The following is a 123,094-nucleotide window of genomic DNA, read 5'->3' on the forward strand; positions in this document are numbered from 1 at the left end:
TTAAAAAGGTGCCTTTTTTACCTTCATAGGTTATCAGCATTTTCAGTGCCAGAAATGTATAGTTGGTTTGTGGCATCAAACACACTTTGCATACAGTTTATTTTCGTTAGTTTACTAAATAATTTACAAAAAATATTAAACTTGTGCAGAGTTTGCAGTACAACAGAAGATGGTTACTTTCTTTCACTATTGCTTATCACAAAAAAAGCCAACTTACTTATTAATCCTCTCGTCTGGATTTTTCCAGTGTGTTCTAATTGATATTTACTGTAAATCCTTTTACAAATAATACAAAGAAGAAAAATAAGCCAAATCCTACAAACACATGTTTTATTATACTTGAATACAGAACAGTTACCAAGCAAAACAATAGTTTGAATAGGGATTAGTTGCTACTTATTATAAGCATACCTATTATTGTTTTCATTTGTTGAAGCATTTCAGTTTATCTGACAGCATGGAACTAATTTCTGCTTGCAATTAGCGTTATTCAATCCAGGATTTTTTTTTCTTCAGTTGTTTCATAGTTTTAAGTACTTCAAAGGCTATACAAGTCTACAGATTGTATGCATATAAACAATACATATTTGTAATTAATTTAACTCAAGTTTTTTTTTTTTTTTGCTCTGTTCGGCATTAATTTAGGTTTAGTAGGGTTAAAGGACTGTACACAAGTTTTTAACTGAAAAGAACAGGGCCCGAATGGTTATAGAGCAAGTAACTTAAAATGTAATTGTAATTGTTCATTTGCATTTCCCGTACTGTTCTATGATGTTTGATATCTGTTTGGATGGCTCCGGGTTTCGTTGCTCCAAAATTGAATTATTGTCAGTTTTCTTCTAAATCTGCCTTTACCTGGCTTTGAGCTTCTGGAGAATTCTGCTGAAACTCAGCAGACTTGATTCTATTCAAATCATGTGACCATATGACCATCTCTGCCAGCCCACATTTACTGTATATAGACAAAGGGTAGGCTGGGCAAAGCAGAGTTTAAAAGTCATATTGTCATGGTTTGAATGGAAGGCTGTTCAGTCTACACACAAAGGATTTTCCAGAGAAGCGCAAAGCTTGGTAAAGGCAAATTTTATAGAAAAAAAAAAAATGATGACTTAATGTTGGACCAATAAAACCTTGTGCCACTCAGAGTAATAGCCAACATCATGCAATATTAACAGAAATATATATATATATACTGTATATATATATATATATATATATATATTATTTATTTCTTAGTTGACGCCCTTATCCAGGGCGACTTACAATTGTTACAAGATACCACATTATTTTTACATACAATTACCCATTTATACAGTTGGGTTTTTACTGAAGCAATCTAGGTAAAGTACCTCACTCAAGGGTACAGCAGCAGTGTCCCCACCGGGGATTGAACCCACAACCCTCCAGTCAAGAGTCCAGAGCCCTAACCACTACTCCACACTGCTGCCATATATATGTGTGTGTGTGTGTGTGTGTGTGTGTGTGTGTGTGTGTGTGTGTGTGTGTGTGTGTGTGTGTGTGTGTGTGTGTGTGTGTGTGTGTGTGTGTGTGTGTGTGTGTGTGTGTGTGTGTGTGTGTGTGTGTGTGTGTGTGTGTGTGTGTGTGTGTGTGTGTGTGTGTGTGTGTGTGTGTGTGTGTGTGTGTGTGTGTGTGTGTGTGTGTGTGTGTGTGTGTGTGTGTGTGTGTGTGTGTGTGTGTGTGGATATCTAATCATGAATGCATTTGTGCACATCAAAGCTTTTTATAAAAAATGGTGCTGATCAATATAAGGCACTTTGTACACAAAGTCAATCCATGCATACCTCACTTAATTGCTGACATTTGTGGAGTCGAGACTGGTCGCACACTCTAAAAACTCTTTTATATTCTTTAAGACATGACCACTGATGATCATGTCTTAAAAAATATAGAAGCGTTTTTTTGAGTATGTGTGTATATATATTAGCTAATTCTTTTTTTAAAACAAGGCTACTGAGGTAAATTGAACTCAAGTAATTGAATGCATTAGTTCCCTTCTGGTAGACGATGTGTGTGTTTTTTTGATCTACTGCTTTGACATTTTAACTACAATGACCTATTGCTCATGTAATGTTTTGCTGTGTCTGTTATGATGTTCATTCTAATAAAACCCATTCAAGTTCCCATTTGTACCATAAACACTCCTGTTGCCCAATTATATTGACTTTAAATGTGAGTGGTCATGGAAACACAAAGACTCAAGATTCAACAGCATGCAACTCAATAATTCATCTGCAGAAACAGGGATTTTGTCTGCCACTACCACCACATTTTCTCATTATGCTGCACCATATGTCCAAAATAAAACATTACTTCTGAGTAACTCAATGCGAAGGGAGCTAAGATCTTTCTCGAAAAAAAGCAGATCTTGTCTGTCTGCAACATGTTCATGTAACACGTAATCACCATGTAGGAACATGCTTTCCCTGCTGCCACCTGTGTCACTGTCCATGATTCAGTGATTCATAGCTTGCTACTTTTCGATTGTAATCGGTAAAGCTTGTTAAACGTCGAATTCCCCAAAAATATGCGTTCGAATGAAATAAATTTATATACGATAAACGATGGTAAAACCACTCGCTATTTTTTTTCTTACCAAAAATAATAATTTAAGAAATCATGATTCTTAGCATAAACGGTTTAAAATAGAAGCAGCATTACTATTGCCCCTTGTCCTTCACTCTAGCCATGTAATTATGTCTTGCTTTACAGAATTTTTTTTTTTGTCACACGCAGTCTATTCATTGTTAAGATCTATCACAGGGGTCCTCAAAGTAATTTGGGCACAGGCATAAATTGATCTTACTTGGCTGTTTGCGGGCAGGCCGACTATTGCATAGGTTCTTATCATAAACACTGCCTTCCCGCGACGCACACACACACACACACACACACACACACACATATATAGTAGCGTTTCAGGAGAACAAACACGAGCCAGACGACCAGCAAGATCTCATTCCGATGTTTATTTATTCAACGTCAGGACACCACAACACAGCCCTGAGCTGCTCGCAGGCAGCTCCTAAATAGAGTGTATGTAAGGGCACATTTACATACACACTGACCAATCACTCAGACCCTCTGTCCCGCTTTTGCAGCTGACTGGCGGAACCGAACACAAATCACAGTGCAGCAAACACAGACTCTATCTACGTACAGCTGCACTGTGCACGTGACACCACAGGCAGCACGTGAGCACTGCCTAGACACAAAACGCTCTTTACTCACAGATTCATGCAGGGTGACACAGAAACCGGGGGAAAGACAAGACAGCACACGCACACACACTTAGCACATATCACTACTATATTTATAATGTTATATATATATACAGTAGGGAAAGGGTGGTCACACCAAATATGGATTTGATTTAGATTTTTCTTCTGTTCACTCACTTTGCATTTAGTTAATTGATAAATATAATCTATTAACATGTCTATTTTTGAAAGCATTCTTACTTTACAGCATTTTTCACACCTGCCTAAAACTTTTGCACAGTACTATATATATATATATATATATATATATATATATATATATATATATATATATATATATATATATGTATATTAAGAGTTTTAGTGGGAGTTCTTGGCTCACTATGATAAGGCCAAGTCTCAGGCAGTAATTGTGCGTGCTGCATACGCAATGCAAATATTTTTAAATAGAATGTTTACACAGATAACCATGAATAAACTAAAATAAAAGAGGATAGATAGCGTCTCGCTCAGGTGAAATTAAAAAATATATAGAGAGAAAATTCAATTCTAAATACTGAAATGTATTTTCTCAATAACAGTGGTCGAAATTCAGTGCTTACCCGGCATATTAACACCCTGCCTCTGCTCACGAATGATTGGACATCTGTCAGATTTTTCACTTTGCCATTGGCTACTCACTCACCTTCAATTTTCATGCAGAATACCGCGAATGGCCTCATCTTGCTTATGATTGGACAGCTTTCTCTCCAATTGGTTAAACTTACTGTTAGTACCTGCAGCTGAAACAGACACAGTTTATGTCCCACCAGGCTAACTTATGATTGGGCTACCGCAGAGAAAATGCAGATATTCAATTGGTTGATCGTATCTGCAGCAGAGGCCCTTCAGGAAAAAAAAAATATGTCGAGTACGTACAGGCACAGCATACGCGAGCGGCACTGTCAACAGACTGCCGTGACGCTTTTGTTGGAAAACTTGTTTAAGCTTTATTTATTTATTTTCCCACGCTACGACCCGCCAGAAATGTGTTCAGGACTGTGGCGGAGTGTCCCGCCCCTATTTATTATTATTTGTATTTTTGTTTGCGGCGCGGGTAAAAGCGCCGCGTCTTTTGTTATTATATTTAAAAACCCCGTGAGGATGCATGGCTGATCAGCTACTGATTATTTAACTAGCTGACAGTCATGCATCCTTACCAAACGCGTGCAGACTCTGGCCGGGGGATAATAAGATAATTACCAACTAGTTAAATCCCTCGGCCAGAGTATATAAACCAGCAGCACTCTGCACTCGGGGTTGAGAGTGTAGAGGAGAGTACGGGAGAGCGGAGAGAGAAAAAGCAACATTAACAAAACAATTGCTAAGACGTGCTGGATTTCCCAGCACATCACTTACTTGTTTGTTTGTTCATTCGTTTGGCCCTTGTGCCCTTTTGTTTTGTGTTGTGTTAATTTGTTTAATATTTTGTTTATTAAATACGCTGAGTGCACTAACACTCAGCTTCAACCGCCCATCCACTGTTTGGTTTGAGTTACTTCCTGGTCCGTGACGTCATCCACATCACCACTGCGAGCCAGACTGTCACAAGGACCCATAATTTAAGAACAGTTGCCGCGGGCACGAATTTGCCCCGCGAGCACCACTTTGAGGACCACTGCTTTAGAGCTTTGTGTCACACACTTCAATAGGTGCCATCAAGCCAGAATGCCTGCTGAGCAGCATCTTCCAGTCAATGGATCCACAGCATTAGAAATTACACCCTTGATTGCAAGTAGCAGAATCCAATGAAAATAAAGTGTTGGCATAAACAGATATGGCATTACACTTCCTTTCTTCCAACACACATAACATCCTGAAGCAGATCCAGCGTTTTTTGAAAATAAACAGTTATTTTAATGGGTTTCATTTATGCATCTCCATTTCATGCATTTGCTAATGTTTTTAGGGCTATTCCTGGGCCTTCGGTGCATTGAGAACTCAATTTGGACTTGGTATTAATAAAAATAAAATAAAAAAAAGTTAAATAATGTCCCAATCCTAAAATTCTAGGTGATCTTTCGGCCAAAGCTGTATTACTTTATACAAGTCAATACGGAGTGTGTCCCTTCCAACAGGTAAGCTGGATATAGAGAAGTGCATTCTTCATTCTCGCTGCATTTAATTAATATCAAAGTTTTGTAAACAGTTGTTTGTTTTAAATGATACACAGTATGCTAAGTAACAGAATATATTTGTGGTGCAATATGTCACATGAAAAAAAACATAAACATAACTCATGGAGATGTATACAGGTTTACAGTAAACTCAAAGCTTTTCAGCAGTGTCAACAGGCTGCAACAGAAAATGCAACATCAACATAATTTGGATTTCATAATGCTCAGAAGACACGTTTGAGAAACAGTGATTCACATCCTGGGGCTCGGCAAGGCGGGGTGAATATAATGACAATATGTGGATTAGTTACTTAGCCTCCGGGCTGATATACTGAAATTCCACTTTACTACTGTTCTTTCCAGCAGCTGAAGACATGTTAGCTTGTGTTGCAGGTCCCACAATGCGTAGCTTCTGCTGCAAATTAAACCCTGCTGATGGAATCCAACAGTCCGGTATAGTATTTTCTACATTTAAAAAAAGAATGATCTGAATCCTGTCAAATACATTTAAACAAACATTCCTGTTGTACCTTGTTTTCTTTATCTTAAAAGCATGTCACAAACTGGTCTCATGGGTTACAAGCTTGTGCTAGTTTTTATATTGACTTTTATAGCAGGATTTTTGATATATTTTTCTTGACAATCTTCAGAACAAATCTAGGTTGCTGGTCCCTTGAATTTGGGTGTCCCATGTACTGACAACCAATGGGTCCTTATTGTATGCACAGCGTGCTAAGCGATGCAAATCAGTGCTCAAATAGAGCAGCACTTACTGACAGATTAGCAGATCTAGGTTTGGGTTAACATTGAAGAAACTCCCAGCTGTCTGGCTCTACATTTTGACTTCTAAGTACTGCTGCACACATTCTGATTTCATTTAAACTTTATAGCCATTAATCAAGTTCCTAAGCAAATATTTACCATTTCTCTTGGCTGGTCTCCTTCTGACCTGGAGGAAAAGACACTTTTTTTCTATGCTGTCATTCAAGCATATTGATACAGTCTTTAAAATGTATGCTACATTGCATCACACAGGTAGCTTGTGTAGCCCATGTATGATTATACACAGTAGTTTGATAATTTGGTATTACCTGAAGTTTTTTTTCTTGTGTGTACCAAGTGTTGTAAATCTCCTGATGAGTTAATAACACTGACATCAGCATAAAACACATACTTGCCTCTCGACTCCACAGCTTGCCCTTTATTTGAATGGAAGAAGAAGGATAGTGGTTCACATCTAGCCCTTGCCTTTCCATTCAATTCAGTGTGCTGAGGTGGCATTCATTACAGTGGCACCACATGGGAAAGAATCCTGACCCTGTGATTGAACAAGTAATTGAATTACTTTGTTCTTTGTATTATAGTTATAGCAAGCCTGTCCTTGAAACTCCTTGAGTCTACATGGACAAGCTTTGATTAAGCACGGGGATAATGTAATGGATCTACTTCTAGTAGTTCATGTGTTGATAATACTGACATCAGTGTAAGACATGTACTTACCTCTCGACTGCAGAGCTTGCAACGTCTGTCTTTAAACAGTATGGTTTGTGGTTAGCATCCAGCCCTTGTCTTTCTGTTCAATTCTTTTTACAAGATAATGAAAATCACACATCTAACAATGCATGTGAGTTACTTCAGTTAATTTCAATCTGTAAAATTATATAAAATGTTATGGAGAGTCATATTTGGGGATTTAAAGGACAGCAGTATTTAACGTTTGTAAGCTAATAGTTAATAAACTAAATAAAACATACAATAAAAAAATGCCTGACAAAAATATACAGCATTGAGTACAGGAATTAAAATAAAACAAAACATCAAACTCGGTATGATGGCTTTGCTTATTCTGGGGGGGAAGTAAAGACTGCCTACTCTTCTAAACACTAACATGGAGCCTCTGCTTTTAAATATTTGATATTCTGCTGTCTAGTCCAGAGTTCAGTGATGTTTGTGAGCAGCTTTCCTGCTGTGCCTGTCTGCTGCTGTGTTGTGTTACTCCTCTAGAAAGGCTACACAGTGTAGGCCTGTCACTTTCTCTAGCACATTGTACTGATTGCCTGACTGTCAAGACTTCCTTACTGCTTACCATGCTGCCGTACCACCTCCCTTTTGATTAAACACTTAAGGGCACCAGATTTCTCTGTGTGCTTTTAGCTGAGCTACTGTAAGTGAAGTAGGTCCTCCCAGTGTGCCTATGTGAAGTCTGCCCCACCTAACCCTGTGCTTTCTGATATGTGTGGTCGACAGGCAATTTGTCAAAAAATCATTAGCTGCTGACCAGGCATTCTCATGAGATTAGCTGGATGAGGAACTTTTAACACCTTCCATGCTGTAAAACAACAATAACAAAATATTGTTTTAAAACAAACACAAAACAGTACATTTAACTAATAATATAAAAATTAACACAAGTAAACACAGTGGGCCACAGCTGTTTTGTAATTTCCTTTAATAATATTCTAATGCTTATCATGCTGTTGCCTTACATAATGAATACCTAATTAATTAGTCGAGGCAGGTAAAATTTGTCTTGGGCAAGATTCTTCCTCGTTTCAAACCTGCGTTGGAATCTTTCCAGAACACCACAACCAACACCAAGCGTCCTATAAACCTAGAAAAGAAGAGAAAACTTTTAATGCTCATTAAATGCCAAGGCACTTCACTGTTATTCCATTTGCTGCTTAAACAAGAACACAAAGATATAGATCCTGTCAGGCTCCCAATGTACAGTAATGTTTTGTTTTTTTCTTTATGGCTGACATTTCCCAGAACTGTTGCTTCAGTAGTTTTCCTTCACAGATTGCATAGTGAAGAAAAATCAATATCTAATTTCTCGCATCAAGTGATAGTTCTGGCATCGTTTTGGCAGGAAAACACATGTTTCCCATCTCAGGACCACCACTTTACAAGTACCTACGTACGCTTTTGCAGTACTTTCTCCTGGTTATATCCATCATTTTAAGGTTTTAGGCCTAGCTAAATCTGACATTACCCTATCTCTAAAAAACAATGCTTGCCAAGTGAAATAGTAAATCTTTCCAGTCACTGCTGCCGTGTGATCTGTGAGCAAACCAGGATCCAGCATACCACAGGAGGAAGAAATCTTGAGACTTCACCTCATGGCATGCTGACCTCCATTAGGAATCTTTAAATACAGCTATGCATGACAAATAGAGCCTTGTGGCAAAGTGCCCCGCCCCTGTGTGCATTTGTGTGATCTGTGTTGTATGTGTTGTATGTTGTGTGTGTAAATGTTGGTGTATAGATTGGTACACGGGATATAAACGGGTCTGTGTTTCACGTATATTTAAAAAGTGTATATTTGTATTTAGGCACGGGATTGCACATCACACACGTGCGTTTAAAATATAATATGTGAACACGGGGTTTCACGTAATGAATTCACGTGCTGGGATTCAAGTGAGTAATTAATTAGTAATTGAATCCCAGCACAACAGTATAAATAGATGCACGTTTAGTCACTCGTGGTTGGTGTTCGGTGAGTGGAGAACGGGAGAGAGAGGAGAAACTAAAAAGTGAAAGAAAGAAAGAACGTAAATATTGCTTTACTCACCGTGTTTGTTCGTCCCTGTTTGTTAGTGTGTGTTCGTTTTTGTTTGTCTCTTTATTTTGGCGCAAGTGCCGTGTCCAGTGTTTTTTGTGTTTCAAACCTTTTATTTTCTGTCTGTTATTAAATGCTGAGCGCAATCACGCGCTCAGCTTTACCAAAACCCCATCTCTCAGTTTATTTATTTCCTCCATCTGGTCTGACGCCACCCACTCCGGCCGTCTTTGTGACAAGCCTGTAAAACACCAGTGAGATATTGGGCCCTATTCAACAAAAAACAAGGAATATGTTTTCAGGACTGTTTCAGGAGTTTATAAACATTCTGTAAGGTTAACAAGTGCATTGAAAAATAAGATTAAACTTCTAAAAGGTCTCATGAACTGCAAACTTGATTTAAATAATAAAAACCGGGCTTTAAAAAAATGCAATTATATTTTGTACAGAATGATACAATGTGTGCCAGGTGATCTTCATAAATTAGCTGATTACAATAAAGTCTACAGTGAAATGCAATTTTACATTGAATTCACAAAACCTAGCTGTGTGCATGTTCGCAATAAGAAAGTCTAATCAAGTCTACTTAAGAAGTTAGCAAAACTTTTTTCCACCTATTACTGAAAGTATCAAACTGTTTGGAGAAATTAGATTAAATGAGGGTCTTGGGGCTGAAGAAACCATTTCAAACTCATAAGGACACATCGGAAAACTGACTTTCCTGGTAACCCAGACCCCAGCATTAAAACAACATATAACAACTGGAGTAAATGAATGAATGAAAATGTGTATATGAACACTTTATTTTGCTTTTCCTTTACTTCTAGCCATCGTTTGGTATAATGTGTTGTTTATGCTATGCAAAATGGGTAAGATGCCCAATATGCACAGCTGTCTCCTAGCAAGTGATGCCACCACTGTATTCTGGACGCTTCAGTTTATTCTAGGAACATGTCACATGAGATATCAGTGGAAAGCCCAACGCCTCCTCTTTCATTTGGTTTATTAACTGTTCCTAGCTCTTTCCGTTTTTGAGTTATAGGCACTTGAGCACACCTACTGATTTTCCAGTGCCTGAGATATTCACGGGAGAAGGTCGGGCCGCAGATACACTATGCCTAGGGTCCAAACAGACCCCAAACCTAAAACAATTTGGCTACCTGGACTAGAATCATCCTTTGCACAGTGTAACAGGATGGGTGCCTGACAACTACCTAAAAGGAAGCAAAAATCAAGTCACTAGATCCACATAATAACTGATACTGAAGCACTGTGGGGTCTGAATGGACCCCAGGTTACCTTATGAGGGTTGAACCAGCCCAGAAACTTAAACAATTGTATTGTTGTCAATGTGCTACAGGCCCCCAGAGCCCATTTTCCTGTCCCTTTTGTGCACATTTCCAGTGACGCCTCAACTATTACATTTAAATAAAACATCTTGTGCAAAAGAAAATGGGACCCCAGTGTTCACAAAGACAAAACAGTAATAGATGTTGCAATTAGCTGTCAGAATTGATTATGGGTTCTTATAAACAACTTTTCATATGTTGAGCATCTGAAGGTTAACAGTTGAGGGAACATTTCAGACTGTAATTTATGCCAAATCTTCACTGTACTTGGGATTTAAAATGCAGAAGCCTTGTACAGCCTTGTGTTAGCCTAAATCCATTGTGCAGAGTCATCATTTTGTGTTACACTTGGCACATTTTCTAAAAAAAATAAAATAAAATAAAATAAAAAATCATTTTTGAGAACCTTTCATGTTTTTTTGTTTTGTTTTGTTTTTCGGTACAGTAATAGGAACTGAAAATGATAGTATGCTTAGAGAATGACAAAATGTATATGTGTACAACAAATCTACATAGACTATAATATCCTACCAAAACATTTTACAAAAATGACTAAGTAATATTAAAAGGGTCAACCAGACAAAAATTATATTTACAAAAATAGATGATAAGTTAAAAAATGGATCAGGCAAATAAAGAATTTTCTCACTTTTTGACTTTGATATGTTTTTTATTTTTAGTTTAGGAGTAAATAGCCTCAAATCTTACTTATTTTTACACCTTCCCCTTACCTTTATGTTTGAGAATGGGCACAAACAAATAACTTCACCAAATGCAAGGAAGTTGAGGGCAGAGCTACATTACAGTGCTAGGGTATTTTGTAAACATCAATCTCTCTTTCCTACTTTCACCTGAAGAGACATTTGAGGTCTTGAAAGCTTGTGATTAATTATTGTTTAGTTAGTCCAATAAAAGGTATCACATCGCCTTCTCTTTGTCTAGCATGTGTTTCTGAAACAGTAGCTGAAATACCAGTATTTTACATTCCATCAGGGGTATTCAAATCACAGTGGCCTCTATTAGTACAGTATTAATCTTGAAGATTTTAGCTGCATTGACTGATACTAGTGATTTTATTTAGACTGAAGTAACTGGAATTTCACTGTGCTAAGTACAGGAGGTTTAAGTGTTTATTGAACGGTTATTGAACAAAGCTGTAGTTTTACTGAAATACTAACCTGATCCTAGTTTACAATCATTCTGAGTGGTTCTGAGTTCTGTTGTTCTAATACTGAATTTGAATAATTTTATTTGACAGAATTCACTCTATATTATCCGAGCACATGAAATCTGGGCTCAATTTGATAACTTTCTGATTCCAAAGAAATTAGTTTGATGCTGTGACCTTTTAACTATCCTCACAATAAAAGTATGAAGAAGGTGGGGGCAGCACAATTTAAAGGTCAACTACTGAAAAAATAAGGAAACTGGGATTCCACAGGAACGCAATGACATTTGAAGCTGCTTACCCTTTATACATAAAATAATGCTTCTGCATGGTACAGAATGGCCAGATATGTGCATTAGAACATTTGGAACAGCTGTGGCAATACCCTAGATATATATATATATATATATATATATATATATATATATATATATATATATATATATATATATATATATATATAATTTTTTTATCCACTTAGTATTATACCTCCAAAGCTTTAAATACAGTATCACTTACTCTAGATTAAATGAATGAGTAAGGTATTTTCATTATATATATTTTTTTCTTCTAAGTAGATCATGATAAATTCCATTAACAGCTTAGTTTTTAAATATGCAGCACAGGGGGATTTTTATGCCGTTCCATGTAATTGGCTTCGTGGCTGTTTTAGCAAATTTTTAGCTTGACAAACAGTGTGTCGTATCATTCACTTCGTCATATGGTAGGGATAACAAGAATACATGCATTTTCATACAACTGTGACAAAAACCCCAACAGTCTCATTCCTCAAAATCCCCAACTTGTCTTAAGGTGCAGGCACACATTTTTCAAAATGTTTTGTTGTGTCTGACAGGGTGATTTTTAGTTTTATGTATTTAAAATACATTTGTAGTTTTAATACACTCTGTCACAAGAATAGGCTTACATTAAAAATACAGTTTGTAATTACAGTTTAATTTTTGAAAATATAAAATCTATGCAGTTAATTATGTGCTGATCTACTGTTGTCTTTAAGCTATTATAAATTAAATGCAAAAATATACCACTATGGTGTTGCCAGAGATACAATGTTTGCTTTCTTTCGTGGAACTTGATATATTTCTTTCATGGAACTCTAATGATGACATCTTACCTTCAATCTTCCTCCAAAGCATTCCTGTATGATGTCAGTTTTTGTAATATGTATATTTTGTGTGTTCTTAAAAGACAACAGATGGTACAGTAGTATAAAAGCACATTTATAAAGTGACAGGATTCGAACCATGTAGAGGTAGGTTATAGCTTCGAAACACTGCAGCGTTACAGAATAGACTGAATGATGGGCTATATATAACAGTAAACATATTTTATATTTATTTTACTGTGCCGTCAGTCCTAAATGTATTTTCATTTTAACTGTAATTAAACCATTTTAGCAAAGCCCCACCTCATTTAAATGACAATGACAGTGGCACTCGCTCAGTCCACAGACAGGTTTGTTGTAAACCTTCCTACAAATGCAGGTATATTGAAAATATTATCGTATTACAAAGCCACGCCAACTGCATACCAGTCCATTTTTTTCTGTTGTAAACATAGCCAGTGACATCATATATCACTGACGATCACATGTTAACATTTTGAAACGATGGTATCTTAATACCTCCACTGATAAAACAAACTTGATCTAATGCAAACCTCTTTCCTCTATATGTTTTATTGTATTTATTAATATCAATAAAGGGGCTAACCAATCACTAAGGGGAAAACACCAGCAGGATTTCTATCGAGTTATAGGGTGGCGGTATTTAGATCATCAAAACAGACAGCTACATATTATTATTTTAGTTAAATAAAAATAAATGAATAACATATATTAACTGTGTCTGAGTTTATTGAAGTGATCTATATTATTTTATAGTTTAGGACACAGTAACTATGACATAGTAGCAATTAGACATTGCATGTGATCTGAGGTGCAATTTGAAAGTGGTATGCACAAGCAACTTTTTTCTTTCACCATGTAATCATTTATTAATTGTAGTCAGTCACTACCTTGTAAAATGGTAATATTTAAAATGCACATACACTGGAGCACTATAAGCACTGTACAGTACATCTGGTCCATGTAAAACGTTTTCACAAATGTAAGCAGTGTTGCATTGTATTTAGTCTGACATCATTCCACCCATGGTCCTGAATGACCTTGTCCAGATGACAATCACGTAAAACTAATGGCCCAGGCTTAGCAATAGTTAACCTTCATTTCACGAGGCGAAGGACTGGGGTTTTTGATATATATACTGTATATATAATTATAAGGAAAGCACATTTAGCCATTAGCTCTCATAATCACTATTGCATAAAGCCCCACTTTCACATGCAGTGTCCCGTGGAGAAGTTTACGCCAATGCCTTCTGCTTCACTATTTTCAATTCACTAGCAGTCTACAGCACTTAAAGATAATCACCACACTTGCATCCTAAAGCAGTCCAGCTGTCTATCCCAACTTCATTGCAGAAATGTTTTTTTCTGCATCATTGACAATATCTATGGAAAGACCATTGTTCTAGTGCAAAATAAAATGTTTTGTGCTCACCAGAAGATAATTCTTTCTAAGCTCGAGGGGATAACTGTAAAATAGTTTACAGGACTTAACCAAGCAAGGCACCTCTTTTATACCTGTATGTAGTATAATAATAATAACAAATACTATAATTACAATTGTTACGATAACTTTAGTGTTGACACAAACATATACTGTAATAAACATAGAAAATTCGGCCTGCTATACAGTATAGTATTAAGCACCAACAAGACTGTGAAGTCTGTGTACATAGTTATAACACAATTATCATTGAGAAGTGTTACAATTGTTCTGAAAAAAGTCAATTAAATCATGGGCTCAATTAAGTTACAAAAAAGGTAAAAAAAAAAAAAACGTAGATGAAAAAATGTGCTTCTATAGTAGGAATCTAGCAGCACTTACAGCACATTTGTTTCTCATGTTTGAACCTTGTTCAGTTCTGGTTCCTACCACTCAGACAAACATTTAAGATGCACAAATATTGAGCTGTCTTGTAATTATAAAGGCAAAATAAAATGACAAGAACTTGGGAACAGTGGAGGTTGTCAGAAAGGTATTCTTTAGTCAAACTGTGTCTGGATTAGGTTGAAGGGTTAGAGACATCATTGGAGACAACTGTCTCTGTTGGCGTTACACCTTCAGAGACAACAGTAGGCTGAGACTCCTGTGTTTCTGTTGATGAAGGGGAGATAGATCCAATAACGTGAGTCTCCACAGAAAGTAACATGGGCGTATTCCTTTTTAATCCATCATTCATTGTAACATGGGCCTCCTCTGGAGTCGCGCCCATGTCTTTGCTATACTCTGATGGAGACTTTCTTTTTATCCTTTCGTAGGTTTTATCCTTGTTCTCCATGCCCTGGTCACTCTTCTGAAATCGCCCCAAGAGCCAAATGAAGAATCCAAAGAGGACAAAAGCTGCCAGGCTAGGAATAAAAGCTAGACATTTGACATCAAGGCTGGCTCCTGTATACCTGCTGTGCAAAAACATATCGTTTTGACTGTAGATCTTGTTGTTTTTCAGATCAATGTTGGTGGATCTCCATGCCCAAGTCAGAGTGGTCTCATTAAACTTTTTCAAGGTATCAGGGTCTTCAACGGTAAAGATTTTCTCACCAGGGCCAACATACTGACCATATTCATAAGGTTTGTAAAATATCTGATTTTTCCACATATTTAAATCCAAAATCAAGACAAGGAAGATTATTCCATAATTAAACCATTTCCCTGTTAAGAAACAAACAAAACATGTTTTAAAGTCATCACCTTTTTGTAAAATAGTTAAAGAATTACTTTAAAGTACACATTTATGATCTAAAGAGAAGATGACTTCGATACACAGAGAGTGGTGAGGGTATGCAATGGGTTAATACACCTAGCCATGCCTTTAATACAGATACTCATTGGGGTCGCTTACCTTTTTAGTTCTTTAAAGATCCCAATGATTCAGTATTAAAAAAGCACATCTGTTTTGAGATCAACTGCTAACTTGGAACTAGACAAGCCCTGATCATTGGCCAAAATGGCCTCCTCTGATTTGTAAAATGTATTTTGTTCTCACCTGCCATTTCTTACCTGATTAATAATATTATCCCATTTATGGTTGTTCATAATGTTTTTTTAAACATATTATCCCAGCTGTGACAGTATTATGGAGATGGCTGAACAGATTGTTACACTTCAGAGTTTTATATAATATACTGTAGAGAACTGATTGCTAAGGACAATCTTCAGCACAAGATATTGAATACATCAGAATCTGGGAGAATTGCTCGATTTATTATTATTTTTCATATGTTTTACTACTGTAAAAGCTGCAATTTACTCCCGAAAGTAATTTTACTGTTATACAGTCAGGAAAGGAACAACTTGAATAGAACAACTTCAAATAGCTACAGATGTTTTTAACCTTTCAAAAAATGGGAGTAAATTACAGGCTGGACTGAATCATTTAGAAAAAAAAAAATCGTACATGCCAGAGTCAGTTAAACAAAAAAAAACAAAAAACTGTAGATTAACTACTGATGAAAGCACGATAGCTGTTGTCCTAATTTTTTGCAAAAAGGTCAATTAAAGGGTCTCTGGGATTTACTGTGAACAGGAAGCATTTAATCAATAAAACTTGCACTGACAAGCCAAATGTAAGTTATTCAATATACTTAAAAGAGGATTGTCACCAATAAGCTTCTTATATAATAATATTCTATTAGCAACCTAATGTGAACTTTTTCAAAATACAGTACTGTTTCCATTGTATCATTCCATCATAATCTTTATTATGTACTGTAATTATACTAAACTACAATTTTATTATAAAAAGCACAATGGAAGCATGTTAAAGTACACACAGGTATGGTAAATGGTCACACAAGTAAATCATTGTAAAATAATGCAAAAAGGGAAAGCCTAATTGGAGCTTTTTAAGATGAATTATTAATTCATTTTTAATCACAAACAAAATACCTGAAATGCTGTCCCATGCTATGACTGCTGTAATGCATTTAGTGTATGGGAGAACTCACACTACAACGTCATTTTCTAGTAGTAGTCTGGGGAGGAGAAACAACCTGTTCTTATTCATGTACACAAACTGAAAACGCAATAGGTGTATGAAAAGAAATGCATAGCTAACTTGAGATGCAGATTTCAGATAAATACTGTCTGCAAAAGACTTCCACATGCATAATATCTGACTTGGAAGGGCAAGGTACTATTTTGGTATTATCAATTTGGGAAGATTGTTATAAAGCAGTTTTGTTTTCTTTAAATATCGTATTTCATTCATACATACCTGTAATATGTATATGATATTCTTCTTTGAAAATACATTTACAGACAGGCAGCTTCAGCTTTACTTGGGTGGTAGACATTCCAGGCAGGTTCACATCCAAATCCCCCATGAAGTGAGGAAACTCCCAGTCCTAATTAAAAAAAGAGAACCGCTCTTCAGATCAATCTTTTATTTATGTATCAATTGATCATGTTTGACACTACGAGAAAATATGTTTATCCACTTAGAGTAATTGATAAGTGCTGTGTTTGCACCCTATTTTGTAAAATAGAAATGTTACACTTACAAGAAACAACTAAGGTGCACATAGGAGCTTTTTAACATAAATCTTTGTTTTCTTTTTAAAATGGTGATACATGCTTTGCAAATTTGGCCCCTGAGTTGCTATAGAAATGTTTCTTTTGCTAGGTCTTGATAAAAAGCTTCCCTTTTTCAGTGGTGTACTATGAAAGATAGATTTCAATTTATAGTTTTTTTTATTATTATTATTATTATTTTTTAGAAAGAATGACTGGTCAAAAAGTCTGGCCTATACAGCAAGTAATTTGTTTTTGTATTCAGTAAACAAAATAACAAGACTGTTTGGCCCATACAGGATTGCCCTTTGCTAACAAACCATTTTTCCCCCCTTAGCTTTATGCTCCTTGAGTTTTAGCATGTAGTTGTTACACCCTCACTACTGAACCACTGAATCACATTCATGTATGACAGTACATATAATACATTGTTTCATACTGTACCCCCTAATCTGAATTTTACTATAAGTCATTTTTAAAATGAAAGATTATACAAATCAATTAAAGGGATCTTTCTGAACTTGAGGTTTGGACTGAGTATTCTTAAGAAAGTTTTGGCCATGTTGCTCTCAAGAGAGCTATAATGTAGATTAACTTGTTTTTTGCTGGGAGATTTGTTTAAAAAAATATGTGTCATGAAATTTCAAACATCATCCAAGGTGGGTCACTGGGAGTTAGCGACTTATATTGCTCATATTGATCATCCATCCAGTCAAACAAACAAAATTACACATTAGCTGTAGTCACCCATAATTGTATTGCTGTCAACCTCTTTGGGTCATTACAAAATTAACTGTCCTTGACATTTTGATCTATAATTGGGCAACTTTGCTGGCAAAGCACTTGGGGTGTATAATAACTAGATTATCCTAGGCTTATATATTGATCTTTTTCAGAGTTATACTTACATTTTATATGGCAATAATACCAGTGGAACTGATATTTCCCTATACAATCCTGTATAGGGAAAGATGAAGGATCAGAACAGCCGATTTCATGTTGGAAATGTAAAATCATTTCCATTGTGTGATATGGCACTGGCACTTCTTCTCTATATAAATCTCCATATTTATGCTGGTTGAATACTATCATTGAATATGAATATATTATGATATATGATAGTACAATGACCGCCTGCCTATTGTGTGTATATATGGTGTATTTATTTTAGTAAATCACCCAATTACCAACTACAGTACTTATAAAGAAGACATCTTATTGGGCAATTGTTATCAGTTTGATTGAATTCACAAATATTCAAAATGTTGTCCATTTTCTTTCTGACATACTGTATGTGTCCATTTTATGTCCAGCACAGCAGCCAAGTTGGAGAATGGTGAGTGGCTGTGAGGCACAAGATCTGCAAAGCCCTGCTAATGATAGTTTACAGGCTTCTTAAACAGCCTTCATAATCTAAATCAGAAGGACCAAGCCATACACAAAGCAGACCGCGGTTATTGGACAAAATGACTAAAATCTGCTCTGCTGACAATGCCTCAGCTTTCACGAACATTACATTTAGAACCAACAAGATAAACAAGGAAAGAGGAGACATTGACTGAATCATGTTGCCTGGGATCTGTTCATCAGCTCCTGTGCTGTCATATTAATATCTTATTTAACAAACACCTACGTAAAGTGCACAGACTAACCGAGTGACTGCACTATACTTTAACCAAGAAAAAAAAATCAATTACAGCTTTTATTGCAAAGTAACGGCCAACCCATGTTTTCTCTTTAACTAAAAGCCTTTTAATGTTCTGAATACACAGGGGAGAAGTCCGGCAAATGTGTACCGTGGCGAATCCAAATATTGTAGAAATAAATAAAGCAAACCTTCACTAAACCCCTTTACCGCCTTACCAACAAACATTTACAAAGTCTAGATACAATCTGAGTGAGGTTTTTTCATTAAATGGTTTTAAAAAAAAAACACATCATAAATCAAGCATACTATGGAAAACCTGGGATGGGCAGTAATGAAGGTCACTGGCTCTTAGTTAGAACACATTATTGCAATTGCTGAAAGCACACAAAAGGACTGATTGTTGCACTGTGTATAAATTCTAAACAAACAACATTGGACTAAATTGTTAATGCATGAATAACAAAAATCAATTAAATACATGAAGTTTCTGATGCTGCAAAGAAATTGCCATTTGTTGTTTTTAAATGTTCTTCAGAGTTAAAGGAGATTTAATTGAAGACATGAACCTGCATTATCAGGCACTGCTGTTTTAAAAGTAAGCAAACAAAGCAGTAGCACTAAGCGCCTGCAGAACATATACGAGTGAAACTTGTCTTCGACAGCTGTGCCACCACACTAGCCTTGCTAAATGTGCCATCCTAAAACTGTAAAGGCCGATGGTAAATTAGGAGTCTGTGTGGAAAGATATCGTGGAAGACACGTAAGAAGACAAAGTGCTCTTACTTTCATGTCAATGATCACACATTGCTTATCGACTCATAAAGAGAAGAAGCACTTCTGGAGAAGGCAGTTATCTACAAGATGCCACACAAACAGTTCAGATAAGTTAAAATCTTTTAAAAGGTAACGTCATGGATTGTAATTTAAAGGGGACAGGCGCTTTGCAGGCTCACTGAGGCCATAAACAGATTTTTATTGTCACTTTACGGCCTTGGTATGTGATTCGCTTCCAGTCTTTTAAAACACTCAACGCATAAGTTAATTTCCATTGATTGGTACTCAATTGTAAAGGTGAGGGAAGGACAGATTTTCTTGTTCTGAAATCAACACATTAACAAATGGATTTATTAATATCTGACGATAAATACTTTCTAAAGGCAAGTACGAGTACAAGTATCAGCACAAACTCTCAGGGGCTTTAATGTATTCTGCTTTAGATTTGGTTTACCTTTTAAAAGATCATGGTTGCTTAGCCATGTGTAAGCAGCCTTGACATATTAGTAGTTCAGTATTCAGTACATTCAATTTGCCCAGAGCACTTGTTTTCCACTTTTATCCAATTAATCGTAGCAAGGCCTCATGTGTGGGAAGTAAAAAAGCTGGCTGCTCTCGTGAAATAATTAAAAAAGATAATTTAAAAATACCATGGGGAAAGAAAGGATTGAGCCTGCAGATGACCTATATTCTGAAAGACTACACTAGGTCATTAACCTAAACATGAAATTCACCTACGATATCTACAGTAGCTGTGGCTATCAAGATTTAATGCCTTTCAGTAATTCTTTTAGAACAGAATCAACAACATTAATAATAATAGTAACACACACAGCACTGTACATCCTGCTCATGGTGAATTGTTGTGTAACTTAGTTTGGAATTATATATACACTACCGGTCCAAAGTTTTAGAACACTTCCATTTTTCCAGTTTTTATTGAAATTTACGCAGTTTAATGTCTCAATGTACTCTGAAATTAAAGCATAGAACAAATAAACAATTGGAGATAAAAAAGAGATCATGGAATCGTTTTGTTTAACAAAATTTAATCTAAATTTTTGACTCATCAAAGTAGCCACCTTTTGCAGATATAACAGCCGAACACACTCGTGGCATTCTTTCTACAATGGAAATCAAATATTGTTCGGAAAGTTCTTCCCAACACTGTTGCAGAAGTTCCCACAAATGTGTTGCACTTGTAGGTTGCTTTGCTTTCACCCTTCTGTCCAGTTCATCCCAAACCAGCTCGATGGGGTTTAAGTCTGGAGACTGTGCTGGCCATTCATGATTTGAAGCCTACCATCTTGTTCTTTTCTTCTAAGGTAGTTCTGACATAGCCTGGAGGTATGTTTTGGGTCATTATCTTGCTGTAGGATGAACCCCTGACCAACTAGGCGTATACCAGAGGGTATTGCATGGCGCTGAAAAATGGTGTGGTAGCAGTTTTGGTTCAGGGTGCTACTCACTCTGTGCAAGTCGCCGACTCTGGATCCAGCAAAAGAGCCCCAGACCATCATGCTTCCTCCTCCATGTTTGACAGTTGGTGTCACACACCGAGGAACCATCCTTTCGCCTGCTCAACGGTGTACAAAAACCCTGCGTGATGAACCGAAGATTTCAAATTTTGATTCATCGGTCCATAAGACCTTCTTCCAGTCTTCAGTAGTCCACTGGCAGTGCTTCATGGCCCAGGCAAGCCTCTTTTTCTTATTTTGCCATCTTAGCAATGGCTTTCTTACTGCCACTCAACCTGTCAAACCTGCAGCTCGAAGTCTTCTCTTCACAGTTGAAACTGAGACTTGCTTACTTCGACCAGTGTTAAGCTGTGCTTGAAGCTGTTGTCCTGTGAGCCGCCTATCACGCAAGCTGTTGACTCTCAGAAACTTGTCTTCTGATTCTGTTGTGGCTTTGGGTCTGCCAGACCTCTTCCTGTCAGAGTTTCCTCCAGTTTCCAAGTGCCTTTTGATGGTGTAGGAAACTGTACTCACTGACACCTTGGCTTTCTTTGCAATTTCTCTAAAGGAAAGACCTACACTTTTAAGGGTTATAATGGTCTGTCTGTCTTCCTTTGTTAATTGCCTTTTTCTCGCCATTATGAGAGCAATATACTACTTCCTGCAGTACAATACTGTCCAAATAATGCTTAAGAGGGTGTAGTAACACAGTCTGTTCCAACACTGCTTTTATACAGACAGAGGGTTTGTAAGTAATCAACAAAAGTTGGGACACCTGTAGGAATACTTTCAAGGCTTAATTTACTTCCATTGCTGCAGAACAGCTGTAAGTTGTTAACCCATTACTTGTTCCCTGAAAAAGGCCTTTTTGTATAACTCTGAAATGTACATTATTTTTCAGTTTTTGGTAACCTAAACTTTTTTTTTTAACCTCTGGCAGTTTATCGCTTACCTTTGTACCATTTCAGGTTATTCACTGGACTTGAACTGCTTAAATTTCAATAAAAACTGGAAAAATGGGGGTGTTCTAAAACTTTTGACTGGTAGTGTATATATATTCCAATTTAATTATTTGAAGACTTTAGACAATTATTATGTCACAGTAGTTCAATTACATGTGGTGGCAATTTGCCATGGATACATTTAAATCTTCTCCCTAGGTCCTGGCAATCTCATTTAAAACACAACACAAAACTATTGGTGATTATCGTACATAAATCTAGTAGCACTAGTTATTAGGCTACTAATTATTAAGAGCGCATATGCCTGTAATAAATACAGTTTATGGCAGCATTATCTTCCTGATAAGTACTATTCAACTACTAAAAAAATGAACATACTAAAATTAACCAAGTATTTTCTAATTATGACGTACAGTAATTATATAATTGAGTACTAAATCTAACCTCAACATTTTACGAAACACAGGATTATCAGCCCAAATGCGTGTTGCCAAGTTCAGAATAAATTGTGTGTGTGTGTGTGTGTGTGCGTGTGTGAGAGTGTGTGTCTTGCAGACACTTATGCATTATGTGTATCTCAACACTATACGTGATTTTTTTTTCAATCTGCAGGATATAGGGTTTATGACACTCTGAGAGGGCTGGTGCAAGTATTTTTAATTAACCTGCATGACGATAAGGAGGTCAAACACCAGGATGAAAGAAGCGAGGAATGCCCTGGAGACCTCATCACTTGGCAGAAATCCTCTGTTTAAATTATCCCAGCTGATCCAGTCAGTGCTGATGACAAGAACCACTACGGATGTCAGAGAAAACAGTACCGTCCTGAAAAACAGAACATACAGGAGTGCACGTCAGTATTATTATTATTTGTTTATTTTGACCAATTGTAATATTAAAAGCGTATTGCTGTATGTTGCAGACGTAATCTGTTTTAGTCACGATTATTGTATGTACTAATCTTTCTCTGTTGAATTTTTAAATTCCCATTATTGTTTAACATTGATTTACAATTGCATTTATGGTCTGAGTCATTTTCGCCTGTTTTTTTTACTGTTACTGATAGATTAGACTATGAAGGTTACAGGTACATGTCATACATGAAATGAATGTGCACACACTAAGCACACTCTAGAAATAGTCTGAAACTCAACCTGTTAAATACAGATACCAAAAACCACAGAAAAAGAGACGCTTTTTAGCTATTTTGTAAAAAAATATTTTAGCATGGCCAGCTGAAATCTGACACTTCAACATGTAGGGAACATGGAAGAAAAAATTTGAACAAATTGGATAATAAATAAGGGAATTATGGCCATATATACAAAAGGGACCAAAACCAACCAAAAAAAAAATCATTGAAAATGTACAAAAGAAAACAAGAAAAAAAGTAACAAAAACTCATTCAAATTATTCGTCCAAGGCACCCTGATCATGTGGCACAAGATGGGGCTGTTCACTGTGGCTTGAATGGCCAGCAAGGAGGTGACCAGGGAAACATAACCCTAAACAGCTCTGGTCTCGTGCATCTGATCCACAAACATGAAAAACAAATATATATTTATTGGAAAATAGATCCTTGTGCCTTCGATGTCACCATTTCTCTTATTTTTTGTAAAGATTTTGCATGAAAATGTTTGTTTACTGCACCAAGGTAGGTCTGTTATACAGTGCAGCAGCAACATTCCAAAACACTCAACACATTCAAGGCTAGTAATAATACCAGAAATACACAAATAGGTCTCTCACAGTGCCTGAGTAAAAAGAGCCAGGTCAACAGCAGGATATTTAAAGTACATTATCTAAAGAGTTAATAAGAGAGATACTGAATTGAACTTAAAGATCTTGGGCCAGATATTGAAATATTTTACAATTGTTATGCAAATCTGCTTGCATTGCTAATATATTGCATATATTAAGTTAATTTATTCTAATGCTGTACCGGTAAGTGAAACATGAATAATACTCTTAGTCAGCACTTCAGGTAAAGGCTTCAGCATTGTTGACATAATACAAACTAAAGTTTCATTAAAAAAAAAATCACTTTCCATGTGAAAGATCTGAGGGTAAGGGGCTTACATGCTGAGCTTTGTCTTACAGCAGCAGCAGCAGCAGCACAATGATATGTGTCCTATAGCCCCTTTCCCTCTGTAAAAAAAACTAGAGTTTAGATGCATGTTGTGGAATACCAGCTACAATTTATCATGGGGGATTTCTTAACAAGTCTGACTCTATTAGGTCTAACCCTAATTTTGTGCTGTCTGCTGTAGCTCATGCCTTATCTCCCAAAGATGATGAATAAAAATAGTAACGGTCATTGTACAACTGTCAATGAATGTTCAACACAAGAGCCCTGGTGCACTCTGAAATGTTTTAGGCCGTCAGGCATCAACACACCAAATGGCAAATAATAAATTAAAGAGAAAATATAAGCCGCAGGTTGATGTGTTTGAACTTGAACCAAAAAAAAAATCTTCATACATATTTAATTGCTCTATAGAGATTGTGAACCATTTTGGAGATGTTCCAGGAGTTACTTCCATTCCATTACTAGGCTTACAGTATGCGTCTCCCTAACCTAAAATGATTGAATCCATACAGTAAATGTCTTTCTACTTGTTGACCTGAGCACTAATTGAGGTTGCGTGAAGATTAAAACAAATTGTGTATTCTCTCTTCCCCAAAAAAACAAAAGAACATGCTTAATGCAAATGGTTAAGACATGCCAAGAAATGCAGGAGGTCATTGTAAATGCATTTTTCAACACACGCAAAAGTATATACAATATATTATTGAGTAATTGAAAACTAGTATGTTGCAGCTATAGGATGTCCTGAAATATCTAATAGATCCTGTTATAAACTTGTGAGCGGACCACTTGACTCTTCTTTGTTATTGCAATTTCATTTGTTTTGGGAGATTGTATACATTTTTAAAACTGTGTTAAGATAATGCTCTAATAGCTTACACAGAGATGAACAAAAATCAAACATCCACCGTTGTGACATGGAAAGCTGACTTGTTTGTGTACTACTTTAATCTTCATAGTACCTTGAATGCATTTTGCTTTCAAGAGATGCAAGAGCAATACAAAGTGGCACGATGTCTCATTTCTCATATAAAACCAAGATGTGCACGACACTGTCAGCAGAAACTAAAAGGGATGTGGTTCAAATGAGCAATGACCCATTTTTGTTTATCATACCTTATTTATATTGTCATGACATCACAGTCTGTATATATGTTACACTTATTGTACATTTTACCTCATAACTTGTGAAGCACATTATTTTGGACAAAGCTATTTAGTGTATCATATCTGCAGGCGTGCCTACTGTACTGGGAAACGGCAGCTATGTCATAGATTACTTCTTGATTAATGTTGTCTGTGTGGGGATCTCTACCACATTTTAAAGCTACAGTCTTCAGGTGAGAGCTGTCTAATTTGCTGCTCCTTTGTGAATTAATGAATCCTATCTCTGTGGTACTATGTGTGTGGGGAGTCAAGTCTGCATAATGTGATGTTCTGCCTGCAACAAGGTTTTTAACTAGATTCTCAGTCATATATGGGAGCTATGCAGAAAGCCAACCAGTTATACCACTTTTATTGACATTACCTAGTATGGGGTATTGGTATTTATGTCCAGAATTGCTATTAATATCTACATAGCCCAGCCATGATAGGGGTGGTTCTGTATTGCTGTTTTTCTAAATATAAGATGACAGAGGAGAGACCTCAAGTGAAATCAATTGAATGTAAGACAATTTTGAAATAGAGTTGTGCTGATTTCCCAAAACGGGCCTTCAGTTTGTGGTTATGATTGCTGCCTTTGCATTTTTTTGCTTTTATCAATTCAATTCTACTTCTATAGCGTGCAACACATCATTTGAGCAAGCATGTAATTAAGCTAGTTCCTTGGTATACTGTAATTTAAAGACAATTAATACTGTAGTTATATGCTGGTCTTTACAAAACACTTATTATTTTTAATTATTCATGTTTTTGTTTTTTTTAACCACAGGTGTACATTGATTTTCTGTGTAGTGTTTGTTGACTGAATGCTCAACATATCTGACACCTGTGTTGATTTTGCCATAACTGGCTCTTACAGGAAACTTTTTGAACTCATGCATGTGGTATGTGGAACATGATTATCCAACATGTTAAGTAATGGCAACATGGTAATAATTGGGTATCTACTAATGGTTCCCACTCTAACATGGTAACTACTGGTGGAATTAGTGTGTAAATACATGGAAATGGCCACTGCCATTGTGTTAACATATCAGACAATGTTGTTCACAACCATGTCCATGCAATTATACAGTAGTTACCATGTGAGAGCAGCATTTATTACCAAATTATTAAGTAATTATTAAGTAATTATATGGCTATGCACGCCCTGTAATCTCTGTGGCTCTAAACATCCTACTTACAATGTATCCATCTAAAAATCATGTCTTTTTTTAATACCTGTGCAAACAATATGTTAAGCACTGGTATTTGTAAAGTTTACTGTATAAATACGTATGCTCTCTGGTAGTGGTCTCTGGGGAAAATCCATTCCATTTTAGAAAAGATTGGGAACCACAACGACTACTACAGTCTCTTCTGTGCAGCTGTATTACATAATACTGCATACTGTAATTCAAAATGCAAACAGTACTTCAATAAAAGTGTAGCTCCACTATATTCCTGTGAGAGATTAATATTCATAGGTCAAGAAAACCTGTTTGCACCAGTGCTCATAACTCCCATTGCCATTGCCTTGTGACATGTCTGGATTCAAATGGAGGCACGAATCATCCAAGGAGATGCATTCCATCTGCTTTGACTTGGCAGTTTAGGCATGAAATATGTATGAAATCAAAACATGTCTTATCTTGCCTCTAACATTCCATCAGACCTTCAGGGCAGGCCCTCGAACAAACTGCAGGCAACCATGGCAAGTCACAGGGTCATTTCAGCCACATGTCTTCCCTGTAACCATGGAAGGCTCTATATATTGATTCAGTGAGGCCTAATAATAAATTACATACCACCAGAGCTTTAAGAAGCAACAACAGAGGACACAGTCTTCATGCTCTTCAAAGCTGTCAAGCACCATGTCTTAGACCTTGGAGAGCTGTCAACACTATCAGCTTCCTGGACAAGAATGGTCAGACTGACAGAACCAACTTTCAAACACAAAATGTCTTGTTTTCAATCACTCGACAACACCTACAGTTCGTAGTTTTTAGGCACTTAACAAATCTGTCTGAAGATTTACAATCATCCTCCACCAACGGGAACACCAGTCAAGGGTGCAAGACAAATAATCTTCGACTCTGACAGCGACAAAGAAAAAAAAAGCATACCCCATTGAAACACCTTTTTCTTAAAAATACTTTAATTTTAACGGTTTAATTCACTGTTCCTGAATTATCAAAAAGAAAATTATATTAAAGATTTTTTAATATTGAGTTAATTTACATTATTATTATTCATTAAATTAATTTGCAATTTGAACCTCAACACCCGTTTATTGTCTCTTTTTTATTACAGCTACTAATATCCATGTATCATAAAAAATAATAGATGGGCTTCAGTGAGTTATAGGAAAATAATTCCATCTCGGGTTTATGTGAATCTCGGGTTTATGTTTATCTATTATTCTCTCTCTCTCTCTCTCTCTCTCTCTCTCTCTCTCTCTCTCTCTCTCTCTCTCTCTCTCTCTCTCTCTCTCTCTCTCTATATATATATATATATATATATATATATATATATGTATATATATATATATATGTATATATATATATATATTGTTTACAATCATTGTGAGTGCTTATTATTGGAATTACTCAAATAATGGTGTTTTCTTTTGTTTGTTTTTACAAGCTAAACAAATTATGCTGAAGTGAACTGTTCTGCTGACCTGTCAAAAAAAAACAAAAAAACATTAAATGCGACTTCTCAGTTATGTGAAAATGACCAAATTAGAATCTTACCAGAAGAGCACAATTCTGTTGTTCCCTCTTTTCCAAAAGGTTCTGGCAGCTTTTCCCCAGTCTGGATAATGTTTATCCTGGAGCATCATATCCGTAACCTACATTAAGGGATACAAATGTTTTAAATAACTATTCAAGCAAAAATTGCATTTGTGTACATAGTAAAATAAATACATCATTAAAGTCAGGTATTTGGACAGGTATCTTGCCTGCCATAGCAACAGCAATACAATTTTGTATAAGAATTTCAGTGTCGAGAGGGAAGAACAGTCTAGAAAATATGACATCCTCTGCTACAGTTGTTTACAACTGTAATATAACAAAGACAGCATGTTGATTATACCAATCACTCACTGAATGTGTTCATAAACACTAATCAATGTCTTCAGCAGAAATACTCATTTTGATAATCCCAATCTATTCTATCCTTCCAGAGTTACCTCAGACATATAGCACTATCTATATACCCCGTTTGTTCAATCCTACCAAGACTGTTAGGGGATCAGAATCTACCCTGGTGTGTATGCTTTGTTTTGGGTAACGTGATAATGGGGTGCAAGGTTGTCTTCTCCAGCCAATTATTACACTTCTCCCTCAACTAATGTTCAAGGCTACACATTTGAATTAAATTACATTATACAACTATAAAGTATTTTAGTTGATATCATTCTCTCCTTTGGAGCATGTTACCATGGTAATGGAAAAGTACAATCTATTTTTGCTGTCAGTGGTGATTCCTTGCTATTGTAATCTGGATTTTCTTTTCTTTTTTTTTTTTTTTTACAAATACCAGCCAACAGGAGGTAACCTTTCCCACCCACCAGAGTCAGTGAATGTAGGTTGCTATATCAGTATGTGAATGTTGCCATTTTTACCAGTCATTTATATTTCATACAGATATATTTAAAATGTAATAATTATATATAATAGTATATGTTCTTAAACAAAGACAATTCCAGAATATGGAAAGGACTTGAATAAATGTACACAGACATTTGTACCATTCAGTGGTTTTATTTTAAGACTCATTTCAAATCGATGCTAGGTCACTTGCAGCTCGATGAGAGACAGTCATTATAAAGATGGATTCAATAATGGAAAAAAACAATTACCTTTTGCTTCAGATTCACATCTCCAGGTCAATAATTGTAAGTGGAACAGGTTACTAAAATCCTTCCGACGATGAAACTGATTCCACTTGCATTTCGAGGGATGCATAGAATACAAACATATATTCAGACCCCCAACAAACTACATGTGGTTTAACTGACCTGTCTTAAAGCATCACCTCATTTACACCTGGTGATCAGGAGATACAATGTTGAAGCTGCACCTGTGTCTTTAGGGCACACAGCTGATTATTAGCTGCATTACAGATCTAAAATATTAAAGGTTTCTAAAAAATGTAAATAAATGTTTTCTAAAATAACATAAAGCCTATATTCCACCCCTGTGTTCAGTAATTTATTCCAGATCTTTTTGCAGTTCATCTTTTCTTTGTGTGTCAGGTTTGAAACATACACAGGTATTCAAAAGACCGACAGCAAAATAAGAAGTGCATATTCAAATTTAAAACACGTTGGACTAAATGACCTCCAGAAATTATGTATGAGTGTGGGCCTAATGTATTTAAAAAAAAGTTTCATACAGATCTTTATTTTTCACAGCAGCATTAACGTTAATGAAACCACGTTCTAAATCATGGTTCCTGTATACACCTTAAATAAGCTCAATATTGCAAAAGCAGGAAGTATAAAAATAAATGATAAAAGAATATTTATGAAACACAAAATTGATAAATGAATTTACATTTTTCTAAATACTGCATTAACAAATGGTGCTATGCTAATGAAGAGCTTTTTGCACATCAAGATTACAGCAAAGGCAATCGCTAGGGCTATTGTTTTCTTATAAGGAATGTCAGTTGCTTCTGATTTACTAGCAGCTTCTGACTTCTTGTTCATTGGTCAGTGCTAATGGTATTCCGCCAGTGCCCAGCTCAAACTCCCTTCAAAATCACAACATGAAGGAGACAGCGCAATCCAGTACAAATGTAAAGCACTTTACTCTTACGCTTGCGTTTTACCCCCATGTCTTTTCTCACACAATAACACCATTTAGATACAAAATGTTATTCAGTGATTCAACATGTTTTACGAGTGTAATGAATTACTTTTGCAGTTTGTAAATAGAAACCACCCTTTGTTTGCTTTTTTTAAAAAAAAGCTATACAGTGTCAACATACTCAGCCTCTCAAGCAAACATATTAATAATTAACTCAACAGTCAGACTGATCTAAAGGCACTTTTAAATTAAAATTGGTTAGAGCACACTATCTCCTAAGGGAAATACTAAAGTAATGGAGAAAAAAACATGTTCTACCAAGATCTTTCTTACACAAAACATCTGTCTAGTACTAACTCAATTTCAGCAGATCAATACAAGAATAAAGTGAACCACAATATCACCTAATTCAGAGATAAATGTGTGCCCAGCTGAAAGTCAGAGAGCAAGTAGTAATAAATAAAGGGCTACCATAAAGTGATGTAAGATTGCGTCTCTTAAATTTCTCCCTGTGAAGAAAGAGGATGGAAATACCTAAATCTGTAGGAGTCAGCTTCTTTTAGGCATTATGGTAATCTGAAACACAGTATAACAATCATAATATCCAATGCATTAAGGTTCTGATACAGCAATCACCTCATGAATGCCCTGCCTATAGTAATGGCTGGTCACTGTCCAGGGTCCTGAATTTTCCCCTCAAATTCTGGTTCCCTTAGCTACAAGAATGGCTTAATGTACAACAAGGCAATTTGATCAGAATCAAGGAGGTACTCCAAAGCCAAGGTCAAGGTATTAACTAATTCCACTTCTCTTAACAGCTACAGGAAAACCAGCTAAATAATTAAACTAAATTAACTTGTAAAAAAAAATATTATTAGGGGTTATCATTTTATAATCTATTTTTTTCCTAGTTTTATTAAATGACTGTGCCATTTATTTTCACCTAACCCCAAGGGAGCAAAAGGACTTCTTATTAAAATGTGGAAATGTGTCTGAATTAAATATAAATTCAGATTCAGCTCTGTGTGGTCCAGTGGTTAAAGAAAAGGGCTTGTAACCAGGAAGTCCCCGGTTCAAATCCCACCTCAGCCACTGACTCATTGTGTGACCCTGAGCAAGTCACTTAACCTCCTTGTGCTCCGTCTTTCGGGTGAGACGTAATTGTAAGTGACTCTGCAGCTGATGCATAGTTCACACACCTTAGTCTCTGTAAGTCACCTTGGATAAAGGCGTCTGCTAAATAAACTAATAATAATAATAATACTGTCTCTAGACTGTACAGAATACTAATACAGGCTTGGCAAGTATCCTACCAAGAGGTGTCAAACTACATTTTAGCAACAGAGTCTGTTAAATCCCTCAAGGGTCAATCTTGTCTGTAGGTTGGCAAATGAACATGAGTATGATATCAGGGATCTGAGCCTCTGCCAGACTTTACACTGCATCACAACATGCTTTTCATACACAGCTGTTTTATTTGAACCTTGTACTTTAATTCTTCCCAAAGGGGCCTTTTTTATTCTTTCAGATTCATGGTATTGCTGGAGCCTATTACTGATAAACTACATTTTGATCTAGGGACAGAGTCGATAACCTGCATTCTTAACAGAACTAGTGTGAAGATTAGTATATCAGAATACAAAAATAAAACAGTATTGTATATGTATACTGTACATGTATCAAATATTGTGGTACAATTGATACTGTATGTCAACATTTTCAGTGTTTTCAGTACTACAGTGCTTAATCATTGCGATAATATCTGCCACTGCCATTATGTCATTATATAAATCGTAGATTTGTTTTAAAGTGTATACTCCCTCCACATATTGTACTGTACATGGATCAAACACCTTAGAACTGTCTATCAATTGAGACACCATTTTCTACAAAATGGAAACTGTTACAATTAGTAGTGATAACAGTAACTGTGCTAGTGTCTTGCTACGTGCTGCACTATCAAAACACATCACCATCTCACCGTGCAATCCATCTAAACCATCTGACCTGTTCTCTGTACTCACAAAAACATTTTTATTATTGTACCATTGTACCATGTGGACCTGAACTTGTAAAATCACTTTGACACCTCATCTGAGGTTTGAAACTCAATAAGGACAGAGTTGAATACAGTTTGGTGTTTCTCTGCAGCCCAGCTGCTTTCTTCATCTATTCTGTTCAGCAGTAGTTCTCAGAGGAGCTTGACTCCACAAAATCATGTGAATCAGAGAGGACATATCAACATCAGCCCCAGATTACAAGGCATTTAAGGTTTCAGCAGAAACAGTGTTGCATCCACAGGAAATGGAAATATACAAGCAGATTGAATTTCATTTTTCAAGTTCTCACCATCCACGCAGTGACAAAATCCCCCATCCAGGTTCCTACGGCTGCAACCTTCATGAAGCTTTCATTCCTCATTCCCATGTACTCTGTCACGATGAACGGGCTGTTGGGGTGGAAATAGATAGTTTAACACTGTTTGTATTATGTTACCAGCTGTTGGAAAGAAAGTCTCTCTCTGCTGCTGCTGCATACAGCGACTGACAACTCAAACACAATAAATATTTTCCACACTAGTAATAACCTACAGTATGAGCCCTATTTATTCACATTAACACCAGGATAAGGTTCTATCCTTGCCATAAGACCCATCCATGTATTACTGTAAATAGCTCCTCCTCAACACTACACTCTTCTTTATACAAGTAACAGTGCAAAGAGGACCCAGTTGTTTTAATTACTGTACTGCTGTTTACGTGACTGCTGGCAGTACTAGGATATTGTAGTCTAAGCCAGGGGTAACCAAACTTGGGTCTGGGAAACCATGGGGGGCTGAGAGATGTTTCTGGGTGCTATTTCAAATGTGTACTTTGACGTCAGCTCTACCATTCATTGATAATCTTCATTTACAATGCCTGTGCTATACAGTACAAGGGTGATTGTAAGGAAACAGTATTTCACATTTCTGTGGGTTCACTGGATGGAGGTTTTCAGTGAGGATACCTAACGTCATGGGGGCCCGCGAGCCAAGCCACTTTATTTTAGCCATGCCACTTTATTTTAGTCAAGCCACTTTTGCATTGTCTGTACGCAGACTGGCAGGATGTAACATGATATTGCAAGAGGAAGGAATTAAATTTCCTTGATGAAACTGGATTTAGCCAGAATGAAAAAAACAGCAATCTGCTTCAAATGTAACAGACATCACCAGGTTATTGCAGAAATTAAAATATGAATCCTGCTGTAAAGCTTTATTTGCTACAAGTGCAGCTGCGGACAGCAGCATTGTTAATATGCAGGGGGAGGATGCTGCTGGAAGGATTACACAGTGTACAGTACAATAGTTCTAGAGGGGCTGAGTTTGTAATAACAGTGCAATAAGTTGCAATGGCATTTCACTTTGGGGGGATTATTTCTGATTGGATTTATGAACCTTCTTTCATGTGTATAAATACAAAACATTCAAAGCGGGGGACTATGAAATAGATTTTGTAAAAGTGATTTTGTAATAAGTGATCTTTTTGCTACTGCATCCAGATGTCAACTTCTTTGGCAGCTGGTGACTGTAAAATACAGATACTGTAGGTATTAAAAGCAACTAAGGCTGGGAACAAGCACTCTCAAGTTTAGTTTGTGTTATACTTAGTCCTGCTACAGTCAAGATGTGGAAAAATAGCTTATGTTTTCTGCTAAAGGAGTTTTCAATGCATTGTATCAATTCTCTGACAGGTACATACATTTAAAATGCATTGTCTAATTGAATTATTACTCATAACTTGATTGATCAAAAGCAGGTTGTAGATTTGTCCATTACTAAATGCTCCAGGAGTATCCACATTTTTAGTAGCATCTGTTGCACAATGAATACTACTTCAGTCGTCCCGCAGGGGGACTGAATACCAATCTTACAATCTGCTACCGACTTTAAGTTTAAGTTAAAGGGTTGGGTTAAACATCTTACGATTTAAGTTTATGTTTAAAAGCATGGATGTTCTTGAGAACGTGGCTCAAGAATCCTATTACACACACACACACACACACACACACACACACACAGAGGTACTGAAAATGCTTTTGTGCAAAAAACATAAAATATTATTTAATAATATATATTATAAATCATACACCACCCATATTAAATGAATTTGATTATTCATCAGGGTTTATTTAATGGCATAGTGAGATGTCGAGTGACTGATCACTCCACCTCCCATAAAAAACCTTGATTAGAATAAGGATTTATATCAGCACTAATTCAGTTAGAAGCCTTGTGACTTGGACTCTGTCCAGCTTTCAAAGCGGTTGCACTGGGAGTAATTTGCTTTCAGTGTAATTATAAATTATAATCAATAATTCTGGGAGCTCAATCAAACTGCTGAACAGTAAATCCACAAGAATAATTCAAATCTCAAGAAAAAAATCCTTGTGTAAAATGTGCTGGGTAATTAATTAGACACATTTGTGTTACAAAGGGACTTCATTTCTGTACTCTGCGAAAACAAGACAGTTCCAATGTCAGTAGTGAGTTGCAGCACTCAATAAGGGCAGCTGTTTTAACTTTTGAAAGCCTACTGGAACTTAAATTCACTTTGTGGAGAGACCTAATACAGATTTGAATGATTGACATGGAAGAGGATCATGTTTGATCAAAAGATATTGCATTGGGTGGGCAATCAGGAGAAATTGGGTCATATTTTTTAAAGCATTTACTCCAGTCTTTAATTAACTCCTATTTTTTGGAAGCAGAAAATTTCATGTAAATGATATAAAAATGAAAAGAAGCAGCTTTACTGTGTATATAAGGCCACGAATCGCAAGACAAGTGATTTGGTCCTAGTTTTATAAAATCAGCAGCTTTTTTTGCTTTTTTTTTTTTTTTTTAAAGGACACAATACATAGTTAATGCCATTATCCATGTCTTGGGAATTTGTGTTAGTTGTTGGTCTTCCATACCAAATAAATAAATAATAACAATAATATATATTGTAACAATAGCGGCAACATTAAAGTTATTACATTCTACAGAAGCTGTTATCCACATTTGTTCTATCATTGTCTTGAAGCTGTTTAAAAATTGAACATTTTTTTCAGTCCAATAGGCTGTATTCAATAAATTAACTTTTGTTTCTTTAAACCAAATGGCTTTGGTTGATTTCAAAATACCAGACATGGTACATGGGGTCAGTGTAAATAGCATCAGTGACAAGCACTCTTCACTCTGATAGTCAGTAACAGCCCCCGCATCCCCATGACAGTATTTAATATTAAGATACCTTCCTATTATTTTGGTAATCCCCAGATATCTCCACACACACTTCTCAGATTCTCTGAGATTAAGAGATGCTGTGCATCAGTAATTTGCATAAGCACCATGCATTCACTGATGACATTTAATATTAGAACATAATACAGATGTGATTCATTTGAGTTGCTGTTTTAATGAACTTTTTGGAATGCCTTCAGCAGTTTTGGAATATTAACTCGTGCTTCCTGCTGAGAGGCTGACGATATTCTGCATGCATCATATCCCTGGGAGCCTGTGGGAATAGAACCTAAAGGACATTGTATGATGCTCTATCCAACAGATAGCAGCTGCTTCTGTACAAACACCTGGGTAAGATCCCCAACAGATTACATGTATCTACGTCTTCTGTATGACAGCTACAATTGGAATACGTTGACTGCTTTAATAAACAGCCACAAACACAATAAAGTAAAGTGATTTAGCTAAAAGAGTCCAGGGGTCTCTCACAAGAGCTGGTGACTGACTTATCTTTGGAGTCATACCATTTTCTACTCACATTTTCTGCAGCGCACACTGCACCATTAATCAAGTTTTTTTTATTAAGGTATTCGTTGCAGCCTAAATACTTGTGTTGATGGAGATTTGCATTAATGTACTGCTTAAAAAATGAGAAGATATCCTCAATATTTAACAATATATTGGTTTCAAAAGGAGCAGGCATTCCCCATATTTCATTTTTAATGCCATGAAATGCAGGTTCACATTTTAAATGCGAGGTCTTTCTTTTCCTTTGGTATTTTGTCCACTTGCATTTGTGTTCCATGAGGATAAACATTAATGATATTAATTCACGACCACACTTAGTGATAAATCTCTTCAATGCCCTCAAAATCTTTACTCGCAGTCATTTCTATTGTGTACAAGACTATGTTCTGCACTGCAGAGAAAACAAAGGTCTCAAATGCTTATTGGATTGGATTTAGAACTTATCAATAAAGCAACAGAATGGATAAATCATATCACAAATCTAACAGGAACGCTCAGCAGGAGTCACCCAAACAGTAATCTCCAAATCCTACATAGTAATGATAAAAAGACTGAGCTACTCAGTATTCAATCTCTTTCAGTTTCAAATGCATTCAATTTATAATATATCAAATCATGCTGAGCTTTACTGTCACAGAGCTGTACAACAGCCTACAGCCATACCATCTTCAGATCTCAGCAGCTAATTGGAGTTAAACATAGTCAGCCCTTGGATTGACAAACTCCAAAGAGTTCAGTTGGGACTCAACTAATGCAATGTCTTGTACTGTGAGGTGCCACCTTACAGATAAGATCTTATACAAAAAAAAAAATAATAATGAAGTCCAATAAGGCTGTGCTGATACACAGATTTTCAGAGAAACTTAAAATGTTGTTAGGTATTCAAAATGGAATAAAACACAAAAGCAAGCTTTCCCTCATGTGCCCTGTCTACTCAGTGTGATTTAAAATAGAAACCAAGATTTGGTGGTCCAGTAGTTAAAGAAAGGGACTTGTTACCAGGGGGTCACTTAAGCTCCTTGTGCTCCGTCCTTCAGATGAGATGTAAAACCGAGGTCCTATTGTAATTGACTCTACAGCAGCAGTTGTGATGCATAGTTCACCCCCTACTCTCTGTAAGTCACTTTGGATAAAAATGTCTGCTATCTGACTAAATAATAATAATAACTAAACCACTTGAATTTAAGCATCTATGCAAACGACATATCAGCAACCTTACTGTGCATTGTAGGCCCCTGAAATAGTGCCCACCTTGTAGTAAGAGACACGAATGAATCATGTACAAGTAGCTTGATGAACAATAGATAGCAGATCCATGCACCAATACACACAAATTGCTGCTGGACCATCCAAATACCTACAAGAGTTGACTGCACCAAGTTTTGCTTCCATATCCCGTATCAAGGCAAAAAAAATTGTGAGTTAAACATCCTGTCACATCCTGTGTTTCCATGAGTCCTCACATGCTTTTCTATACAGTTTCTTTTTGTAACTACTGTATTTACAATTGAACACTTTATCTTCAACAGTAGTCTTGGATCTAATTCTGTAATATAGCTTGGGGCCTTTTTAGTTCTCGATTCTACATGTTCAGCCATTACCACGCTACCAACATTTTTTTCCTTCTCATTTTGCCTCCTTTGGCATACAGAGCAGAAAGGCGCTTATTGAAAGCCATAAAGCTGTCAGCGTGGTCCTGCTGCCCCATTTGGAATGAATCTGCTTAGGCAAATGAAGGGGAAACACCTATACATCATGTGTTAATACATGGAGGACATTTATATGAACACTGCTTTCCTTAATGTACAGGACTGTAAATACCACAGGTTTTCATGTTAAACGGTATCAAACTGTGTTCAAAGTCATGCAGAGTTCTTTGTCAGAAACAATGCAAAGTGGAACTTTTCAAAACATGTACAAATGAAATGTTCTATTTAAGATGAGATTTAAAATACAAGTCAGACTGTCAGATGATATACTATAACCCCTCTATCTATGTATCACAGTACTACCAAATCTTAGTAATATTTGTTTTTTGACCATCCTTATGAAAACAAAAAATATTATTACCAAAAATCCTATTGGGTATAAAAAGCAGGAAAGAGGATATACGTTTTCAGCAGTTTTTACATTTAAATTGCATTGTATCTACATAAACTATAAATGGAATAGTGTAGGTATTGTTTTCTTTGAAAGTATCTCCAGTACCAACCTTCTCTTTAATTAGTTTGTACTAACCGTCAGATATGACATACTGTGGCCCAGCTTGATGTATCTGTTATTTATCCAGGACAGCAGCAGAGAACTGAAATGATAATGGAACTAGAAACAGAGCTTGACATTTACAGTATTGTGCCTATTAAATTCACTTCCTGAAACCCCACTACTATTTGAAGTTCCCTTTCAATTCGAAGACAACCACCAACAATTATTTATTTCTTAGCCAACGCCCTTATCCAGGGCCTCTTACAATTGTTACAAGATATCACATTATACATTATACAGATATCACATTATTTTTTTACATACAATTACCCATTTATACAGTTGGGTTTTCACTGGAGCAATCTAGGTAAAGTACCTTGCTCAAGGGTACAGCAGCAGTGTCCCCCACCAGGGATTGAACACATGACCCTCCGGTCAAGAGTCCAGAGCCCTAACCACTGCTCCACACTGCTGCCCATACTGATACAGTATGAATTCAGATTTTGTGTGATATATTTAGATATGTAATTGGGGAGGTTTTTTTTCGATTTGATTTAGTCTACCATTAAATGTGCTTTACTATTTGTAGGCATTCTGATTCTGTTCCTCTATGATCTATGCAGAGAGAATCTGTGCTACACCTGGGTATGAGCCTCAAACTCATCTAATTCAGATGCAGGTTTTTTTCTAATAACTTGACATTCTACAGATAGTTCTCACCTCTGACTTTTTCTAATTGAGATAAAAGAAGAGTCTGATTGACTATAAATCTTTGCAAATCATGTTCATATGGAAACCACCGCAGAACAAGCTAACCAGCAGTTGCCATCACGCTGGTGTAATCAATCGTATCTATTTTTTAACATGTCACTGTGATTGATATTGTCAATTTTCCATGTAGTTTAGGAAGGGTATAACCCTGCATTACGGGTCCCTTTTTTATTCATAGCTTTTTATTTATTAAAATGATAAACTTCAATTAGGTAATTCTAATGGTATAATAATGGTAATGGTATAATAGCTGCCAGTGCTGGTAGATCGGTTTTAAATGATCTTGGTTGATTTGAAAAGAGGAATATGGCTGTGAATTGTCATGATGTTTTCTTTCAGATTTGTAGTTATTGAGCATCCCAAGCTAACTTAAGGACCATAAGTGAAGCCCTCACACATCCATCAAGCTGTCTTAGAATATGGTTCATGCAGGTGTTAAAAGTCGTGGTCTATTTCGAAAATAAAAACACAGTAAATCTTTTCTAATAACAATGTCCACACTTTAATTTTTTTTTTTATTTATCTCAGTTTTCTTTTAAATTAAAACATTTTACAAGGAATTATCACTTGAGAGCATAATTAGGAGATGTGTAACAATTAAATGATTCATTCAGTTCTCTATCTTATAAACATGCCTAGGAGATGTGAACAATTGTATACATTTCAGTAAGACAGTTATCTTTTAAACCCTTGAAATACTATTGTATTTATTTATTTATTTATTTATTCTAATTAAAATGGACTTCTTATGATACAAATTCACTTAACACAAATTCACTGATAGTGCAAATTATTTTGGAGCCCCCCAAAAAATGTGAACAAAGCTAACAATTAGTTTGAAGTGTAAAGGATATTGGGAAATGCTTTACCTTGCATCAAGACTAGCGCCTCTGCTCCTCTATTTTAGTGCTGTTTTGGGACTACTGATCCTATGATGAATTTTGAGTTGACATAGTGCTCATGCATCAGTGCCATTCCCATGAAGTATTGAAATAAAAGAAATGTGTTATCCTTGCAGACAGAAGTGGAGGTGTTGAAAGCGGTGGATAATGCACCACAGTACAAGAAAAAGAAAGATGTTGCTTCAGATTTGAACATTCCTGCAAACCCTTAGTCAACCATTCCTAAAAACCAGAATACAATAATACAGGCCCAAGAACAGCAAACTGTGGGTGCAAGTCGTCAGCATTTCTGATTTGCTCAATACCCTGATGTTGAGGACGCCTTGCTTTTGTGGTTTAAAAATGCCTGTGATCAGAATGTGCCTGTAGTCCTATCTGGGACCATTATGAAACACAAAGATGAGAAATGAGCTCAGCAGCTGGGACATGTAGAGTTAATTTACAATGTATAGTTTTTTAAAAGTTCACTTGCAACCATATTTTCAATAAAATCCACAGTGCTTTTAAATGCACAATACTTTTCATTGTACTGTATTTGAAATGTGATTCCAGTGTTTCTGTAACTAAAAACTAACAGTATGCATTTGGCTTAGACTCGTATTAATGAGAGTTGACTGTATTATGTTTACTGGCCAGAAAATGAGACTAGTACAAAGGTCACAGGACCCACCAGTGCAAAGAGATTTGTTTATTGGCAATGCCCTACGGGGGTTTCCTGTCCAAGTCTTTCATTATAAAGAACTCCAAAGAAAGCATTGAGATGGCAGATTCCTTCTCTATGGAGGTGTGTATGTATGATCAGTATTATCAGTACAAGCACTGCAGTTTAAATTGTCCAGAAGGTATCCGTGTTCTTTTTTTTAATTAAATACATTAAACAGATTTGACTGGAGAAGGGTGGTTATAATACTGGTAACCTGACATTCACAATAAAATGTCAGTGAGCGAAGATAGAATAATCAATATAATCAATATGAGTGCACTGGGGATTCTTGAATGGTACGATGCGTAGCTGTGACCAAAGCCTTAACAAGATACCATATATAACTATTATTACATCCACATGTCTGCACACTACTGTATATAGGAAACTATCTGGAAATAGAATGTATGTTATGGTTGTTAACCAAAGGAACAATACTTTTAAGTTACACAGGGAATGTATTTCAAGAGGCACAAAAAAAAATATGACATTTCTAATATAAAGCATGTGGTAATCCATTCTGTTTGGCATGCAGGGATTCAAATCCTAGCCTTGGTGAGTGTTGCTTTTACATTTAGATTCACTGACATAATCACATTAATGTTTCAATACTGCATTTTATATTAGATAGATTGTTACTGCCCTCTGTGGTTTACTTGGTGAACATCCACCTTGAAACTGAGAATGCACCTACTATACTGTAAACCTATACATGTTGTACATAGTAGCTTATATTGAATTGCAATAGTATTGCTATCATTGATTTATAATGATTATTTTCATTTGTCTGTTCAATGACAATATAGTGGCACTACAAACATAATGCAATTTGTTTGCAATGAGGAACGTTGATAGCAGACTACAGTGGTAACATTTTATATTTTCAAAGAAGAATGTATGAATTAAAATGATTAGAAATCCCAACAGGGCTTTATCGAGCCTGATAAGAGTTCTAATATAACCCGGTTTGACTGTGGTTAGCCGCTGATGGAAACAAACTGATTCGCTTTCAACTCAGTGGCAGATGAAAACCTTAAGGGTTGAGCTGCAAGATTGTAAGATGAACCCTTCAAGTTTTTATCCTGAAGTTTGATGCCTGTGACAAATATGTACACACAGGTGAGTGCGGTTTGTACATGGAGGTTTGCAATTAAAATGGTAGCATTTACCAAGTTTAGCCACTGAACCAGAAAGCACAAACAGGCACTCCTCCCAGTCATATATTTATGAATACAAAAATAATATTGATACCGACCATTCTTTATGTAAACAGACACACTAGGCTCTTTTCAGTTTAGTGCAAAATATCCAAAGGAGTTTACATAAATGATAGTGAATAAAATGTCCCATGTATAATCAGGACTAAAGTATTATTTAATCCAGCTCAAATAGTAATATTGATGGTCCTAGTCATCTGTTAACTAAATCGTTATCCTCCTGGATGGAACAGTGACAAAGAAATGCATAAAGCTATGAAGCAGCTGCAACGCTCAGCATGAAACTAATCCCAGCAGAGCAAGACAATCTCATAGAACAGGAGGCCTCCTCTAAATTGGGCATGATTAATGAGTGGGCCATAAAATGGATGGTCTTAATTAAATAACAGTGGTTCATTAGTATGTGATGTATTCTGATAATGGCACTGAATAGATGTCAGAAAAACACCCCATAGTCAAACATGAATACACAGGGTGGTCACGTTTTCCTGGTTTTAAACAAGCAGGTTTCATCTGGTGGTTATATTACAATGTGAATATTCACAATATGAAAACTAACTTAGCTTGAAAAAAATATGTAGATTATATAGTTTAATTTCTGTTTATAGTTTATAGTTAATTTCCAAGTTACAAATTTCTGTTCTTCTCAACACTTCTTCAACTGTTAAAAATAAACACTGCTTGTTCTACAATTTCTATCTGTTATCTCGGGTTTCTGGTGACATTGATAGATCACTCGAACTAGCGCTTTTGTGATTTATAAGTCACCAGAAACCCTCCATAAAATTACAGCCTTGTTATGCACAGTTGGGTGTACATTGCACCTTATAGTATTGGTAGTGGTAGTATATATAAAAATATATATCTAAAAAGCAATGACAACAACAAGAGAAACTACGCAACTTTATGTTAAAAGCACTTACAATCAGTGATCATATTGAAGTCTGACAAATACTGTACAACCACTCCTTCATTTTATCATGTGCGTCAAAATATAAATCCTCTATGAAATCCACTTTTTCTCATTTTTCGTATAAAAAGCAGCACACCATTTTAATTCATACTGCGGAGGGTAATTGCTTCTCATCAACTTAAGTCTCCAATGAATTTCATGAATCTTCCTCTCCTTTCTCAAATGCCCAAACCGCTGCATTGAAATAATCCATTCCCAACATAGGAGGCTTGTTGCTAGGGAGCTGACATCACTGTCCTGTGACTTTTGTTAGTGCACTGCTTAAAAAAAAATGCTTCAGCAAGTAGATATTTAATTGCTTTGTGTCATTGTGCAATGTGTGTGTATATGACAACAGTACGATATTAATGCTTTGTTTTTTAATTGTTTTGTATATTTGTGTTTGATGTGCAGTACAAAATAAAACAAACAGTAATTCTAAGTGAAATTGTCTATGTATATTGCAGCTAAGGCATGCGCAGTTAAACTGTAGAAATGGGGAGCCAACTCCAGGACCGCGATATATCCGAACCCGCAGTATAGCGAGGGGCGATATAACGATATATATATATATATATATATATATATATATATATATATATATATATATATATAGATAGATAGATAGATAGATAGATAGATAGATAGATAGATAGATATCATGGATAGATATCATGGATCGCAAGTGGATCTTGAGTTGCTGCAGAAAATGATAACTAAAAAGTTTAAGTCCTGGGCTTGGCCTCTGAAGCATCTATACAAAATGTTTTCCCACAGTGCCCTCTACAGTAGCTTTGCACATCTTAGTACTGTACAATATGTGCACTTTTTACTGTATGTGGTTCCAATATTGTAGTTATGAGTTATGCACCCAGTGCTGCCCACAGCCCCACCCAACACTTGCTGTGTGAATGGGTGTGGGTACACACAGGCCATAGCAAATCTTATTAGTTGAAGACCTCTTGTTAAAGTAATTAGGATTTAGTATGTTCAATAGTGTTAATTAAGACCCTGATGCTGTATGTTGCTGTTTATTGATTCTGCCATTTCACTGGATATATTGCTCTGTTAAAAAAAAACAGTTCATATATAGCCTGTATCTGGGATTAGAGCCTTTGGTTTGTTAAGATAAAAAAATAGAAACTTCATTACCTACCCTGTGTTTCCTGCCATCAGGAGGAAGAGGTTGTAAATGTGAGAGAAAATGAACAGGAAGAGAATGGTGCTGAAAAACATGGTCATCCAGGAGCCATGATCCTCTCGGAACACCTTCAGCCTCAGAAACTGACCTGAGGCACAAGAAAGAAACATGAACTGGTGATATTAGATATTTGAATTTCAAAAATTTAACTTTTAAAATAATGTTTTGTTGAAACAGGGTCATATATGTGTTTTGAAGAGTGTTTATCAACATACGCTTCGGTTGAACGAGGCTCTGAACATAAACTAATAAACCCTCTAAAACAGATAAAGGTTTTGTGAACTGCAAGCGTGACTGAATGAATCAAAATGGGCTTTAAAAAAACAGCTCTTAACAAAATATCCCTTAAAACAGTCCTTAAAATGAATAGGGCCCAAAACACTAAACTTTTCTGCACAGCTTTTTAGTGTGATATGTTTAGCATGGGTAGCTGAATCCCACATTTCAGTCTACTGTGCATCAGGCCAATTTTCTGTGTTGATAGTGCTAGGAGAGATTAGTGGCGTCAATTCCCTATGGCAATGAAATAAGCAATGTCTCTCCTTGGGGAAGAGAAATAAATATCAGGAAATAGCAGATGTGTTTCTACTTTAAGAGCCAAGGCACTTTCTCAGAGCTGGGAGTCAACAGAGTCCTGCTAACTCTCCCTGCAGGTGTCACTGCTGACAAAGTCACATTCTGGATGATGTCATTGTATTTTTTTCCCTGCATTGTTTTAGGCTCCAAAATTCAATTCAGTTCATTTTAATGCTAATTCTTTGCACAATAATGTGTATGTTATGCAAATAGTTTGCCTTGTAACAATGATCTAAGCAGAAACAGTAATAAAGACAAATACATAACACACACACATAAAAGGGTATTTAAGTGTTAAAAAATGAGATATTCCAAAAATCTAAATGATATAAAGTATGCATTTAAAGTAATAGGGCAGCAGTGTGGAGTAGTGGTTAGGGCTCTGGACTCTTGACCGGAGGGTTGTGGGTTCAATCCCCAGTGGGGGACACTGCTGTTGTACCCTTGAGCAAGGTACTTTACCTAGATTGCTCCAGTAAAAACCCAACTGTATAAATGGGTAATTGTATGTAAAAATAATGTGATATCTGTATAACGTGAAATAATGTATAATGTGATATGTTGTAACAATTGTAAGTCGCCCTGGATAAGGGCGTCTGCTAAGAAATTAATAATAATAATAATAATACATTATATTCAAGAGTCTGTGCATACATGTGCTTGTGCTTTGTCCTTAAACCAATGGCAAAGTCTCAATACAGTTTAGAGCTGAGAAAATACTGTTTTCCCATGTAAAACAACACTCATAACAGGAATCTGAAGTAAACATTGCAGATCTCATTCTTTTTATCCATCTTTAAAAGTGCTCTTACCCTATAAACGTGTGTATCTGAGCAGTGCCGGTCAAATTCCCTGGCTTGTCAATATCTGTGAGCTTAGTTTTCCACACAGAAACCTGAACATAATATTGCCAGTAAAACTGTATTAAGCATTTAATGATTTCTTCCACAAAGTCGTGGGTAGGTAAATAATATTGTGCTAAAGAGATCTACAATAGATTCTCAAGGCAATAACATCATAATTACGTCGCCATTTTCCTTGGTGTGAACAACACAGATTCATTACCACCCCTCCCAGGATAATACAGCAGACATTATGCCAAGTTTTAAATTGATGGGGTTTTTTTTCAAAATCTCATTCTGTACTGATAACGTTATGCAAAAAACTACAAGCATTCATGCAAAAAAAAATTGTTAATTTCTATCTATCTAGACACTGATGCACAAATGCACCACATTGCTACAGATATTATACAGTAATAACACAAAGAGACAGCCATCTGAAAACATCATTCACTTTCCAAATGGAACGATGCAGGGTTTAAACCAATTTAACAATGGCCCTTTGCCCCACCACCCAACCCCCATTTATAATTTGCAATTGCTTTCCTTCAACTTTCACAGGAAATTAATCTCAGTGACACTGCAGTTTAGAGACACAGATACTCCATATATTGCTAGCTGACTTTTCATTGTTTGATTTAAACACTATTGTTTAATTAAATGTTCTTAATTATATTGTAAAGAAGAGTGATGCTGCAAATCAAGGGAAAAAATTACAAAAATAACAAAATAAAAAAGTTGAAATAAGCTCACGTAAAAAAGGTTGCAAGCAGTATTTAACCTGGTAGGTTTTATTTGTAATGAAGCCATATTCTAGCTAATTCTACTCCTATAATATATTAAACCACAATATTTGATGTAAGAGTAAAAGGCAGCAATCTATTAATATTACAAAAAATATATATGATTTTCAACATTAACAGTGGCATTATTTCAGAGTTGATGTTTTTATGTAGAAAATGTCTTGGAATTCAAAATCTTGCCTTTTATGACTGCTGCCAAATGTTAAACAGCTTGAACATGGCTGATAGCTATTCTGCCATTTATTGAAGTTGTATTGTTAGTTATGCATCAGGTCAATAATAAGTTAATTTGTGATAAATCACCATGAAAATAATACAATTTGAGATAAGCTTCTAACTAAATCACCTTTAAAAATTGGCAGGCATATCTGAGACCACGAATGAAACACTCTATAATATATTGCACATATAATTTACAAATGCTTCATGAAATTACAAAATGTAATAATGTGTGCTTGCTTAGTAGTTTTAGCGGTATTGCGGAGTAGCTCATCTGTCATTTTAGAAATGAGCTAAATAGCCACCGTTGCTGCTGTTTCTAATAATCTCTCCAATAATGCAGAAAACAGAAGAGATTACCAAATTGATAGCTTCATTTAGATGATGGAAAGCAACTGCACAGATACCCTTTTCCCAGTTAGCATCATTGCTGGAATTATAGGCCTTTAATTCTATATAAAGCTTAATACAACTGGATGAAGCAAATTCTGTGCACAGTATTTGCCTTTGGCTGTGTATCACAGTAAACAAATAAAAGTGTGTGATTATTATCTTGCAAATGGAAAGTAGTTTATTCTAAATGTACAGAATATAATTTCAATTCCACCTTGTACCTTTGTGATATGTAATAATTAGCCACAGGGCATTAAGGTAGTAGTGTTGTATTTAAAATACAGAAATAACACAGAAAATAAGGCAACACCGCCACCTTCGGGACTTGAGGGAATATATAGTTTAAAAAAGGACCTTGCACTGCACATTTTGAGTTTTGAACTGATAGCCAATAAAGAAGATAGTTCACCCTCTGTCAGAACTTTGATAAATGCCCAGACACATTCCGAGTGTGAATGAGGGCTGGAAATACACATGTATAAGACAGTTCTGGTGTACTGGTTTACTTACCTATATAGTCTTCAACACCACTGCTATACATTACTGTCATAATCATGAAGTCATTGGGATATTTTTCAACTTGTACAAAGCAACTTACAGCATCATGACTTCATATAAGTATGTGATGGCATATTTATGATTTCATTTTGGAAACATATGAAAGGGGTTGGAGTTATATCAGAGGAAATGTATGCCTGCCCTCAGGTGTAGTTCAGACTATCCAATACAGGGCTTATTGAGATGAGGACCCATCTCATGGGGATGAGACCATCAGAACTCACACAGGCCCTAATTGAGACAGATTTAAATAGGTGCCCACAACGGCCACCACATCTGAAAGGTATTCAATCATTAATGACATGTCTGGAATTGAACCAGCAATCACAAGGGAGAATGTTTCAAATTTAATTGGCAATCCACCGATCCACATAGCACTCACAGACACATCTAAGGAGTTAGAAACATCTGATCTGCAGAGCTTTGAATAGATTCCCAGCAGCTATTTGACTGATAGATGTTGCCTTTCAAGTCACACAGTGGTTAATGGTACAGTACTTTAATGCAATTGGAGTCATCTCCATCTAGTGCAGGGGTGTCAAACTCAGTTCCTGGAGGGCCATAGTGTCTTCTGGCTTTCGTTCCACCCAAGCTCTCAATTACTTAATTGGTCTCATTATTTGATTAACTGGACACATTTAACACTTCTCTGCAGGCCTCAAAATGTTTCATAGGTTGTGTACCATGAATCAAGTGCATTTTTAAAACCATAAACTATAAAAATACCTTGAAAATGTGTCAAAATATGTCAAATTGAACAAATAATTAGATCAATTATGTTAATTGAGAGCTTAAGTTGGAATGAAAACCAGAAGACCCTGCGGCCCTCGAGGACTGGAGTTTGACACCCCTGATCTAGTGGATCATGAATACAGCTTTGACTGGTAATGACCTGATATCAATTGGGGATGAACATCACATGTGTACCTGTCTACTACTGTATTCAATCAAATATCACACATACAGAAGCAGTTATGATCTGTCATATAATTTAAAACATACACATTGGAATACATTAAATAATTCTCCAAATAAAATACAATTATTTTGATAGTGAAGATGTACAACTAGCCCAATGGGAAACCAGCAAGCACATCTGAAAAATATAGCAGTACCAATAATTGTCATATATGCTCTGCATTTTATTTTATTTTTTGCCCTGGGACATCATCCGGGAAATACAATGCAATTACTGCACTTAATGAACCTTCATTAATCACCATTCAATGTAAGTCATTATTTTGGTTTGCTATGGTTTGGCATTAGTTTTGGTGGGTGACATCTTTTGGAAAATTCTCTGAACCAAAACTAATTTGTGCACCACTCAACTCTGTGACAGGCTGGATCTGATAAATGACTGTAAAACAATTTCTGTAATTGCTGGAGTACCGCGCTGCATATGATCATCAGAGAAAATTTAGAGCACCATGCACAGGCAGCATACAAAACAGTACAAATGAAAATAGCACTTAAATTCTACAAAAGATTATTTGATATTCTTTTTTTTGTAATATGTCCAGAAGGCATTCATTTTTAATAGCCACTGTACATTTTGAGGTTCAAATAATATTAGAAGTCAGAAAAATATATAATTTCAATTCAGAACAGGCTTTATTTCCCTGTGGATGCAGAAAGATTAAATGAACAGAGACTTTGGTAACATAACCAACAGTCCAGCACAGAACAGTATGTCCAGGCTTAGCCTGGAATGGGTTTAGGTTGAAAGCTAGCCTGTCTGGGCAGCAAGTGTGACACAGTTGCTTGGTACTGTGCTAGGCAGATCATTTAAACAGGAAGTATTCAGAGGAGCCTAATTCTTATATAAGTCAACAAATTAATTGAAAGGTTTATTTGTTTTATTGGAGGAACAATAAGGTCCTGCAATGTGTTTCTGTGGGCAGTTGTGTGAGGTGTTAAAACTGTGGAGGAGGGGCTCCCAAGTGGCGCATCCAGTAAAGACACTCCGCATGGAGTGCAGGATGTGCCCTATGGCCTGGAGGTCGCCGGTTCCAGGCTATTCCACTGCCGGCCATGGATGGGAATTCCCAGGAGGCGGCGCATAATTGGCTGAGCGCCGCCCGGAGTGGGGGTGTCCTCAGCTCACCACACACCAGTGACCCCTGTAGACTGGCCGGGTACCTGCAGGCCTGCCTATAAGCAGCCCAGAGCCCAGTTCGTCTTCGTTTCTCCCAAGTCAGCCCGGGGGTTGCACCGCTTTACAAATTGGGCATTTCAAATTGGGGAGAAATTTGCAATTGGCATTTCCAAATTAAATAAAAATAAAACTGTGGAACATTTCAGCACAGGCAGTAGGATTATCATTGTGACTTAAAAGTATGAGCAAAAAAAAATAAAAAAAAATGTGTGGATTAACTGACAAATGCATCACAAAATAAGTTTTTAAATATTAGTGATTTTCAATAGCAAACCAACTATGAATGAGATCCTGGATAACTGTTGAAAGACACTTTCTTTTTGAAGGTTTGACCTTTGAGGACAACAATCACACAGGAAAACTGATTGCTTAACCTTTTTCACTTGGTATGGCACTGTGGCAAGATGTCAAGAAACTGCAGAAAAAGTTCCATTCTTGCAACTGGAGATGTGAAAGCAGTAACAGCTTGAAATCAATACCAATCAAACTGCAGTGAGGAGCCTGACAGGCGTGATCTTCTATTTGTTTCTACTCTCTAAATAAATGCATTGTGGGTTGTGCATTGTTGTTTCAAAAGAGTAGTGCTATTATAGTAATGCTATTATATAACTTAAATGATAGATCAGACAGCTTTAGGATTATTCAGTGAAGAGTAATGCATGCCCCCCTCTCTTTGCAGAGGTAAATACTTTTCTTGCTATATTAGAAACTTTGATATATATTTATATATAGTATATATATATATATATATATATATATATATATATATATATATATATATATATATATATATATATATATATATATATTGCAACCAAGATTCGTACCAATCGTACGTATGACTCACCCTGCCCTCCAGAGTGATAGTGCTTTTACTGGATGAAGCATTGTGGAGCCCAGTGTCTTTGTGTTTTGACAGAAATATCAACACATTTTTTTACTTGCACAAATTCTGGGGTATAAAGAGTTAAATAGGTCCAACTTTTGGCTCACATTAATATGACCATCAATGATACCACTGCATCCCCCAATATATAAATTGCAGCAGGAAAACATTATGACTCATATTTAAACACTTTTTATGTTCAAGGTTTAATCTTAACTAATTTGAATATTCACATTGGCATTTAATAGCTAGAGAAAGAGATATCTGAGACTGAGAGATTGGAGATATCAAGATCCCTGGTGATGAGTAGATCCATGGTGTTTCCACGGGTGTGAGTGGGAAAGTTGAGATTGAGAGAGTCCAAGACAGTCCAGGAGTGTGACAAAATCGGTCACTAGAGGGGAATAAGGCAAATCGACATGGATGTTGAAATCACCTAGGAGTAGAATTTTGTCAGTTGAAGAGCAGATTATGGAGAGGAATTGTGAGAACTCAGCAATAAAAGCAGAGTTATTCTTTGGTGGACGACAGATAACAGCAAGGGTGAGGGACATGGGAGAGGGGAGCTTGATAGCAAGATGCTCAAACGAAGAGAAGGCTGGGACAGAGGGAGTTGAGGCGGTAAGCACAGAGCTAGGAATAACATAAGAAAGTTTACAAACGAGAGGAGGCCATTCGGCCCATCTTGCTTGTTTGGTTGTTAATAGCTTATTGATCCCAGGGTGTCAGCTTCAACAACATTACTGGGGAGTTGGTTCCAGACCCTCACAATTCTTTGTGTAAAAAGTGCCTCCTATGTTCTGTTCTGAATGCCCCTGAAAGCCACAGCAGTGCCCCCACCTCTACCAATTAGGTGTGGCTTGTCAAAGAGTGAGTAGCCATTTGGGGTGGATAGATGTAGTAAGTGCTTATCATTTACAGAGTGCCAGGTTTCTGCTAGACAGAGAAGATAAAGATTAGTATCAGTTCTAAGTTTGTTGAGAAGCAGAGATTTGTTAGCCAGATAACGGCAATTCAGGAAGGAGAGTTTACAGTTTATAGCAGGCAGTACAGGGGGAGAGGGAGTAGTAACAGTATATGAAGCAGGTACTTACCAGTGTTCATTCTAGGAAAGGAGAAAGAGTGAGCACGCTTTGTCCAGAGGACCCAGACATTAGGTGTCAGAGTGGGAATGAGGCCTCTAGTAGCCATTTGGAGAGATTTGGAAAAGGTCCTCACTGTACCTGTCCTCGCTCTGACTGCCACAGCTCAGACTGCCCTTGGACATGTGGCCCTTAGACTGCCACAGCTCAGACTGGCCTTAGACGTGTGGCCCTTAGAATGCCACAGCTCAGACTGCCCTTGGACGTGTGGCCCTTAGACTGCCACAGCTCAGACTGCCCTTGGACGTGTGGCCCTTTGACTGGCTGGCGCTTAGAACGGCTGGTGTTCTAAGACACTGTTTGCCCATTTATACTGCCCTGCAGGTCTAGAGCTGGTCCAGTTTACACGCTATCTAAATTCACTTCAATCTACCACAGCTCTGAACACTATAGAAAATGAATTACTTCAACCAGCTGATGTAGTTACATCAAGCATTCAATTTGTCTAAACCTTTTACAGCATGTCATTTTATGACTACTGCACAACAAGATTATTCCAACCTGCATGTGAATCACACCATATCAATTTAATATGTGAAAATGGCATATGTTTTATTATACCCGTTTTATTATACTTATTTAGCTTTATACCTTTAGATTCACTGCTGTTTATCTACACACCATACAATGGTATACTGTAGTAAACTATTAAGATAAAGGTGCTTAACACCCTAGCCACCCATGGTGTATTATGGAACAAACTTCCATAATCTATTTCTGCATGATCATTAGGAGGAGCTTGTAGCTATTAGTGAATGAAATGATAAGTGAGCAGATGTTAATTTCGAGTTTAAGCTTTCTGTAAATCACAGTGAACATCAAACACAGGACAGGTTGACAAGCTGCAACATCATAAACGGAGCTGCTCACAGACCGATGAGAAAAGCCAGCTGTCTTCATGCAAAGGGAACTGTCCTCTTTTTACAGTGTTTACTACCATTATGGTCCACCAATTTTACAATGGTTCTGTTGTACTCACACAAGGTAAGAGTATTCTGTTTCCATTACATCATACTCAAAATCTTTAAACTGAAATAATGCACCCATGCAACATTGTTTAGGGGTTGTTTAGAGTGTACGGTGAGGTTTTAAATGAAAATGGAAACAGATGAACAAATTGAAGATTTATTTTTTATTAGCTTGTGACTGAATCCTATATTTAATCAATCTTTTCTTATATTTATTATGTTGTTTATCAATTTTACCGCATTATTGCAGGCATCCAAAACAGACCACTAAAGTATCAAGACCAAATGCAGCAATGTTTTCATTACAAACCAAGAACTTCAACACTGATTCATTGAAAAATGTTTTATTAAAGTGTATCACTTATCTGTATTTACATTTGCACAGTAAATTCTGTTTTATTGGTCATCTGAAACATAGAGGGGAAGACAACTGTCCTAATTCAATCCTGTAACAATGAAAGTAACCTCATCACACCTTCCTGGAAGCGTTGTTTAAAGGGGCTGATAATGCTGGCATCAAAGAATATTACCATAATGATAGGACTGCCAGTATTATTAAAATACAGATCTTTTAGCTTAATTGAACCTCTATTGCTGAGTAAATAAAAGCCCAAAACATTATCATTGCTGCCACTGCTATCCCTGTTTAAATATTTGTTCGCAAAATAATACAGAACAGGAACAAATGTAAAAAATGGATCTATCTGCATTTTAAGTAAAAATTCAACTGGGAGTGTCTTTTGAAGTTGCAAGTTTTTTCAACCTCAAAAAGACTCTGCAAGCCTGTATATGTCATCCTGTGGGACGCACTGGATTTCAATGGGTATTTCAGAGTTTCAAATGTTGTTTTATATATGTCTCTTGTTTACTATATCCTCACAGCTGTATGAACTCAAGTATTAAAAGTTCACGTATGGATTCTGAAGGAAGCAAAAAAAAACAAACAAACTAAAAAAGAAACTCGTTATTCCAAAAATATATATGACCGTTTTTCAGTTTAATGAATAAAAGGTTATAATAAATTGTTTTGCTTTTTGTCTGGAAATCCAGGATGTCTTTGGCCTGGATTATAAAATGAAAGCTGATTCCAGGCTATGCATGTACAAAATACATCTATATAGTAGTTAATGACAACGCAAAGCATGCGTAGGGGTATGCCTGTGTACAGTACTTCACACTATTTGAATTAACCTCTCCAACTGTAAACAGTAAATACATTCATTGGAAATTCAGTTAGCCATCTATTTACTAGTGGTACTACTGTAAGTCAAGTAAAAGCAGTTCAAAGGGGTGTAGGTGATTGTACCAAGTTTCTTTTTGGTTAAAATTATTTTTATTCTATCATTTTTTGTAGGTCATCTACCAGAAAACATTGAAAATCTGACCCCTGTTCTGCAGTAGATTTGGAAGCCAGAGCTGGTACTGCTATGTTTTTTTTGAGTCTGTACACTTTTGCCTTGCCAAGAAGTCATGGACAAGCAACAACATCTTTCTTTTCAGTTTAGCCCTGTGTGACTTTGCCTGGCTCTTAACAATTTCGTTCTCAATTTATTTCAACCTCCTGCAGCCCTCTGTGTACAACAACTGGACGATTTGCCAGTTTCTGAAAATATTCTTCAATATTAACATTTACGGCAGCATAAGTTTCCTGACGCTTATCAGCTTTGACCACTAAGCAGGAACAGTCCATCCCTTCAGCTCATTAAAATGGTGGAACACAAGAAAAGCTAAGATATGTTCATTAACAGTATGGATGATTTTGTTCCTCAAATCCATCCCTGATTTCTTCTTTACATTTGCAGTTAAAATACATTTTAAAGCCATCTGTTGCATAAGCAGCTGCTTGGACCCAATATTTTACATCCTTGCAAGTGATAGCTTTCAAAAGAACTGTAAAAAACTAAAAAGCCATCTTGAAAGAATATGTTGCCATCGCAGAACTCAAAGAGTTGGAGATCTTACTGTAGCCTGCAATTAGGCATGAATGCGTTCAACGAAAGTATGTTTGACACTTTTCAATTATTGCAATTTTTTGGATTACATTTTTGAAAAAGCAAATCATTGTTTGTTTTTTAGTGAATAAGTAGAACCAGTGTAATTCTTCTTGTGCAAATGTTTTAAGAACAGAAAGCTGCACTCGTCACACTTGTACATATTTTTTTAATTTTCCATGTTTTTCAGAAAATGTATATGTTCAATATTCATTGATGATTGTAAAAACTAATAAACTTTAATATGGGCTTAGTATTGCTTTTTTGTCCACGGCCGGCAGTGGAATAGCCTGGACCCGAAGCGGTGATCTCCAGGCTATAGGGCACATCCTGCACTCCACGTGGAGTGCCTTTTCTGGATGCGCCACTCGGGAGCCCCTGCATTACTATTTAAAGATTAATTTGCGAGCTCCAGGTGTGACATACAATCATGTACAAGTTTTGACCTTGCTGAGACAGAGCAGCACAAAGCAAACAGTACAACATATGGTGGTTTTACTTATAGAGGTATAATGTTCTCTGTCATTAGAGGAATGCATCGTTGCTTTCTGTGCAACTGTCAGGGAATTATCTCTTTTGTAATTGGCACAATTAACAAAGTCTGCCTTTTTTTAAAAAAATTCAATTCAGACACTAAGACCTTATCTTGTTGTCATGGAGACAGTGTAAGCAGTTTCATCTGTAAAACTCTTTAGGAGACTGAGTGACTATAATTCTGAAGGTTTCCTAAAAGGCTTTAATGGAAAAAGGTGCTTTTTTGTTACTCACAGACACAATGTCACATAAAACCAATAAGTGACAATGCAGTCATACAGGCCTTTGTGCTCTGTAGCCTTGACCTGTGTGAACCACACTACATGAGATCCAGAAGAGCTCAATAGGACCTGGTCATACAGTACATGACCTACAAAACTCACAACATCTCAATTGATTTAGCAGCTATCAGTCTTCACCTTTACACAATGAATATTTTGACACTATGACCTTTTCCAAACAGTATCAGTTTATGTGGGACTTACAGTTTTTTTTATGAAATATCTGAGATGAGGTTGTATAAGGTTGAAAATGTTTACAATTCTACTGAAGTATATAAATCAACTGTAATTAATCAGTGCAATCAGGAACAATTAATAGTTAGAATTTACGTCCCAATTTACTTGAATCATCTATGGTGGTGTTTGTGAATAAACATACATATCAGAAAACATATTTCAAAAGACTTCATTGATTCTCTTGACCTGAAATGATAAGCCTTTTTTAAATAATAGTTTGACGTGTTCATTTAAGAATAAAACATATGAATATTTTGAACTACTTCAAAAGACTTTAACTTGAACTTGCTACTACCTATTCAATGCCATTAATAATATTACGTGATATGAGAGTATTCAGAAATCTCACAGTCTCCGATAATAAGGTTCCTAGTAGAACAACCTTCATTCCATCTAATACTAACTGGCCCTAACATAAGAAAGATCCAATTACTGCTATTTCTATTTTTTTTTTACAATCTGTGAAGATCTATAGTACTGCTGAAAGAAATAAATCATCTCACAGCTCCCTCTTGTGGCTTTTGAATAGCAGAGACTTAAGGGATGCTTCTAGAAATAGAGAAAACACTTAAAAATGCAGGCACATTAACTACACTGAACTTGCACTTACATGTTACATTATTTAATACATATATATTATTTAATTTAAGAATGGTGTTCTAAGTATATGTCGTAAATATTATTAAATGGTAATTACAGCAATGCATGTAGTTAATGTAACAGTACCTGCATTTTGAAGGGTATCCAAAATAGTTCGCAAAGAACAGGGGCTATTGTAATGAGATTATAAATCACTATAATGCGCTTAATGGCAGAAGCTTAATACATTTTTTCAACCAATATCCTTTCTGCTGTACATAAACAGCCCAGTAAACAATAAACTGCATAGACAAGTCAGTGGTGGCTAGAGTATTAATTAGTTTGTCTCGATCATCTTCATCATTGACCCAGCTATTGGTGTTTATTGCTTTGTACATGTGTAAATGGCCTCTGGGAGGAAAGCATTTTGGTCGTATACTCTTCACTACCTATCGTTACTACACCCAGATTACCACTCTGTGCTAAGCAATGACACTAGATGAAGCCGTAATCTTCAATGCAGACGGTAGTTGTATAAGGAATCAGAAACAATCTTGCCGCTGAGTTAGAAGATGGAGATTATTCACTGATTCACAATGTTGTTACACTTGAATTGAACAAGTTATTAGCCTGACAGTGTAGTTATTGGGGATATATTTTTTCATTATACCGTATGAAATACTATTGTCCCACAGGCATTTCTCTCAAAGCAGACATTAAACGATGTGGGCTGTCTGCACTGATGCAATTATTAAGAAGACCTCTAGACTTGCAAAAACTGACAATACTAGGTGAAGGGTAGTGATGGAGGTCCATTACATTAAGCTTGGGGTCAATATACTGAAGACCACATTAACGCAAACAGGACAATAGAGAAAAGGTTATAGTGTTAATATACACAGGTTTCCTGTGTTTCTGTCAAAGAAACGGCACAAACAAAGGACAGTAAAAACACTGGTTCCCAAAATAAACAAAAACAATATATTCTGACAGTACTAATGCAAATGTATCTAAGGCAAATGCAGGCAATAAAAGACTCTTGTTGCAATTGAAGTACAACAAACACTCTTTGATGGATGGAGGCTTTACTCTGGATGTGTACTGTACAGTACCAAAAATGTACTTGCGTTTGAAACGCATGAGTGCAGTTTGCATGATTGTTGCAACTGGACAGGGAAAGAAGGGATCTAATAACCACATAGAGGCTTATTCCTGGAGTAATTAAACAATCAGATAAATAAATAAATAAACCGATTCACCATCTGTTCAACAAATTGGCATGAGTGAATACCAGTTTGATTTGCAGTGTAAATAAAAAGTTAATCCAGATTTCAAAGAGAATGATAATGTTTTTAAAACCAGGTTGCATTCACTAATTACCGATGTGGCACAATTAAACAGGTACCGTACTTGTGACGGGATGCCCTCCCCTTGTCCATATTTATTATTATTATTATTATTATTATTATTATTATTATTATTATTATTATTATTATTATTATTATTATTATTGTATTTGTATGCGGGCGGACAAAACTGTCCACCATTGTTGTTTGAGTCCGGCAAAAAGCTGGTATCATAAAGCTGACGTGGATGGGGTAAAAACCTGGGGTAAAAACTGTGCCTGGAGCCTTAATAAGATAATTTATTAATAGGTAATTCAGGCTCCAGCCACAAATATAAAAAGACCCACTCTGGGCTCATCAGGTAAGAGGAGTTTAGGAGAAAGCTATGTAGAACGAGAGCCAATGCTATCCAAAAACCTGTGACAGTCAAAGGTACTTGTTTGTAAAACACAATTATAGTGTTTGTGTTATTTTACCTTGGCCCGTGTGCCCTTTTGTTTATTATTGTGTTTTTTGTTTAAACTGTTTATTTAATAAAAAGCTGAGCGCTACTGCGTTCAGTTTAGCCCAGTATGTTCTATTGTTTTTGGTTTCGTTGCCTGGTCTGACGGCACCACTCAAACCATCCTGTCACAGTGCTGTATAACTTTGTATATATTAATAACATTAGATACAGATAAGAGACTGTACATTAAACAGTTTATTCATTTAACTATTTATGTATTGATTTATGTATTTTTTTTTCAATAGTTTCAATTTTTACCAAATCCAGAACCGTTGTGAAATTTCAAGGTGCTTTCTGGTTTTGTTTTTCTTTTGGAAATGTTGGATTCGTTATGTGCCTGAGGATATCACTGCCAACCTTACTAAATCATTGATAAGACTAATTAAATATGTTAAACCTAGGCCATTTTAATGGCTATTTAAATAGCCATCCTCCCACTCAAGTGTTATATATTGTAGCGATCTCGGTTCCCGCAGGCAGGCGCATCACACAGGGCGAGGCAATCGACACACAGGCGGAGGGCGGGCGCGAACCCGGGACCTCTCGCACTAAAGCATTAAAGGAGTCGGCTCTTTTGTACAGTGGTATCGGCGCTGGGCTTCAGTGCGAGAGGTCCTGGGTTCGCACCCGCCCTCTGCCTGTGTGTGTGGATTGCCTCCCCCTGTATGATGCACCTGCCTGCGGGAACCGAGATCGCTACATTGGGGTCGGAAGTGGACGCAGGTACCCTGGTACGCACTCGTCGGACTGTAGCCTGGTTAGCAAGTCCGGAGCGGATTTGAGGCTGGCAGGGAAGAGTGTAGCGTGCACGGGGGAAGGCAGCAGTAGGGCTGGTAGGTGACGTAATCACACACAATGACATAAGCCTGATATACGCTACTTACAAAGGAGCCGGCTCTTGTACAGTGGTATCGGCGCCGTGCTTTAGTGCGAGAGGTCCCGGGTTCGCGCCTGCCCTCTGCCTGTGTGTGGATTGCCTCCCCCTGTGTGATGCGCCTGCCTGCGGGAACCAAGATCGCTACAATATATATATATATATATATATATTTTTTTTTTTTTTTTTAAGCAGCTCGCTAATTTAAGTACACTCCTGGGTGTATTGTGGCTAATTAGTTTAAGTAGCCATATTGTGTTATATGTATTGCATACTTTAATATTGAGTTCAATAATAATAATAATAATAAATCATAAAAATACATTAACGTTTTTGGCATTTCTTTGCTTTACTCACTGCATCAGGCTCTATTAATTGATGTTGTTGATGTTTAACCTGGTGGATTCGGATGCTTGTAACATCTCGCTCCTCTGTCTGGGCTAAATAATCCCGGCAGAACTCAACAGCTACAAAATTACCGTATTACACACAATTGTAGATTCGTATTGAATATAAACTAAATGAAAACACATGGAGCACTAAGGAATAAGTATGTACGCATGTGTTAATCACTTTATAAAAAATAATCATCTTGATTACACTAGTACCTTGTTTATTATTTTACTTTGTTTTTACTGCAGCTGCCATAAACTAAAAGCGGTTGTTTACTTTATTTTGACTTTATATATATATATATATATATATATAAATGCAATTTTTTGCAATACAGGAATGATGAACAAGACCAGTCCTAAAAACCTTTGGCTTTATGTTAACATTGGCCATGTTCAAGGGTTGAAACCCAAATTAATAATGCTTCAATAAATGTAACTGTGGACAAACCAAGGGCTCCTAATGCTAAAAACAGAACTGATATATCTAATGTCTAGCACTGTTCTATATAAAATTGTTTAGATTCCATTTCCGTTAGTGCTCTTAACAGCATAAGAATGATAACATCCATCACACAGCTGCCCCTTCCAGCAGACCTTTCAGAGCCAGGAACGTGTACCGAATGCTTTATGAGATGGTTTCAAATAGAAAACAGGCACTTTTAAACCCCTGTGATGTTGATGTACTCACAAAAGTGACTATACCCTATTATCTCAAAATGGCAAATTCCATAATCTTAAAGGGAAAGTGTCATCATGGGCTTGTACTTGTTAGAGCATGTTCTGACTGCAAAACAATGTCTGCAAAATGACATTGCAGAACAACAGAAATAAGGACATCAAAGAAATTATATAGTTGCTCCTAAAAGCTATGCGGACTCTTGAACAAGAAACACATTTAGTTGGTGCTACCCAGTGTCACTGTATTATACCTGCGTGGCAGATACCATTCAAACCTAACAGATACTTGAATGGTGTAACCATATGTACATTGTCTGATAAAATTATCTGACAAACAGCAAAGGTTTGCATTGGATTTAAACATTTAACAAAATGACATCTGACACCAACTGTGTCTACCCATGAGTAAATATCCTTGTTCAGTTTACCAAAGCAAAGTAAACTGAGAAGCGCAAAAGCCAAACAGATCAATAAGGCACAGAGCTGCAACGGTTTAATAGACTCATTGGGATGTAAGCTTTTTTTTTTCCCCCAACTTATCTCAAACGTAATTAAAAGACAGAAAATGGCTGGTAACTCACATGGTCCAGTTAAGCAAGCCTCCATTCCACTTGCACAGCACCAACTTTTAATGGAAGATTTATAGTTTTAGCAAGTGGACTGACACTGGCATCTATTTTTTATAGTCTTTCCTCAGTCATATCAAGGTCAGCTGAAGTAGAACACAGCTAACTACAATGCCAACCATTTTAGGGTTAATGGGGCATGGAATAGATGTTTTAGATCTTGTTAGTGGGATGGAAATTGTGCACTGTGCAGGGTAAAATGTCAACACAAAGCAATTTACTGGTTTCATTAAAATAATTATAAAACTACTTTGCATTAAATAAATGTGCCATGAATTTACTATGAACCATGATGTCTTAGTGATAGATGAGATGAGGTTGGCTTTCATTTCCCATGATGTTGTTCTGTTAATGTCTTACATATTCCCTAGAAAAAGTCTAAGTCAATTGCTTACCAGGTTTATTTTGTTCAATTTCTACTAGTATTTAAATAATAATTATTTTAAAAGCTTGAGACATGAACACCCCTCAAATCCTTGCCTGCTGCAATTGTTGTGAATTAATGTATTCACTGATGTGGCATTTTCCATTGAAATCAACAGAACAAGTATGCCATGTTTAATTACCATTAAGCAACAACTCTCTTTTTAACACAAGAAACATGAGCACAGCGGAAAATGTTTAGTTGCGGTCATACCCTGCGTATACTCCCTCCCGGTATACTCATATACTCATACCCTGCATGTACTCCCTCCTGGTATACTCATATACTCATACCCTGCGTATACTCCCTCCCGGTATACTCATATACTCATACCCTGCATGTACTCCCTCCCGGTATACTCATATACTCACACCCTGCGTATACTCCCTCCCGGTATACTCATATACTCACACCCTGCGTATACTCCCTCCCGGTATACTCATATACTCATACCCTGCGTATACTCCCTCCCGGTATACTCATATACTCATACCCTGCATGTACTCCCTCCCGGTATACTCATATACTCACACCCTGCGTATACTCCCTCCCGGTATACTCATATACTCACACCCTGCGTATACTCCCTCCCGGTATACTCATATACTCATACCCTGCGTATACTCCCTCCTGGTATACTCATATACTCACACCCTGCGTATACTCCCTCCCGGTATACTCATATACTCATACCCTGCGTGTACTCCCTCCCGGTATACTCATATACTCACACCCTGCGTATACTCCCTCCCGGTATACTCATATACTCACACCCTGCGTATACTCCCTCCCGGTATACTCATATACTCATACCCTGCGTATACTCCCTCCCGGTATACTCATATACTCCCTCCCGGTATACTCCTATACTCACACCCTGCGTATACTCCCTCCCGGTATACTCATATACTCATACCCTGCGTATACTCCCTCCTGGTATACTCATATACTCATACCCTGAGTATACTCCCTCCCGGTATACTCATATACTCATACCCTGCATATACTCCCTCCCGGTATACTCATATACTCACACCCTGCGTATACTCCCTCCCGGTATACTCCTATACTCATACCCTGCGTATACTCCCCCCCCGCCACGATATTAAACAAGCTCAGGCACCATTGCATTTACTTCATGAAAACAGACATATTCATTTAAATAAGTGTTATATATATATATATATATATATATATATATATATATATATATATATATATATATATATATATATATATGTTCTCAGATTATTTCTGATTGGTTTTTATGACATACAGCATAGCTCACTTTGACCACATGAACTGGAAGTAGGATTAAGAGCTTGTTGGGTACAAATGTAGGCCTACTGCATTATTCAGAGCCACATTCCCTTCCCCCGCACCTCTTTGTCAATGCACATACAGGCTCACACTCACACGCTTACTTTATACTGCTTAAAAACTGCTTTAAATTCAACACAAGAGATTACCACGTTCCCAAAGCCATCAGGCCTAGACTTCTAAGAACTGCATCACAGTGCCACAACAGCTTGGCAACAGCTAGTTAATTTAAGCTACAGGTTTAATTATTTATTTGGCTGATCTGAACAGCGTAATGCGACTTGACAGCAGATGTAACATTTATATTAATCCTTTGTTTCTTACTACAAAGTGGGCAAACAATTAGAAGAATAAAATTATAAGAAAAAATACAACATAGTGAGTTATTGAGTAAAAATAATGCCTATATGTTCATACTATAAAATCATATTTAAATCAGCTTAAAATAAGAAGAAAAAACATAATATTATCAAAGAGCATGATGATACCAAGAGTAAGAAGATTACATTTAACCCAGGGATGAACAGGCGTACATGCGCTCTAGCTTGTGCTGTAATACAAATGATTAGTGCTCCGACTGCTTATAATGCTGTCCCGGTCAGTGCACTACAGAAAATGACAGAGCAGTTGGCGAGGTGATAAAGAAATACCAATATATTTTTATACTGGGTCCAACACAGAAACATGTAAAAATACCTATACTGGGCACAAATTCAAGTACTTTTTTAGTAGGGGAAAAAAGCACTTGGTGGTCAACATCATTTATTTGAAGTAGTGTTGTATGCGTAGTTTGCTGTTTGTCATGTGGTCCTCTTGGAATGAGGTGGGTACTGCATCCTGTTTACATTTCCCCTACTATTTACGGTGTCTGCAATCATTCTCAATGGTTCTGGGTTCTGTTTCTCCAATACTGAGTGATTCATTTTTATTTATTTTCTAAATCCACCTTAACCTGGCTTTCAGCTGCTTTGAGCTGGTCTGGAGAAGAGCTGGGACTAAACCTCCTTCCTCATTCTTTAAATCAGCCCCACCTACTCTCTCTGTGTATATAAATGTAGAATAGGTGGGACGGGCTACAAGTTCATTGACATTTGAAGCTACTTACTCTTTAAACAATTTGTACACTGTAGATTTCCTCTTACTTTTGTACTTGCTATGAGGCTATTGGGTGTACTGAGTTGACACCTGCCCAGTTATCCCTGGATTGTACGTGTCTCTGCCAGGGGTAAGAAAACATCTGACATCAGGCACTCAACACCATTTCCCTTTTTCATTTTGCATTGGCATAGAAAATCATAGCTGCGATATAGTTACTGTTGTTTTAATAAATCTTCATATCCATGCCATACAAGGCGAGGTTATACAAGGGAATGTAGAAGGATATGAAATACTGCTGGTCTAATAACATATGTTAAAATTACTGCAAGCTTTTATAATTTCCATAGCAATGGTTTCTTTTCATTTTCAGTTCCCCCATTTGCATTTTCATGTGTTGCTACAAGCATAAGTAGTGTCCTTACCAAATCATGATAAATATGGTTTTTTTTGTTTTTTTTTAAACTGCATTAATCTGCATTCTCAATGTTTCACATGGGTGACTGTACAAGAGATGGGTCATTTCACAGTGAAAGTACCAAAGATGCTCTTTGCAGCCACACAAACGTACTCTTTTTGCTTTATCAGTTTTTTCAGGAGAATACAAGGATCATTTCAAAAAGCAGGTTAAACTGATTTAACTAGACAGATATTTAACTGCACTGTAACTGTACAATTGCTATTGTTGTGCTTTTCTACTTTAGTAACAGTGAAAATACAGTGATCATGAAATGCATTAATGGTGCAGTTAAATTACTTGTCCAAATTCAGCGCTTCTCCACTGTAGTTTAACAGCATTTTTTTTCCATGTCAGCCCATTATACAAGTTTACAACAGTAAATTTGAACAGTAAATTTGCAGTTTTCCCATGCTGTACTAAGCATTAACCAAGTTTACTGTGGTATATTATGTAATATGCTTTACCAAACCTGTAGTATCTGGGCTTTACAATGCTTTCACTATGCTTTGTTATACTCATTTATGCCCTTACTAAGGTGGCAATATAAAGGACAATTATGGCTGAAAGTACAGGGAGTACTTCCTCTAGTTTAGTAAAAGAAAAACTGCCATGCCACACAATTACCTGTAGGCAGAAAAGTCATCAAAACAATAGCATAACAGCAAATACACCACATGAAGAAAACGGTTGCTGTCGATGTTTTAGAAATAACCTAAATGATGTTCTGTATCCCTCTAAAGCGGATAGCAACCACTTAAAGTGCATCAATATTAATATTAATATTCAAAGGAATTATACTATGCCATTAAATGGGGAACTAGGCGTTGTGTTTACTTTATAAATAAATCATACTTCAGGAAAATGACTATAATGTAATACAGAAGATCTGACCAGAAACAGATTAAGCTCAGCATGTGATTCCTTGCTGAGACATTAATTTAATTTTCCAAGCACAAATATAGCCTTAAGTGTGCACTCCAACCACTACTAAGATTGTTTTGACTTCAGTTCAGCGTGACTCAGCAGAAGCCTATACCACAGGAGGCATCCTGCTAGAATCAAGCAAGACATGCAAGACCCATGCAAGGATGTTACGAGGATAACAAGGGATTTCATGCATGCCTTATTGACAACAACTTGACGGCAAGGATTATGCAAGAGTTGTGGAAGGTGTGCATGAAATCCAAGTATCATACTTTCCTGCTTTAAATGCACATGCTATGGTCTTGTTCGATCTTAGCATAAAACTTTTTTCTTGGCATGGGAGGAAACAAGTTATCCAGACGCTTCACTTTAACCTATACAGAACTACTGTACATGATACTGGCTGTTTAAAACATACAGCAGTAAATGTACATTATAATGCAACCAACATTAACATATGTCAGTATGTAGAGGGATCCTTAAGAATTGGTACAAATGGGAAAATAAAATTCATTTTTTCAAACTTGGCAATTATTGTAGGTTTGCCGAACAACATTTCACACGCTACTGTTGTACAGTACACACACACAGTGAAATGTAAATGGGGGTTTGTTGAGACGTTAACATCTTTACAAGAATGCCCTGTTGGATAATGTCAGACATACAACTCGCCAGTCCTGCAATCCTTCAGATGCACAGGCTCTAATGGTACATGTTAAAGAAGCAGATCAAAATGTTATTGAAACTGTGTTTGCTTTTCTTCATAACAGGTAAACTAACTTGAATAGATAACAAAAGTGTTTAGGTTTTTTTTTTACATTGTGTGCATAGCAACTCTTACTGGTTCAGTTTTAAAAATAAAATACAATCATGAAAACGTTTTCTCAGTTGGAACTCAAATGCAGTTTAGACACCCTAACACAGTATACGGTATGTCCATGCTCTATTTCTTAGTACGGTACATCTAATAAAAGAACAACCCTGAGCTATAATCTAAGTATGTAACTATTATTTGCTGTGATTTTGATTTTAAGCTTACCAAACAGTTGTTGGTGGAAGATAAATTTCCCAGCGAACAGGCCTGTGATGATGGCAAGTAGCCATAGCAACACCTTCAAGAAATTCCATCCTCCTCCAGGGTACTTGTTTGCAATAAAGGAGAAGCAGTTTCCAACAACAATCATATGGGCCTCAGTCTGGCTGTGCGAAATAGGATCCTCAGCGAATAACAGGAAGTTAAAGAAAGTTACAAGATAGGCCACAACTAGACGAGACCATGGGTGCTGGAAATAGTAACGAAATGTTGTAGCAATCTCCATCCTGGTGGATCTCAACCAGCAGTCGATCTATAAAAAAAAAATTAAAACATTATTGATCCTCAGTGTAATGTTTTAAAAATATATGTTTTATGGTACCATAGGGTGTCCAAAGAAATGCTGTGATCCATGCTGATGTATGTTCATTTCTTTTGTTTATGTAGTTCCATACAAGTGACTTGTATTTGGTCCCGATTTGGTCAGTACATGTAAATGCTTAATTACAACTGAAATTATTTACACGAAAGCTTCCAAGCAATATGTTAGACCACAAGCCGTACAACTGTAAGCACACTATTATATGTAGAAAGAACTGTCCAGACAGGATTACTGACCTCCCATTGATTAACATTTTCCACATCTACTCAAAGACTACTGAAAAGGCCCTGTCTTGCAAGGCATAACTGACAAGGTTTTTTTTTATTTTTATTTTGTACATTTTCATACAACCCTTTAATACAACTAACCATGTTAGTTATTTTTTCAGAAGTATGTCATTTATTGCTATTTTTGTAATTATTTTTTTTTACCTTTAAAATTCAGTACCCCATAAATGTCCGGTTTTTATTCCTGCCTCTGTTATGTTTTGATCACCCTCTTTGTAATATGTTTTCTGTGCTCTGGAAAGCACAGAGTATCAAATTGCGACAACCACTATTTTGAAAGTGTGGTCGCTACCTGGCATGAGGCCACGTCTCCAAGTTTGCTCATACACATTCCAGTAGCTAGAGTGCACTACAGTATCCATATATAACCACCAAATCCAAGCCCCTGCTTGCAAGCCATGAATACACAGTTGAATGATCTTAAATATTTTTGCTCCATGATCTCAGAAGCTAAACATGGTAAAGCATAACAATGTTATATGGTGTTGTTGAAGGTGCTACGAACAGGGCTGTAAATTTCATTCTAGATTTATCTGTATAAATATTCCAAGATCAATGAACATTTGGGGCTCCCTAGTGGCGCATCCAGTGAAGGCGCTCCACATGGAGTGCAGGATGCGCCCTATAGCCTGGAGATCGCAGGTTCCAATCCAGGCTATGTCATTGCCGACCGTGACCAGGGGTTCCTAGGGGGCGGCGCACAATTGGCCGAGCGCCACCCGGGTAGGGAGGGCTTAGGTCGGCAGGGCAATCCACGGTTCACAGTGCACCAGCGACCCCTGTGGCTGATAGGGAGCCTGCGGGTCTGTAGTGGAGTCATTCAGATCTGTGTTGTCCTCCGACACTATAGGTCTGGTTGTTTCAGCGTGGATCCGCAGTGATGGATTGGCAGGAACACTTTTCGGAGGATGCGTGTTTCAGCCTCCGTTTCCCGAGTCGCCGGGGGGTTGCAGCGGTGAACCAGGATGAAAAATAACAATTGGGCATTCCAAATTGTGGCGAAAACCGGGGAGCCACCCTCAATTGAGATGTGATGTGGTGTCCGTCAAGAGGGTTAACCCCCGGTAAGGGGGATACAGTTACAAAGGAAGCAGTAGGGAGGCGGCGATAAAGACTTCCAGCACAGTTTGGAAACTGTAACCTTGGTCTTTATAGGACTGGTTTGCCGATAGGATTTAGCATAAGGGGCTCAGACACAATTCTGCAGTGGAAATGAGGCATTAGTGTAATACCAATCATGTTTTAAAATAATAATACAAAAATAACGTTTGTTATAACGTGTTTCTTTCAAAACTGCAAAAATAGTCCTTAACGTTTTGTGAATAAGGCCCATTATTACAGTAGCATTAGTTATAAATGATGCTTAGTGAATTTGGTCAAGTATGTACATTATATGCATCAAATAATTTTGATTGTATTTAGTTTCAAATTTGTGTATAGGTTATAAAGATAGGCCTATTGGTTATGGACTTTACATAACTTCATTTTATAACAAAAAAGGAGGCTAATCAAATAATAAAAATCTTATTTTTTAATATTTGTTTTGTTTTGTTTTTATGCATGTAAATCTGTGAAACAACTAGCTCTAGATTTAAATGGTACTTAAAGTAATTCAAAAGTATGGTTCAAGAAACAAAAGATCATTCATTTTTTATTCATGTCCCAAGATAGACAAAATAATAAAATAGCTAATGAGATTTTATAAATACATACACTGTTGAGTAAAGTACAGCAGTAATTTGAAATAAAAGGCATACATTATTTTTCTACACAAAGGTAATTCTGCCTGGACCACCTTAAGAAATACTGATGGGTTCAGAGGACCAATAAGAGCAGCATGGTACAAGAACAGCATCTCTTATTCCAGCCTAGCCAGGGACTGAATGGAATTCTAGCATTTTCTGGGACTTAAAGAAGATCATGGGTGTGTTTAATCACGTAAGTATTTACATACATATTGCTTACTAATAATACATTTATGCATTTTCTAAAGTTGCACAGTCATTGTCTGTCAGTAGGCTATATTACTAATGTCACCAATTTGTTTCTCCTGATTACACTTCATTTTACATTTACCAAGGTAACACATTCTGTAAGGATCTGATTACAAAGCTGACATCTGGTTGCATTTACTGCTTGGCAGCAGACCCACGCTTGTGCAATAAATAGGATATTTACATTCTAAATACACCAACCTGAAACTCACTGTTTCTTCTTTCTTCAGGCTTTGCTCCTGGGACAGAAAATCAGCTTCCAATCTGCTATTGGCAGCATCATTACACAAACTGGCGATATTTGAATAATTCTTTTAACAAAAGGAAATCATTTCTTGTACTGAGTCAATAGATTAGCCACGTGATCTGTTTTTTTTATAACAGTTGCACACCCAAATCCTTTTGGCATTGTAATTGTTTTACATGTGGCAATGAGAGGCAGACAGACACTGCCTTGTCAGCATGGTTAGGGTGGTATGCTGTTCTGTGAAAGAGAAAATAATGCGTCGCTGATGAATGCACTCCCAACGGCACATACCACCAATATAGTGAACTAACACATGAAGGTTGCAAGCCCAATGTTTCATTCTGAATAAACAATTTTAGGTAAGAATGCAATTCTAATGAGAAACGTATTCTCACATAACAGTTATTTATTTGTCAGTTTGTATTATCATGGCTATGAAGTCAATACAGCCTTGTCACTGAATAAATATAAGCAAGCTCATGAATCCCCATTAGTGTAGCATGTGCCTTTCTTTTTCTTTATAGAGGCTATTCTAATTTTAAAAGGTTTCTGTTACGATCTGACACAGAACCTTGTTAAACATAAGATACAGACAACAAGTGTAATGGATTTGTTTTATAAACAAATAAAACCTGGATTTGCCTGATGCATCATCTTAAAATGTGCCCAGACTAAATTTCAGATTAATCACTTAAGAATATCTCAACTAATGTTTCATAACACATTCCACCATACTGATAACAATTTCTTACCAAACACAATTTCACTTAATGCAGATTTTGTGTGTGTGTGTGTTGAATTTACATACCTCACATCAGTTAAATAAAATATACCATATATATTTTATATTTATTTAAATTTAAAAATCACTTATTGTCTCCAATCAGATTCTGAAAAGGGCAGTCAGTAAACAGTGTGTTTAACACCCTATGTATGTGTTAATATTATTTGTATCTGTTTACTATTCAATTAAATGTGTTCTTGTCATAATGTATCACTGTTTATGCACCTCTGGATATTTGGCATGTTTTATAAAGGAACCAGAAATTATCTTATCTATATGAGCAAGCTTGGCGGCAGCTATGACCACTAGGAACGCACCTGTGGTGTGTACTGTTGATTTCTTATCCCGAGACAATGAGTATTCCATTGTAAAACGATCATATATTATTAGAATGTGTTATAGACTTTCTTTAAATTATTACAGAGAAACTCATTGAAGATGAAGTACAAAATTATTATTATAGAGAAACTAACTGAAGATGAAATACGTCTGCTAAGAAATAAATAATAATAATAATAATAAACCTGCACTTCAAGTGCAATTAATTCAAACATTTGCAAAGCTTTCAGGTGAGGATACTGTATTCAATTGATCATTTATGCCTTCTGAATCTGCATGTTTATAATTGTATTACAAATGCTCTGAAACTGTGAGTTTGTCTTCCATTGCAAATCTTTAACAAAGTCACTGTTTTAATGGGGGGATAATAAATTACCATAAATCACCAATGCAACCCCAATGCATTTTTACAAAGGCTCCTTATAGAAATGACATTTCTCTTTTCTGGTGTCTTTATGAAAAAAAAGGTCAATTATCCACGAGTGCAGAAAATGTAATTAATGAAGATTGAGAACACATGGGTTAATAAACAGATAGAAAATGTAAAAAGTGAAATGCTTTTGTCCACTTTTCTGCATGTACCAACGATGAGTATATCAAGGGAGGGCGAACCCTTCCATGTTTTAATTATATTGAGCTTTTTTAACACATCTGAAGTTACACAAACTATAGAGAGGAACTAGTTAAGCTCAAAGGAAAACCTCGAATTGTCTCAATCTACTGTTCGAGTGTTTCTTTCTGTATATTATATTAATTGCACTTTATATACTTTTTAAATATTAATTTTGTGTAAATGCAGTGAAGACTATTTTGCTGAGTTTCATATGAAAGTTCTAATATATACATATCGCTGTATAAAATTTTAATATGGTTATTTCTATTTTGTGACTCATTTACGTATGTTCAATTAATTTTGCTATACACGTCGGTACTCGCATGTAGGCCTACCTTTTTCAGTTCGACTACATACGTTGCTTAAATCTTCTATCGCTACGTGTTAAGGCAAATGTGTGTTTTATTTGCTATATATATATATATTTCGAATAGAGTTTCAAGGCTATATTAAAACGTATGAAACGGACACGGCAGAACAGACTAATACTACTGTAAATATCTTGCATAGTATTAAATCTTCATCCATTCATGACAGCTGGGTGATAATATCTATTGTACTTTCGTTTGGTACAGTCTCCCTGCGAATTACAAGCACTGCCCTGTTCCACGTGACTCAGGAGTCACTGCAGAGTGATGACGCTGTTTGGTAGCCGGGTGCAGTTGCTGTAGTTTTCTTCCTTCTTCCGTGTTCTGCAACCACTATTGTGATTCTACAAAATCAATCATTATGTCTCATCAGACTGGCATCCAAGGTAAATTAGTTAGTATTTATAACGTTTTGCCTTTTGCGAAACAAAGTAAAAAAGATCGCAAAGGAATTGTTTGGGATAAGGATTAAACAATATACGTTTGATCTAGATTATTGTGGTCACGTCGAGGCAGTGTTAAATAACACGATTCAAACATTTCCCTGCAATGTGTTATAGTGTAAAAGTGAACGTTTTTATTTAGTTAAAACAACAGCCGTATATACATACTGTAGTTCAGACTGCGTGCGTGCTCTGCTATGCTAGTCCTGTCTGGAACAATTGTCTTGTTATGAGGTGCACTGTGCCGTGTTGTGCAGATTGTTGTGCAGTTCCGTATATCAGACAACGCCTTAATTGTATTGCACTTAAAAGGTTGTGGTTGTATTCATGAAGTCTTATAGTAAACTACAGTACTTAACACATTCCATTGGTGCATGTTGTGAATGCTGCTTAGTTTTATAGAAGACATTAAGTACTAGTAATTTAAAATTACGGTGCTGGCCAAAAGCTTATGAAGAAGACGGCTTGTTTGTTGAAGAATTACTTTCTATGGGAACAGAATATACAGTGTTATTCCATACTTTTTGGTAGTGATGATGATGCAAAGTAACAAAATAAATCATAATGGGATGCATAACGTATTTTATGAGTGAATACAATCGGGTCCTAAACCCACTTTAAATATTAACAAGTATGTATCACAAACAAGCCTACTGTACACTGTAAGGGTCCGTTTGTGATACAGGCAAAACAAACCCCCCAACTGCTTCCAGCTATGATGAATGTTTTGCAGTATTTCTAATGTTCAGTCTACTTGTTTCTATTGAATTATGTATACATGTATAGTTAAAAGTTAACAACAACAATATATTATTGTTTCATTCTACAGACCAGTAATGTTAATCTTGTTGTAGTACTGCACCTGCCATCAAAACCAATTCATAAAAAAAAAAAGTTTTAATGTAACCCTTACAGTATGTGTATGGATGCATGTGTGCATAATTAAGGGATTGTAAATGTTCTTTATATGCAATTTCAGCTTCTGAGGAAGTAATGGATATATTCTCAAGAGCCAGAAATGGTGAATATCGGCTTTTGAAGATAGTGATTGAAAATGGTCAGTATACTATATATAGTATATATGTATTTTCTGCCGTTAATCAGCTCCATTGTCAAAAGTGTTTCTTACTGATTTGATAGTTTGTTTGTTTTTTACTTTATTAATTAAAACATTGGTACATAAAAATATACATCAACTCCAGGTCCATTTGCATGTGGTGTAACAAACATGCATTTTCAAGTTGCATTTATTGGGGGTTTGCCCAACAACGATTGTCACCAAAGGTGTTTTTTATTTATTTATTTATTTATTTATTTATTTATTTATAAGAATTTCAGCAGGATACGTGGTATGTATCAAAGACAAACCTACTCCACATTGTAATGGTCCATTTGTAACACAGACAGTTTGCTTACTGACAGCGAAGTTTGAAGCTGCTGTTTCCTGGTATCACTTCCTGTGCTTACTTTTATGGTCTGAAGTCCCACCTTCACTAAACCTTGGAAGATAATCTCACTTTTATCAATAGAAGTGTTGCCTGCAGGAACATAATTCCAAACCACTAGGCTACACCCTGAACTAATTTTCCAGATTTAGCATTACGAGGCACACAGAACACCATTGCAATCTTTAACTCTCCACAAGCCATTTGCAGCAGATCTGCTCAAACCCAACAAAATACACAAAAATGTATTTTATTATTATGTGTTTTCAGAACAGCTTGCTGTGGGTTCATTCAAAAAGGCTGCAAAGTCTTGGGACCAGGAGTATGATTCTTATGTTCTTTCTATGTTGGAAGACAAGGAACCTGCATACATTTTATACAGACTAGACTCACAAAATGCTCAGGGTTATGAGTGGATCTTTGTGGCCTGGTCACCAGACTTCTCCCCGGTGAGTATCAATTTGAATGTAACAAGGAAACCTGTCAGAAGGCGTGTTGCTGTTTCTAGTATACTATATTATAAATGTTAATATACATTAAGGTTAGCATTTGAAAGTGTCCATATTTTTGTACAGAGACCAATTCAGAACTGAAAAATTCTAGGTTCCTAGAGCCTTCTTTTTGTTTTGAGGTGCAGTAACTTGTTTTTGTTAATTGGAACTGGGACTTGGAAAAGCCGACGTGTTAAAAGTGTTAATCTTGGCTGAAAGGGAGGGCTGTGATACACTCACTTAAGTTAAATGTTTTGCCATTTATTCAGAAAATGCTGCAACTTCACATTGGTGTCTGTCTGCTGTTATTGCACACGTGTACCATATGTACAGAAGTGGGGCGCTTCTGGCATGAAAATTATGCTTGGAGTTTTTTTTTCCCGCTGCTTTATAAGCTTTCATTTGTGATGTGCTCCATGACCAACAGAAGCTGAGTCACAGGGGGTCAAAGTACCTGAACCTCAGCATAGCTGATGGGCCACCAAATCTGAACCTAAGTTGATCGCCTTAGTGAATATTTAATCTAGATACGGTACAAAGATATTACATTGCCTTAAATTGACCAGACATCAGATAAGCTGTCTGAACCTCCTTGAACAGAACAGTATATCTTTCTTTTCGACAAATAGCCACGCTCTTGCTACTAACTGCAGCAGAAAGATGTTTAAAATGATGTATGCCGTCTCTGTTACTGTAACACACACGGTTTACGGTTTAAATTTTTGTAACAAGTTTCTACAATAAGTACCATTGGATGGTTGCCAGTACTTGCAATAATACACTCTAGACAGGTTTATCAGTGATTCTAGCAGACACTTAAAACTGCAATTAAGTGTGTCAATTAAAAGCCCTCTTTGAGTAAAGAAATACATATAAACTTTTTTTTCTTATTTGAAATGTATACATTTTTTTCCCCCAAAATTTCTAGTTTTGTTGCTACAAACAAAATAAATATTGGTAACTTAGAAGTGTTCAATTTACTGTTTTTGCATCTAGAGTAAATACTTTTTTTATAATACCGGTAAGTGTCCAATATTAGAACTGGAGTCATTTGTAACAATCAAAGGGTTTTAAGTTGCAAATAACAAATCTATGAAGAGAAACCCTGGGTATTGCAGAGTGGCTCACCTGGAACAGGAGTGACCACAGGGTAAGCGGTCAGGGCTGTGCAGAGCTGCCAGTCTTTACTGGGGATTCCATAGGAAGCATCGTATTGACTCCTGGAAGTTAGGGAGGCAAAATCATCAGGGTGTAAAAATAATTGGGGGGGAAAAAAACAGTGTGCTTGTAGTGGCAAAAACTTAAAATATTGCCTGCCAGTAACATTTCAAATAAATGACTTTGTGTTCCTGTGTTTTCAAATAATTGCGTCCAACATATAAATATTCAAACTACATACTTAACAGTTTGATTGATAGAAAAAAAAAGGTTGAGGTAAAATATATGACCTAAATTACATTTATATTATATGGCCTCATATTTTAGATCTAATATTACTTTTTAATATTTGTTAGGTTCGACAGAAAATGTTATATGCAGCAACGCGGGCAACTGTGAAGAAGGAGTTTGGGGGCGGACATATCAAAGATGAAATATTTGGCACTACAAAGGTATGTTATTATTTTATCCTTAGGCCTTATGGGCCTGTTCCTAAAAAGGATATGTATCTATGTGCACTTTTATAAAAAAATATATATACCAGTATATACATATTTAAATAAATAAATAAATAAAAATTCTCTATTTCTAAGATTTACCATCAATTTACCACTTTTTATCCCCTGCAGGGGATCCATGTCGCTGACCACTGGTAGTAACAGCGTTTGCCCGTATTCCACACTTCCACAGTGTTTCCCCAACACTACAGTTGGGAGCCATAGTTAAGAGACTGTACAATTTACTCCAAATAAACAGAGTGTTAGTGAAATGCCATTATGGTAGATCTAATTTTGTATTTACAGTAGTGGCTGCAGGTGTATGTGCCCAACATACATACTTTTTTGTATCAATCTTAGAGCTGTTAAAATAATGGATCAGTATAAAAGAAGAAAAAAACCCACCTGGCACCTGTTTGTTTTGCTCTTTCTTATCGCTTCAGGATGATGTGTCTCTTAGTGGATATAAAAAGTACCTGACATCAGTGGCAGCTCCATGTCCTCTGACTGCAGCTGAAGAGGAGTTAAGACAAATCAAACTGAATGAGGTATGGTTACAATGCTTATAGAAAAAATCTATATGATGAAATAAACTCACTTGAACTGCTGATTGCCCCATTTATTGATGTTATATGAGCAGGGATGCTAGGAATGCGTTCTGTGTAGTTCTGCAAGTACTACAGTAATGCTTGCTAATGCAGGTGTCTTTAAGCTGTTGATCAATAAAGTGAGACTGTTGCATGCTGGAGTGTATTTGTTTGGCAGGGTACAGTCCAAGGCAGACCATATAATGTCAAACAATGACAACTGAGTAGAAAACTAAGTACAAAAGCAGATTTGCATGATGGTTCATTGACCACTTTGGTCTCAAATGAAAGATGTAGCACCCATATATATATATATATATATATATATATATATATATATATATATAATAGAGAGAGATAAACACCCATATTTGCTTCATAGGATAGAAGCCATTTAGAATTTGTTTATGCAAACTCGATAATAATATGTTGCATTGAAAGAGCTGGTGTGGACTGACCCATATTTATTTTTTAAAAAGCGATAACTTGGCGGTGGAGGGGGGTTGAGTATACAAGGAGATACAGTACCTGTCTTCTGAGTGAATAAAAGCAGAGAATGTAGATCCGCGTGTTTATACCGTCAGTTATCTCCAGGTTTGCTAGTGTTAGCTACAATCAGTTATGATTAAGTAGAATAGAAGTCCTGCATATTGTGTTTACATGATGTGGAACACGAATACCCTGTTCCCTGTTTATTATATGCAGCTTTGTGGGAATGTTGCTAACCTCCTCTGACCAAAAGTAAACACGTCTTCCAGATGCCATTTATCCCAAACATCTAATACATTAAATGTGCATGTATGTTTTTTGGAAAATTCCACCAGTATGCCGCTTCGTGCAAAAGGGACTTTGCAGTATTCTGCATACTATAGCATATACCACCTTGCAAATGTGGTACAATGTACTTTTAAAAGTTGTATATGGCTCATCTCATCATAGACACGGAATGGCAAGTTTCTAATGGCCTCTGGGTGAAAAGTTTATGCGTCTTTGAAAAAGTAGATCATTTACATGAACCACAGCTTTGTATACATTTTATGTTTACGTGAACATCTTTGCCTGTGTAAACATGTGTTATGCTTTCAGTGCCACTGTAAAGTAACTAACAGTATGTGCATTTCTTATATAATGTTGCACACACCATTTTTTTAAACATAAAATACTAATAGGGAAAAATGTGGCCCTTGCTAAACTGAAGTTTGTTGTTCTGTAGATCTGTAAACAAAATTTTTTAGTTACTGTGAGTCATTAATTAGTGTAGATTACTGATACAAATAAAACTTGGTGTAGTAACCGAAGCTTTAATAATTTAATATGATCTCTGTGTAACATTATTACCATCCAAGATGACAAACTGTTGTGATAGTCATGTACCATACAGTAAACCTTTTTTATTTGCAGGTAAAGACAGATATTAGTGTGGACAGCAAACACCAGACTCTGCAAGGAGTTGCCTTTCCCATGAACAGGGAGTCTGTTCAAGCTCTGGAACAACTGAGGGATAACAAACTCAATTATGTCCAACTTGTAAGTAAAATGTGTAGTAAATTATATATATATATATATATATATATATATATATATATATGCATATATATATATATATGCATATATGCATTATGAGCACCAAGAATTTACTCAAAGCCTCCACTAGTGTTTTCTACTATTATAACAACCTTGACTTGCATAAAGAAGGAAAAACATTGAAATAGCTTGCATCACTCAATTTTCAAGGTGTGGTATCTGAAGCATAATCAACAAGTACAGAGAAACATCATCTGTAACTGACAAACCCAGGACTGGAAAACCCCAAAATGTGTCTAACAAGGATGATCAATACTTGAAGATAATATCTTTAAGGAACAGAAAGAAGACAAGCGTTGAATTGACAGCAGAACTGGCAGAAGGCACAGGTGTCGTCCATCAGATTAACAGTACAAAGGTCACTCTTGAAATCAGGACTTAAAGGATGTGTTGCAGAAAAAATACCTCTGTTAAGAAAGGGGAACATAAAATATGCACAAGCACACAGAAATTGGACTATGGAACAATGGTCAAAGGTGCTTTGGACTGTTGATGGAAGGACAACGACACCTGTGCCTTCTGCCAGTTTTACTGTCACTTCAACGGTTGTAAATTAGTAAATTGTTGATGCTCATAATGCATCAGAGTAGAAAAATGCAACATGTCTAAGACAGCAGTGTGTCTGTGTGTGTGTGTGTGTGTGTGTATATATATATATATATATATATATATATATATATATATATACATAACACTTATGTACTTTTATAGCTTGAGAATCTTCCAGCAATTTGTGCTTTTGTCTGCTGTACGCCACAACCCGTCACAAACCAACCCCATACATGACATGAATTGTACCATAGTGTGGACTGTTGTTTATTCTCAATACTGGTATGGTTGACGTATCCTGCTTGAACAACATCACAAAAGTTCTTTAGAGACGCTTAATAGGAATCCACTCTAAACATAAACACAAGAACATAGTAAAACTTGCAACATTTTGTAAAGATTAGTAGTTGGATTTTGCAACTTGTATATTGACAGTAAAGCAACCTACAAAAATGTTCAAAGTGGAAATTCGGACTCTTTCTTTGACTCTGCTTGGCATCTTTGTTATTTTTGATGTTTTTAATTATCAGGAGATTGATTTCCAAAATGAAACCATTGTTTTGGCAAGCACCGCCCCCACAGAGATTAAGGATTTGCCGAAAAGAATTCCAAAAGACTCTGCTCGGTATCACTTCTTCCTCTACAAGCACTCCCACGAAGGAGACTACTTAGAATCCATAGGTACAGTAAAACATGTATTTAGACCAGCAGGGCGCAATGTATGTTCATTTAATTAACAGTTGTTTCTTGTAAATTACATGAAATCTACAATAGAAATTTGATTTCCCATTAATTAATCAACAAACATTAAAGTACAGTAAATGCTTGAGCACCTGCTTCAAAAAGAATGTCATTTAGCAAACATTCTGTGCCATTCTGTGTTTGTTTTTCTGAATACCGGTTATTTATTCCTACACAGTAATTTAAACGTGATTTGATTTATTTCTGCAGTCTTCATTTATTCGATGCCTGGCTATACATGTAGTATCCGGGAACGAATGCTGTACTCCAGTTGCAAAAATCCTTTAATTGACATGGTGGAAAATCAATTGGAAATGGAAGTAGAGAAAAAGGTAAGGGGATTAAATAGAATTAGCAGCCCGTTGTGATGGTGGTTATTTCTGGAGTTTTGCTGAATCACACAATATTTATAATGGTTGTTTTACATTTTTTTTATTGCACTTAAATCTCACAACATGTAATCTATAGCATTGTCTAGAGAGATCTGCATAATTTTAATTGAAGTATAAAATACAAGGCCAAGAACCAAAAGAGATCCAAGAGAATTAATGGGGTACCAGTAATACTATTGCTTATGCTAATTTGAAAAACTTTGGTTGGCACTCCTTGTAGAAACTGCATCTTTATACCCATATGGTAAGTATGTATGGTGTAAAATGGTCAATAGACAAATGAGTACGCACACAGGGTACAATTCAACACTGTATAATGTAAAGTAATATGTTGCAGATGACAACAATGTTAATCATCTACAACATGTTGCTGGTCTGTTGTTTTGCTGACTGCTTGTATTCAATAACACCAGCAGTTGAAGGAAAATTAATTCTTCTTAATGACAACATAACATCTGCCAATGCTGTGAAATGCTTTTTATGAAATATGGCTGAGATTTCATGCTTTGTCATCTGAAAATCCAATAAATGTCATCTCGCTTACATGCATTTTTAAATGCCTAGTACTTTATGCAGAATACCAAAAGTCCCTTTTGCAGTAGCATACTGGTTGAATTCTTCATTTGTATTACGGGATATCTGCCACTGCATTCTTATTACTGTTTCTCAGTAGTCAACATACTAGCATATTCCATAGCATGTAAACACAATTTGCGGGAATACACATGCAGCGAACTGGAGTATGCAGAATACTAAGTGCATATAAACGTATTGAATGTGATTTTTGTGCTGTATCTGTTACAAAACCTAATTTACCAAGTATAAAATGGATTAAACCTCTGGGGAATGTTCTAAAGGAAAGAGTGAAGATGTTTCGTTTCTTTGTTTCCAGCTCGAGATTGATGATGGAGATGAGCTGACGGCAGACTTTCTTTACGAGGAGGTTCACCCCAAACAGCATGCACACAAACAAACTTTTGCTAAACCAAAGGGTCCCACAGGCAAGAGAGGGATACGGCGGCTCATTAGAGCACCTGCAGATGGTGAATCTCCAATGGATTAACTTCTCTTTCCTTCACTTTGAATGAACACATTCCAGAGGAGTTATGCAAATTCTGATATATTTTAGCCCTGTAAGAACAGCCTTTAAAAAAAAAAAGCAATGGTTTTCTGGCGTAGTAGTAGGCAAACACTATTTCTGTAACATTACTTTATAGAATAATTTTGTGTATTGGGAAATTTTCAAAGAAACACATTGCATTTAGTGTGGGACTGCACAATTATTTTTGTAATTGTATTAATTGAAATCTGCCAGTTGAGGTGGGCTGGTGTCTTACAGATACGAAAATTAGGTTTTTGAAACGTAACAATTACAAAAATATGATTTCCATGCGCACAATCGTGAAATGCTGCTAAATGGCACACAAAGATTCATTTTACTATAATGCTATTTTTATATGATGATCAAATACAAAAGTCAACCTTATTTTATTACACAAAGTGTGTGGTTTATAAAACACACTTGATGATTGATTTTTTTTAAAGCATGTATGCAAATTTACTACCAGTAGTCCATTTTAAGTTCTTGGTAGTCTGACCTGAAATGGCTAGCTATACAATAGTATAGACCTTCAGCTGTCTTTTTTTTTTTCAAAATATGTAAGCCATAATAAGTATATTCGAAAACATCAGCTTTTAATCATTAAACTGAACTAATTGGCCTGCATACATAATAAATTCAGTCATTCATTTTTCTTCACCTTTACGCGTTTCAGGTTTATAAACTGGTATAAATTATTGCTGTGAATGATCTACTGCACTTGACCCCAATTAATCAAATCTATTTCTATTCGGATGCCATTTGCCATCGTTCTTGTAAAAGGAAAACAACCCAGTTATAAATTTAAGAAGAGACAACAGGCAGACATTCCCAATTCTATTTTCCATTCTATCAAAGGAGCAGGTTGTAAACTGGAGTGAATAGGATTTATAAATAGGAGCCTATGGGTCATTGACAAAACTTTTTAAGTTATGATTTATATAAGGAATAATGCACAAAAAAAAAGTCTGTTTTTGTGGTTTACATCAGGGGTGGCCAATCACAGTCCTGGAGGGCCACTCCACTCCAGGTTTAACAGGCAAAATGATATAATGACTGGATGAGGGTTAAATTGGTTCAATTAAACAATTTAGAACGTGATTGGAACACAGACTGGAAGTGGAAGGAACAACTTTGACCACCCCTGGTTTAGATAAAGATTTGCATGTATGGAACCGTTCTAGGCTGCTGTTAAAGAAGAAAAAAAATGTGTCCAGGATAGCAAGCTTCTTAGACTACCTAAATAAATCTTTAAATAACCTGAGTTAAAGCTTATCTTTTACTGTTTCTTTGTAATTGCATTTTTGCACATTTTATGGACTTGAAAGAAAATAGCAAAGGATACAGTGTCTGTTTTATGGTAGAATGGAAACCTTTACCCTTTGACCAAATTAACCTATGTGTTATCCTTTCTATTTTAGAGTTATTTACTTATGTGCTGTTTGATACCTTGTCATAATGTTGCGCTACACAGAGATGCACATGATGGCACTTCAGAAAGCATTGAATGCAAAGCAATGCTACTTGGCAGGTAGCAATTGTCTACAACAAAGAAATAGATGCTATGGTTGAAACCTTGGGCCCTATCAACAGAAGTTTAAGGGCTGTTTTAAGGAGTGTTTTATTCAGGGACCCTAGTCATTTGAAGGGATATTATATTTATACTTTTGCATTTACAATAAAGAAATGTTTTATTATTACATACATTTAAAATAATAATTGCAGTTGTAACAGGTAAGTAGGCCCCACTGGTCAGCAGGCACATTCATACAGACTTACACTTCACATAATTTACAGTATAGAAAACATATATATGCACTGTATTATATACACTTCTCTGTATTTAAAGTATTATGGATTTTGGTGTTACTGCACCTTGTAAAGCGCTTTGTGATGGTGGTCCACTATGAGAGACACTATAAAATAAAGATGGATTGATAGGTCCCTGCAAAAAAACTCAATATGATGGAATAACACAAGATCTGATCAAATATGAGATTTAAAAAAAATTAAAATAAAGCATCAATTTGCTTTACTTAAAATGTTTAGTTGTCTCATTCAAAATGCACTCAAGAATTAGCAGCCCTAATTTCTTCAAGCAATCCATTTACCTGCAAAAAGATAGACAAATAGATTTTAGTAAAAATCGTACTTTTTAATCATCTGGATAATATCAGCTTGGTGCTCTGTTGCCTCTCGTACATGGACTGATTTACACAGTGTTCAGTGATGTTAATTAAGTCAATGAATGATCCGTGGGTGGGATTAAAAGGACAGAAGTCCAGGTGCCAGTGTTAAGATCATTGAAGAGCATGCAGCTTCAAATGGCATTTTATTTATATGGCAGTGGTTCTGGGTTCTGATGCTCCAATATTGAGTTGTCCTTATTATTTACCTGTCTTTGATACAGATTTTTAAAGTCTATTCGGTCTTAGGCAATTGGAATGTTCCAGACAAGCTGAAAACCAAGTAAAAACAGATGTAGAGAAAAAAATGATAACTCAATATTGGTCCAACATACACCATAGCCATACAAAGTAATTCAACAAAATGACATTTTAGGCTACATACTCATTAAAATATATACTCGGTACCACAACCAGTGGGTGAAAAATGAGAAGTAGTAGGGCTGAAAACAAGACCACAAACCTTCTTCATATCTGGCCTTCTGGTCTTTCTCTCATTAAGACACTGGGTAGTGACTGAATACATTTTCTCTACTGATGGCATGTCAAAATCTTCCATTTTCTTGTCCACATAGTCCTCTATTGTCATCTCCTCATCTTCAATTTCATCTTTAATATCCAACTGAAAAAACAAAGCACTAGTGAAATCGTTTCTGCATTCTGACTAAATTACCAATTTTAACGACTACACTCATGAAAAAATAAATGCAACACATACACAATACACAAAATGACTTATTTAGAACATGAAATAGGGAAGTGTACTGTATGTGTGTCAGAATTATAATGCCTGTCCTGGGGGTGAGGGTAATCTATTACACTGCCAAATCACATTGCATCTTAGTGTCAGTTTCATGAATGACTGTTACTACATAGTGTACCATTTGCATTTGTGTGAACCAGTCAGCACTTTCGATAACTGATTTCCATTTAGTTTATTTATCTTGGCATAAATTACCATAACACTGCCTCAGTACAGACACAAACCCCTTTACTTATGTTTCATAGTAAAATGGTGTCAATGATCAATATAAGTGGTATGTACCCTGAACTGCACGGTTTTGTTAATTGCAGTAATCTGTGATCTTCATTAATCTATCTGCATGACCTCAGAACCCAAGACCAAGGGATTACCAAAGGAATAGAGTTCAGAAAAAAGAAATGTAATCCATGCATTACCAGAAGCTGTGGTTCACGGTTCTCATCAAATGGAGGAAGACCTGATATTATTTCCAGCAAAACCTGTAATCATTAAGCACACTGCCTTAACATTATATCTTCACAGTGAATCAGTAATTATTTTCAGCATTTCGCGAAAGAGAATTGGGATCTGTTGGTTTTTAATTCATGTCTCTGGATACACCTAATGGTGTCATACAGGATCTTCACGGGCCATTTGGAATGTATTACATATGATTGATATCTTAACTAATGCAAGCTGGTCATTTTGATTCACCTTATTATTTCGGTTTTATCCATCACATCACAACTTTTTAAAATTCAAAAGTTTACTTACTACACCAAAACTAAAAACATCCGATAGGGGTGTGACCTCCCCTCGCAATGCCTCAGGTGCCATATAAGCAGTTGTACCCACAACCTTTTCTGTCATTATTGTCGAGGTCAGTTTTTCTGAAGCTCGAGTTAGCCCAAAGTCTGCAATCTTTGGCACAAGCATTTTATCCAGCAAGACGTTGGCGCTATGAACCAAAAAAATAAAAAAATAAAACAGTTTACCCAAACCACACAAAAACAAAACAGCTTTATAATGACAAAGAAATTAGAAACAACTTTCCATTCAACTGATTTGCTTTCTACACAGTGTGTTTAAGCATATTCATTGCATTTAACTTCTGAATAAGTACCTTTTAACGTCCCTGTGAATGTGATTCTTGCTGTGTAAATATTCAATACCTCTTGCTGTACCTACAGCAATGGAACACCTGGTACTCCAAGGCAGTGGGCTTGTACCACCCTAAATAAACAGGAAACCTACAATTAACATTTAGTATTGCAGAAACAATATATGGGGATATGTATACAGCACTGTTTCTCCAGCGGGGTGAATACTGACAATTATTACTTACAAACCCACAAAGTTTTAAACTTCAAAAAAAGAGATGTTGAGTCACAACATATACCCCTGAGGGATTTTAAATAATCCAAGTAAAATGTTTAAAAATAATGAGTTGCTATTCCACCAAGCCTTGTTTCTGTTATGTATTTAAGGACAGTTGCTGGCCCAGTTATAAAATCACCTTCCAGTCCTTGGTTACCATGCCAGTATCAATATAAATGCTTTCCCAGTTCAAAGGGAATAGCTCAGCTCCCTCTATACTGTATGTTTATAGGAACTGGAACTGCAGTATACTGCTGTTTAGTAGTTAAATACAATTGTGCTTAAAGGAAAATATTTGGCTACACTCACCTGGCAGGCCAGTCTGTCCAGCAAAGAGCCATTGGGCATGTAAGCATACACTAAGCAAGGATGATCCCCATCGGAAGAAAAACCAATCATTTCTACTAGGTTTTCATGTTGGCACCTATATAAAAGAAAAGTGGTTTTGTATTACTTTTCACATGTACAGTGTGCTGCCTTTTGAGGATTCAGACTCGATGCCTTAAATATTTACTGTATGCAACAAGTGTGGAAAGCTTTAGCACTGAAAAACTTTTCTACGTATTCAGTGCTACAGTGTATATATATATAAAGGGCAACATTTGATTTGCAATAGTGCAATTCACCCAGTAATTTTATCACTGGATTTGAATGAAAGCAAAGTAGATTTAGATGTGTATATTATACACACACACACACACACACATATATATATATATATATACATACTGTAAAACCATAAATATTTGCAACCAAAATATTTGGCGAATCACACCCATAAAACCTATTTTGCTCCAGAAATGTTGCTGACATGTTGCAATATACAAATGTATTGTTAGTGGAATTTGATATTCGTGCTAAAAATGTTTGTTTTTTTTCTCATACACAAAAAATGCATAATAAACGTCTCACAAATATTTATGGCTTAACAGTATATATACACACATCTAAATCTACCTTGCTTTCATTCAAATCCAATGACAAAACGACTGGGTGAATTGCACTATTGCAAATCAAATGTTGCCCTGTTGCTGAGCAAATGCAGACCTAATTTATGTTAAACCTCATGAGCGTTGATGAAGTGTCCTCTATATACTGCACATCAACAACTGACTGCTTTAGTTTAAAGGCTTCAAATGTGCAACTATATCTAAGCTGTTGCATTCTTGTTTACTTAAATGTACTTAAAGGCTTACTGCTGGTGCATAGCAAAATCTCTGTGCAGTTCGATGCCTGATGTTCTTTCAAACAAGCCCAAAATAACCCATCTGTAAATACCATTAATCATATTGAATAAACATATGCAATACCTTAAATGCCATCACTCATGGGATATTAAGAACATAAACCTTAATACTGCCCACTGAAAGCCTGTGTTCAGAATTGTACCTTATAGGCGCTGATGTTACAAATATGTCTATGAAATAGATATGGTATATATGGCTCTCTATTGAAGCAAGTGCAAAGTCACATTTTCAGAAGATGCAGAGATACAATATTACAATGGAAAATAACTAGCAAGAAACAACTTTGTTGCAGGAAGTTTTATACTGTTAAAAATGAGAAATGGTAATACCACAACATACATCATCATAGTTTTGATTTCTTGATTATACTGATGTCTCAGTTCTTGAAGAGAAAACTCAGGCACCTGAAAAAGAGAGACATTTATTTCCAGATGAAGCCTGACATATTCCTATTTCGCTTCATAATTGCAAATACAAATGTCTTACACAACAAATGTCTTACAAAACTACAATGTTGAGAGAATGGTTCATATATAGAGTACAGATAGCCACATTTGCTGAGTCGTAATATCAACTTGAATTGGAAATGTAGTGATCTGAAATTAAACCTGTTTTACCTATATGCCAGACACTTACTGCTGTAAGTTTTTTCACTGCCACTACTTTGTTGTCAAAGCAGCCTCTGTACACTACTCCAAAGCCTCCCTCTCCAAGCTTATTGCCACCGGAGGACATTGGACGTTCATCAAAGTTACTTGTGAGCTTCATCAGTTCAAGGAATGTAAAGTTGTGGAAGCCTGCAGAACAGACACACACACACACACACACAAACAAAACACCTTTAGCAAAAATGCTGTAAGACATGAACAAAATAGGCTGTAACACACCTGATCAAACTGTTCATCTGTAGAAACCTTATAAATCTGTCCAAATCATAAAGCTCCTGTCACTTCCTTACAAGCAGAGTATATTTTTTGTAGCCATTTCTTCAGATTCACACAGGTTATTGTTGCAAATGCTTAGTGTCATACTTTTCTAACCTTGTCATTCTAAGACCTTCTAAAACAATAATGCATTTGGAAGCTGTAATGCTGCAGTGTGTCCCTGGGTTGCCCTTCATTTGTGACCTAATAAACCTTTCAGATATGTTGAAAGTTATAACCATTTCCCAACTCTTCCAATTACTGTAAATGCAACCGCTGCACCCAAGTTAAGAAAATGTGACTGTTTTTAAGATCCAATAAATGTACTACCACATTGTTATGTGGTGACCTGTGATGATACCTTTTAAACTAACCTGTGTCACTGAGCTCCTCTGGAGTTGTGCTGTCCATAGTTGGAGACTGAGGCTCAATTAGATTTTGCATCATGGGTTCAACATAAGGAATGGTGTCCTGGGAACTCAGGGGGGCAATTGGTTGTGAAGCCGGTGTTTCTTTTACAACATCTGCCCAAATAAATGAAACATAAAAATGTAATCGCGTTAAAAATAAAAAATAAAAATCTAGCCACGTATTAATATATATATATATATATATATATATATATATATATATATATATATATATATATATATAATACTTTAGAGTTCCCTAATATTTTATCTCTGTTTTACTCCCTAGTTTTGGAATGTCCAATTATGTCCCCTCCTGAAGCATTCTTCCAAGGCAACTCAGGAGAGCTGCAGGTCAATGGGCATCCTCTATGGAATCCCATGTAAGGATCATCAACTTGGCACAGCCAGGATGTGAACTTACCCACCCCTGTCGGCATGACTCATCCTGCAAACCACACAGTCTTGGCATTACCAGGTGAGCCACTGGGAGACTGAATAATTAACATAAATCAGATTTTTAATATCACTTCAAGACGTAGATTAACGGGGTTTGTTTACCTGGAAGTAGTATATTAGCAGGTGCAAGAAGCTGGTTTTGTAATAAAATGTCCACAAGGTCCCCGACCGTGCAGTTTGTTGTCCCCCAGTCATACAGTAATTCAGTTGTAGGACTTTTCCCCATGGCTACTACTCCTTCAAATCTCCTTTTATAAAAATACAAAGAAGTGAAATGTGCTTATTACAATTACTCAAATAGGCCTACTGTTTTTTCAGTGTGTGTTAAGCCTGTGGCAGGCAACAGCCCCTGAACTCATAGTCAAATGACCACTATTTTATTAACTGCAAAAGAACCACTTATACTCATTGCAAATCTGGCCACTATCCAGGTTGGCCTTAAACCAGCCATGGGATATTTATTGCAATACTCACAGAAGGTACTAAGCTATAAAAAAAAAACGAACTCTTTTGTCAAAGACTTTAGCAAGGGACGTATATAATTGACATGTTTGTTAATGTGGTAGTATCCTCCAGACATAGGAATCCTACCTTAGGTGAAATTGGTTATATCTTGGTTCGCCTGTTGGTTTAATGATATCCGTTGCAATTTTCTTCCAGTCATTTTGAGGGTCCAGATAATCTGCGAGTTTTCTAAACATTCCATGATTTAGGCACCGAACATAAGTAGACGAAGTTATTGGTTTGCTCATTCTAGTAGAAAACAAGACACATATGTAAAAATACAAGGAATAACAAAACCCGGAAAAAAAACAAAAAACAGCATTTTAATTGAAAACACCTGCTACTAGCATTCTGAACAGGTAAAATGATTACCCTAAAAATGCATGAACGGACATGACAATACCGTGGTCTTTAAAAATAAATAAATAAATCAAATTTAAACACATTTAAAAATACTGAATAAAAAATATATATTTTAGACAGAGCATATTATTAAGCACATTTTAAATGTATTTATTTATTTATTTAACTTCTGATGGACGCCTATCATAGTAACGTTCTATAGTTTAGTTTTTTGTAAAACAAATAATATTAATCAAATAGTTTGCTATTGTTAAATAAATGTTCACATACAACCGCATATTTAATTTGAACGTACCTTTATAAAGCATTAGAACGTCGCACACATTTGAAACTGCATGAAAGGTTAAAGGAGGATGTAATTGTAATCATTTGAAGAATACAATGTTTCACAAGTTAAGAAACTTACATACTGTACTTCCGTGTCCCTGCACACTACCTTTAAACTGAAAATGTCGGCATAGAACATTGACCTGTTAACAGAGAAATCCCCTTTAATGGTAACGTCATGCGACAAGGAAACACTCTTTATCCACGTTGTGAAATCCTGGGAAATACAACTCGGAGGAAGAGTGACGCCAACGTACTGTAGTAAATGTAAGTTTTGTTTTGAATAGATTAACGCAGTGAACTGTACTTTAGACAGACGCTTTGATTTCCGGATCAGAATTGCGTGTTTAGGTTCTTGGTTTCACATTTTGCAGTTATTCTTATTTGCGCGAATTTAACTTCCTCGCTGTTGTTTACCTCACAGTACAACATGGTGTTTTTGGCTCTTGAGAAGTGGACACTTGCGCAGCGCTCTTTCTTTCAACCAACATTTTTACGATATTTAGTTACATGACTGGATGCTTGAAGTATACTGAGCAAGAATGCCACAAAGCAATATTGTTTTCATTTATTTAGCTGAAAAAAAACATTATTGTGACATGAATAACTATATTATTATTGTTTTTTGGAGTACCGTTATACATTGTATTTTATTCCACACTTTTATACATTATCAGCATGCATACTTTTACAAACAAAACGACAACAAATAATTCAACTAACTTTTTTTTTTTTTTTTTTTAATTAGCGGAGAGTACAGAATGCTTTATATTGTTAAATCAAATAACTTCCATTTATAATGTCATTTGACTCCCTAATCACATCCTTTTCAACTAGAGCCCCTTTCATACTGGCACGCCTACCCGGATCCGGGCTAACCGGGTCACAGTCCTGCGTAGTGTGAAACCACGTACCTGGGTCCCAATGACCCATCTCAGGATGTGGGTTGACACGCTTTGACCCGGGTTGAGTCAGGCAAAATGCTTGACTGCCTGAGCCAACCAATAACAAAGCCACGTTTGCATGAAGGTTTCACTTCCACAAAGAACATGTCTGTTTAGCCATATGTTTGTTGATTGAGACACAGCATGAGCCAGACTGCAGCAGGGATGTAGAAATATTTGTTCTAATCAACATTTGGGTAGATGGTTCAATCCAGAGAAACTTGGATGGAAGAATCAGTAACCAGCTGCTTCCGGGGCACTGATAGGCGTATTGTGCACTTGCGTCTGTCACCCAGGTCAAGCCTGCTTTATGAAACGTAGTGTGAAATCTCATGCCCTACCCGAATGACATCGGGTCCTGACCGTGGTAGGTTCTGACCAGGGTAGAGCATGCCAGTGTGAAAGTGGCTTAGGATATCAGTAAAATGTGAAAAATAAAAATACACTTCTAATTTTACAACAGTTCCTGTATTATAAGCTGTTATACTGTCTTTCTTGTTCAGTTTACAAACTTTTGTAATAAGACATTTCATACATACTGACATACTGATATACATTATTAAAGCCTGCTCTTAATTGTACTGACCAATAGTGAAACGGGACTGGGCTTGTTATTACTCAATTAAACAAAAAAAAAAAAAGAAAGAAACGTCATTTTATTAAAAAAAACTGAATTTAATTCCCCCAAAAATATCATAAACTTTAATGCTATATATATATATATATATATATATATATATATATATATATATATATATATATATTCAAAGCATATGTGTTCAATACTTTTTTATTTCCTTTATTTGCAGCTATCAGTATCTGAAATAGCAATGGGAGAAAACACAAATGGAACTGCCTGTATGTCTTCACTGTCTTCTATTAGTGATCATTGTGGCTTTCATGGAAGCATAAAACAGTCCACCAGTGACTTTGTGGTGATAGAAATGAATATGAATGGGCAATTGGTAAATGTGGACAATTTGAATGAAGTGCTTTGCCACCAAATATCTGAACACACCGAACCATACCACCAGAAGCCAAACAAAAAGCCAAAGATATCAGCGGTTGTAGTAAAAGACACAGATTATTCATGTGGTAAAGTGGTGTTAGACAACCACAATACTGACTTAGATACATTTCAGACTGCTGTTCTATGTGAAGAGGCCCAAGATCTCGACTTCATTTTAGAAAATTCAGTGAACGAAGCACTGGCACAGTTTGCCATGTCAATCAGGAAGTGCTCCCACTCTGAACTGAGGGAAAAGCCAAATCCCACACCGCTATCTCTCGGCATGTATCCGGACAAAGACCAAAGAGCCAGCGTGCATCGCGCTGTCAGGCAGAAGTACCCCTTTCTGATGACCATCACAAACCAATGTGAGATTCTTGTCAAAGAAGACTCCCACTATAAAGAGCTTTCCCAGTTGGTTTCGGACGAAGAATCTGAAGACTTTTTCAGATTTTTGGATGCGAAAGCACCAAACTCAACATTTACTTTTCAGCATGACGACAACAAGGAGCACAGAAAAGCTGTTCATCATTTTCTTAGTAAACACTTTGGCAAGTTGGTGGAAACCAAAAGCTTTGTGGTGGATAACAGCGGTGGTGGCCAACAGAATGCTGCCATTACTGTAAGGTTTAGAGAAAAAAAGCAGCGGTCCAAGAAGAGGGATGCTATTGATGCGCAGGATGAGGACGTTCTATATACAGGTAAGGAAATGATACAATATATTAAGAGATGTTAAAGAGATATGGGGGTCTAGTTTAACAATAATAACTGGTTATCATGTTCCGCATCCAAATGCCCATTTATTCATGGAGCACATGCTAGTGCAGTGCAGTGAACCTGGCAGCTAAATCACAAGTTTGTGGGCAAACGCAGTGAGGGGTGACTGTGGACAGTTTTGTGAATGCATTTGCAAGCATTTTTGTTAAATAGAGCCTGTTGTTTTCTTTTTTTTTGGCATGCTGTATTTTCTATGATGTTCCATTGACCTTTTCAGTACATTTTTGTAACTTACTGTACAGCCGTATCTAGGAAACTTATGTGAGAATCAAACTTCAAATTTACGACCTTAACCTTGGTATTACATTCATCTTTGCTGTTATATTACTTTTACATATCATCAAGAGGATAAATCAGTTCACATCTGTATTATATAATTATTATTGTGTATTTTTTATTTATTTTTTATTTTGTAATTCCTGCTATTAATATTCACATTTGTTATCAGTTATTCTGCATTTACAGTTACAGTATATGCAGAATAACATGGACTAATTCTTCCTTACAGCATTCACACTGCAAAAAGAAAATCTGGAAACCTTGGAAGCAATAAGCTACTTGGCCTCAGCTCTGGGTGTGCTTCCATCAGATTTCAGTTATGCTGGCATCAAAGACAAAAGGGCTGTCACATACCAAACTATGGTTGTGAAGAAAGTCTCACCAGAGAGGTACAGTACATTCTGCTGTTTCAATTTCCTGATACGATGATGAGCTTAAAGCAGCTTGGTTTGGGTGTGAAAAGTCTGAATTATTTTATGTATTTATTTATATTTATGAATTAATTAATTTGTTTATGCAGGTTAAAGGAAGTGGCCCCTGCGTTCCAAAAGAAAGCTATGAACTTGTACAACATGCGTCCTGCAGATCAACCAATTCGACTAGGACAGCTCAGAGGAAATCACTTTGATATACGTGTAAGAAATGTTAAGAAGCACAGTGCCGATTCCTCTGCAGACCTGAAAGATCTTGTGCATGAAGCACTTGAGAATGTCAAGGTAAAAATATGCAACACAGCTTTTCCCTGATATATATGAATCTGTCTTTAGAATTCTGGCATGTGATTGGTTAAAACCTCATCACATGACCAAAAGAAAATGAATTACAAAATATACTACAAAACAAAGATGCTGCAAACATTAAAATCGTCATAAAAACCTTGCTTGCAGTGTTTTCTGACTACCTAAAATTCAAACAAACCAACTCGATGGGAATTCTATGCCACAGTGACAAAGTTATTCATTTATTTGTTCTGTAACAGCTATATTTAAACAAAATATATAAAGTCATATTTAGTACACAACCTTACCTCACTTACTTTCTTAACTAATTCATAACCCAAATACGGACTGCAGATCTCGACGCATGCTAGCCTTTAGAAGTGTACCAAAATATACACTGTTACACATTAGTAGAAATGACTTTTGTTTTATTTTCATTGTCTTTGTAATTAGACCCTTTACATTTTCAGACTAAAGGATTTGTGAACTACTATGGGCCACAGAGATTTGGCGTGGGACAGAAAGTTCAGGCTGACCAAATAGGATTGTCTCTGCTGAAGGAAGAAATGGTATTTTTCTATTCTGATACTATTTAATATTAATTCAATATTTGTGTGTGTTAACTTTAGCAGGTTATAAAGATTCATGCTGTATAAGATCTCTTCATCGGTTATGGTGCGGACGAGGGGGAGAGGGCAGGGGCAGACTCATGAGTTTGGTTTAGAAAGTTATTTGTATTTGCATCTTTGATTGCAGCAAGCATTGATCATAGTTCAGTAAACCTCAAGGTTTTTACAAGTTCTGTTTTATTTTAATTTTTATTCTGTCACCTTGTATTAAAACAAAAACAAAAATACATAAAAACTTTAAGGCTGTAATTACATTGATATATAATCACAAACCCTAGATGGAGTTATTATTATTATTATTATTATTATTATTGTTGTTGTATTTTGCAGGTGACAGCTGTCAAGCTGTTCTTTACACCAGAAGTGGATGATCCTCTTGACAGGGCAAAGAGGCATTTTCTTCAAACTGGTAAGAACTAGTAGCTTTCATAGGTGTAGCCCAAGATACTCAAATCTTCCAATTTAACAGAATACGGGTCATGAAAGTTGAGCTACTGTAGTACTGAAAATTCCTTAAGTTTCAGCATCCATTGTCCTGTACATACTTGTCATGAGTAAATAGACCCCACACTCTCAATACATTACTTGGGCTCAGTTGTGTGCTGCACAAGTTATTGAAAGTTTCAGAATTTGGTGGCATGTGGAGGCATCTCTGCATGTTACATTTGCATACGGTGCCTATCATGATGATCGAGTATTTCATTCTATAGTCTGGACTTCTTGTCTCTCCTCGTTTTAAAACATACCTTTCTGCAAATTTACAGTAGCTCAACTTTGAAAACTTTTTTTCTTAGAGGATGCTAAAGAAACACTTGCAATGATGCCTGAGTATAAAGTGCGAGAGAGGATGGTGCTGCGTGCATTGAATCGGTTTGGCATGGGGCAGGAGGGCTGCACCCGAGGCTGGCTCAGTATCCCACACAGCATGCGCGTCTTTTACATCCACGCGTACTGCAGCAGGAAATGGAACGAAGCCGCTTCCTACAGACTTCAAACATATGGCCAGAGGGTGGTAAAGGGGGACCTAGTTTTCAGCAAGGATGCCAATGAAAAAAATTCTACGCTGAGTAGTCAGGTAAGGAACATTTGAATTGTAGTACACATTAACAATATATTCTGTGATATTGTCATGATTAACCTTAAATTAAGCACGTTTCAGTCTTAACTGTAATTTCTGACAACTATATAGAGAAAGCTGTACATAAAGGTTTTGGATTTTTTTTTTTCAGTAATTTTGAATTTTAAAAAGCTATTTTTTCAAAAAGTTTGGTTTCAAATGTTTTTATAGGGAAAGAGTGTTGTAACAAAGTAATGTGTTGCATCTTAACTTGGTACTGTACTGTTTTAAAATCTAACGGTGATTTAAAACCAAACTGTAGCAGACAATTATGGGGTTAAGTCCATTAAAGAGAGTTTGACGTTCATTATTGTACCTTCCTGGCAGGTTCACATGGTTACTGCCAATGAAGAGGAAGAAAGCATTTACACACTAAATCAAGTAAGTTGTTTTGCTATATTAACAAAAAGATACAGAACACCCTGCAAAGTTTATAAAATTAGCACTATAATGAATGTGTTTAAAAATGTATTGCAGCGATACAGGCAGTTCAGTCTAAAGCACTAAACACTGTAACACTGTTTTACATGCAAGTATGTACCTAACCTTACTCCTCCATTGGTCAAATGAACAACTCCAGGTCTATTAATGGATAACAATAGACCTGAACGTACATAGTACAGTAGCTATGTGAACTTCATAAGTCCACATTGCACATTGCTCTAATAGAGAAACATGAAACTCTAGTTAAAATGTTCAAAGGAACTTACTAACAGATGTTTTAGTTTTCCTATTCCATATCGATATCTAACTCAAATAAAACCCTCTGCCCACTGCGCATTCATGGCTGATGTTATTTACCCAGCAGGTCAGGATATGGGCTCTCTTCTTTCTTTTCATTTATTTAATACTTCTGTTTCGTATTTTTTTTTTTTTTTTTTTTTAAAGGTAGTTCTTCCAATGCCTGGCAACAGCATAACCTATCCAGACAACAAAGTTGGATACTGGTTCAAAGAAACCTTGGCCAAAGATGGTTTACAGGCCTGTAAATTCAGAGTTCATCCTCTGAAGCTAAATATACCTGGATGCTATCGACTGATGCTGGCTTACCCGAAAAACCTTACATACAAGCTACAGCATGACAGTGAAGTCGTTATGAGTGAAGAAACTCCAGAGAAAATCACAAATGAGCAGAGTGAGAACCCCACTGCTTCCGCATCTTGTCTGTCTTTATCGTTTAATCTTAACTCTTCTTGTTACGCCACAGTGTGCCTTCGGGAGATCATGAAATGTGACCCCTAAATGTACCGGATTTGATGCATATCCTCTGCGACTGGTGTATAGTAGAATCGTTCATATAAAGTATGTTTTACATATATCCAGAAAGCCGCTTTTACAAGTGTGATGAGACTTGCTAAGAACATTCTTTAGCACAAATTATTGAGAGTAATAGAATTTAGGGATATAGAGACTCTTCCCTTGTGTCGCTCTTAATTTTGTGCATACGTCTCAGAACCACTTACTCAAATGTTATATTTTAACATTTACATACTGTTTCATGATACTGATGACTCTTTATGTTTTGTTTTGTTTACGCAAGGGACTTTTTTTATTAACAACATTGCTCTATAAAAGGATCAGTGGCCCTTATATGGAAATGCAATTCTTTAATACAGATACTTGAAGTGTAATTTTAGTTGACACTCAATTCCCTTAATTAAAGTAGATTTTTAAAAACAAATGAAAAAAGCTTTTGTTAATTTTTTTTTTTCTGTACCATGTTTATGCAAGTATGGGAATGTTTTACTGCTTGGTATTTTCTATAATGTTTGGTCAACAAACCCTCTAGTTTATTCTTTAAATAAATAATTACAAGTGTTTTTTTTTCATGTCACGGACCAAACAATAGCAAATTAAGTTTCCCTTTGTTGATTATGCTGAACTTCTATACAAGACTACAGTGTGGATTAAACGCCCCCTGCTGGCCACAATATTACTAAATTAACTCTGGTAAGTAGCTCAGTCCCCATCCATTTAAAATGTAAAGCCCCTTTCACACACACATGCCGCTACTGAGCCGTCTCTTGAGACGTTTATAAAATTCTTTAAAATACCCATTCACACGGCACGAAATTGCGCCATACTGTCATAACCTTTTCAACGACACCAACGGCAAAAATACCCAACATGTCCGGTACACATGCAGTCATGTGGGATGTTAACTTTCAATCCACGGCCACTATAGCGCTTCAGTGCCGGCATAGCATTTCACCCAGGAGAAGATGGTTCAGTGCCGTCTCTGAACCAGCTCACGAGGTGGTTCAGAGACAGCATAAAATATTTTGGCTCTGACGGTATAGGCAATTCACAGAGACCAAAATGCTGCATCAGTGCCCTTGCTGAGCCGTCATAACTCACCTGTGTGAAAGTGGTATGATACAATCAAACTATTCTATTTTGGTATCTGTACTTTGTATATCTGCTAAAAGTTTAGAGAGAAAGCACATACTCAGTGTGGGAAATGACAAGCAAAAAGGCACAGGCGTGTTGTGACAAATGGCCATATCTGTTACTTATATGTTGTTCTTAACCAGATATTAGGTAATAGAACTAGACCCTATATTCTGACCTCGACCCTAGAAACTTTAAAGAACATGCTAAAGTGCTGTAACAGTACCCCTTAGCGTTAAAGTTCACAAGCGTCCTATTTTTAATTTTAAAATGCAGGTACAGGGCTTTTAAATGCAATTATATACTGTATTTCAAAAGAAACCATTTGACAACAAAGAACAAAGAGATTATCACTGACTTTGTTACATATGTTTTCACACCTGCACATTCTGCTCTTTGAAGTTTCTGTACTTAATTAGTTAGGAGCTCAGAAAAATGCAGTGGAAGCTTTCCTTGTTCACGATTTACATACAAAAGAGAACTTCAAAGAATTTAAAGTGACTCTAAATGTCGCTTAAGGTGGATCTTTATTCTCCAAAAAAAATAATAAAATAAAGAAAAAAAGTAGACATGCTGGGCAAATGTGTCAGTGATAAATCAACATTTATTTAGTGGTGACTGGTACTACCATGCTGTAATTTTGTTAAAATTATAACACTGCTCTAGGCACTGTATTTCAGAGCCCCTCTGTTCATAATGAATGGTGTGAGAAAGCTGAGAACCTTCAGTGCATATTAAAATGTAGTGTATGAGGAAAGTCATAAATAACAACATTTAAAAGAAATAGCTTTCAACAGCGCTGGCACAGCAACAGAGTGCTATCTACTGTGGTTCATCCAACCATTTGTCTGAAACCCGTATATATCTTACATGATGGTGTGTGAGTGACATATCAAAAGGATACCGAATGCATATATTTAGTTGCACTTGTCAGTATTTTATAAACTTAACTGGAAAATTGTAAAGAGATGTCATGAAACAACTCCCTGCTATTTGATGTTTGGAATCTGGACACTTGTTGTACTGTACCATTAGTATCATGTTTATGTAACGGACAGATTGGAACAGGTTTCTTCTGAATACAGTATGTGTACTCTGTACAGGCATCATTCTGAAGCTGCCTCTTTAAAAGTATTACATGTCATATTAAAACAGGAATTACAATGTTACAGCATTGCTGTTTTAATTTTGTTTTTCATCAGTATTTTTTTTAAACTACTTATAATTAATTCTTGAATGATACAGTACAGGAAAATGAGTTTTAAAATTCCAGTCTGCAGTGAATTCTCATGACAATAGATGGCAGTAGTGACATGCAGTTTTATTTATTTATTTATTTATTTATTTATTTCTGTTACAACGGTACAGTGCATTACAAACCTTTTTTGTAGTTTTCGTGACAATCTATCTGTCTAATGCAACTATTAAAATATCATCCAAACTAGAGGAATTCAGAGTCGTGGTGGTGGCTCCAACCAAGAGGAAACAAACCATTACAGGATTTAGTTTTTTTGGCAAATCTGTGGTTTTGACACAGCTGTTTCAAATGTTGGAATGCCATTATACACATCTTGAACATCCCATGCAAAAACACAGTTTTATAATCTGAGGAGAAACGGCTAGTCCAATGTGGTCTGCCTTACTGTATGTCCTTGCTGAAGAAGCAACACAAGTAAATCAAGGTAGATTTTTGTGACCAAGGGAATGGCCACTAGAGGGGGCAAACATTCCATGCTTACTGAGGCTCAGTGCTTAAGGTTGCCATTAATTTGGGGCCTGACTGAAGGTTAAGAGTTCAAATAATATAAAGCAGTGGTTTTAATTGACTACTCGTATTATCATTTCAGACATACAAAATAAAAAAATGTATATAAATTGGTATGAATTGGAAAATGCAGTTTGTTTAAAATCTGTTGCCTTTGTTTGTTTTATATTATTTTGTCATCACCATGGCCATCAGGGGGCATTGAGAGACTCCAGCCAAGTTTGTATGCCTGTATTATTGTTATTTCCACATAAAGACAGTCCAGATGAAAATGTAAAGTTCCTGGTGTATTCATAAAGCAGTAGTGTGCCAGTAAAAGCTGTGGGATTCTATGCTTCAATGGCAAATTTAAGGTTTACATTTTTTTCTTAATCTTTGTAAAACCTTTAAAATAATAAGAATTATTCAAAATACAGAAAAAAATAAGAAATTATATCTGACCAAACATTTCTCATTTAAAAAAAAAAACAGAATGAAGGGATCAGCCATATCAATAAATAGAACATTAATATCTACAAAAAGGAGCATGTTCCAAAAACTAACTTCAAAATAAAGGTACATTTATAGTACAGTTGCTACACTGTAGTTACTAATTACTAATAGTGTTTTTATAACAAGCACTTTACATAGAATTATGTGATTACTCCATACATTCAGTTATTTTCCTGATTCATATAATTTTGTTTTAAGTACATAAATAATTTACCAGAAGTGTACCGCATAGTTACAATATAGTTAATGTATTCTGAAGTGTATCAAGATGTGATATTGAACAAAAAGGGTTAAGTCACAAATAGGGTCATACCCTGAAAGGTGTTCTATACAACTGGACATGTTAAACTTATTCTAACTTGGCAGTATCTAATCATGTGAATTGTTTAGTTCAGTTTATTAATTGCAGTATATAATGCAGTGTGTTGCAGCAGTCACTTTTATTGTGATCAGAGCAATAATAACAGTATTTTTTGAGTTGGCATGTATTCATTATAAGCAGCATTTACAGACCAGGTTGTAGTAGGACAGTTCACAGCCACGTGTAAACCTGCCAGTGCAGGTATACAGGATCACAAGACTTGCTGAATTTAAGGATAATCAATAATAAGAAAAGGTCAATAGACTGACGAATGTAGTGCTTTCCAACCATAAAGAACATTGAAAAACTACAACTGATCGTACCCCTTTAGTTACTATACTGAGTCATTTTGTGTGCAACCTTGTAGCTGTTTTATATAAGTTTTCTTGTATGAACATATGGATGTTTGCTTATATGAAAGCTTGTGACTTACAGCTTTTGACCTTGTTGTATTGTGTTGCATGCCTCTTAATGGAGAATGAGAGATTATTATTGGTAGAAATGTGCGAGCACACATTGGTGTAATTTTGCCAGGCTCGGCAAACGCCCTTCTATTTTAATAATGCTTTTCATTGCATTCCAGTGTATTGTTATTCTGCCTGTATTTAATTATTACATCGAGCCCTTGCTGCAACTAAGATGTTGACAAGGCACCCACCATTTAAAAAATAATAATTCTAAATTCTGAAACGAATACAGTAATACTGTCACATTGGTATTTGTGAACTGAAATAAACACTGTTGTTTTTAGTTTTGTTTGATAACAACTTAGTATTTTGCTTATGTTACTACAATATATGAGTATCTGTTCAATAGATCAGTATCTGAAGTATTGAAAAGCCAAAAGTTATAAATAATCCCTTTATATGAAAAAAAAAAAAAAAATCTTCCAGGATCAACAGATGTATGTTCTTGTCTGTCTACTAAAAATGCATGTAAAGTATCCCCTGGCAACTCTCAGTGAAATATACTGTTCAAAATAAAATGTAGTCACTTGGAGCTTTTTGGCCAGACCTTGAAAATTGACCTTTATCACAGGAATGGTTAAGGTACCAGAAAAAAGCAAGTGGAGACATTCTTCTGCACAGCAATAACCCTTAAAAAGTTTACCATAGTAAAAGTGTAATAAAGCAGTTAAAACATGGAAACACATGAGCATTGTACAGCCCATAGAGATATGGTAAAGCCTATTGCAAAACATTCATACCATGGTAAACTATGGGGAATGCATACAGTAGCACAACTAAGGGAAAACTGCGAAATGACCATGGTAGACTTTTAAAAAGGAGGGGCCAGTGAGGATTTTGCCTTGGTTAGAAAGTATAAAAAGCCTAGGCTATGATGACTAACCAATGGAGTAGCAGAGCTAACTTAAAAACAGCCTTGTGCATTGGGTTACTGCCCCACCTTGATGGCTGGGAGTTAACTGATTAGAAACGGATCTCAATCAAAACAAATAACCCACAAAGAAAATGTATGGAAACAATCTTTTATCTTTCAATAATAAAAAATACCCCTTGGAAAATTTGGATAGGATATACCATTACAACACCATTGCAGTGCCCTGAAGAAATCTAGCAGACCACATCATTATACAGCAAAGGGAACACAATGGAACAAATAGTGCATAGTTACACAATTTAATAACATTGTGGTACTATAGATTATTAATGTGTTGAGTCATACCATTGGGTAGAATGTCAGAATATGAACATGTTAGTAGAGAACCATTGCTTTGCCATTATAGTGCCACTGCATTGTCCGGGGTAATGGCCAGCCTACCATTATTGCTTAAGCAGCCCATAAAGCTTTGCTACTTTGCAACTGCAGTCAGTTGCTATTTCTAAAATGCTGGAGGCCCTCCTTTGTTGTAACAGGGCTAAAGCAATCTGTTTGTAACATTAATTCTAGTAAGATTTCCTATTGAGGTTTACACCAAACTTTCTCCACTAAAGCAATGTAAATAATGATTTAAACCTTTTTTCCACTCCTGTCTTTCTTTTCGGAAGTCTTAACAACTAAACATTTCAAATAAGATACCACTTCTAAATAGCACATTGTTTTGCAGGTAAACCTTATGCATGCATTGTGATCAGCTGACGTGTTTTAGCTCCCATTGTTAAAGCTGTGTTTAAAATCTGACAGGATGTATACTAAAAAGTAATTCATGGGAATTTAAGGGTGCAGGTCAATGCCAACCCCTAATCACTTAAAAAGGCTCTGATCTTCTTAAGCAAATCGTTTCTGGTATCTGACCCCTGTGAATGATGCTTTTCTTCAGTCAAGCCAGAGGTGAAGGAGCTAGCTTGGCCCTTTGACATCACAGCAGGCTTTCTGTAATCCTCTGGTGGCCAATACTAATCCAAACTTCTAGTATTAGAAAATAATCCTATATACATTCAGGTAAATTTTCTTAGGCCAATCTTAAGACTCCCAGCTGTGGAGGAGTCATGTTTACTTTATTTTGTTGATTACTTTGGTGACCACAGTGGGATTCCATTTTCTATGGACCATAAAGGCCCTTCTCCTAAGCCCTGTTTAATTCCTCCACTTTTTATATGCATACATGCAAGAAATTCAAGGCCTTATTGCATTGGGCAAATAATATATACCAGAAGTGATCAAATAGTTGGCTGGTTGGTGGTCACTAAATTAAATATTAATAGTTGGCACCCTACTCGTTTCCTTTATAGACATCATTCAAGTGTTCATGACAGCAGGACCTATTAAACCGTTCTGTTCCATGTTTATAAAAAAAATCCTGTATAATATGAAGCATTTACCCTTGATATGTATATAAATGATTTATAGACACACAGGACTGGGGTATGGAAGTGCTGTAGCACACGTTCAGTAATAAATGAACAACATAAAAGGTTTGAACAAACAGGAAACAAAACACTAAACACAAACAAAATGGCACATATAAAAAGTTGTCAGGATGTTAACAATGAAAAAAAAACTTACAGGCACGTTATTTAAATAGTTGTAGCAACACCTGGGGACATGTAATGCTATATTTTATATTTTTCAGAACCCTGCTACTTATTCTTTAAGGGTGAATGAATCCCAATCCTGCAATGTTGATCTGCTGCATAGGAGTCCAGCAGCATTTCACTCATTAGGTTTCAGTGGTCTTAAATAACAGTCAGTGTCTCATCCCCTAACCAGCAGGACTGATCGGCCACCTCTGTGCCTCATGACCATTCTTTCTAATCTTAAAGGATTTACATTATTACCTGAACAGGTGGTCTTCCTGGACAGGGATTAAGATTATTGAGACAGCTCGAGATGTCTAAATAATCTTCTGAGTAATTTGGTTGGTTGGAGTTGCTAGTAATTAGTAATTGGTCTACTTGCAAGTTTTGGGACAACCATGTTTTCTGTACTTTCTGCTATTTAAAAAAAATAACTGTTGACACATATCGCTTTGTTTACAGAATGTGCATCTCGTTTCCTATCTATAACAGTAGCTTTAATGCTATTTTATGTGAGTGGGTTTATTTTAATAAATGCCATTATTCACATATATGCATCATTTGAAAAAGTTGTTTGCACCATTACGTCTGTTACCTTTTCATAAAGTCTTAAGTACAGTAATTTTGCAGATATAATGCGCACCCTGTGCATGACTGGTTAGTCTTGGGTTACATACTTTACGTGATGCTCGACTCGTGTATAGTATGCATGTTATGTAACCTAGCCTATCAAATACACCATATTATTCTATATAGATAGCGCACCTATGTAACGCTCTGTGTATAACGCACACACATTTTCCCAATATTTGTAAAAGGATGCATGTTATATTCTGAGAATTACAGATTCTCTTGCAATTCATTTGTCAGATTGTAATGTATTACTGGACCTTTGCTGACGGTTTGCTTTGTTGTATTGGGTTGTTTTGGGCTCCGTGAATACAGGAGGGTTTACAGTATCTGTCATTTGATGCACCCTTCAACTGTACAAACTAAAAAGTCAATCACATCTGAATAATGTATTCAGCAATATACAGTTGCTGATAAGATGATTAAGGTTATTTTATTTTAAAGTTGTTCTGCATGTATCTATCTATCAAGTTTGTGACATGACAAGGGTGGGTTTGTGCATTGTACTGCACTCACAGCAGAAACATTCAGAGCCCTGGTGAAGTATTAATCCACTCTCACCATTACTTACCTGTTTCACACGCACATTTCAGTGTCATGCAATGCTTAAGAGATTAGTCTGGCTCGTTTTTTGTACTTGCATGCATGTTGGTATTGAATTGTTAATGAGACAAGGCAAAGCTGTTCAGATTGAGAAAGCTGCTATGCTAAATGTTTTAAAACAGTTGGAAACTATTCTGGATTGTCATTGGCTTCACAGCTCAAGAAAAATATTTTGAAGGTGTTTTTTTTTGTATAGTACAGTTTTCTATAGCTTTAGGATTGGCAAGGGCACAGTGCCTTAGTGCCTGACTGTTTTGTTTCATATTGGAGAGCTGTGACTGTGACAGGTGTGCATTTGGTAAGATTGACCTGGCTGAAAACAATACAGTACATGTAAAGAAACAGCCAGGTTAGAATAATGGCATGAGTCTTTTAAGCTTGCAGTACTAAGATAATTAGTAATGATTTTCTATTTTTTACTGATAAAAATAATATGGAATATATAGAGTATTCCCCCTAATGTGATCATGTTTGTATACCTTAATTTTCATCACATACAAGCAGTTGATTCAATAAAGCTGTAGGTGTTATATTAAGTGAATAGCAGAGTCAATTAACCAGTAATTCTATTAAGTGCTTTTCATTGTACTAAAGATAATGTCAAGTAATCCTGTATTCGCTGCATGGAAATAATGTTTTTGTCAAAGCCAGCTTAGTTTGTGAGCCTACCGCAATGTCCCAATGTGGTAGTAAAGCTGCAGATGAGCGCCAGCCCACCTTGTAGCTATAAAAATCGAAATTCCAAAACTGAACAGTGTTGTACCTGATGGGAGGTCTGGGCTCAAACCCAGGGTATTTGTTTGATCTCACTTGTTTGGTTACACACCAAACACAGAGCCTTTAACAACCTCAGAGAAACGTGATTGCAGGATTGTTGAATTTGTTTGGGCAAGGACAGCTGGTACCTGGCTGAGAGTGTGATAATTTTCCCCAGGTCATTTGTGGCAGCTGCCCCTGTTTTGGTAGTGACAAAATAATTAATGCTAAGACTGAGTTTAAACCATTACATTGTATGTATGCATCTTAATACAGTAAAGGTTTAAACAATTGAGATTGCTTTTTTGTTGCTTTTTTTGTTTTAGTACTTGCTTGTGTATGTGTTTTTCTCTGTTTAAATGCATTGCAATAAACTGAAATGTACTGTAAAGTCAGAAGCTTTTTTTATTCCTGCATTATCTTTGCCAGCTGCATTATGGAAAGAACTTTCACTATATAAGTAAGTACTGGTTACACAGAGGACTGATGCATTGGTAAGAATTGGCACTGCATGTACTGTACAATATATCGATTTCAGTTCTTTTTCGTCTCGTCCGGTTAATTTCCAATCAAACTAAAGTTTCAGATTGAATTGTCCGGTAGGCTGCAGGTAAAACCAGTGGCAGCCCCAGTTTGATAAGGAAATACGATTGAGTTGTACAGAATCGTCACATGGTGCAGATAAAATGGTGGCATTGTTCAAATGTCACACAAAAACAGTATGATTTCCACATATTCAGTGACTTCTTGAGTGATATCACCAAACACTGATAAGGATTTATTTAACAGGTGCCACCTGAGTCAATATGGCCCGAAGCATTGTACATGGTTGACCGCACAGCTCTCATGGCCTTATACACTTTGCCATTATGAAAGTCTGTGTTTTAGTCAATTATTCAGTCAATTCCAGGGTGCCAAGGGGCACTTTGGGACTCCCAGCAAACAATTATTTTAATAAAGTTTTTGCATTAGTTTCTGTCCTGTGCCATGGTTCATGCTTCAATTAGATTAGACTGAGTCAGCAGTTTGAGGCAAGGTCACATGTGGTTGGCCTCTTTCTCTTCTGTCTTCTGGATCTACAGGTAGGATAACATTGCATATGGAGTTTCTGTTTTAGTTCATTCAGAACTAGTACATTATAGCCTTCTCTTTCAACACATCTTTTAATGCTTACCATTTTAAATGAAACCCTTCTTTACAAGAAATGTACTTTTACTGCAATAATTATGAAACCTGTTGGGGAACCAGGGTTCATTTTATGGAAATCTTACTTGATTTTAACTAACAAATCAAGTTAACCCATTAACTGGCATTAGAAACATGTCCACCTGTGCTATTAAGGAATATTCCTATTACTTAAATAAACTTGGGGAACACCTGAGGTGCCCTGCAGGTTTTTGGAAGGCCATCAAGGAACTGAATGGGTCTTGCTCATCAGATTTCTCTACAGAAAGTGTCTGTGAAAGGCAGTTTTACAGGGATGATTATTCCATTACTGATGGCTTGCTTAACAGTCATTTCATTACAGCCAGTCAGGTCTTGATTCAGCGGGTGTTAATGCCTGGGGCCCATTTGAACCGGATGATGCATGTTTCCACATAAAGGCTGCTGTTGCTGTGATTGAAAGGAAAGCAGTAAAAATCTATTTAGCCAGTTGCTGCTGAGGCCAAGGAAATCCCAGTAAAGTGCTGCCTGTGATAGCTAGGAATGAATGTGCTGTGCTCTATAGAGTTACTGTACTTTCTCGGTAGAGAATAGTGGCATGGTTGGTAATGCCGGGTGGCTTTTCCACTAGTTTAAATAAAATGATGACACAACAAAACCTGTTTTTACATTCACCTGAAGTAAATGACACAGACTCCTTGCTGTCAGCAGTATTAAGCAGTCCCAAATGCTTTCGGTAACCAGTTTTCATCTATACTTTATTCATGATTTTTAATCCATTGTGAAAATGTAAAACAAATTAGCTTTCCATATGCCACAGGGACTTGACGATTTGAAACTTGTAAATTTCCATCGGCAGCAGATTGAGGTCAAATTGATTTCAGAACTCCCCAACTCTTTCTGATGGTGAAATGCCAAGGTCTTGAGAGGCAGCTATTAAATCTCTGAAAAAAAAAATTCTTCCAAGATCAACAGATGTATGTTCTTGTCTGTCTACTAAAAATGCATGTAAAGTATCCCCTGGCAACTCTCAGTGAAATATAATGTTTAAAATAAAATGTAGTCACTAAATATACTGAACATGAAGGATGTTCAGGAAAATATTGGAGGTTGGTGAATTAATTTATAAATAGCAATTAGACAAAAAAAATGATGCATACAGGAGATGGTTAGAAATAGTACTGAGTTTCAGAATGGTTACACATGAAGATAACATTGACACATCATTTAATTGTCACACAAAACCTTTTTACAATTTGGTTTCCGCATATTCTGTAACTTCTTGAGTGACATCACCAAACTCACTGATAAGGATTTATTTAACTGGTGCCACCTGAGTCAATATGGCCCAAAGCAATATACATGGTTGACCGCACAGCTCTTATGGCCTTATACACTTGGGCCATAGACCTTTATAAGGGTTCCCTGATTATCTTGATTGAAGATCTCAGGTCCTGAATGTACTGTATCACTATTTAGGAAGGCTGCTTCTTCTATTCTCATCTCCATGTTTTATTAATGGTCCCCGTTTAATTGTATGGCAAAAGTATTGGGCTCCCGAGTGGCGCATCCAGTAAAAGCACTCGCTAGAGTGGAGGATGCACTCTATAGCCTGGACGTCGCGAGTTCGAGTCCAGGCTATTCCACAGCCGACCGTGGACGGGAGCCTCCAGGGGGCGTCGCTCAATTGGCCAAGCGTCGCCCGGGGGGAGGGAGGGTTAGGTCGGCCAGGGTGTCCTCGGCTCACCGCGCACCAGCGACCCCTGTAGTCTGGCTGGGCGCCTGCAGGCTTGCCTGTAAGCTGCCCAGAGCTGCATTGTCCTCCGACGCTGTAGCTCTGAGGCGACTGCACGGTGAGTTCGCAGTGTGTAAAGAAGCAGGCGGCTGATGGCACACGCTTCGGAGGACAGTGTGTGTTCATCTTCGCCCCTCCCGAGTCAGCGCAGGGGTGTTAGCGGTGAGCTGAGCATAATAAAAATAATTGGGCATTTCAAATTGGGGAGAAAATAATAAAAACTAATTGGCAACGACTAAATTATTTTTAAAAAAAAAGTATTGTGATAAAGCACTTGAATGTTCCTCCTGCGGAATGTAGGATCAGAGTTCCATAGGCAGAATGTTCCAGCTGTGTTGTGCACAGTTAAATTGCTCTTGTGACTAGATTTATGTGTAATTGCTTTGGACAGGGGTTATCATAGTGCCCATAAATTGTCTTATTCTGTGCAGTTGTATATATCTGTAAACTGCAATCTAAAGAAAAGATAAAGCTTATTGTGCAATACATATGATTATGTAATTGGTAACTGCCGGACAGTCAGGATTTCTTTGGGTCTCAGTTATTAATAGTTCAAAGGGAATGAAATCCAATGAACATGCAAGAGGCTATTCTCTGGAACAAATTAGAGAGAGGTTCAAAAGACAGGTAGGGCTCACTTTTGACAACAGGTCAAACCTCTACTGCTAGGGAAAAATACGCTTGCCCCTGATTTAGATGAAAAAACTTGGAGCAAACATAAGCAAACTGCCTTTTTGGTGGCATGTATGCATTACCTAGTATATTTCCATCTGCTTTAGTGCCAATGGTTGGCTTGGCTTTCAGTGTGTGTCTGTATTTACATGTTAGGTCTGAGCGGTTTTGATGACTGCGATGCAGAGGGGGCATATACATGTATTTGAACCGCAGATGCAGGCGATCTCATTACAAAAAACAAACATCAATAGCAAGTGGTGAAGGAGAAAGAGCAAGTGAGAGAGAGAGAGAGAGAGAGAGAGAGAGAGAGAGAGAGAGAGAGAGAGAGAGAGAGAGAGAGAGAGAGAGAGAGAGAGAGAGAGAGAGAGAGAGAGAGAGAGAGAGAGAGAGAGACACACGTGTGTGGGCAGAAAACATGAACAACAGAAAAAAGAAACAACAATCTTTACAATTAACGTCCCTTAGTCACAAGAACACAACAATTATACAAAACACACACACACACACGCATTCAAACAGTACTATACCTGCACTATACAGTAGGGTTGTCCTTATAAAATCCTTTCAGCTAATTCTGCAAACTGAGGGTTACTCAGACTGTCATAAACAAATAATATCCCCATAGTTGAAATCTAAACACTGTAGCGTTTCGAATGATGTATTCATTGGATTAACAAATAACTAAACTTATGCAACGGCCATAACCACCATGTGTCATGGTATCAATGCTCAACATTATTGGCAACAAGCATGTGTATAATATACTACATACTGTACTTATTTAAGTGACTGATACAGTTTTTACATCAGTGGCAATTACCTCCAAATCTGAAACCTTCAGAGATTTAGGTATGACATTGTATGGTAAAGTATGGTACTATTTTCCATTAAATTGGTATGTGTATAACAGAAATATAACCATCAAGTGTTCACCTTTTTTCAGTCTAGTGGACATTAAGCAAACAGGATACGTATTTATTAAAAACTTTTATGCTAACTCAGCTAGCTCTTCAAACCGTACAACACAACTCATCCATAAACCTGCTGTGGATATCTCAATTTGTCTCCTAATTCCAGTCACTTGCAAGACATCTATTCGTTTCCTATATTTATGTATAACCTCCCTTTAGTCTTTCAGTTATTCTTGTAGAACTGTATTAAGGATTATCTTGTCTTTTCACTAGTGAGATCAATGCTGTATCTGCCTGGTAGTGTGTGAAAAGTTACATAGCAAACCAGCTTTTCTGGTAGGTGGGGTCATTACCTGCTAGTTTCTCTAGGCCAGCAAGGCCAGGGGTCACAGTGGGGATTATGACAAAACTTGAAAGATACACCTTGTCCAGCGGATAACAACCAAGAGATCAAAGGTCTCTTTTTTAAATGCATGCCTTAAGGAACATCCTCAAATCATGTATACAAGATTCTGACAACACAAAAACGGTCATTAGTTAAGGAGCTTGCATTGTTTTATTTATGTATACCGTGGGTATGTTAGGTTTAACATTATAAATATTATGATAAGACGCACTAGTGGACAGATGGGTGGTCTTTAAACAACCAAACTGTGGTATTACCACATCTGCTTAGATTGCCTATAAAAGAGCTCCTGCTTTGAAGATACAGTTATAGTGTAGTACAGTGTAGCTCAGACCAGGACAACGCACTGGTTTAATCATGAAGAAAATATTTGTGCACACATAGATCTTTTTTTTCTGTTTTGAGGATAAGCAACCTTCCTTGAAGTGGTTACAGCAAATGGAATAATTACCTAAATTGTTCCTGCTATAACACATTAAAACTCAAACATACATAGACCAAAGAGATCTGGTAAATGTCTTAAGTTTAGTAAAGGTCTGTTTTGCAATAATATTGTGATAGATTCATTATGAACTCTGCTGACCCAATTTTGCAGTCATCATGATGTGCCATTACATTGATCCCGTTATTTATTAATCTTTGCTGGCTTCCGGTGGCAAATGGATTGACTATATCTAAGTTCTGTCCTTTAAGACTCTGAATTGCTTGGCCTTGGACTTCTCAGTTGACATAAGAGAAGGATGTTATCCCTCTCTATTTTCTTGAAAACAACTCTTGGTTGAATTAGAATAAATTTTGTGTCATTTTAACATACTGATGTACAGTCATTCTATATCAGTTGTATCAGTATTGTATTATGTTGTATTGTGTTATGTTACTCTGTTATATAAAAATACCCATGCTGCACTAAAACTCATAATAAAACTACTACTTATTTAAAAGATGCTGAATTCAATTTCCTTTGTTCAGTTTGAACTTTAAGAGGTGAACAAAAAAGAAAGAAAAAAGAAAAAAGCTTGTTCTACAAGGTAGTCTAAACAAAACGTGAGTAAACCTAAAGAGACTTTGCAGTTCAGTGGACAAAGCTTTGGAACAAAACAGATATTGAAAATGACACTTGTCAAACCTTTTGTTTACTAGACTAGGCTTTTTCAGTTTAACTTGAATCGTAACTAGAACAACAGAGCACAACAGGTTAATACTGGTATGCCACACCATGCTTACCAAACCCACCTGAAGACAAATGGTGCAGTATACAATACATTTATGTTTTCAAGCTTCTCTATCCTTCCCTGCTCCACAAAAGTAATGCAAAAAGAAGTTTTGTGTCTTTACTAGCAAAAGCTCTCAATATCATACATTGCATGACTTATAAAACAGTTTTGCCTAATATTACAAAATTGGACAGTAATCCCATGACATTCCAATCATCTGTAGTAAGGTTTCTTACTTCAATTCTAAAGCCACCTGCTTTGTGGAGCAGTCAGAAATTCTCATTTCATGTCAATTAGCTTTTCAAAATCCAACCAGATGGGTGGCTACCTGCTCAAAAGTTTTCAATCAGGTGGGAAGATTAAACAACAGTGCACCTTGTGTGTAGCTCACATTCTGTTGAACCCGACTATATAACTCTACAATCGCAGTGCAGCGAGTTCAGCAGGGGTCTGTTTTATATTAAAACAATCATTGTACTGAAATTCCTGTGCTGTTACCAAAGAATGGATGGAGTAATGAGGGTTTTTCTGTGTCCCAGCCAGCCTTAAGGTCAAAGAGCCATTGCGTTAAATATGCGGTTCCATTTGACTTACCAGGTTTCCTTTAATAATGTATTCATTATACTAGAATTAAAGCAGCATTTATTTTAGAGCAGCTAAATCTCAGAACACGATTAGCGTTATGTATGTTCCATTGTACCTATCAGCAGGCAGATGCTTAAAAAAAGTATTAATACCTCCAACAACATTAATACTTCCAACTACATACCTTCTATTTTTTGTAGTTGAAGTGAATGTTGATAGCATTTCAGTATCAAGGTTCCTGCCAAAAAAATGCTTTGTTCTTCATTTTACTCCCTGCCGAAAACAAAAGTTCCATAAAACATCAAAACTATTTTTCTTTAAGTACAGTTTGCATGTTGTTAGCAGCCTGCAGTACATACATCTCACACAATCTTAGATATTGCTCTCTCCCTCGGCCCCCGCCCTCTTTTCCTAATGAGTAAGAGGCTGAGTAGTTCTTTTTGCAGTTGTTTATACAGTATAAAACTCTATGTTAAGGTGACTTTGAGTTCAGGAGCTGCCCTTCAGTTCTAATTGCATGCCATTGACATGCTTAACGTAGGCTAGATCAGCCAAAATACCTTTATAGGAGTAAGAGCCAGTGCCATCCGGTGCACAGCTGTGTACTGCCAGCAAAACAAAAGGTATCTTGATCCAAAGTGGCAGATAGATTTTACTTCTATAAAGACACTTTGGGTGATCTAGCCTTCAGTACATATGTCTATGGCAGGCAATTACAACTGAAGAGAAGCTCCCGAACTCTTAGTCAAAGCATTTTAAAATAAAATAAAGTTACAGATATTGAAGTGTTACAGAATCTCCCGTTACATTACCTTTGCTGTATTCCGTGTTGTCCATATCTCAGTATATATTTAACATATGTTTTATTCACACATCATAAGTAATTCTCTAGTTTATTTACCTTTTTGTTCAACTTTTACTCAGGAACGTTCGCCAGGAGAGAGAGATTTGTTTCTTCCTAACACTGCAGTGTATCCAGTTCATGCTCCTGCAACCTGACAAGTTCACAGATATGCCAGAAACATAGGAGCAGTAGTAGAGTTTTACATTGTTTGGGTAATTGTGTTTCTTTGAATAAGAACATAAGAAAGGTTACAAACGAGAGGAGGTCATTCAGCCCATCTTGCTCGTTTGGTTGTTAGTAGCTTATTGATCCCAGAATCTCATCAAGCAGCTTCTTGAAGGATCCCAGGGTGTCAGCTTCAACAACATTAAACAGCATTATATGCAGTAGTACAGTTGATATAAGATAAAGAGGAATGTACAGTGACTGTTGACAATATAATGTCATTTAGTACTGCTGTGAAGTAATTTGGGGAGAGAACATTATACACATGGAAGTTACAGTACCTCATAAGGTCATGTGTTGTTGAAATTAACTCATTACTTGTCCTTCCAGAGTTGGAAAGGAAAGAGTAAATAGCTTTAAATGTCACTTTATTGGTTTTAACCTTTCCTTATTTTTCTTGCACTAATACTGACTGTTAAAACTGACCTATATCTCAATTCACAAAGATATGCTAGCTGCTTGCATTGTTGTTTTATTTCCTTATTCCAAAATGTGACACTATGACCCTTCAACTTTCTTAAATATCCAAGCATGTGACACCAGTACATTAAACTATTGATACATATTAGTCTGTGGTACTTTGTGAAGAATTCTGGATAGTCCGTTTTAGTAAGCTGTCAACAAAGGGCTTTCTCCTACTATGAGTAGAAATGCACTAAATCTGTGTGCCTATTAGCTATAAACCCTAATCCTTTGCTTATTCTTCATCTAAAAAAAGCATTGTTCAAGCATTCCATATGTAGCGGCTCTGGGTTCTCTGTGTTGTGCTAGACCCCTTTCCTGATGATTGGATGCCTCTTTCCTTTGATGATTTTAATGCCAGAGTACTGCATTATCCTTGCCTCTCATGTATCCTGGGAAACCCTTTGGTGATTACACACTCTTTTCTTTTTCTTGAAAAAAAAAGTAGCTCTGTTATTCACTGAATGAAAAAGCACAGGTCAGATTGTTTTGTTTGATAAATGTGTGTAAAAAAAAGACGTGAAGCAGAAGATAAGAATGGCTCGTCTTTCACCTGGGTAAGTTGCAGATAAGAAAGTTAGCATAACATTTCAGAATTGTTAATGTCTGTATCCTAATGGATGACTAAGCCCACCAAAAAAATTCAATATGCGCCTAGTATTTTAAGTTGAGAGGTATTTTTGGTGATCTCTTTTTGTCGTATTTTGTCACACTTTGCTTGAACCAAAGTCATTGTATTTATCTTGCTCTTAATTGCATTATTACTTGTACTGTGATTCTTGAAATGTATTTGTTTATGACTGTAAGTCGCCCTGGATAAGGGTGTCTGCTAAGAAATAAATAATAATAATAATAATAATAATAATAATAATAATAATAATAATAATAATAATAATAATAATAATAATAATAAATAATAATAGTCGGCCATCCTTATAAAATGAAACACAAGGATTTAAATCATGCAGACTGATAGTACCTCAGGTGAAGGGAGTATTTGATAACAGTATTAAAAGGCATCAGGGAGTGTTTCTCAATGTCACTTGACTATTCCACAATACAGTGAAAAGGATGGAACAAAACAACAGACTATACAAAGGAAGAAACTTCAGGAAATTCCAAGAGCAAATAGGGACATGTTTTAATAGTAATAGAACCCCCCTGTTTGTGGGTGCTTATATAGAGGGTTACTGTTTCTGCTGCTACACAACAAATTGCTTACATTTCTTTAAGAAGATTGTAGGAACAATATGTACACACTTTGAGAATGTGTTAGTTGCCTTGCCCCTAGCTTACTCTTCACAATAGCTGTCTGAGTAGTATCTTGTGAGGTTTGCTTGTGGTAAGGATGCTGGTGCTGGTGGAGGAGCCTGTACATCTGTATGTATTGTACATGTGTCACACTTTAGAGTTTTACATATGTCTAGAGAACTTGTATATTTGTGTTACTATGGTGCTGATTATTCCATATTTACATTAACAGAACTCCTTTTTACATTACCACATCGTGGATGTAGGCCATGGGGATCTCCCTTTTCTTGGTACTGATCGCTCTAATTTTGTATTTACAGCCTTGGTGGGGTTTGCATGTTAATCATATGCAGTACTTGTTTATTCAACATTCGTTTATTGCCATAGAGGCAATCTATAATAAAATGCATTTGCATTGTGTCCATCAAGTTGGGTTTTTGAAAATGTAGTGATACCATTATAGTGCTTAAACATTTAGGATCTGTTGACTGTAAAGCCTAATAATAATAACAATAATAATAATAATAATAATAATAATAATAATAATAATAATAATATATTCTAAATCCTTTCATTTCCACCAAAATGTCATGCAAAAAAGTGTGGCAAACACATGAGCTCATTTTCTGACCCAAGCATCTCCTCTAGCAATTGGGTATCACAGCCTGGGAAACTCTGCTCAAAGTTATTTGGAGAAAGGCTTGAAGAGGCTGTCACCAGGAGGGAGATTGGGTAGGGGAAGCAGTGTAATAGGAGGTGAATAATCACTGTTAGCTGTGTGGAGCTATCAAGGACAGAGATGGGAGGACCTGCCAAAAGATAGCTGAGGTGAGAATGTAAACAGTGGAGACAGGGGGAACAGGTCTCCACGAAGTCTTAACTCCAGCAGATAGTGATTGTGAGCTGTGTTACACTACACTGTACAGTACCGTTTCCCCTTTTATGTGAGCAATGTAATCGGATTCAGGCTACCTATTTAAGGAATCAAATCTGAAATACTCAGATATTTCATATACCCTGCATGTAAACCCCTTTCAAGTACAGGACGCACACTCTCAAAATAAATGGGTCATTCTGTACACTTTTCCACTTCCAGCTTCCCTGAAGGAATTAGTAGCCATATACTGTATCTTTAGTCTTAACAGCCCACCTCTGACGTCATTTTTCATGAAAGGTCTGCAGCACTGAAAGGTCCCAAGAAAAACATCTTTCTTTAGTTTACCTTTTCTGCAGTTTAGAGTAAAAAAGCATTCTTCTTCTTTAGATATGTTTGGATTCACATATCTACAACAGTGGCAACAGTGCTGGATTGTATGGGAGGATTTGTATTTGTTTGTTAAAAAACATAATCAATACAGCTGTAGCAAACCATATGGGACCTCTCTGTAAATGAGAGACCTTGATCTCCGCCAGTAATATTTTGGTTTACTTTAAAAATAAATAAACCTTATAATTAGGGCTTCTGTTTTTATTAATTTCCTTTTTTGGTCCTTATTTTGAGCTATTTTTGAGTTAGATGTAAATCTTTTTTTCAGGGCTTTCGCCATTTATATACTCTATGAAAGTATTGGTTTCGGTTACTTTCGTTTTTCTCTGTCACAATATATATAGTAACTCGACACTTTTTCAATTGTACCTTATTTCCTTTGCTGTCTTCTACAACTAAATCCTCATGGTCACAGGCATATTATTCTGGGTTTTCAAAGTTTTTTGCAAATTATTTATTTTTATTTTTTTTTCACAGGGAAAGGGGTCAAGTCAATGTGAATTGAGTAACCATTTCCAGTGTTTTTCCGGTGTTTATTGGATATAGCTGATTACATTTTTTTTGTATCGGGGGTGTTTTCTCGGTTTTTATTGGTTAAAAACGAAAATCAGAAGCTCTACTTTTAACTGATAAAAACTGATAAAACACCCCTTATACAAAAAAATGAAATTGGTGTATAGAAAATAAACACTGGAAAACACTGCAAAAATACCTTTCCCAGTGCAGCTGGGCAATGTCCCTCCATCCTGACTTGTATCTATCATTGATTCGTTCTGAATACTTTAAACCCACCCCAACTACCGAGTGTACATTTCTATTGGAGACTCTGCTTGCAAGATTTAAAATGAGATTTACAATTAGGATTTAAAGCTGTATAAAAGTTAAAATACAGAGGATTTAAAACAGAATTGCAAATTGTGGTAAAATGTAAAAAAATGCCTGGACTAAAAACCCCAGAAGAATGTGCCCGTGACCATAAGGACTTTGTTGTGGAAGACAGCAAAGGAAAGAAGGTACAACTTAAGTGTGCAAGTACTGTCAAGTTACTATGCATATTTTGACAGAAAAAAAAAACGCCCAAGCATTTTGGAAACAATCATTTCATACAGTATATAAAAAGTGAAAACCCTGAAAAAAACCTCGAAAATAGCTCAGAAATAAGCACCTAAAAATGAAATGAATAAAATCTGAAAATAGAAGCCCCACTTATAATACAGCTTTGAGATATATAATGATTTCACGTGCAATATGTTTTATGTTAATTCCACAATAACCAGGTGCCTGTTAATTTGTTTAGGTAAAAAGTTCAACATAAAGATTTTAATATTCAAAATATGATCTGGACTGGAGGAAATTAACAAAAAGTATAGATACACCATGGTATATTAAGTAATGCTTTATGACCTCTAATTGCATTGTTAATGCAGTTCTGTAACATTTCAGCTGTAGTTTTATCACCTTAACTGCAAACTGCAGCCTATTTTCTACAAATTGTATACACTTTAACAAAACATGCACTTTAATTGTTTTGACAAGTGCAATGGAAACTGCATCTGCAGATCAGCAGCTATTTTTCAAATAAACTGGATGCAATTGAACTAAAAGTGAACCGCCAGTTCAAGTCTGGTAAAAATTGGGAGTGTTAGAGGTAAAGCTAGTTGGTACAGTCAGGCGAGACTGTTCCTTCCTGTTGGTAACTTTAGATCCAATCTTATATATACAGTTACCTCTAATATCCTGGTTCTTATAAAGATTAGGAAATTCAATTATTTCATATGCAACTATTTGCTCCAGGGTGGTAAGGTCGTTCTGTCATCAGGTTGAATAAACAGGCCATTGCAATTATCAAAAAAAAAAAAAAAATGGTTTGGGATTTGAAATTTGGGGGTTAAATAAATGATGCTGTTTTGATACATTAACATTTGATTTCCTAAACTTCGTAAGTACATTTTAGTAAATGTATTCACTTTTGTTAATTTTCAAAGTATTTTGTATCTAAACTTAAATGAATGTTCTGCATTTAAGTTTTTATGTTAACATGCAACACTGTGATTTGATTTTTTAATCAATTCAATCAGATTTGTGTTATCAGAGATTAACTCAACCGAAGTTACCAAGCTTAGAAAATCAGTCCCAAAGCAAGGAGATGTTTCAGTTGAATATTTTTTCCAGCTTGAGTAACTTGTAGCCACAAATCAGTGGGTAATTGTGATGTTATGCATGCCAGCTCTCTACAAAGTTTCTCAAAGTTATTTCATTGGACAGTGGTTGCATTGTTTTGTGTGGAACTCAGTTCTGTACAGTTAAGAATATTGTATTGCATGAATTTCAGACAATGCAGCTCAACAAGATGTAAATGTTGTAGATGCCTGGGTACAATAATTCAAATTCATAAAGCACACAGCAAAAAAACATGAAGAACTTGCTGGAAATGTGCACAAACATACAAGCTGGCTACTAACAGAAAGAGTTTAGTGAAGCAGATCAGTTTTTACCTAATAAGTAGAATATTGTTTTGTATCTACTATCTTTATATCCAGGATTCTTTTCAAGTAAACTGAAAACATAACCACTTATCTGATGGAGGAGATTGGATTTCATAGGATCAATTACAATTCATTGCATATTGTTTAGACAAAACAAATAATCTGAATGCAGTAATTAAGATAGCTTAATCAATGTGCACTATCTAAATGTACATCAGATTCAAGTGGATCAGTTAAGATATAATGGAAGTACAGCAACTAGTATGACTTCCCTTTATGTGAAACCAGTTCACATCAACAATGAACAGTGCACAACTAGTGCGGGTGTCGAATCATGATGTCATGGTACAAAGCAGCTGTCCTTTCTGTTGTTCTGGTTTAACAGCATTGCTATGCCCTGTAAAGATTTGCCAGATCTGTCTGTTCTTATCAAAACAAGACTCAAGTTCATTTGAGTTTTTGTCGTCCTTGAGTCGATTGTTCTGCTACACAGAAACTGGGTGGTATTCCGACATACGTATTGCTGTTTCTCCATAGGAGTCCTGAGTTTGAATCTGGCACTAGTGAAAGCCGTACATACCATGCAACTAGTCTCTTTGCAGTGAATGAGCGTGAAGACTGAATAGGCCTCTTATCCCAAAGGAGAAAGATTGGTCCCTGTAAGTCTTGGCTGTGGTACCCAGCAGCGTAGTTTCAATAAACTAGGCCAAGCAGCTACATACCAAAAAGAATAGACACATATTAATTATTGAGTTATTGAGTTTACATTTTAGTTGTTGATATGGCAAACATATTATATATGTCTTTCACACATTAATACTCTAAGGTTTTTCCATGTTTATTTATTTATTTATTTATTGAGTAAGATTTTTTGTTAATGAAGAAATATGGATAATAAACATTATTATACAGTCTATAAACATTTGAGTTGCTGCAGTATTTTTATAACCCATAAAAAACACAACTTTGTGTGCCATAACATATGCTTACCACACAGCCTTAGATGATGGCGTGCCTCCGTCGGAGTCAATGTGGTCATCTACTAATTGATATGAAAATGCAAATGATAAAATTCAGCTTGGCAAGAAGTATACGGATATCAATAATTGAAAACAGGCACACTGAAATCAAGAAATGGAATGTAAATATTAACAATGTAAAGATGCTAAATGCGGCCTACTGCGTAAGGGGGCACAGTTTACAATTTTTCCTCTTTTAGGACCAGCTCTCTATTAAGATAATTTTAGTCCCTTTGGTGATCGTAATATTCCACTGTACTTTAATCTAATAAAGATTGCCAAAGTCACCCTCCTGCTATCTTGTAGCGTTCTCATAGCCTTCTAATAGTATCACTAAAAACCAGCACACCACTGCACACTCAACACCTCTGTGGTTCTGGTATGTCCCAAGAGGTTTTACTTTTAAGTGAATTGCCAGCACTTCCACAGTTCCAACAAACTCCATATTAGCTACAGAGAGTTAACCAAGTGTGAGTTTTAAAAAAAACTAAATTGCTTGTAATTTGCTTCATTTTCATCCTGTGAACAGAAGGCTCTAAAATAACAGGCCTCCTTGTGATTTGCACGCCATATTCTTGGGTCTCTAATCCTTGAAAGTGCTGCCCAATGGCGGTACAGTCATTTGTTGTAATTATTGCTTTTCTTTCAATCACTGCTTCAAATCCTTGTTAACGGTGAACCTTTCTTTGTCTTCAGTGAAAGCTGCTGTAAAATTGGGCTCTTTTTAAGTGTCAACTTTGTTTTTTGTTGGAAAGGTTTAAAATGTGTGAGATTGGTAGCGGAAGTCCTTAACTCTGTTATACTTTCTGAACGGTGCATGTGTTGGTATTGTTCATTATAGACACCTGCAAGAGGGTGACCCACAAGACGTTTCATAATTTTAAATATAAATGCCCAGAAGATAAGTGGGATAATGTTAGTATACAGTACATGATAGTGTACTAATCTAACAAGTAGAGATTTATAGACCCCATTAGAAATCATGGAACATGGGAATCTGAGAACTGTATTTACACATTTTGTCAATAGTGTTCTAGTTCACTCAGTCCAAGAGCCATATTCATAAACAACAATGTAATTGCTGAGTTAGTTGTGCTTTCTTAATATGAGCAACCATTAACTTGGCACTCTTAAGTGACCACTAACTTTCAAGTGTTGTTTCTGAATATGACCTCAAGGGCCATGTTTAGCAATGAGTGCAACTTAGTTGCAGCTAAGAGCAGAACAATTACTGTTCTGAGCAACTAGTTTTATACTGTTCAAGCAGTTCGACTCCTTTCAGAACATTTTCCCTTCCACTTTTTTGCTAAATAGGCCCCCATACAGACAAAGTGTCAAATAAAATAAGGTGCTTTACAAGCTGTATACTAAAGCAGTGCTGAAGCCAGAAGGAGATAAAATGACACTAAGCAATTCTATATTTACATCCTACAACATCATTCATGGTTTTGTATGCTGCCAGATTGTAGTCTTTGCTGAACACGTTTGACAACCTTTGAATTAATCAACACTTGTAAAGATTGGTCTGTAAAACAGCCTGTAAAGAAGTTACTTTGTCTTCTTACGGCTCCTGGCTTTAATTCATCTGGTACTTCTGAGGGTGTTTTTTTTTTTCCAGAAGACCATTAAAGGAGTTAATCCTCTTTCTTTCCAAAAACAAAGAATCCATTCCATCATTCTGAGTTTTATATTGTAGATTGCTCGTGGGAGGTAGCGTTTGATGACGTTTGTCAGAATGTAGAGAAATGCAGAGCATTGACTCTGGAGCTCCCACTCAAGAACGCTGTTTATTAAGCCTTGCCCTTAATCCACACCCTGGAGCAGGAGGTCTAATGACTAACTTTCCTTGTGGGCAGTTTACCATTGGCAAATTTCATTCCATTAGACACACCCACACCTACACTCCTGGTGACACACAGTCAGCTCACTGCAACAACATATCTTAACCCATCCATGTTGGCATCCTATAGTGAATGACCTAACACAACTCAATAAAATAAAAAAGAGGGAAATTCAATTTAGCAGAGGAACCATCCAGTTTTGACTAATAACAAGCCAGTATGCACATTAAAGGAGTGATAGCCAAGCCTTTAAAATAAGCAACTCGGGTACCAACTATGACACTTATTATGATCATTTAAAACATTTGGTTATGACTTTTAACTAGTTTTTTTCATAATGGTTGAGGTTATTCTATATTTGGTAAGCAAGCAATTATATTGAGGGGAAAAAATAAGGCTATGTTGCAAAGCTCCTGGTGGATTGCTACATTGGAAAAAGGTGTGTGTTGTCCAGTGTCGAATGTTTCTATGATTGGGGCCACAGTAGCACCTCTGTTGCTTGTCAGAATTTGTTCGAGTTCAATCTGACAAGACCCCCTTGTGACAGGAGTTGTGTGGTTTTCTGCAAATGTTGCCATTCCAGAAATAGTGTTGCTGGACATGGTCAATGCAGCCACTCAGTTACCAACTATTAGAAAATGATTCAGTATCATCAGCCAATCGGCTTCAAGCTCTAGCAGATTTCTATCAGATGGTAGATGCCTGCTGGAACTTCACAGCATCAGCTGTGACTCTTAAAATCAATCTGCACAAGTGGCCGGCTTTTTCATTTTGACTTGCCATAATAAAAGCTCAGTTCACATCTATTGGACAGCAAATACTAAACAAAGCAAGAATTGGTCCAAATTTATTTTATTATCCACCAGCCAATCAATGCTTTGCACTGACAAAAGCAACCAGTCCTGTACCCTGCGAATCACAGCCTGGCAGCTTCAACATCAACAAACGGAGACACGGACAATTCAGTAATATTGCTCCATTCAGATATCTGGCACTGTCCAGATAAACTATAATCAGATCTGACACATACAATGTTATTTGTTTTACAAAGTTATTTGTTATTATGTATGTGATCCTTTATGAAAATTTTCAGGACTATTTTACTTAAACTTTTTCAGCGGAAGGGTACTCGACAAATCATTACAAGTTCAAGGTAAATCTAGGTTTTGCAGTGTTTTTTAAAAAGAAAATAATGGGAATTTTTTTTTTTAAATAGAGATAGTGCCCTCACGGTGATGGCTCTACAGTGTGGTAGTAGGCCTTGACTTTCGTTAGAGCCCTCGCCTTTGGCTTGGGATGCATAACTCCAGTCGCAGTCATCTACACAGTAGAGCCTTCATCGAAGGGCATTATTGCTTAATTATGCACCATGTGAGGTCACAGAAATCATTTTGCTTTCCCATTTTTGTTGTTGAATAATTGCCTACAACTTGCTGATATAGTGGCATGTATATGTGGCATGTCTAGTGGATCACATGACGTGCCATATTTGCATACATTATTATTATTATTATTATTATTATTATTATTATTATTATTATTATTATTATTAATTTATTTATTTATTAGCAGACGCCCTTATCCAGGGCGACTTACAATTGTTACAAGATATCACATTATTTACATACAGTTACCCATTTTTTCAGTTGGGTTTTTACAGGAGCAATCTAGGTAAAGTACCCAGCAGCAGTGTCCCCCACAAGGGATTGAACCCACGACCCTCCGATCAAAAGTCCAGAGCCCTAACCACTACTCCACACTGCTGCCTACCTTGCTTTGCTTGTCAGCATACATTGATGATAAGGGTATTTTCTAATTTTACTTCTGTATGTAGGTATACTGTATAAAAAAAACATACATTCTGTACGTATTGTGGCAGCAATTTACATGGCAAATCCATATTAAACACAGTTTCAAATGCAGGAACATACATTGCACTGGTTGACTGCAGAAAACATTCCTATATTATCTTATTGACCGTTAAGAATTCAAAAATGGTTTATTTGAACTTAACACCAATGGCCTAATTTTAGCACAGTCAAAGCTGGCACATTTATTTCCCTATTAAGGTTTTGACAGCTGGCATTAGAACATTCTGACAAAGCTTTATATCAGGGAACACTTCTTCACTGTATTCGCTGGCAGCCAACGATTCAATGTGACAGGAACCCAGTATAACCTGAAGAATGTTTAGCACTCATGAGTAGCTTATAGGGATACACTTGAGGCTGTTTATAAGTATATTGCCTTAACTGTGGGCCTTTGGGTGACAGTGAAGAAGCCAATGTTGTGATAAGGGCCTTTGTACTCATGGGATTTATTTGAAGATAAAAGTCGCTTTCATCCTTGTTGTTATGCTTTCCTGTGAAGATGATTAAGAGCCACTGTCAGGGTTACACTAATGTTGCAGTTTTCTTTTTATTCATTGTATACAGTACAGAGAAACAGAATGAACACTTCCCCTTTAATGAGCGTTGGTCACAGAGAGTAACATACGGCCATCTGAGGGTGTGTGCTCAATTACTTGTCATGGTCAGTGGTTTGGAGAGAGGGTGTATAAAGGTCTTCATTGTTCACTGGAGGCTATACATTATTACACTGTATGAATTCATGCTTCAAATTTATGTTTACTGTTTAGTGGTTGCAATATAATTATTTAAACCAAATCATTTAAATTAGAGAACAAGAAAAGCATAGTTAGAGTTGCTTCAAACAAGTTACATATTGAAACGTTACAGTATAATGGTACGTTTCTGTCCCATTTTTAATAAAACACATTAAGTACAGGTGGTATATTGGGTTAAATAACTTTCTGGTGGTCAACAATGCTTTTCTATGTCCAGTGTACACATTTTTTTTTTTTTCTAATGTTAAGCAGAAAGATGTGCCAGGACAAAAAAACAATCTGTTGAAATGGCATTTGTTTCTTACCAACACCATGGTAACCAATTAAATGAATGTCTCCAATGATAAGAAAGTATTCTTAAACAGGATCTGCTGTGACTCTTATTCAGACCATGGCTGCTGCACACTGCCATAGTGCTGGAACAAGAACAATATCAAACCCTGACAGTAACAATACCCAAAGCAAACCTCTGTGAGTCATTCAATGTTATGAAAGTGCAGGTGCAAGCAATAATTGTTAAGTGGCTGGGGAAAAGTAATGGTTGGTTTAATTTCCCATGACACAATGCTGGAAGCAAAAAAGTGTGATTAAATACGACGGCAAATGCTTAGAGTAAGTAGTTCAAATTGCAGTTTCTTTTTCTTTTCTTTCCTTTTTTACTGCTGCTTTTTTATGATGCAATCATTCTAAGTGGAAAACATACAAAACATCATCTCAGGTGTC

General features: G+C 36.4%; 4 protein-coding genes across 8 annotated transcripts; 2 read left to right on the forward strand and 2 right to left on the reverse strand.

The window, feature by feature from the left end:
• Positions 1-12,038: 12,038 nt before the first annotated feature.
• On the reverse strand, positions 12,039-69,783 carry tmem117 (transmembrane protein 117). The gene is made up of 8 exons (XM_034032661.3): positions 68,477-69,783; positions 65,619-65,925; positions 43,724-43,856; positions 32,373-32,472; positions 27,960-28,057; positions 22,637-22,796; positions 16,835-16,964; positions 12,039-15,270 (listed from the first exon to the last, which is right to left on the reverse strand). The coding sequence occupies exons 2-8, from the start codon at positions 65,896-65,898 to the stop codon at positions 14,624-14,626; spliced, it is 1,548 nt and encodes a 515-aa protein (XP_033888552.1). The 5' UTR covers positions 65,899-65,925; positions 68,477-69,783; the 3' UTR covers positions 12,039-14,623.
• Positions 68,154-80,239, forward strand: LOC117419674 (twinfilin-1-like). Of its 2 annotated transcripts, none has more exons than XM_034032664.3 (9): positions 68,154-68,219; positions 72,049-72,126; positions 72,785-72,963; positions 74,520-74,615; positions 75,104-75,208; positions 76,649-76,774; positions 77,911-78,061; positions 78,332-78,453; positions 79,406-80,239. In XM_034032664.3, the coding sequence occupies exons 2-9, from the start codon at positions 72,063-72,065 to the stop codon at positions 79,574-79,576; spliced, it is 1,014 nt and encodes a 337-aa protein (XP_033888555.2). In that variant the 5' UTR covers positions 68,154-68,219; positions 72,049-72,062; the 3' UTR covers positions 79,577-80,239. The 2 variants fall into 2 exon arrangements, with proteins under 2 accessions (XP_033888555.2, XP_033888554.2); XM_034032663.3 differs by lacking the exon at positions 68,154-68,219 and adding an exon at positions 70,844-71,012.
• Positions 80,240-81,284: 1,045 nt separating this feature from the next.
• Positions 81,285-89,154, reverse strand: irak4 (interleukin-1 receptor-associated kinase 4). Of its 4 annotated transcripts, none has more exons than XM_058985751.1 (12): positions 89,065-89,154; positions 87,548-87,709; positions 87,059-87,204; positions 86,462-86,611; positions 85,801-85,961; positions 85,504-85,568; positions 84,227-84,341; positions 83,664-83,773; positions 83,315-83,498; positions 82,978-83,040; positions 82,262-82,420; positions 81,285-81,723 (listed from the first exon to the last, which is right to left on the reverse strand). In XM_058985751.1, exons 2-12 carry the CDS (start codon positions 87,706-87,708, stop codon positions 81,682-81,684), a joined length of 1,356 nt encoding a protein of 451 aa, XP_058841734.1. In that variant the 5' UTR covers position 87,709; positions 89,065-89,154; the 3' UTR covers positions 81,285-81,681. The 4 variants fall into 4 exon arrangements, with proteins under 4 accessions (XP_058841734.1, XP_058841732.1, XP_058841733.1 ...); XM_058985749.1 differs by having other exon boundaries at positions 89,014-89,122; XM_058985750.1 differs by lacking the exon at positions 89,065-89,154 and adding an exon at positions 88,230-88,313.
• pus7l (pseudouridine synthase 7 like) lies at positions 88,311-97,334 on the forward strand. The gene is made up of 9 exons (XM_034032660.3): positions 88,311-88,417; positions 89,904-90,804; positions 91,389-91,548; positions 91,680-91,875; positions 92,349-92,447; positions 92,838-92,916; positions 93,302-93,582; positions 93,952-94,005; positions 94,513-97,334. The coding sequence occupies exons 2-9, from the start codon at positions 89,925-89,927 to the stop codon at positions 94,864-94,866; spliced, it is 2,103 nt and encodes a 700-aa protein (XP_033888551.3). The 5' UTR covers positions 88,311-88,417; positions 89,904-89,924; the 3' UTR covers positions 94,867-97,334.
• Positions 97,335-123,094: the final 25,760 nt, after the last annotated feature.

Source organism: Acipenser ruthenus, chromosome 14, assembly GCF_902713425.1.
Source record: "Acipenser ruthenus chromosome 14, fAciRut3.2 maternal haplotype, whole genome shotgun sequence".
NCBI lineage: Eukaryota > Metazoa > Chordata > Actinopteri > Acipenseriformes > Acipenseridae > Acipenser > Acipenser ruthenus.

Excerpts from the sequence above, each read along its gene's own strand:
- tmem117 (XM_034032661.3), bottom strand. The coding sequence starts at position 65,898 with ATGGAGATTGCTACAACATTTCGTTACTATTTCCAGCACCCATGGTCT. Across the intron at positions 32,473-43,723 it reads CTGATGGCAGGAAACACAGG|CCCGTTCATCGTGACAGAGT; the intron begins GTAGGTAATGAA and ends CCACCCCAACAG. Across the intron at positions 15,271-16,834 it reads ATATCATATACATATTACAG|GGAAATGGTTTAATTATGGA; the intron begins GTATGTATGAAT and ends GTTTCTTAACAG.
- pus7l (XM_034032660.3), top strand. The coding sequence starts at position 89,925 with ATGGGAGAAAACACAAATGGAACTGCCTGTATGTCTTCACTGTCTTCT. Across the intron at positions 92,448-92,837 it reads CTCTGCTGAAGGAAGAAATG|GTGACAGCTGTCAAGCTGTT; the intron begins GTATTTTTCTAT and ends TGTATTTTGCAG. Across the intron at positions 94,006-94,512 it reads GCATTTACACACTAAATCAA|GTAGTTCTTCCAATGCCTGG; the intron begins GTAAGTTGTTTT and ends TTTTTTTTAAAG.
- irak4 (XM_058985751.1), bottom strand. The coding sequence starts at position 87,708 with ATGAGCAAACCAATAACTTCGTCTACTTATGTTCGGTGCCTAAATCAT. Across the intron at positions 83,041-83,314 it reads ATGTTTTTAGTTTTGGTGTA|GTTTTGCTGGAAATAATATC; the intron begins GTAAGTAAACTT and ends TAATGATTACAG. Across the intron at positions 81,724-82,261 it reads GAAGGCCAGATATGAAGAAG|GTAAATGGATTGCTTGAAGA; the intron begins GTTTGTGGTCTT and ends ATCTTTTTGCAG.
- LOC117419674 (XM_034032663.3), top strand. The coding sequence starts at position 70,988 with ATGTCTCATCAGACTGGCATCCAAG. Across the intron at positions 72,127-72,784 it reads GAAGATAGTGATTGAAAATG|AACAGCTTGCTGTGGGTTCA; the intron begins GTCAGTATACTA and ends ATGTGTTTTCAG. Across the intron at positions 72,964-74,519 it reads GGTCACCAGACTTCTCCCCG|GTTCGACAGAAAATGTTATA; the intron begins GTGAGTATCAAT and ends AATATTTGTTAG.